Source organism: Chrysoperla carnea, chromosome 2 (genome assembly GCF_905475395.1).
Source record: "Chrysoperla carnea chromosome 2, inChrCarn1.1, whole genome shotgun sequence".
NCBI classification, from domain to species: domain Eukaryota; kingdom Metazoa; phylum Arthropoda; class Insecta; order Neuroptera; family Chrysopidae; genus Chrysoperla; species Chrysoperla carnea.
Window position 1 is genome coordinate 72226826 of NC_058338.1, and position 144179 is coordinate 72371004.

A 144179-nucleotide genomic window follows, 5' to 3' on the forward strand; every position below is an offset into this window, starting at 1 on the left:
ACTCGGTACATAGGTTCAGTTTGGTCATAATTCCAGACGATTTTTTCTTTTTTTTCCCTAGGCCTTTTTTTTAGGGTACTTTCCTCTAGGACAAAACAGGATTTTTGGGGTTTTCTCAAAAACGGCTCTAACCATTTCGATTGAACTAGGCAAAAGTCTAGACTTTGAGGTCTTTCTAGGATTGGTATAAGCCACATATCCGGGAAAATTCGAGAAGGCCCACACTCTTGGGAAAAACTTTTTTCTGGGTTTTCTCAAAGACGGCTCTAACGATTTCGATTAAACTGGGCACAAGGCTAGACCTTAAGGTGTTCCTAAAATTTGTACAAACCACATATCCGGGAAAATTCGAGAAGGCCCACATCCTTGGGAAAACCTTTTTTGGGGCTTTCTCAAAAATGGCTCTAACGATTTCGATTAAACTTGATACAAGGCTAGGCTTTTTTCTGCACAAATTTTTTTTTGACTAACTCATAAGTATCAAAGCGGAATTACATAACTGGCGTACAGAAAAAAATCACTCTTAATGCTTCGAAAATTGACGGGAAATCAAAAATTTTTTTTAACTTCCGGTAAAGCTGGTTTTTTCCGGCATTTGATTTTCCGTAATATTTATACAAGGTTCAAGCACACGGAATTCACACCTGTACTCACCTGTACCGCGCAAAAAAGACGGAATGGTACTTAAACTTACTTCTAATTACAGGAACTTACAAATTATGATTCCGCGTGTGTACATAACGTGTTAATAGTTTGTGTAAAATATCATTTTTATTTTGAGTCGTATTTCTTTTGGCTGTCTTTTATAAATGAAAGTGAAATACTTACCCGATGTCGGTAAAATAATGTTCGATGCTATGCCAGAGTACATAACAGTGTACCAGGGTTAATTGGCTTGGTTAAATTAAAAGCAGGTTCAATCCAACTTTTATAGTGTAGGACTTAATTCTTGCATCAATAAAGATAACCCAGATGCTCTTCCGAAAGTATATAAAACAGTTTTGACTTAAAATTGTCCAAGTGAATACGATCCTAAGCTCTGTGCGTCGAGTCACGAGCACTCTGTAGATAATTAATAGTGAAGTAAGGTTTAGGTTTCGTAATTCCACATCTATATGACTTGTTGAATGCTACTTCTTACAATGTAAAAATGACAACAACAAAAATGAAATGTGATGATTTAAAATTTTATTAGATGGAAATGACTATAAAGTGATCATACTTACCCGGAATGAAATTCTTAAGATATGCTTACTGTAAATAAAATTTAATATCAATGATAAACCATAAAAAAAATACAATGATAAACCAAAAAATAAATATTTTTACCACATAATAAATTTTCATACTCCCTTCTTCTCCTTCCACAAAAAATAAATCTTACGCCTATGCACTCGACTTCCCTGAAGCAAACTGAATGAGATTGTAAGAAAAACAACATAAAATTGTGTACAAATATTGATATGAGCACAAATGACGCGTAAATAAACATTTAAACATTTATTTAAGTATTTTGTAACGTTACCGCAATTTTAAATATATATCTGAATTATTTATGATTATTAACTAAATTATCATTTTTTAATTTAGTACGATTATTTAGGGTAGAAAATATATTTTTAGAAGGGGAAGAAAATGTAAAGTTGGTAAGCATATACAGGATGTAAGGAAGTATATTTTCGGTACATTTTCTGGGACACAAAATAAACATAAAACTTCCTATTCTCAAACGCCGGACGCCTATTCTCAAACAGGAATATAGAAATACAAGCTTGTCTTTGTTAGTGTCTTAAAGAGTTGTAAAAGTAAAAGTATAGCTAATACTCTTTTTATTTTGGAACACAAAAGCAATTTTAATAAAAATCTAGAATTTTCGATATTGATAAGTTAGGCGGTAGATATGGTTCGGATGATTTACAATTAAGAACAGCTCGATGGCAAAATGATGGCTTTTCGAACTACGTTACTGTTTTTTCCCCAAAAATGAAAATTTTTCCTAAGCTTCAAGCATCGTCAAAATGCCATTGATCAAATACTTTTTTAAGAATTAATAAGAATTTCAGTAAGTAAAGTATCGCAATTTTTAGCAATAATATAATAATTTTAAGAATAAAAAATTATTTGAATATTTTTCTAAGAATGCTATCATTGAAGACAAAAAAATTATTCAAACGAAATTACTTTTCAGGGTTAGTGTACACCGCTATACAATTTGTTGGAAAGGCGGCTACGCTGATGCTAAGACCATTCGCATTCCTCCTTTAAAATTCAAAATATTTTCTTGAATTTAAAACTAAAACTGTATTATTAGCATATCGACTATTCTGATTCAAATGAGCGTGTCTTGTTTCAGCTTTTGGTTTCGAAGGAACTTACATATTAGGACTTAGTAGAATTTATTCTAACACAAAAACCTAAACGTGAAAGATTTGTGTTCGCTAAAGGCTGAAGCTATTTAAAAGATTTTGTTGATAACACGTATACATGCATGATAAGCACCATTTGCATGCCTGATTTTGTACACTTCGGTATAACTAACTAAAGAATCGTTGAACTTACGTGAACTAAAAATCTCATATTACAAATATTTATACACAATTTCTATCCAGAAAATTTAGAATTTTTAATAATTTATTTTTTAAAATCAAATAATAATCCATAATAATAGCTTTCTTTTTTTTAAGTCTATTTTTTTTATTCACAAAGATTAGAAATAAAACCATACACAATAGAATCATATTATAATTTTTTTTTGTATCGTAGAAAATACGTAATTAATAATTATATATTTTATAATTTTTTTTCATATTTTTTTTTAATTTATATTATTTTTTAATTTTTACTTTTTTATAAATTAAATATTTTTTTTTTTTTTTTTACTTATCTACTATTATATGCCAATGTTGCATTACATAATCGTTACGATTCTAATTAAACCTTTCTTAGAATTTATTCATAATAATTATAATAATGAATATATATTTTTATTATTTTCTTTTAACTCGTTGCTATATTTTTCTTTCTTTTTTCTCAAACAAAGTTCCATTAATTAAAAATTATTATAATTACTTAAATAGCACGGATAATTCTCTTTTTTTTTAATATTTTATTTTTTCTTAAAATATTTATATATTTACAATTTTTTTTTAATTTATAAGATTTTTTTACACATTGTCATTCGGTTTGAAGATAAGTAATTTTTGCATTTTCTTACAAGTTTTTTTAAGCAAACAGATATTTGATGTTGATAATCTTAACGATAGTATTGGTATTTTTTTAGTATTAGTATTAGTATTTATTCGAAAAATAAAGTAATACAGAAAATAAAATTTAAAAAAATATGTTGATAGATGTTTGAATCAATTTTCTAAAATAAAAGATTCAAATATTTGTTCAATTGTGATAAAAGAAAACTTTTCTTGATTAATGAATCATTGGATTTAAATACTTCTCATTTTGCACTTAGAGTTTATTCTCCGTATCACTGAATCGTTCGGATGCAGTCGTTTTGGGGCACCAAATATACTGAGAGCAAAAGACGATGACAAGGTAATTTACCAAACAAAATTTACCTTATCATCCCTACCAACATCATTTATAATATGTACAATCAATTACAATTATTTCTTTTAATTGTATGTAAATCATTGATTTTCTCCTTTCTTAAATTGTTTTCTATGTTACAAATCTGAAGTAAATAAAGGTGTATAGACGCAAGAAATTGGTTACCCTTCATCAAAAATAATGGCCCCTGTGAAAGTCAAAGGTTTCAAAGGTAAACATCTATCACTATCTTATAGTGATCAAAGTTTCAGTATGATTAGAAAATCATTACCTACTTAAAAGCAAAACATATTTTTGCTAAAAATTTACAATAATCGGAGCGATTTGTCAAGACAAACAACTTGGTTATATAACTTTTTTTATTTATGTTCGTCTCGTATGTAATAGAAATGTAATCCGTTAGATGTATAGTTTATGTTTTTACCAAAATGGGTTCAGCTTTTGTTTTGTCATGTTCACCAATATCCTGTGTCTGTACATCCAGCCTGACAATTTTTTTTTTTTAAATTACAGATAGATTTTTGTTTTATTCAGAATTTTTTTTTCGTTTATTTAGAAATTTTATTATTTTAGTACAACAGTACAAGTATTTTCTTTACATTTATGGTTTTTTCTATCAAACAATTTTTATTTATTTATTTATTTACAGGTTCGTAGTAGAAAAATTTATATCGTATGATGATTGTTATTGGAATAATGGCTGTAAACAATATATATATCTTATACTGTTCTTTCATTATAACGTGGATACAAAGGATATTTCCATTGTTATTATCAAATTCAATGATACTTTGTATAAAACCTATTTACTTATTTCTTAAAATTTATTCGATTTTTGTGAGAAACTCAATCATTTTTTTGTTTCATTTGGTACTATTTAAGTTGATTGACAGTAAGGTATGAAGCACTAATTGGTATTTTGGGTAAATAAACACAAAAATCAAAATATTGTCCACTGAAAATGAAATTACTCAAAAAAAAGTTTAAACGAATTAAATATTAAGCAAACTTGATGCTTGTAACAAAGAAATACCGTCAATACCGTCAATAACTTAAGCTTCGATCACACGAGCATCGAAATGAACATTTTAACTTTTTTGTACAGTATATAAATCTTCCAATCGCCCACGTTAAGTAAGACATGCGTTCGTGTGACTGACGTCGTTAAAATACGCCGTAACTTTGGTTTAAAAATGAGATGTTTGTTTGTGTTAATTAATTAAATTTTTTATTTCAGTAAATAATACCACTACAGGTTTATTAAAGGTTTTTTGTTTCTTTGTTTCAATACATCAAATATCCAATTTTTCCCCAATTGTTTTGTTATTTTAACACAATCATATAATTTTCAATAGACTGGTGTAGATGCTTTATTATTGATACATATATGATATATAATATTTGAGCTTTTATTTTGGTGATATGATGATTAACATTGAATGGTAAAAATGAAATGGAGATATAATGAAAACACGAATGGACATGTGTTTTTTTTTTTTATTTAAATTTTGGAAAATGCTAACAAAAAAAAAAAAAAAAAAAAAATTTAGAATATCGTTTTTAAAGAGCTGACGTTGAAAACCCCAAAAATGGGCAGTATTTTTTATTTTGAAAAATGAAACCTTTATCGTTGTCAAACATACGAAATTTAGGCAATATAGTGATATAGAGAATGCCAAAGTGGTAAAGAGAATGGAGTTTAAAAATAGACTAAAAAAGAGCGAGATGTGACGCCTTGTCAATATTACATCAAACATGTAATTTGTATTGCATAAAAAATTACAAAATGCGAGTGGATATGAAATTTGATTATTTATTTCAGTTTTTTGTAATTTTAAGAATGTTGCATACAGTAATATATTCTTATTTTTGTATGTGAATTTTGATGTCTTTACGGAGAAAATGACCGCCGCAGAAATTCCCTATCGTTAAATAAAATCTTTTCAGCGACTTTTAAAAGAGGTCTTCTTTACCAAAAATCGTACATTTATCAGAAACTACTTAGGAATTCAAATAGATTCAATAGTATCAAATTACATAACGATTGCATTTTTTTTGCGGAATAAAAATGAAAAACAAAAAAAATGCTTTTGACGTTTTACTCGATAAGGTTTTCACAATTAATGAAATTTATATTTATTTTAGTCTTAATTTCTTTCATGAAAAATCTTAAACGAAATGACGAAGTATATTTTTAATAATGGTAGAATTTTGTTAAATTTTTTTATGAAATTTGTTTGTTTAGCCAATGTGTATAGGAAGTTAGGTTAGTTTAAAAACTTTTTGTTTGTTTTTATTGAACTTTATGAACTTTGGTAATTTATCAAAATTATAAATAAAATATTTTATGTAACACATTGTTAATAAGTAATTTAAATCGTATCCAATTATTTCAAGTTTTATGAACCCACATCAAGTGTAATGAGATATTAAACTAACTTACTCAACTCAACTCAACGCCACATTACTATTACTGGTCTAGAGCCAGGCGTTAATTTAATAGACATTTTAGAACGTCTGTCTTACTTTGTTCTCTACGACAATTTTCATATCCAGAAAGATAACAAAAATTGAGAATGATTGTATAAAAAAAATGAGAATAATATAAAATAAAAAATGAAAACTATTTTGCCCTTGTGTACGACGTACACATGTTTTTTTTTTTAGTATCGAAAAAACACTTTGTCCACTTTTAGTTCTATTATCTTTTGAACATCGTTCTTAATGAAAATACGTTAATTTTAAGTTTGCCGTACAATTAAAGTACGCTAGGCTCCCTGACAGAGAAGTCCTATAGACTATGAAATTTTTGCTAAAGGAAAAAGTTGTGGTATAAAAGCTGGTTAAATCCCGAAAATGTTGATTTTAAGAAGAGTGATTTTGGATATTGCTCTTCCTATTAAAATAAGGTAGGGAAGATACACGCTCGACAAATCGGATATAAAAGCAAAAAGCTGCTAAATCACGAAAATGTTGATTTTATGAAGGCTGTTTTTGGATATTGTTTTTCTGATTAAAAATGAGGTAGGAATGATACACGTTCCACACCTGAAACTGGCTGCGTTTACTGCATTTAATAGTGAACAGTCTCGAAAAAACTGCATAACTTGACAATTTGAAACTCATTTTAAGAAAATTATTACATTCATTTGTATATCATTTAATCAATATGAATTACTAGCGGTTTACACCTGACTTGTTCCAACCCAAAAGTGAGCACAAAGCCTTTGCTTCACGAAGGCAAACTTAAAATACATAATTATGTATGCAAATTTGGAATCTTTAATAATTTACATAATTGAAGACATTTAAATTATTTACAAACTCGAAATTTTAATTAGAATGTGCTGAACATTAATGCCTTCCAGAAAAAAGTATCTGCATGATGGTGAAAACCGTTGCAAAATCCTAAGTGCGGTTTAGAAGCAATTAGCGGATTACTGAGCAGATCTGCAGATAGACAGAGAAACAGAGGCTGACCTTGCTTTATATTATGTGTAGACAATATGCCGGAGATTTTTTTGGCATTTCTTAACAAAATATGAAAAAGCCGTAAAAGAGACGCCAAAAGAGAAATTAAAAATTCAAATCGGTCAAAAGGGATAATAAAGGCATCTTAAACTACTAATTAATACGATATTAGACAGAGAGATCCGATTGTAGAATCAGAATCCACTACAGCCACATAAGCTACCATAGCTACTCCGTGCTAAATTGTTTTTTATTAGAAAGAGCAAAGCTTTTTTTAAGCAAAAACTCAGTTTCGTCGTGGCTAACATAACGACTGATATTATTCTAATAATGTTCAAAAAAGTTTTAGAATCATTTTAGTGCTTTTGTAATTTTAATATGCTTTAGTTTAATAATTATAGATACTTCACTAACGTAACCGCGCTTAAGTGTAAGATGTACTTCATCCCTAGATTCTAAGTTTTGGAAAAGTAAATAGTCCTCTAACAATAAAACATGGCCAGCTCTCGTACCATAGTAAGCACAATCTTGACCAAGCTCTCAACCAAATGTCCTGCTATTCTGAAACAAATACCTACTTCACGTGATCCTAGACCAATTATTATTATAAATAATATACATAAGTTTCATGTTTTATTCATAAAATTATACATTAAAAGAAATCAACTGTAATTTATGATAATTCATTATGTTAATATACCTCTTATTATACATATAGTACTTTGTAGTAATAAAACTGAATGTGGAATAAACAGGAATACATAGGAATACAAATTCTTTTTCAGCCTCTTTTTTTGCATGTAATTTACGAGTATATTTTTATTGTTGAATATAAAAATATTTCTTTTTTCATTAAGTTCAGTTTCAATAAATTTTAAAATGAAGTGTCTGTCTACACGTTAACAACTCAGAGTGTCTATTCCTTAAAATTTAAAATAAAACATGTAGTTTTGGATTTAAAAAAATAATAATATAATTATTTGAATAGCAAATAATTTTTAACACTCTTTTATTGGCATTATACGTATGTTAGCATGTTAGTATGTAACGGAAATTTTGTACATGATTTTGACCCCTTTCAAAACGTCGCATTAACCCCTAACTTGGCATATTTATCAAGGACCAATGCCAATACAATAATTTAATAAGTTTATTTGCTTATCATGATCAATATTTTCAACATTAACGATTTCCACATCTGGAAATATATACATTTATTTGCGCTCCCACCATATTTTATATTGAATATTTTTATAAATAAATAATAATAGAGTAAAAAGCTTAAAAAAAACAAAATAATTAATAATTAAAAAAAAAAAATTAAAAAACACGCTTTTGTAACTAGCAGAACTAACAGATAGAAAATAATATCTTTAAAATTAAAAAAAAATCATTTTATCGTAAAAAAACATTTGCTTCTTTTTAAGATATTTTATAATGACTATACTTTTGCCAATATCTGTCTATAAAATATTTACAATAATTAAAATTTAGCACCCCACTCTTTTTTAAGGTAAAATGATTTTTTTTTTATTTAAAGAAATTATTTTCTACCTTTTAATTCAGCTGGTTGCAAAAGCGTGGGTTTTAGTTTTTTTTAAACTATTATTTTATTTGTTTGTTCGAATATCGAATCTCCTTCATAATCTTCAATAAAATAATAAATAATTGTTTATAAAATTTTTATTGTGAATTCTGAAGGGGGTGGTTAGGTTAGGTTCCATTGATTGTCCAAGAAGAACACATTTAATCTATACAGCCCATTGTGATACCATATATATGTTTTACCACCTTTTCCGTTGATAATATCATTTATCAGCTTCTCAATTATTTTAGAGGCTGAGTGCACCTCTTTCATTTATATACCATGCACTACACCAGCTCACCACAACTAACAATTAAATTAATTTTTGTTGTGCCAGCGGGAATCGAACCCGCTTCCCTAGACATACCGCAAACGGAATTGGTTACGTTTTAGCCAACTGAGTTACTAGGGTTGACTTTAGCCAACTGAGTTCTGAAGGGGGTATATTTTAACAAAAAGCTAATGATTGTTAAAATTGTCCTTTATAGCTTTTTTCATGAAGTGCAATTTAGTTTTTTGCCTTAACTAATAAAATTTTATTATTATTATTATATCCATATCCTATAAATAATTTATAAATCGAAGCAATACTTTGACTGCTGAAGTGAAGAGAGGCAATAGAAATATATAGCTCTTCTTAGTGCTTCCATAGTTTTTATCAACATTCATCAGATGTCTACCTAAAGAAATGTTAATGATATTCTTATTTTCATCATCCATTCCTTATTACTGTCTTCAAATATAAAACACTCCTCTTTGTCGTTGAACTATCGTGTGATATCATGAAGATCATCATATAGAAAATTTCCGACATTCTATTATTTCTTATTACGAATATTGATAATATTAATGTTTTTAACGTGTAAACTAATAATATTTTTTCAACTAAGCGTACAATTTGACAATTTTTGTAAATATAAATTAAATTTGTATAACATATTTTCTATGAATTTGGAATATGTTTTTTATGTATAATAAAATGGCGATAATTCTAGGAACTATTTAATATTATGCAGCATTTGTGTATTGTAACTTATACAATAAAACAGGCATGTGATGAATGGAAATACCTAATTAAATTTTTCTTGTAAATAGAAAATAATTTCATCAGTAATTAAAAAAAAATTATTGAAAAAACCGAAAATAATTAAAAATCTATTTACTAGTTTTGTTTTTTTTTTCAATCAATTAATGAGGTCTTTTAAATACTGAGAAATAAGTCCTCAAATAATTTACTAAGGTACTTATAGAGACTCTAAAATGTGAATAAATAGTGTGTAGGCATTGTAAGCATTGCGTTACTCCCATCAACAACCTATGGGGCAAGAGATCTCATTCATACAAATTTAAATAACTCAAAATTACATTTCTTGAGTTCAATAAAAAAATTTTGAAATGATGGACCATATTTGAAAAAAAAAACTTTCATCAAAATCCATCGAATTGTTTTTAAGTTATAGCTTACTGTTTTTCTTTTCATTGAGATTTTGAAGAGATAATTCTTTATAGACATTCTTCCTTACAATATTGTATTCGTATGTTTGACATCTTTTGTCATTTTATAGAAGTTACTAGCATGAAATGAAAGATAAATTATAATGATTAAAAGAAATGTAACTAATACCAATCGTTAAATTTTTGTATCAAAAAAGATTTCATTTTCCCCTACCCACACAAATACGGTTCATTTTTATTAATTGACTGTTGAACCTTTTTCTCAATCAAAAAGGAAGACAAAAACATAAGAATAAGTCAACTCTCAGAATTTATTAATGATTTGTGTGGTTCATTTTCCTCCTTTTAACAACATTTATATTATACATGTGTGAGTACTGGTTGATTCGTAAAAAAATGAAAAATCAGTTAATATTCACCAACCTGAAAATGGCATTATTTGAAAACGAAGTCTGTTATATTTATCAAGATAAAATTGTTTCCAGATTTATGTTTGTTAGATAAATATTACCCCATAATATATCGTCGGAGACCACGGCTATACAATCTTGAAGTAAAGACATTCGTGGGGCCCAAGTCTCGATTCCTGGCATAAGCTTATTTTTATTATGTTATTTTGAGACTTTATTTTCTAAAAATAAATTAAATCTTTCGTTATATCGTTGTAAAAAAACAGTCAAAAGTTGGACAAACTTTAAAAAATGTCCAAAACCAACTTTCAGTGAAAATAGGTTGAGAATTCATATTTTACGAATCATCCTGTAAGATACACAGGAAATATTTATATGAGTATGTGTAAGTAAATAAAGACAACAATTTAATACCTTTTTTGTTTCAGGCAAAATAAACTTTTGCGAAAATTTCAAACATTGCCACAGCTACTGCCAAAAAAAGACAATTATATTAATAAGCTGACACATCTCCAGAGGCATTTTATTCATTTATATTGATGGGGTTTCTGTTATATGAGAAAGTCGAATTTTTTTCCAGGAAAGAAATAATCTTACATTTACGAAAATAATTTGAAATATCCACATGTTTATTCATACTTATTATAATGTATATGAAATATACCAAAGTATACTGAATTTAGTCCCAAGTTTGTAACACTTAACAATACTGATGCTATGAACAAAATTTTGGTATAGGTGTTCATGAAATCTAATTAGACGTCTTTTCGTCTGTCGTCTGTCCGTCTGTCCGTCTGCCATCACGATTACTCAAAAACGACAAGAGATATCAAGCTGAAATTTTTATTGCATGCTGAGGACGTAAAAAGTGAGGTCGAGTTGGTAAATGAGCAATATAGATCTATTGGGTCTTGTGATTAATTGGGCCGTGAGAGCGCATATTATGCGCAAATTGTAGTATTATATGGGTATATCAGTTATGTATGTGTGATATGTATGTATGAATAATGTGACAGTGTAATCAACACAGTCTACACACGGTATTTTAACAATTAACTCAGTCAATTGTTTGTTTTCACTTGTTTACCTCATCTTTTATTTGTCTAAATGATTTGTTTATTTGTGACTGCGTTAATATATTTCTAGATTTAAGATATTGTCGGTATAAAAATCACATATCATTGTCAAATTCTGAGCACTGACCGATTGGTAAGTGATTCTTAATTTAATCATCCATATTCATAATAAAATTTGAATCAATCTGATTTGTTAAAATAATCGCAGTCGATCAGTGTTCAAATGTTGGAGACGGGGTCATGCCCAGCATAGCGACATGGTCATTACTTTTTTAATTTTTGAAACAAATGCAAAATTTACTCACCTTGTCCAAATGAAAATTTAAGGACTGTAAGGGCTATGAATATTTCCGAATACAATTTGTGAATGTTTTCATAATTATAGAAATATATACAAGAAAAAATGAATTCCTATTTACAAAATACACACAATGTTTTCTGGCACAATGTTTTTGGCCTTGAATATATTGAAGAAATATAAATAAATTTTTGTTCACTTTTAAATACGAATAATCTGTTCTTGTTTATATAGAAAAATATATACTTTGTATTTTTGTTTCTTTTTTTTCATTTTTTTTAATCTTTTCTGTATACGCTGTGTAGAAATTTTATTTTCATTTCTTTAGAATATTTTTATAAAAATTTATTATCTTATAAATATTATTTGTAAAACGTCATGCAAAATTTAAAAGGAATGCCAGTTTAGGATGTTATGGACATGTATTTTTACTATTTACTTCATCTAGAGTAAATTTAATTAAATAAAGTAGCAAGATAAGAAAGCGTTTTCGCGCAAATAGACCTAGTTAAGTTTATTCTAGACTTTTCAATTAAACCTGACTTCAAGGGCATTTCAGTGTCACGTCATGTTTACCTCATGCGATACATTCGGTGGCAAGAAAATTGTTAAAGTTTATATTGCATTTATTTAGCGTAAGATTGTAACTGACGAAGAGTTTCAAACAGTAAAGCCGATTTAAACCGTACTTTTGTTAATATGTATTATACTCATAGAAGTAATAATATAGAACCGTAATGTGGCCATCTAAACGATTGATCATTATAGCGAGAGACCAAAAAAAAACATCGCGTATACTGTCTTTGTTTATATTACCTCTATGAAATACACAGACTTGCACGTGTTTATACAATAATTTAAAATTTTAATATTCGCGCTTTGTCTGCTGCGAGACGGTCCCTCTTTTCCGGTCTCTTTCATTCGCGGTCAATAATTCATTTATTGCGTTTCCTATGCTTTTAAGCCTCTATGTATACCTAATCCCGTTTTCATTACAAAAGAAACAATACTAACAATATTTTGAATGGCATACCTAATAAATTTTTACATTATGGTTACAAATTAAAATAATTTTAATTCTAATATTATTTACATAATTATTTTATAATACGGAGCATTTCATATAAGTCTGTGATTGTGAGCCTTAATGAAGCCTTGATTCATTTTGTCTTCGATTTTGAGGATTGCTAAAGATAAGTTTGGTAATACAGAAGTTTTAACTGCGTCTTATATTTTATTTATCGTGTTTTTTAACTTATTGTATTTCCAACTTTCAAATTTAAACTTCAATTTTTTTTTCCGCCAAAAATACAGAAATAATGAATCATGGAAATTTCGCTTCATTATGAGCTAACGGCATATATTGTGTGTTGTTTTTAGAGAATTATACAAAATAATATAAAAGTTGATAGCTCGATTTAATTTTCCAAAAACTTTTGTTTACAAAACTTTCCATGGTAGGTATAATAATGACAACTTTGTAATAATAATATGGTACTTAAAGTAATTGACAGTAATGCTGTTTATAATAACATCAAACACACAGCTTTGATTATTATAAAACGTGAGTTCGTTTTGTTAAAATTATTTTATATTAATAAATTTAGGAAAATATAGGGTGTTAAAGAGTTTTTAAATTGGAACAAAAACAAAACTGTATGGGTGAGATACCAGCATTTTTTATTTTTTAAACTTTAGACAGTAGATCAAGACATTTTTACTTAGCTTTACTGTGGTATGGAACGTGGTTCATTGGCAAGGAGGCTTATTGTTTCGAAGCAAATGGATATGTTATCTTGAAAAACGGGAATTTCTGTGTTCAAGCATATTCAATATTCCAAGGAAAGATCGATGAAGTTCATTTTTTGTTAAATGTCTTCGTGCATATGCTAAATTGATACTTTGTGGTTAAAAACTGAGATCGTTTTTCATTAACCATTTATGAATTTATCATTTTTATGGAATGTGGAGTATTAAAGTATAAATAGATAATAGTTTGTGGCAAAAGAAAATAGTATGATTGTTACCAAGAAAACACGTTCATTTACATGAAATAATTTTTAAATAAAATTACCATGTTCCAATATCTAAAATTGAAAAGATGCTTTAGTAATATCTCATACCATTTTGTTTTTATTTTAAATTCAAAATTACAAAGTCATTTATAAAAACTCAATTTTATCACCCTGTATATAAACCATGTTACTTTTGTTTGTTTTGTGCTAAAATTTTATAAAATTGATTGATGTCATGATATTCATAGTACGGAAAAGTAAATTTTCATAAATATAAATTTTGTTTTTGTATTTTATTCAGAACACAAATCAATTTCAAATTTTATATCAAAACTGAATTCGTTTGTTGCTTTGATTAAAAAAAAAATTAGCTTGGTGCTGCAAAATTACCTGCACCCACGAGAAAACAATGGTGTGCAAAAATTCTAAGCAAACGATTTGATAAAACTTAGAGCGTAATAAATTGCAAGGAAGAAGTAGGTACGACAGTTGGTGTGGTCTAGGCATTGTGTTCTGCAGTTTTTGATGGTAATCGGAAAGTATTGTCTCGGAAAAAATAACGACGAAAAAAATAGACCGAAAAATTGATCCGGAAATTAAAATCCCAAATACATTTGATAATGATAACTCTGTATTGTTGCTATTACGAGTTGTTCGACCGACTATAGAGAAGTTGGTTGGGTTTTGAATTTTTTAACCCTTGCGCTCAAAAATGGAATACTATTACAGAACACGGAGATTTTTTCGTATACAATATCCACCCGATATTGTCTTTGTGCAAAGAAATTTTATGTTTCAAATTATTTCTTCCAATAGCTTATTTACTGGTAGTGCCTGCGGCACTGAGGAAAAAATATTTAAGTATGACAATTTTATCACAGACAATCTAATAAATTGCCGGCAGATTGGAAGTTTTTCTATAAACCGCATAGTTCCTTTGTTTAACTTATTTGGTTTTCTTAGGATTATTAGTTTGTTGTTCTCTTTTGTTAAATAAATTAAACCGCAATCATTTTTTTCTTCAGCATCGTCGGTAGAAACATTTTCATATTTTCTCTTGTTTATTAAGTTAGCGGTGTCATTTCAAAAAAACTCTATTAAATAAGTAACCAAAATTATTACTCAAAATTAATTTCTTAATTTTGATCATTCTTACATTATAAAATAATATTGGAAAGCAAATATTTCAAGCATAAATTTTTGAAATATATGTTACAGTCGATACTCTCAACTGGTCAACTTATTTTTAACTTGTGTTTTATAAGGTTGTTCGCATTTTCTTGCCTCAGAAAATATAATAGCTATATATATTTCTTCGTAAATAAAAAAGTATTTTGATCGGTTAAAAACTCTTTTGAGCGGCTAAAAGGCTTGACTTATTGAGCAAAAATAATAAGAAGAATGATTTAAGAAAATATTTGGCTGTGTAAGTATTTTTATAAATCAACCAATTTTATTTCCCTAGAAAATAAAACACTAACAAATCTGTTTTTAATTATTAAAAAAGTTGAAATTGAAATAAAATATTGAAATACATGTAATTTAGATGTTTTATAAATTTAAATAATCGTTTCCCTTCTAAGTATAATCATATTTATTTAATTTAATATATACAAATACATTTTTTCTTTCCAAAAACAAATTTATTGATTTTCAGTTATATATTTATTAAATTTATAATTAACTTTGTAGTAATATAACAGTAAAAACATTAAATTGTTTAATTAATAAATTTTTTTTATATTTATTTACAATAAATATTGACAATTTTTTTAGTTTTTGTTATTATTAAATATTTATTATTGTTTTAAATTTTAATATTTATAAATTAATTTCATTTCTAAAATAGTAACTAAAAAAGTTTACCATTGAAACTGATAGAATTTTTAATTGAATTTAAATAACTTTTAATCATGAGAGATATCACGAAATTTTTACCAGTCATATGTATTCCGCAACTTGGCTGGCAGTACATCGATAGTATTGTTTGTTCTTAAGGAAAGTCGACCAAAATTCATGTTTCGATGATGTTAGCATGTTGGTTGATTATGTACTTGTCCGGTTGACTTAAAATTTATGATCGAGAGGTAAAGAATCGGCCCACATTGACGATATGATTCAATCGAGTAGAAACTGACGATAAGAAGCCCAAGACATTGAATAAAAAAAGCTCAATAATTAAATATTGCATCTGTTACATAATGAATTAATGAATTCTCCAACAACATACCGAGCTGCACAGCGAAGCTGTGGGTTATTTATCACTGGTATCATATTTCTCACAAATCACTATAATATATTTTATAAAAAAAAAAAAAAAAATTTGTTTATACTCATACACAAGTTATTTAATTTAAATTTAAAATTATATCATTTTAAATGAAAAACTCTTTGTATTTTATAGACTATTTTTGAATATATAATTAATAGTTCATTCAATTTTATTATAATAATTAACTATATTTATAAATATATTTATATTTCTCGGAAATTATTAACTATGATTGTTTTAATTGCTATAATTATATTTATATTATATTATTTTATATTATATTAATTAATTTATCAATAACAAAATTATGAATTTCAGAAATGGTTTGGTTTTTCCAAAATATTTATAAACAATAATTTTCATAATGAAATAACTGATTTTAGGTTAACCCCAAACTATAACCAATTAGAAAAAATTCGTTTAAATTCAGAAATTTTTTGACAGATGTTTTTTGAAACACGGGAAAATCAATTTATCAGAAATATTAAGGATGCTCGATTCGAAATGAAATCAGGCTATAAAATGTATTAGAATAGGCTATGAAAGTAAATATGAGAAATTAGTTTTATTTTTAGAAGTGCCATAAACGTGCAATTGTTTATCATCAATTCTTACAATAAATTGCTTAATAAATTGTGTGTCGTAAAAGAGAATGAATAGAGGAAGAAATGTTGCAGATACACTGACCGAATCTTTTTAAGTATTTATTCCTTTCATGGTATTATACATAAAATTTAAAAAAAAATAATAATAATAAATAAAATCAATTTACTTACGACGACATAAAATGACGAAAAAAATAAACATATAGAAAATTATTCTGAATTCATAAATATTACTATAGAACAAAAAGTCAGCCCTTAATGTGACATACTTTGTGTCGTGTTTGGTAGGTAGGTAAATCATAAAATCACCCGAATGTATAAATATTTATTTTTTATTTTAAATGCTAATTTGTCTTGCATGTTTCATACGAATTTACTCTTTATTTATTCAAATATCAAAACTCCATATTACCGACCTCTTATTTATTCATTGTTTTATATTCAAAAATTTTTGATATAATATTTATTACGGGAGAGTGTTGCATCTTAGATCAAAATTGAATTTAATGTATTTTTAAATCCATCTTTTAATTTTAAAGTAGCATAGAAGTTTTTGAAAGTTTATTACCAATTCAATTTTGTAGCCAGCAAAAAAGTAAGAACAAAATTTGTTAGTTTTGCACAAAAAACTTTTATTTTTATTTTTGCGCACCAAATATTGTGATCAAATGTATATTGTGACCCAGGTACAACACATTATCCTATAATAAACAAATAGTATGCGGACAAATTTATCTTTGTTACTTTGAAAAATTGATGCCTAATTTTAACAATCATACACTTTAAAATATTCAAATTTATGCATCTAACAATAAGCATGAAATTATTTGTATTACAACAATTCTAATTTTTTTTTCTGGGCCTTATCTTTGAAGAATGACCAACATCAAAATCTATGCCAGTAAAAGAAAATCTGTTTTTAGGAAACATTTTAAATTTACTGTTCATTCCGTGGCTAAATATCTTTATTGAATGAAATTTTATATCATTTTTCTGAGGTCGTAATTTTTATATGATTAAGTTTTATAATTAAACAATAAAATTTGTATGATGTCAGGCGTAAATTCATTTGCTTTACTAGCGCGCATCCCGTTTCACTCAATCGCTCTCAAATGTAAGACGAACTTGTTTCCTATACTTAATTTCGACAGACTTTAAATGCATTCTAAAAAATTTTCGTCGGCTCTCGTACCTGTACGCATGAAGTGAAACTATAATGTGTTTTGGGTTAATGTATCTTGCAATCTATAAAAATGCGACACTTATATACACATCAGATATATTTGAGGGCATTAAGCGTAATAAAAAAATGTGTATTTGACAACCATCAAATATTTCTGATATATAAGGAAGTGTGGCATTTTTTTGTGGCTACTGGAAGTGCACCTATGTACGTGATTTTCTATGTGCTCATAACTTCTAAATGCCTAAACAGATATGGATGTATAAAGTATCGTTAGAATCCTTACATCATCTGGAGGGCTATAAATATGAAAATCAATACGGCGGCTATATAAGGCTCTTTTTTTAAATGCGAGAAAAAGCAGCGAACTTTTTATATAAATCTATCTATCTATAATGTTTCCTCAGGTATCAGTAGTAATGGTTTTAAAATAAGTCACTTACATGTATTTGTCACTTACTTTATTAGTTAATCTGCATAAACTAAGCGAAAGGTTACTCACTTATTCGCTGGCTTGACAGGAAAATGAAATTGTGATTACCTTTTGGATTCAAAAGTATTCCACAGAACGGTTCCCCGACTGTAATAACATTTTTATTCATAATTAATGAGTTATCATCATAGAAGTAATAACATAGAACCGTAATGTGGCAATCCAAACGGCTGATCGTTATAGAGAGAGACCTAAAAAAAGGAGGTACGCGTCAAGCTAGCTATCTTCATGTGTCTTATATTACCTCTATGAAATCCACAGGCACGCACGTGTTTATATAATAATTCAAAATACTAATATTCGCGCTTTGTCAGGCTTCATGACAAAGAGGGGAGACAGTCAACTTTTTTCGGTCTCTTTTTTAACGGTCAGTAATTCACTTATGTAATTCACCTCTATGTTATGTATAACCTCTTTGGTTATCATTCGCTGTGTATTTTCAGATTTTCCAATAAAATCTGTCTTTCTATTTACTTATTTTATTTTTTTTTTTTTAATTATTTATTTTTATTTAGCTACTGTTATTTTGCACTATTTTACCGAACAAACTATATATAATAATACTATGCACGTTTCACAAGACATATGACAAAATTATAAATTACAAAATGTCATATTAAAAATTTAAGCGACTTAAATATTCTATTGTGTGAAAAATGTATTTATTCGCTCCGAGCGTGAATTTCGTTTCCATGACAACGATACACTACTTTAATTATAGAATTAATGGATGCATATATAATTGTGTGGATTGCATTGAAAACTTACATTTAAAATTTAATATTCTTGTTTCACAAATTTAAATAAATAATTACGATAATTAACATTTGAAAAATAATATTTGTACAATTTGATTTCTTATTTTCACAATTTTTAATGCATTAAGTTTAATTAATTAGTGTTTTTCAATCATTTTAATTTGACAGTTTCTATATCATTAACATGTAAATAATTGCAAATTAGTCATAACAGCCCACTTTATCTCCAAAATTTTTCACTTAAAGCGCTGGCATCGATTTTATTATCCCTACCATGACTACGCACACAACGAATATGAAATATTTCATAAATAAATATTGTTGTTACCAACACAAACTCTGTACGTAGCAGGTAGCGCGCGTTCTTTTAAAGAAGCATGGCGTAGAGAAAAGATAAGAATTAATGTAAAAGAAAATATTTAATATGAATATTTATAAAGTGTTTGTTTGTTTGTTTATTTATTTATTTATATGTTTATTTATGGGGTGTCATATTTATATTATTAAACGGAAATAATCTGGAAAAATAATGATTTTATATGGAAACATAAACAGATTATGGTTCATGCACACAAAATACAAAAGAGTGGAAAACAAATTGTTATTTTTGAAAGTATATTTTTGTTCAAAATCAAACTGTGAAAACCCTAAATTTTATTTTTTTTTTAAAACATTTCTTTTAGGATGTGCATAAAATTTGACTTTGAGGTTTTTGCGATGTTCATGAAAGTTTTGAATCGTACCATAATTATAAAATTAATGTTTTAATATAATAATCATGATTGGTGTGAAACTGTGTAACTTCTTATCGACCTAATCGATTGACGCCAAGAAGTTAAATTCGTAAGTTATTTGTTAGTTAATCTAGAGCAGGCATGGGCGAGTTATTTGAAGTCTAAGTCACCATTATTATAACTTTAATTAGTGCACTAAACTTTATTGTGTGTCTCTTTATCCCAGTCCATATTGCTCATAAAGGAGGAAGCGAGAAGGGTATACGGCTCTTCTACTTATTCCAGTTTCTCTAATAGTAATAAGATAGTTCCTCTAATAGTAAAAAAATGTTGTCTTACTCGTATTTTAGTTACAGAAGTTTGAGAGACTTCTGTTAATCCCGTGTGCCCATGCCTGATCTAGAGGGTGATATTTTGATATTCTAGATCCCTGAATCTGAGACCCCCCGTATAGCAGTGTAAACTGGCCGTTGTTATTGAAGTCAAATTCACAAAATATTTCTTTGTGTTTTTGTTATTCAAGGTACCTTTCTTTGAATAATGATGGAAGTTGCGAGTAGTAAGTAAAAAGTCAAAACCAGACCATAAAGAACTAAATATCATATTACGAACGTAGCGAGCGATGATGCCGACGAATTTATATTTTCAGAGACATCATGCCAATTTTTATGTTAAGCTTCACGGTGGTCATTTTTATACTTTTTGACGCGAGTAATTGTAAAACGTATAAAATTGCTAATCAGAACATCATGTCAACTATTTTGATAGTTATGTATAACATTTTCCGAGACTAGACGGGAACTGTTTGCGTGCACCCATGCTGTATCGTGAAAATGGGGCCCGTTGATCTACATATCTTTCTCTGTTACACTTTTAGGCAAATAAAGTTTTTCCCTCGATATTATTTAACGTTAAATTTTTTTTATATATTTTCTCAATTTTCTCGTGATTTTTCTTTTTATTTCTAATAAAACTAAAAGTATAGTATTTATACAAAAGCAATACATAGAAACTATAAATTTCAAAACATTTCCACTCCAATTAATGGTATCGTCTAGCCAGATCGTGTACATGACATACATCAGAATTGACGTGATAGAAAGTCATTTAAGAAGTAAGAATTATTTAGAAATGATCTAAAAGCAATGAACATCTCCAACAGTGTTCTCTTATATCACACAAGATTATCAACATTTTATTTTCTTATATATTTCTAAATGAATCAAGAAGTTTTATACACTTGTGATTCAATGAAATAATAAACCATTCCCACTTCTATGTACAGACTAGGAACTTAAAGTTCTCACATATGTACCCCCTTGTAATGGCATTTGAATACAAAATGTATATTTTAATAGAATAAAGATTGTTATTTAAATATTTGAATTTATATTTGGTTTTTGGTAGTACATACTTATAATACAATAAATAATTAAAAAATAATAAAAAATAATTTTATTATTGGTGAATGAATACAAGTTTTATTATATTATCTCAAAATTTCTCGAATTTTCATTCATTCTCAAGATATTAAATTAAAATTTAAAATTTTTGAGATAGTGTAATAAAACATGTACTCATACAGCAGTAATAAGATTATTATTTATTTATTTATTTTCTATTTCGAATCATGTTTTTTTTTGGATATTAGAAGAAATATGATTTCTACTAATAGTTGTCTACTTTCCCCAGTGTTACTATCGTACCTAAGAATTTTTGCTCTAATTGCATTTAAACCAACGAAGTTGTTTTCGTTTTAGCCAAATGTGTCTTAAACCATGTTCCTATTTTGATGGGTTTCAAAAATTTTATAATTTTACCAAGGAATACGCACGCCTTACAAAATATTGGAAAACAACGAAACATTTTTATATCTAATTTAAATAAAAATGAAGCTAATCAATCTAAAGTAATTTTTTACCAAAAAGTAAAAAAATCCGGTACATGTTAACACGTACCACTTACAACTTTCAAAATATGAGACTGGCAATTATTGAGATCCAAAATTTTAGCTTGACAAATCTGACATCGCGAAAAGTATATCTCTAGAATCAAGTCTAGAACCAAGTTCCTGTCTAAATTGACTTTATCTTGGTTTTTTTTAATTTTACGATTTTCTTACTTCTTTTAAAATTATTGTACCCGGTTTAAACTAAAATAAAAAATTTAAAAGTAAAATATATTAAGATTATTTTGACCCAAAAAAAAAATGAACAGGTACATATCGATGCTTGACCATTTTCAGGATATAAAATTGACAGTTCTGCAGATTTTGAATTTGATACCCGCATGGACCTTGATCATATTATAGAATTCTTGCTTGTGTGTACATAGAGGGAATGAGATGGTCACATAATACTTTTTTATGTTAAAATATTACATTTTATAGAGTAATAAATAGAATTTAATCAAGCAAACAGTTATATTTTATACAATTCAAACAAAATATTATAAAAACGTTATATGACATAGCATTATTTCCGACAGTTATACCTAATAATATACAAGATGTCCTACACAATTAACGAACGCTTCCTTTGAAAAATTTTAAATTGAAAATGTCTTTGACACTTTTGTTTAAAGCTCAATAACTAAAGACCTAAAGTCGTTAAAAAGATATTTTTTTTATTTGTAATAAAACTAGGAGGCCAAAGAAAAAAAATTTTATAAACGATGTGATAGTGACAAGAATATTGGAAAAAATTACGTCTTAAAAAAATTGATAAATTTTTAAACGGTAATTATATTATTATATATTTTGTAATGAGTGCCATGAATTGTCAAATGTACTCGAAAGTGTGTTAAATGACAAAGTGTATTGTCACACCACTCGAGTACCTTATGTACTAATTCTGTATTAATTGATAAATGGTAAGTAATCGGGTGGTCTAAATTGGAACTACTGAAAAAGCGGTCCACTTCCTGTTTAATAGTACGAATTATTATCGCCAGGCGGCGAGTTGAAGCTCCCAGTTATCAATAAAGAATAACCCTATAAATATTACCTATCGCTAGCCCAAAATAAGTCTTGACTCTGATCTAGACTCTCACATTAATAGTTAGAATCTATCATAATTCTTACTACCGTTTTCGTCCAAGTATAACGATATATATTTTTTGTTCTTAAATCTGGGCCATTACCATTTGTACTAATACAAAACTGAGAGTTATGAATAATATAAAAACGAGTTAGTTATTTAATTTTAATTAAAAATTGTTTCGAAAAATGACCGGAAATTTTCTAAATATAGCTTAATAATCTGTCTTGCACTTGTAAAAATCTTTTATCGATACTATAAACGACATCAAGATCCAATTTGCGTCGCAAATAAGCAAGCGTTAAATCATTATTTATTTAAGTAAACGTAATTGAGAAATATCGAAGTAAGCTAGAAAAGTTTTTCGGAATGATTTCAACAATTGAATCAGCGACCAGAGTTCCGACAATTTTCCCGACTATAAGAACTGGTATATCAGGTTATTCAAATTACTGCTGTCTTTTATTTATTAGAAATCTAAACTTTATTTTCTGCAAATTGTTAACTATTGAGTTTGACACAAAAATGTGTAGGATGTTCAAAAACAACGTATTTCTTAAGAAATACGTTCAGAAATTTTGTGTTTATTGATGAGGGCAAGCTGTATGAAAATATTATTTAATAATAAGTAAGTAACAGCAGACTTCCTTTTCCATTTTTTTTATATTATTAGTTTTTATCATTTTTATTGTAGGTATCATGTTTTGTGTTTTTATAATAAAATGAGAAATAAAAACTATTGAAACATGCAACAGCATAATAATAATCGACATCATATTTAATATTTTATTTTATGTATATGAAAAATATTACTATTATTAAATTTTTTTAAGCTTTGTTTTACTTCATATACAATTTATTTTTTATTTTCTTAATAAGAACCTGGTGTTCGAATAGTTTTTATCAAGCGTGTTCTTCAATAATTGTTATATACACTGATTTTTGATGCCTTTCTTTAATAACTCGTTCTCTAATGGCATTAAATGTTGTCAAATTTTTGTGAAATTGACCTTCCCCAATTAGTAATGTTTAAGTATTATAATAAATAATATTAACATAATTTTGTTATTTTGATCCTCTTTGTTTTGCTGCGTCAAATTTTCTCCAACTTTCCTGCAAAGCGAACTACACTGCTTCGAGATATCTCCTATAAATAATAATAAATGCTGTAGTGTTTTAATCCTTTCAGTTTTGATAAAATAAAATACCACTAGGTGTATTATTTCACACAAAATCAATTTACAATATTGATTTCCAAATATATTCGCAACCCATATATTTAACATTACATTAATTTAACATCAAAGTGCCAAACGGATGAACCGATTTTAATTTTTTTGGTTTCGTTTAAAAGGTAATTTTACGGGGAGTGTTCAAGTGCGAGTTTAAGGTTCCGTACCCGAAAAAATTGGCAACGATTTTCAAAATGATTTAAGGAAAAAAGTAATTTCATGGACAGAGTGTTCTTATATATGTTTCAAGTGCGAGTGTAAGGTTTCGTACCCTAAAAATTTGTCAGGTGTTTTATAAATTTTGTAAATTTCACAATTCAAAATTTGTAGGTACTTCACTGTTATTGCATCCGCTCACAATGGTTGATAAGCCTGTTCTTTTTTTGTAATTCGCACGGCACACTTAGATGCCGGAATGAATGCTGTTGTTTTCTAGAAAAGATACTTTCACAGCCACCCAAGTTTGGACCAGTTTAATTGGTTTTCCAACAAGTTCAGTCAACAAGGTTGTTACCTATTATAAAATAAGTTAAATTTATTTTCTGATTTCACTGGCATGTTTAATAAATAAAATGTATAATAACTAGCAATTAAGATTTATTATTAAAATTTCATATAAGCACCAGAATTTTATTTTACATTTTTAAACTTTACTATCATATTTTCTGTAGACAGAATAGAATTATAATATCACGTAATATGTAAAAAAGTTTATTGTAGACAGCATAAACATTCTGAACTCATTAAAAGTCATCTAATATCGTTGTCACAAAAACAATTATTATTCATGGTACATAATTTTTAAAATTTTTAAACAACGAGCATACTTTAAAAACTGCTATTTTTGTTAATACGAATTTTATTTAAACAAAATTTTAAATAGTATCTAGGGATTCTAGAGGGTAAAAGAAAACCAAAAAAGTATTAAAAAATGGCACTACTGATGAAAAAAGGTGTAGAAACACTTTTTGTAGAAAATTGGCTGATAAATAATTTTTGTCTGAACTATTTTTGCTGTTAAACTCATCGTTTTGTTGAAAAACACGAAAAACCTATTTTTCCTAACTTCCCCCCTCAATAAAATTTTCTGCACACGGGGGATTGATAGGAACTTTTCACAATTCATTTATAATAGTATTCTGAACATTCATACCAATTTTTAGCTCTATGGGAATTTTTGTAACCTTCAAAGTGTAATTTGACTGGATAATACTGACACTTAAACTTTATTTATAGAAAAGTGTTGTTTTTAAACTTTTTCAGACAATTTTTTAAATTTTTCTTTCCGTAAGAACCATTGAAGTACGAGCTCAAGGAATATTATAAAAAAAGAATTAACGAAATCGGTTCAGCTGCTATCGAGATTTGCGCTTAGAAAGACATTCAGCGATTCATTTTTGTATTATAGATTACACTTTAGCCCTGAAAGTATCATACTGGCAAATTTTCTCAGACCAGGGATTAGAACCTATACTTCAACCTTGAATACGACTTATATTGTTAATTCTGTATTTTTAAGATTCCAATATTTTACGCGCGGATATGTATCCCATTTCCAAGGTCAACATAACCATTAGAGGTCAGCTGAAAGGTTAAATGATTAATGCCCTTTTAGTTAATTTTTAATAATGTGACAGAAAAAGTATAATTAAAAAGAAAAAAGAATTAAAATTTTGAAATTAAAGAGAATCTTTTAAGGGTATAAGAAAGAAATATTATGAAAGGATTTTGATGATAAAACAGAATTAATATAAAACAGAATTCTAGCAAATAGTTTTACATATTACTTATTAAAATATGAACAAAGTATTATGAGAAACGGACAACTATGACGATATTGAATATTATAACAAACATGTAAATGTATGCTATTTTATTATTTAAATATAGAATAATAGAAGGATTTGAAATACAAAACTATTGACTTTTAAATAATTCAGTAGGTAACTGTTATAAGAAAAAAGATCGTAAGCCCATTACGAAGCAAAATATTTTTTTTTTTTGGCTTCTATCTTCTTGAGGAGTGTTTGGTAATAAACAAAAAGGAGTTTTAATTGTAGCTCGAGTGTGGAATTTATAAAAATTGAGTTTCTCAATAATGTTTATCCTTTCTTCTCTGCCGTATATGTGAAAAAAATACTATTCATGGTTAAAAAAATTGGCTGTACATAGTAGTTGAGGTACTGAAGTCGTGTGAGTGCAACCCCTGTAGTCCACACGACTAACTTCCCAGAGAGGGAAAAAAACATTAAAAAAAGGTCTTGTTAGCCTTCATAGATTATTCTTCGAACATGTACTGCTGAAACGATCTATGCTGGAACGATCATTACCTCCATAGATAAATGATGTGTTTTATCCACTTTTCAAATTCTGTTTATTCAGTTTTTTCCAGTTTTTTTTATTTCCATTAAAAAACGGCTCCACTATTTCTGTTGAAATTTCTTTCAGTTCTTAAATACGCGAATAAGCATCGAATTTACTTACTTTATAATCGTAGGCGTCGAATAAGTCCAGTCACGTGTTAATGTCACAACTAGTTCAGCGGCAAACTGCCAGCAATTTTTTGAGCTTATTATGTTGTTTATGATTTTCTTGTATTACATACGGGATTCAAAAAAAAAAAAAATAAATAAAGCCCGAGGAAAACGTAAATATATTTGATTTCCACAAATTTGTCAACCAAGGCTCGATATATACTCTTACTAATTAACTTTTCTTTAATACCAAACTTACCTTTATCCATTCTCGAATACAAAAAAAAAAAAAAAAAAATCGAAAGGCAAAATCGAAAAACTATGTTTCCATAATTCATCAACCGATTTACGATTAAAATCACATTTTTCTCTTCTACTAAACTTATCTTTAGTAATCATTCAATTGAAAAACAAAGAGAGTCATAGAATCATCCGGTTCATTATGAGCTCACGGTCTGTAGCAAGCTCTAGCTATTATGTACCTGTAACAATCAGCTGGCATTGAATGAAAATGAAATTATTTATAAGCTTTATTCATTTTAGTTTTATTCAGTTAACTGCAATTATAAATTTTCCATCAGATTATTGCATAAATTATATCCTCTCATAAGAAATAAATTTCAAAAGTCACCTTTTTATGATGACGTAGACGCTAAGCCCTTACGAAACTAGGACGTCGTAAGATTTTTGAGTCTCTTGATTGTTTACAGATCTTTAGAAATATCAAGTAGGTTTTCAAGTTTGTATATTCGTGACGTTTCCGCTTTGAAGTACACAAAATTTCGAAAAAATCCGATAATGTTAACGATTATAGATTCCAAGTTTTAAAAGAATATAAGGACGCCATATAATATAGAAATATTTCATTTTCGCGTTCAATTCTCAAAAAGTTCTTGGAAACGTCCAAAAGGAACTTTAAGCATTTCTTTTACTTCCAGGCATTTCAAGATGTTCAATTGAATGTACCTATTCATATAATTAAACTTTAGAAATGAAACTATTAATGAATTTAAAAAAAATCAATTTTTAAATTAAAAATATCATTTGATTTTTGTTTTTTACAATCATAGCTTATTCTAATACATTGAAGAATTTGATTTAAAAGAAATAATTATTCTCGCCTGGCATATTTTATAACCAAAACCAAAATCTCAAACACAATTCATTTTCTATATATATATCTATATTCAATGTACATATTACTGTTTTCCCCTGCACTTTCATTAATCATTTTTATATAAAATGGTCATTTATGAAAGTTGACAAATACCTACTAAAAAAATATTATATAAAAAATAGTTGTTGTTGAATAATGTCAAAAAAATTACATTTAAAAACCAAATAAACATGGGAACACTGACACAAATTTTCGAATCAATTGTTACAAGCATATCGACTCTTAAAAAGTCTAATCACAGTTATGGCACGGAAAATATTGACAATTGCACCGATCGTCAGATCTGTGACTTTATTTTCTTTATTAGATAAATTTTGTTATTAACCTATTTTGAACAGTAACTAATATAAAATTTAAGTCATCATGACATTCTTTTTCAATAGCCAACATTCTACCGCAAATGCTTTATTTTCCAGTGGTATGGCGACTATTTAGAATCGCGTCGAAAAAGTACGGCAAGATGATCTGGATATGCCAGTAAAAAATTAAATATAACCTTTTATAACATGTTCAATTAATTGTCGATTACGTGTCATCGATCGGTGTTGTGCTCACCATTCTCCTTTCAATAATTACGTTATTTGATCCTTTAAGAGGGGCATCATACTTGTAATAACAAATGATCATAATTTTGTCCCAGTATCTCCAAGTCTAATCCCAAAATAAAATAAAAAAATGAATTAAACCATATTCCATTCATTAATGTGTTTATTTTACAATGTCGTATAAACATTCCGGCAATGATTTATGCTTGCAAAAGTAAAAATAATGTTTTGTTTGTTTTTTGAAAATGTTAACTGCAATTATCATGTTTGAAATACAATGTTTTATTTACCAACTTTTGTAAAATTGGATGATGGCTTGATTTGAATAAGTTTTATATAAGACTGATAAACTTGTTCGCATAAAGATCGTCCACAAAATCGTAACAATTTTTGACCGATTATTTTTGTTTTTGTACTAGATTTTCTATACAGTAAACATGAGACCCTTGATTACTAATAATATTTCAATTCTCTTCCTTCTTAATTGATTCAATAAATCACAAATAATATATATTGAAATAGTTTATTAACGTGGCAACGTCACTTTCTTATAGAAAATATGTAGTGTTTGTAGGTGGTAAAACAAAAAGCACTTCTTTTTCCCATGGTCCTAAGGACTATCGTATTAGTAGTAAATTAGATGTAAAGCTTCTACAAAGTTTCAGTTTAGAATATAATTTTTAACTGAAACCACATTTTTCATTCACTAAATCTTGTTTTTAATTATCAGAAGGATGCAAATTGTGAATATTACACATTTTATTTAGAAACTCATTAATACATGCGATTGAGGCCGATTTTTTTGCGTACAAGTTACAATTTATAGTTTAAGAGACCTAAAGAAGTGACTTTGTTTCTTCTTTTATATTATTATAATTATATACTTAGGGTTTCACCTTGGAATCAAACGGAATAAGCTGAATTTTTGTACAATCCTTTATTTTGGTAGTACAAATGTTGTCTCAAAAGTCACATATGATAACGTGTGCGCGTCCTTAGTTATTCAAGGGGAAAGGTCGCGAAAATCAGTTTTTTGAGAATAACTCGTTTCCGTTGCCTTCAATCGTATTTAAATTTATTATACAAGTTGTAGAAAATAAAATTCTCTACAAATTTTGCCTGAAACCTTTTTATATGCGATGAACCGTTTTTGGAGTAGATGACGGGAAAAATTGTCAAAAAACTGATTTTCACGACCTTTCCCCTTGAATATCTAAGGACGCGCACACGTTATCATATGTGACTTTTATTCCGCTAGATTCCGAGGTTGCCCACTATTTTTGACTAAGATGATCGGGTTAGAGTATATTTTTTTATATTTGTTTTCGCACAACCGTGCTCATACATCCTGAATTTTTTGTTTTTAATAATTTACTAAGGTTTTAACTTTAATTTAAATAGTTTTTTTTTTAATTTCCATCAACTAATTTTGGTGAATTCTATGAAAACATATCATCCGTCTACCGTTTTCCCATAAGACAAATGTTAAATATGCCTACTTTTGAAGTCATTTAAAATTAATTTAGGCTTAGTCCAACTTCATACAACAAAAATTAAGCCTTTTATCATAAATTGTCCTGGCGCTCGTACATTTAAAAAAAAAACAACAATTTATTAATTTACAAATTAAACATTTGACCATCGGGACAAAATGATTGATGTATGACTTCGTTCATTATTTTCCATTGTTCAAGTAAGATATCATACACTTATTTGTGAGCTTTAAGCTTTATTATTCAGTTATAAGTGAATAAAACATTATATTAACAAAAACAATATCCCATTTATATTTAGAAAACTAACACAATAATAAAATATTGCACGTCTATGAAACGCTTTAGATACAGATCGTGTTTTAAACTTCATCATTTATGGCACACTGAAAACTTGATACTATTTTTGTAAATTATCTTAAATTATTATGGTTTTTTCCTGTACAACATAATTTCTGTAAATGTTATATATTATTTCAACAAAATAATTGGGAAGAAAATTTAAATTCAGATTTAGAAGATTAAATTAAGATTTCTTTAGCCAAACAAAAGATAATGTTGATTTTACACGACCCTTATTAATAAACTTCCAGCTCAAAACTATTTTTCTTTTTTTGAAAAATGATAAAAAATAATAATTCTTTACATTGAAATTTATCTCCGAATTAAAACAATATGTACATATTTCGAAGAATGGTAAAATATAATTTCTATATTGTTCTTTTAACATTACAATGAAACATACTCATTGGTCGTGATTGGTGAACAAATTGGTGGAGGTGGGGGCGGTGGTATATCCTCTGGGATGGCATTTGGATCAACATCTGGTAAGGAAAGAGTTGAGCAACTACCACCTGCTGTCACCCGTGGACCCATGTTGTCATATTGAACTGCACCGGCACCATGTATGACTGATGTCACACCCGAGCCCATTACCACTGTTGGTCGTAGTTGGCGTCTTGGCAACGTTGCATAGTTCTCTGGCACAGCTGATAGACAGTAAGGGATGTCGGGACCAGCAGCAACGCTTATCGCCTTTGATGATGACTTACTGGACCGATGTGGAATGTCTAATAAGTCCGGATACCGTTGTATGTCAATATTAGGATCTTGACTAACGGACACTGAAATTAATATATTACCAAAAGCTCCAACAGGTAGAATACTTGTTGAAAACTCCGGTGGCGGTGGGTATACGCCTAATTGTGTGGGATAGGAGACAGCACCAGAATTCACTGATGAAGACCCTGGCCCATTGGACTCTCGACCACTCTGCATGCCTGAACATAGTGAAACACCATCTGCACCATGACTTTCGATTGTGATATGAACTGGAGGTTGCTGAGATTGTTGAGATAGTTGGTCACACATTTCAATTGGTGAAAGTTGCGGCGGTTGTTGTTGGAGCCGATTGCAGGCGATATCTGATGATGATGGTTGCATGTCCATCATTAATGAACCACCAAGCATTTCACAACTATCTGCAGCTGATTGACGTTCAGTTGTTGTGATACTCAAATCTAATAATTTCTTTTCTTGGTCGGTGAAACTTACACTTCCCTTAAGGCGTGCTTTTCTTCTATGTCGCTTTCGACGACGTTGTTTACGACTACACACGCAACATACACATACTGAAGTGATTAACAAAATAACGAGTATACAGGAGCCGAGACTAACAAGCCATACCCACATATAGCTACTTTCTTCATGGCTTAATGTTGATACAACCACTGCTGCGGGTAATACTAATGTAATGTTACGAGAAACTGTACCCTCTACATTTTGTGCGACACAAGAATAATCACCTGCATCTAAATCACTGACATTAAATATACTAATATTAATCCATTTATCTAGTAGGCCTTCTTCGACCTCTATTAAGAGCACTTGATCGGGGTGCGTTGCATTTACGCTACCGATTTCATGGCCATTATATAGCCAAGTGACTTTTGGTTCCGGGTCACCGCGAACATGGCACCCAATAGTCACATTTCCACCAAGTTCCATTTGCACTAATTTGTCTGTAACTGAAACTTGTGGTGCACATGCAAACCTCTCTGGAGGTATTTTTTGCCATGAGAGGCCAGCTAGTTGACGTGGACCGTGACATGGTATTGGTACACGATGTAAATTACTTGCTAGAAACCAATTACGAAATCCCCGTAATCTACAATCACAATACCAAGGATTTCCGTCAAGAACTAATGTTTTTAATTGAGTTATTGGAGCAAACACAGTTTCTGATAATTGAGATAATTTATTATCTTTTAAATTTAACGATTCTAAACCGAAAACATGTTTGAAAGCACTATCATGTATTATAGTTAGTTGGCAATTTATAAGCTCGATAGTCCTTAAATGTGGAAGTGGAGCAAATTGTTCCGCACGTAGTTCACGCAAAGGATTTCCACTTAAATACAATACTTTTAAACGTAAATTACCCACAAACGTATCTGGATGTAAACTAGTTATCAGATTATCCGATATATCGACTTCAACCAATATTATTAAGTCTCTAAACGCATCTTTATGCACTTCACGCACACGCGCACTTTTAATAAACACTCGTTGCAGATTTATTAGTCCTACCGAACGAAACGCATCTTCTGTTAAATATGGTATTGCATTTCCTGTTAAGTCAAGCACTTGCATATCGGAGTTTAATGATGCTGGAATTGAGGTGAATCCTGCATCGCGACATAATGCAGTCTTTTTGCCTGATGACCATTTGCATCGGCATGCTGAAGGACATTCGTCGGTCCAATCCGGCGAGCATTGAACAAGCAATGCTATGGACAGCAACAGAACACTCACCTTGGGGACACTGACGCCCATACCGCTTGAACAAACCACACACCATGTTGTGTGTCCACACCATCAAAAGTAAACATTAGGTGTCACACCTGAAACAAAAAAAAAAAAAATTCTATTAAATTAATTAGAGTGAACTTATTACAAAGGATGTTCATAAATGTATTAACTCATTATGTATATAATTATTATTTCCTTGGTTGATAAACTAAAGATTTAATACAGTAGCCTTGTCGTTTGAAAGTACGGAGTACTCTGCATCAAATCCGGTCGTTCCGATTTTTTGCAGACTTGTTTATGATGTTGGTCTAATAAATAATAGAAGTTCGTCCAAGCTAATTCTGCTAAAAAATAATGAAATTTGAGAAAACATTGGATCTTATATTTTGGGGTATTCTAAGTATTTTTTGTCTCATGACATTTTTAAGTATAACATACAACAACTTTGAGGCCAAATATTTGATCGAAATCACACAATAGTCGTTTATTTCAATAATATCAAATTTTCTACAAAACTGCCATGAGACAAAAAATGCTCAGACTACCCCCAGATATGCGAATCCAATGACTATTTTCTCAAATTTCTTTTTTAACAGAATTAGCTTGGGCGAACTTCTAGGTGGGCGGGACCATGCACACTTTCTAATCAATATGACTTTTTTCTGCACACGCGTACGAACCTTTTGAGCCGAGTCCCATAAAAAGTTATACTATTTCATAGAATTGCAAGCTTATAACCTTTTTGCAGCTTTATTTCTTACAGTATTCGGTTATTTTAATCAATTAAATTATTTCTGTTTAAATAGCTTCGTGAGAACGCCCAGTTATTGAATATACAAATTAGAATTATTTAAAAATCAACAAGTCAATTTTTTTTAAACACCCTTTGTTTAGAAAAAAGCATTTTAATTAGTTAATTGAAATTAAAAATTAATTACAATTGAGATAAAATGGTCGGTATACACTAAAGTGAACATTATATATATAATCAACTGGTAAGTTTTTTCATACAAAAAAATCATGGTTCTTTTCCGTTTTTCTCCATTTTTTTTCGTGCTTATGAAAGGAGAAAATGAGAAAAAGCTTTTAAACCGTAAAGCATGACATTTTTTATTTTTATTAAAAACAAAATGTAAGGTTTTTTTTTCATTCCCAATACAATAAATGGGGAAACAATGCGCCCAATCATTGCTAATATTATATTATACTTTTTCACTAACACATACCCGAGAATCGGGTCCAATAATAGCCTACTAACAATATACGTGTAAAATACAAGTACAGCGTGCCCATGGCCAGTTGACTTAAACCAATATGATAAAGAATTTTCCATTTTTTATATTTTAATAGAATTTCCACTTTTTAACCCGCTTTTAATAGCTTCATACGTATGTTAGTATGTTTGTATGTTTGGATGTTAGTATGTAAGCGAATTTATGAATATGATTTTGACCCCATCAAGACGTCCCATTAACTCGAAAGCTGCCATACTTATCAAGGATCGATGACAATACAATATTTTAATAAGTTTATTTGATTATCCTGATGAGGATATTCAGGATTCACGATTTCCATATCATTTTATTGTAAAAAAGCATGGGGTCTAAATTTCAATTATTGTAAATATTTTATAGACAGATATTGATAACAGAAAAGTCATTTTAAAATATCTTAAAAAGCACCTAACGCTTTTTTACGATTCAAAAACTTTTTTGAATTAAAAAAAAATATTTTTTACCTTTTATTTACAAAAAGTGTTTTGTTTTTTTAACTAATATTTATTTTTATATTTTGATTTTTAATTTTTACGATTAATTTTATCTTTATCTTTAACATTTACGTGTAAAACTAAATTTGGCATTAATTTGTATGCTTTGTATCTTGGAGGAATCTAGTATGTATTTCAGTATTGGCTGAAATTAGAGGAAATCTAACAACACAGAAAACATATCGAAAATTTTTTCGTATCCTTAACTTTAGTTTTAATCCCATTTGCTTAGATTTTGAAAAATCGGTTTTTTTTTCTTGCAAATCTCATGCTAATCGTATTCTCATGCTGTTTTATACACGGATCCAACAGTTAACATGAAAGATCCGACTCAATCAAGGATCCTAAGAAAGATTAACCCAAGAATCGGTAGGAAATTTTATGTTTAACAACTTTTATCAGGAAAATTTCTGTTTTAATTTATTGAAAAGTATAAAATGCACATTAAAAAAAATTTTTTTTAGCCACCAAAAGCACGATAAACTGTACTTCAATATAGATTTTTCAGAAAAAATGAAAATAAAGAAAAATTTAATTATCTTTCCACTTAAAACATCTTGTACAATACAGAGGGAATAAAAAATACCTCCAAGGTCTATTGATTTTCATGAACAAGATTGTATCAGGAATATCGGGAATGTGTATAAAAATAAAATATATATGTAATAAAGAAAATATTTTAGATATATATTTTTTTCTATGTTACTTGTTTTCTATGATTGTGCATACAGTAGTATTGTATGAAGAGGTATCTAGAATTTAGACCATATAGAAAACAAAGCTGTCTACTAGTGTTTTATAAAATAGTTGAATTGGAACGTGATTTGAGTGCTGATAGACAGTCATTTGGTTTGGATCGACATGTTTTCAAGCGCAACAAACGTATCAAACAAGCTGTGGTTGGATATGGTCCTATGCAAGAAAATTCAATAGCTTTCTGATTAAGTTAATATTCGTTGATAAATTATAATAAGATTTATTTCGACCATAGGGGATGTGACTAAAAATTTTTTAGCACTTCAGATGAAGAATTCTCGCTTCACGAATATAGTTTAGTTTTTAAAAATCTTTAGTAATATGCAAGATAGGAACGATTAAAATTTCTAATTGAACAAAGAGGAAGATACCCACTAGTGACGTCAAACGTGGGTATCGCCATAGAGATTTGTTTGGCTTAAAGAGGATGGGCAACCTTTGAATGCTATCTTTGATTAATTATAACTACTTCGTTTCATGAATAAATTTTAATTTCACTTTCAAATTTTATGTTGGTATCAAGCCCAGTTTTACATTTTTATGGGAAATATGGCCAATTTGACACCAGTATTTTCCCTTATTTTATATTGAAATTTTCTGACAAATACCAGGAATGGTGGGTAAGACAAGCAGCACTAGATAGGTTCGAAAAATCGCCAGCCAAAAAATCTTAGCTGCATTATAAATATAATGGAATCTATTTCTCATAGAATCCCATCATCTGCAGTATAAACGTCATATTGATCGAATAATTTCGCGGGTGTAAATATCGCTTATATGTGTTTTCGAGGTAAATATTATCACTTTCTATCATAAATTTTTTTTAGAAACTCAACGCTGTTGTTATATTTATTGAATCAATATTGTTTTGTATTTAAAAAAAAGGAGCAAAATACAAAATTCTTAGACAAATACTTTTATCATCAAATATTTCTTTTATTTTTCAAACCAAAGCCTGTCAATTCTATTTTTCAAAGTTGATGGAATATTTAAAAAGAAATTTATGTCAGTCAGTCTAATAATTTATAAAATACTAAAACCATTTTATGGTGTCTACATGTAGTGTATACATAAATAATGTTTGTAGACGACTTATATATAAACTTAATTAGATTTAGCTCATAGTTTTGCTAAGTGACAGTTGTTACTTACCATTCTTTTTGAATACTAAACAGAGATTTTAATCAAATTGAATATTATTGAATTTGGTAGGCAGAAAAAAATTATTAGGAAATCGTCTTAAATGGTTTTTGTAATTTTATTAATCAGTTGCAATTTTCAAGGATCTCGTTTTCAAGTCAAATTTTCAAAATATCAAAAACCCCCGACGAATTTTTCGGATATGGGACCCTAAACTGGCAATAGAAACATATCTAAGACCACTTTCCATTAAATTGCCTTTTTCCTTAAAGCCTTCTCCAAAGGGAACCGTTTTTTAAAAACATCGCCTATTTTTTAGTAGGGTACTGAACCCTAAACTCGAACTTGAAACATAGCTAAAAACACTCCCCATTAAATTACCTTCCAAACGAAACAAAAAAATCAAATCAGTTCATCTGTTTAGTCGCTACGATGGCACAGACAGACAGATAGACAAACAGAGAGACACATACATATATAGTGGTCAAACTTATAAAACCCTTTTTTTGGTTCGGGAGTTAAAAATAATTAAATGTATGATATCTGGCAACGTCTTCGAGCATTTATTTTAAATCATCCGAATTTCGGGTATTTCTTTTATTATTAAAGTACGTCTGAGGTTGCTGAATTAATGCGAGATGAACGCCAGTAAAACAACCAAAAATTTCTATCAAGAAAATATAATAACATACTTTAATATTCATACTAAGTCGTAATGTAATCACAGCCGCACTTAACGTTTTTAAAACCGCTTTTAATTACTGTCCCTGTGAGGAGTGCACGAAAGGTCATTGTCCTTTACAAGAAACAAATTTTCTCCGAGTTTCTACGTGAATTTTTTCCATTTTTGAAGCTCCAAAACTAACCATTATGTCAATAACGATCCCACAAGTATACTTTCGATTTGCAAAATAATTCTTAAATACTTCTAAAACGAATTGGATGTTATTTTAGAAAATAAGATCCTTTCTATCGGTGTCAAATGCTAGATTCTGGAATAGAATCCATTCAACAAACATGGCAGACAGAGAAAACTGATATATTTTTCAGTAGGTACCTACCGAAGAAGAAACGTGTAAATAGGGCCTTTCATTTCCAAATGATTCTTTTTTGTTTCGGACTGTTTTCAATCAAGTAAAGGCATATCTTATATATTCTATCCTTGTCAAAGATAAAATATATATAATATATTTAACTTTCTTAGGTTAAATAGTTTTTTGACATCTGTCCGAAACAAAAGCAAATCGATGAAAAGATCTATGGTACACATTTTTTATGTTTAGTCAAAAGACCACTGGTCTCAATATATATTTATCTCTATCTTTTAAATAAAATCAAAAAGCTAAAACCTAATAATTATTCTATAAAATAAACTTAGTAGTAACTGAATGTTTTAGATAATAATAAAACATAAATAAGATTAAAATGGCGTTTGTTATTTTAAAACAACATATCACAAACAATAATTTAATATTTTATGTTTGTACTATAGATAGATAATATTAAATGGTTACGTTCGTTCATATTCGTTATTGTACATTTTATAAAATATAAAATAAAATCAAGATGTAAATTTTATGGTTTATTTAATACTAAAATTATACAGGTTGTTTCTTCTGCTAAGTGGTATGTAATCTGAGCAATATTTGTTGTGATTTTCCCGTACGAGTACCTACTCAATAAATTATCGATCAGCATCCAGTTTGTAATTCATGGTAGGCAGTATCACGTTAAGGAATAAATTCACCGCAAACAACAAGTATAATGCTTAACAATGAAGAAATTGAACAAGTAGACCAGTTTCAATATTTAGGCGGCATCAATAACAAACAAAAAGCAAAAGGAACCCTCGCACAACTAAGAAACATCTGGACATGTAAGGACCTAAGACTCAAGAACAAACTGAGAATTTTTGAAACAAATGTAAAGTCAGTACGGTTGCCAAGCATGGAGAGAAACTAAAGACATCTCTAGCAAAATACAGACATTCATGAACAACTGCAAAAAATACTAAACATATTTTGGCCAAATTCGATATCCAATGTTAACTTGTGGAAGAAAACAAATCAAACATCCATAGCATACGTCCTCTAGCATAAGAAGCTTAGCTGGATCGGCCATACGCTAAGAAACCTCCTTAAGACATCAGCCACCAGGCACTCGATTGGAATCCACAAGGCAGGAGAAAACCGGGAAGACCTCGCATCACCTGGCGAAGAACCGTGGAAAAAGAGGCAGAACTGGAAGGCAAAACCTGAAGTGAAGTCAAGAGTCTGGTCAGCAATCGTATTTGCTGGAGATCCTTTGTTTCGGTCCTGTGCCTCCCTAAGGATTAAAGGAATTGAGTCAAGTCAAGTATGACACAGACCAATGTGCTACTAACGGTCACTATTTTACTTGGTAGCAATCTAATCGTTATAACGCAACCTCTAGTGTTTTACAGTTGCACTTTTTGTCCGGAAGCATCCATCTACCGGTTAAAATAAGAAACATGCGGATGCATTTCAACATCATAACCAAAATATTTCCCATGGTGAACGATTCGTACTTCATAAAATAAATCATTGGTATTTTCGGAATTTATTATCTTTCTAGCAAATTTCCAGAAGTGGCAAAGGAGTGGAGCTATTGGAAGGAAGGGAAAGGAAGGAAGTGGAGCTATTGCTTTTGTACTAATGATCAAATTTAGAATGTATGTATGTTTGAATGTATAGCTATATCTATACTTACGTTTATATGTATGTACCATCTCTAGCAGGCGCAATTTAAATCCGATTTGAATAAAATTTGGTATCAAGAAGGGTTTTGGTATTTAAAAGATTAAGTTTGTTAAAGAGAAAAATTGACAGATAAGCAAGAAGGGGAAGGGAAGTATAAAATTTTCAAAAGAAAACTTTTTTGTATTTTTTATGAGTTTGAAGCAAAAACGTACTCTTGTGATTTCTTCTCTAGACGTATGTAATAATCGATTTTAAGAAAAATGTGCTATTTATTCAATCTCTGAAGGAATTCGCTAAGCTAACGCAGCTCCTGCGTTACGAATTTTTAACATAATGTGAAGCTGACGAGTCAGTATTTAAATTTACATATATTTTTTGGTGTTTACTTGTTTAAAAATCTTTTTTAACTATCCACTTTCCCAATTCACGATCTTGGATTGCGTTAGCCTTTGTACTTCTACTGATAATAAAGCTAAATGGAAATGGATGGAGGAACTAAACATGATTTTCTAGAATGTTTTTACACTTTCAAGAAACTTCTTGAATTTCTAGTCAAAGATAATAATATCTGAAAGGCGTGAATATAATTTCAACACATGACAGGTGGTTTTTCTTCCCTCATTGCTAACAATTCATATAAAATAAATCTCAAAAAAACAAAAGAAAAGTAACCTAAAACCAACTAAAACTGAAAGGATTTGCTCAAGGAATGCTTGACTTTTAAGAGCAACTGAAATTACGACATTTGGTCAAATGAAGGTCATAGGTAGCTAGTTCAAAAATCATTATAATTTTTATTTCCAACAATCAAGATTTCGAAAAATGCTTTAATAAAAGTCACATAGCTTTTGAACCGATAGAAAAGTTTAGGTAATTTCTTGCCCAGATTATTATGTTTTGTTGATGCATGTTTAGGCTACCAATGATATGATAGATATAGGTTATGTGATAGGCCTCAGGCATTTATTTAACCAGAACAATATTTTGTTATCATATCATCAATGTTTCAAAAAATAGTAAATAAATTTTATTTGTAAAAGGTAGGAGATAGGTACTAACACACACCAATGCACATACACACACTCAATGACACTGATATACACATTTACTACTTTTATTAGTGGATTTTTATTTTTCAGGATACAGGATACTATCATGTTATCCTTTACTTGTATACCGTGTGTTCAATATTAAATCGAGACTAGTAATGCGCATTAGGTTACACGCGCCAAGCAAGCATAAAAACGTATATGAAACGTAAAGAAGTTATACTTCAAAAGGCTCTCTTTACCCAACTTAACATTCTTATGTATAAAACAAAGAGGGCATGTGTACTGTGTATGATGCGCGCTGTATCGTATGGTTACAACGTTACATGATGTACAGCTGCTGAGACTTACCGGCTGTGTTCAAATATACACATATACAAAAACAGGTCAAATGATATGATTACGCACGCATAACACACAGTACATTTCCTTTTTGTTTTATACATAAGAACGTCCATTAAACTCTACTTACTTCATACATTATAAATGGCTAACAAATTGATTGCCAAACTGTATATAAAATATTATTTATAATTATAAATGAAAAATGGCCCTAAATAATTATATATATAGATATATAGTTTTATATAATACTATAATTCTATGTAAAACTGCAGGTGGGTTGATAAAGACCAATTTCCGGCCAGCACACATTTGAAAATGAAAGGTTTTGATTTTCAATTATTATTGAATGCAATTGTAGTCTTAAAGATGTTTTTTTATATGATTTAATAAAATTATATACGTTTGTATTGAAAGGTAAATTTTGGAATACCAGGCTATGGTAAATTGCTATCTAGTGATAGTATTTCCACTTAGATTTTTATGGTAAATATTAATCTTTTCAAGATGTGTAATATACAAGTGAAATTTACAAAATTTAAAATACCCCCGACAAATGCGATTTATTCTTTGTAAACCGATTTTTGGAAACTTTGCTATAAAATGTTCTAAATCGAGACGGTTCGACCGTTTAGGGACTACGATATCACTGAGAAATACACAGACGCACAGATAAACACTTTAAACGTATAACTCTTGTTGACTTTGTTCTTTTCAATTATTGTTTGAAATTATCTAATTCGCCATGGGAACTGATTCTAGCGCTGTCTGGTGGTAGAAAATAGAAGCTGTATATGACAAGCCAAATTTCAACAGAAATAATAGTACGAACGTAAACATTTATTAAATAATTTTTTTTTTCATTCATTATCAAAATATAAATAAACAATTCAACCATATGCCATGCATAAATTTGACTTGTCATAGACAGATTCTATTTTCTACCGCTAGAGCGCGCTAGAATCAGTTCTCATGGCGATTCACTTTTTGAAATGAATTACCAAGTTTATTTGACCATTCATTTCCATAGTAATTATTTATTTGTCATGCCTTTTCCAAACTGAATTGATTTTGAAGATCATCGCCAATTTTTTAGTTTTTTCGGGTACGAAAACCTAAGCTCTCACTTAAAACATAGCTAAGACACACTCCGTTAAATTACCTTTCAAATAGAACCAAAAGAATTTAAATCGGTTAATCCGTTTATACGTTACGATGCCACAGACAGAAAAACACACAGACACACACACATAGCGGTCAAACTTATAACACCTCCTTTTTTTTATTTCGGGGATTAAAAAAACAGTTTTTTGATAGTATAAGAATCCCAATAAACAAAAAAAATTATTTGTGAAAAATTAATAAGCATACTATAAACATACACACTAAATACTTTGTAAAAACTTTATAAAATTACCATACTTGATTCACAATAACTAGAATATAATTATTATAAATATTATCTTGATAGAACATTTGTAGTGGTTAATCCCTAAAAATTTTACTAAACTTTAAATGATTCCACTTTGCGGTCTTTGAAATTTTCAATGTAAGCTTTCATTGCTAAAATTGATAAAACTATTTACTTATTGAATAATCCAATAGAACCGTAACCGCAATTATAAAAGGATATTAGAATGAGTATTTAAAATTTTGTATTCCGTTTTATTCTTGATTTCATTTTTGGTGTTTGTGTTTGTTTTAATTCGAGGGCCATACTTAACAAAGAATACTGCTGAAAAAAGACATACGTTTAAAAATATTAATAATTTTTAATAAATCTGCTTGGTCCCGCTGCACTAAATGAAGTAAAAAAGTAAATAAATCCGTCATTGATCATGAATAAATTTGGAATAGAAAATTTTTGCAGGATTCTGTTAAAAAAATTTATCATTTATACGTGGGTAATCCGGTAGGATATTGTTTAAACTATTTTTTTTTAAATTAATAATATTGACTGCTGAATCCTTTCGGAAAAAATTTTATCATAAAAATTCGTAAAATTTGAAACAACGCTATCTTTACGATTTTCATCCCTCAAAAAGTGTATTAAAAAATCAGATTTTTAATGTATATAAAATGTTCATTTGTAACGTAAAGCTTACCCAACAACATCCCGCAAAAATGTTTAGCCTACCTAATTGCATTTTAAGTGCTTGATTATTAATTGTTAGAGAGCGCGCTGTTCTATCCATGTTAGAAAGATGGAATTTTCACCAATCGATTTGAAAGATAGTCAAATTAACACAAAAGTTCGAAACAATTTATTTCATGGAATGGAAATCCCCGGGAAAATTGGAAAAAGGTTTTTTCATACTATTTCAATATACTGAGTCGATTTCAGGTATTTATAATTTGTTTTCGTGGATATATCTTAGGATGTCACAAAAAAAAAAGGTGTTAAAATATTCCAAACAAGATTTTTGAAAATTATGTCTTATGACTGCCAAATTAAAATCTTTTGGGCTGAACTTTACAGTAAAATTAAGGGGAGATTTATTATAATAAGAAATAAATATCCTACCCAACAACATATGTAGTAAGGACGTAAAACTCGAGTGGAGAGGGTAGCTGGAAAAAAGGCGTCTATCTAGGCGAGGTCATTGCGTACTTTATACTGCGCAATAGGCTGTCATTTGTATTCATTTTTTTGTCTTTCTCCATCGATTGAAAACATGTTTTAAATCACAAAGTACGCAACGACCAATGCAACGCAATACAAAGTACGCAACGACCAATGACTAGACCACAGATAGGAACCTTAAAGTCAGCCACGGCCATCCTACTCAATGAATTCTTTAATTTGTTTATATACATTTTAAAATTGAAGTATTGTTATTTCAAAGTAGAATAAATATTCATGATATTTAAATTTGGTTCAAATGAATTTTTCAAATAAACTATTATTTTAGTATTTAAAATCTTTTTAATTACTTAAAATTAATTTATAAAAGTACAAATTCAGTGAGAGAAATTCAAATTTCTAAAACGGAAATTCAAAATTTAAAACTGGCGTGACATCATAGTATGTTTCTTGTCCGACTTGTTGACATACTGTATAGTATTAATTACTGATATTTTGTATAGTATTTCCATGGATATATACTATAATGACTACACACGTGGGTATTTCACCTGTAGTAAAAAGTATCTACATAACATTAGTAAAAGCACACACAAGATCACATATTAAGAACTGCGTTTAAACATCTCAAAATTATTCTGTATTTTAAATATTTTTTTACCGTAAATTACAGCATTTTTAAATAGTATCTACATTTTTTACTATGTTATAACTGTGTAAACAATTAATTAAAAATATTAAAAAAGCCATGAATTTTGCCTATTATTTAAGAGTATAAATCTTTATTAGCAGAATTTATACGCTGGCGCATCATTTGAGTAAAATGGATCGCCTAGAATAGCAGAATTTCTGATACATCTGGTATAAGGAAACATTATATGCGTTCGTATAAGACATAAAATTAAGTGAAAGTCACGTCATTGGGATTTAATATTGATGAAGACAAACGTGAAACGCGTTATTGGTCAAAGAATTCCAACATTTTATTAGCAGTGTTGAATTTCAAGTAGTTTCAAATATATAATTCTGTTCTTCTACTTTCCTTTATCATCATCTATTCGAATTTTGTATTCATTTACACACTCATGTGTGTGTGTGTGTGTGTGGGTTACTCCCACACCCAGTGACTGCTTTTCATTTAACTCGTGACTTTTACATAATAACGTAGCTATGTGTTACTTATAAAACGAATTCGTAACGAATATGCTTTTAACAGATTGAAAATATGTTGTGTTTGTTTATAGAAATATTAATATTATATAACAAAATGGATTTTAAAATTTTAAAATACCGACAAAAGACAAACTTGGAATAAATTGTTAATCAAGTGTTACAAAAGTATGCTTTATAGCTGTCGAAAGGTTACAAAAGGCGTTAAAATTACTTCGTTTTGTTTAATAACTAATATTCAACTATAAATGTTTAATTTAATTAAAAATTCATTTCTCTTTCATAATTTTGCTATTCGTTGTATGCGTAATCATGGTAGGGACAATAAAATCGATGCAAGCGCTACCAGTGAAGTATTTGGGCAATAAAGGAGGCTGTCATCACTAATTTGCAATTTTTTACATGTTAATGTTATAAAAAATGCCAAATTAAAATTATTGAAAAACACTAATTAATTAAACTTAATGTATTAAAAATTGTGAAAAGAAGATATTAAATTGGGCAAATATTATTTTTCAAATGTAAATTTTCATAATTATTTATTTAAATTTGTAAGGCAATAATATTAAATTTTCAATGAAGTCTTAAATGCAATCCATACAATTATATATGCATCCATACAATTCTATTATTAAAGTAGTGTATCGTTAGCATGGAAACGCCAATATGATTTACACCAATGCTTGTAATTTTTTTGCACAAAAAGGTGAATTTGTCTTTTTTTATTTTCATGTATTTACAACTTTTGCAAAGCAAAAATAAAATTTCACGGCTTTTTCCTGCCGTAAGTTCAAGTGGAGTGAGACTTGGAATGACAGAGAATAATTCGTCAGTTTTAAAATTAGAATGTTTTTACCCGACTTTTAAGGAGTGGGAATGTTTTTGGCGCGTTTCTTGCATTTATATATGTATGTTTGTTCAAGTATCGTTATTTTCGTCTTAAAAACCGTATTATCCGTAAGTATCCTTAGATAGATAGGTGTCTGACAAAAAAAAGACAAAATGGTGGATTTTTGGAGCAAAAGAGTAATAAGTAAATAAAAAAAAATTAACCATACCTATCGAATAGGGTATCAAAATGAAGGAAATTAAAAATTATAAACACAGCGACTTTAACAGTCGAATCACAGTAAAATCTAGACCGGCTCAAATCTTTCCAATTATGCGCCAGACTGTTAAGTCGCTCTGTTAACTACTGAGCTTGTTTATTTTTTCAGATTTTATTTAATCGCGTATTTGCTTTTGTCAATTATTTATTTTGTTTTAGAGTTTTTGAAGATCTGATTATTTTATAAATGAATTTAGATTATAAATACAACATGGCTATGTTACATTTTTATAAATCATAGTAGAACGAAAAGTCTGGAAAATAAACGGAACATAATTTTCCAACACATGGTGTTTCTTTTGCTTCAAAAATGTAATATATCTGTTCACGTATGCTATTTATGTTTATCATTTCAATTATTTTTGCAAATATACGTTTGAAATAATATTTCTTTGAGTTTGTATATTTCATTCAAATAGTGATCCCTTACGCCAATTCCTTGAAGCATTTAAATAAAATTTTTCTCTTATATGAAATAACGTATCAATTGAGCTCGGTAGTTGGCTCAAAATATTTTTCGGAACTGTAAATTAATGCCACTCATTTCAATTTTCGAGATGCTTTTGATTCCTGCAAAAAACTATTTCTGCCTATTTAGGTATTTTTGTTTCAAACTTACATCGAAATTACGCAAATTTAACAATAAATAATGTTGCTTAAACGAAATTGGTAAATCATCAGGAAATTTGAAATAATATACACAATTTTTAACAAATCGTTCAAAGGTTTTCTTCTTTAACTGTAGAACCTGAAGTATTTTTGAGACTTATGTAAATTAAGGTTGAGTGAGTTACTCAAACAAATGAGTTGTTACTTTAACAGAATTAACTCGAATTAAAAAAAAAAAAGAAATAGATCTTTTCCCTACCCAATTAAACAAAATTACTGGGTTGAAGTAAACGCCTTTACTTGGCTGTTGATGATCTTGTAACAAGTAAACATTTCTTGAGTGAACAATGTATAGAAATTAACTATTTTCTTGTACCAAGAAAATGTTAACATCTTATCTTGTTCAGAACGTACATTCTTGCAACTAGTCCTCTTTTGTGACTGCGTAAAAGTACAAAATTGTCTTCGCTAAGGTTCAGGATGTAAAAATGTGTAAAAAAAAACATAATTATTTATTATTATAAAATTTTAATCCTTAATAAAAAATATTGTCATTTTTATATTCAAAAATTTATGGAAACAACTAAGCCTTGAAGTTCATATCTTATACTGATTCCATTTATTTTTATACCAATTTTTAATATCATGTTAAAATATTAAAAAGATTTAGTAACTCTTATAATTTTCCATACATAGGCTGTAAGACGTGTATTTGTAGAAGGTATTTAAGCTCTTTACTATTTGCTTTAAATATTTAAAATTATAAAATTTAGTAGCTATTGATCCAATAATTTTCGGTTTAATGATTAAAATTTAGATGTAAGTATAAAAATTGAAGAGAAACATGTTAACATCATTTACACAATGAACAAATTCATTTAAAAAGTATGTCACTGAAGAAACAAAAAGTTTTCATGGGCGGCGGCAATATTAAAATTATTTGCAGTATAATTTTTTAACGATACAACAAGATTTTAATCAATTTAAACCTGACATGGGTCTTTTTGCGCTTGAAAGGCATCTCAAAGATTTTCAAATCTGACAAGATCCCTAGAAATGTCAAAAACTTATCGCAGACAATCACACTATTCATCCAAGGGTACGTTTGCGGATTTAAAGATACTTCTCTAGCCTGAAGCAATCTTAATAAAGAGATGTAACAACACAAAAGCTTTCAAAAGCTTTCTATGAGCAATATATTGGCAGGCATTCACTGGTACTGATTGCCTGGTAAACAAGTTGAAAGGTTGAGAATAATAGTACAACACCATCCTGTGGCAATGCACAGGAGCTATTTCAAGTTAGAAGTGGAAACGATAACTTTCCCCCCTTCCTTGTAACTGTCCAAAACTTGTTACGAAAAAACTGACTTCTTTGTTTTAAGTTACTTTTTTTAGTTCTTTTTAGCTTTCATTGCCAAAAAGGTCTACTGTTATCATAAAATTGCTTAGTTTTTTAACATCGATTTAAGATACCTTTCACTATTGTACCTTCATCTAGTGCCGAAGAAATAATATGACATTAAATATAGGTTGCGCCAATGGATTCACGTCCTTCTGAAAGCAAGAATGCATGTTAGTAAGCTTATTCTACCTACTTTAAAGAAAATAATATTTTATGAAAGTAAATATGAATTTGCTTTCAGGCGTATTCAATCGATTTCACGCATATTTCACTACACTCAATGTTATAAATTTTATGTACAGATTGTTAAAGAAAGATGTTCCACTCTGCGTTTTCTTAGAAAATTGATCTATTGTAAAAGCATAAACCAGTTAAACTTGACAGTACTCAATACTGCCTTGGTTTTGAATTTTAATTCCAAAATTTGAATTTTGAATTTTAATTCCAAAGAATTTTAGCTAAGGAAAATTGTGGTTTTAATTGTAGCTTAAATGTAACGTCATGCAAATTAAGAGTTTATCGTATTTTTCGTATTTTTTGCTGTCATTTACGATAAAGAAGTATCGATTTGGTTCAAAATTGGTTTTTACGAAATTGGTAAGTAAGACAAAAATTACAAAATTGGTAAGCCCAAATCATTTTTTGACTTCTTACCATATTTTTACATTCTGTGTTGTCAATGATTTTGTATTAAGTTAAAGGGCAGATACAAAAAAATGATTTCCATTAATGTGCAGAAAAATATTTCTTTTAAACATGTACAAATTTTGTTACACTCTCATGAATAATTTGTATCTTTCAATTATTGTATATATCGTGCAACCTAAATAGAATTATGCATTGCACTTCAAAACGACTTTTTTTTTTGTTTTTTTTTTTTTTTTTTTGTAACTAATATTGTGCAAAATAACTTATAGTTTGTTTCAACTTCAAAATTTTCAGTGTTAATTGAGAGGGTCAATCAATCGAATTTTTTTTACCGACACCGAAAAATCGATTGCTATGCGCCTCTTTAATCGATTGCTATGCGACATAAATCTGAACACATATTTTTGTCGAAAATTAACTGATCTACAAAAAAGGTTCCATATGTTTAATAGAATACTATAAGCGTTTAAAAGATATTCGTAATCAAAGTTCAGAGCATATCGCTTTTCGAAGTTATTAATAATTATATTAAAAAAGATTAAAATTCTAATTCACTTATTTCTCAAATTTGAGTTTTGGAAAGCTTTAAATCTATTTCTAGATAGAAGTCCGTGTAATTCGAATAGTTTTTACGACATTCAACAAGATTCATTTAAGGTTGTATCTGCTTAGATTTTGAAGTTAACTTGTTAGGCATTTTTGACCCCACCACATGGTACAGATTTTGAAGACAAATGAAGCAAGCCTTGCGTCTTTAAATGAATCTTTTAATGGATACGAAAATTTAATTGCTCGAGTCACCCCGTTTTACCCAGCGGTTTACGAACCAATCAAAATTGGTCTTACTATTCCACAACATGAAGCCAAGACGTGAAAGCAGCCAACGGTGGGAGACGCAGGGCTAAGCGGCTTATGTATGCCTAAATTTCACAGAAAAGAGTACAGAAGGGCACTGAATTTATCAACAAGGTTATAAGCAAAATTTGGATAGCAGTTCAGATGCCTTAAGCTTTTATTCAAACTTTGACTTAGTAAAAAAATTATTAATCTTTTTCTCTATATTTTCTTTTACAACAACAGGGTGCTCCCGGAGTCTGTGTGAATAATGACAATTAATCTCCACCAAAATGTTTCAGATCCGGGTATAACCAGTTTTAATATTTCCTTTGCATTTATTTTCACTTTTGTCACATTTATTTGACAACTAATTTAAATGAGAGAAACAAAATACAATGATGCATTTTATAACATTATTTAGCAATATTTTCCACATTTTATAGCTTCCGAGAAGAATATTTTACACGTCAATGCCCCTTTTTATAATGAATATAAATTACAAGACTCTATATTGTATATTGAGAAATTGAGAAAAACTTTAAAAATGGTTCATTATTAATTCTAAAGAAAACATACAATTGAACAAATGAATGAAATTTGTAAGGCTATGTTTAAATCTCGTAGTGGTATATATCAACTCAAATATATATAGTAAAGGGTGGACCTCGAATAGCATTCAGACTTTCATGAAAAAGAATTATTTTTTATTTACTCATAGTTTTAAGGAATTCAATAGATTGTCTTTATTTTACTACCAATCACAGGATGTCTACCAACATCACCAATGAAAGCTTTTGAGGTCTTTCTTAGAAGATATCACTATTTCGAACCGCTTAGCGAGATTCTCAATAAACAGTTCATCCTGGCACTAAAGAGTCAATGACTTAATATATGGTGTTTTATACTGAAAGATATAAGCATGAAGGTAAAACGTGCAACAATATTTCTTGCTCTTAAACATTCATCTAAATTAATTAGCACGGTCGGGCTATCCCTAAGGTGTCGCAACACTGTTTATTCTCTTAAGATATTTGTATTCAATTACATATTTTATGGATAGTAAAATGGCGAACAATGCTCTCTTTTTACCCCGACTATACAATGGCGAGAGTTATATGTTTGACCGATATGTATAGTATGTTCCTCTGTTCGGACCTAGCTTCTAAACTACTTGACAAATGAGGTATCGTTAGAAGCGTCTTGATCGTGGATAGGCTATGTTTCGTCACAATAAATTAAATATGGCGCCCTATAGAGGGCATAAAGCTATGATGGCACTTTTCAAATATTTATATGTGTTATACTTTCTTACGAAATTATAACCCTAAAATGGTTTAGATAAAATAAAGTTCAAAAACTTAAACCCCAACAATTACAGAGTCGCGCTCTAATAGTATGAAAGCAAGAAAATATTTTCATTTGAAATTGTTATGAAAAGTAAAATCGTCATTACAGTCGAGGGACCTCTTTTCGGTCCTGTGGAAAACTGTTTAATCTTAGAGGTCCCCCGAATGTAATGATAATTTTACTTATCATAACAATTTCAGATAAAAATATTTTCTTGTCTTCATACTTTTTAGAGCACGATTCTGTAATTGTCGGGGTTTTAGTTGCCAAACTACATTTTATTTTATGATTCGAAATATAATATTCTTCCAAATATTAGTATTTGTCACGCTTCTCCTATGCTACGTGTCTTAAAAATGTCATTTTTAATTGGAATTATCTGATGTTCGTGGTAAATTGTATTTAAATTTTAACAGCGTATGAATTAACTTTTAATCACTAAATATATTAAAACTTTGAAGATTTGTTAATATTTTGGTTGCGTGAACCAACTACCTTAAATAACTGTTTTAGTAATAAACCATTTGTAGGTACTGAGCTATTGAAATATTCTAGGTAAATGGATCCGTTTTCAAATATTATCTGAACTCCTAGGCTTTAAAAACACTGATACACAAGGTTCAATTGTTTTTCTCGTGAATCGAATTTCAACTTAAATTTACTTTACGGCTTTATAACTCGAGTGTTTGTTTGCAAAAATTTTAACAAGTTATCTTGTAAAGGAATTAAATTTTGTTAAATTTTATACGATAAATTTTATGAAAATTAAAGAGGAGGAAATGAAGAGTTTGGTGTAATTTTCAATATCCTTTTAAAAATAAATGTAAACATTTTTTTGACGGATTTTTTATGAGATAAATGAATAAAATTCAAAAAATGTCATACTACGCGTGATGAACATTCTGTATAAATATTTCTTTCTCATCCTCTTTTCAATACAGACCTTTTATCATTCGTGTAACACGAAAACGTAAAAAGGATCTTCAACACACACACAAACACATAGTGTTAACTTATTTGATGGACATTTAAAATGTATAATGAAAGAATAGATTCTCTCTTAGTGACAGGTATTAATAACATGTTCAACAGTCCTTCATCGTATACATTTGACACTCTTTGTTTGCCTTCAATTTTATTTTTTCAGTTCTACGAAGCCTGACTGCTACGATACACAACATTGATATACTTTTTTTTTTTCAATTCAATTCTAAAATACTTAGTTCTCTATTTTATACAGAAAATGAGAAAGTAAAATCCTATTCAATAAAATGGATCAGATTTAAATGAAAGATACACGAGAAAGACGATTACAGTTTGTTTTCTTTTGATTTTCCGCTTTCTGAGAATGATTATTGAAAGACCGTTTCATTCGTTTAATAAAATAATAACAGAGCTTGTTAACACAAAAAATACGTAAATTTCTGAGGAAACTTTAAAGAAAGTAATCACTCTTCCTTCGAATGTTTTAAACTGGGAGACATCTTGCAATTTAAGATAAATTTTATCCTGAAAACTTTTCAATACCGACAAATAGTTTATTTTTTTAAAAATATTCTAAAATGGATGCACGAAACAGTAAATTTTGAGAATAAAAGAAAAAAACATGAGAAAAAGGCGCATCATCATTGAGCTTTCTGAAAGTTAAGCACAAATACTTCTAATATCAAATAATAATCTGAAAAATTTTGGGAATAGAAAGGTTTAAAATCTAGCTCACCGCTTTTTAGAACTACATTCCTAAAATGAAAAAAACGTGAAAATATAACGAAAATTTTCGAAGAGAATGTGCTACAAATTATTAATTTCTAAGAAATAAATTTTTTAAACAACGATTAAAAATTGGCAATAATAAAAATTATGTTTACGTATATAGTACGTAGTTATCCTTTTAATTTGGATTTGAAAATTTGTAACTCAATTTATTTTAAGTTTTAAATAAAATTAATATTTTCTTTATTTAAAAATTGTCATTGTTCTCCTTCTGGGATTTTAATTATAAAAATACGTGAATAAAAACAAAAAAATGTTGTTCCAAAATTATCCATTGTAAAAGTTATCATTTACAACGTTTTTTTGTGAATAAGAAAGTACCTTTTTTTAAAAAATGTATACTCGTAGCTATTTTGCAAAAGTATCAACAGATTGTTTTTAAAAAGGATTTGTTGTTGGTATACATTATGTGGTATGTTAGTCGAATTAACAAGCCGGAAAATGATAAAAATTTGCTGGACAGCGCGAGATCTAAATTTAACAACACCACGAATTCAGGGTTTAAACAGTACCACACTTCAGTAAAAAACATTAGGAAATACTTATATTAATAATTTCGCTCAAAAAAGGCAAAATACGTATGGGAATGTTATTGCTATATACTAGCAGAAAAATGTTATATATTTCAATTTAAGCCTAAAAAAAGATGTTTTTTCGAAGAAAGTGGCTTAAATCCCCACCATGGCAAAATTATCCCAGTTAATATTTATGTTCCAATTTTCGCAAAAAAAAGTTTTATTGGTCCAAAAATGGCACGAATTCCGTACTGATGTTTGGTATTCTAGAATTTAGACCTGGTATTCGTGATGAGACAATTCTTTCAATTTGTAAATAAAGTAAAGAGCCTAATTGTGCGAGCGGTCTAAGGCGTCAGGTTCTAGACTGTTCGAATACTTAGACTTAGGTTGCTGGTTCGAATCCAGGCAGCGGCAGTGTGAAGAATTATGATTAATGGAGGTGCAGAATTGATCACATTGTCGTCGCATGGATAAGATCGAAGTAACCGATTCCATCCACATCATAAATGTTATTGTAAAAATTAATGTATTTTAATAAATAAAAACTAGCAAATAATGATATGGGTGGCCTCTGTGATAAGACGTATGTTATAAAAACGGAGTCTAAACCCCATTATTTGATATTGTAAATAAAGACAGAGGTTACTTACTGGTAATGTTCCTAAAGGTATTAAGAACACGTCGACAAACGAATTTAAATCCAGGTATTTAATATTTGACAATATTTTTCGACTTATTTATTCGACTATATTGTTTTTTTTAGATAGAATATAAATAGATTCAATGTCGTTACAATATTACTACGACCTTAGTTGCAGTAGGGTTGTTTCACTTGTTAAAGACTGAATATTTCCATTTTGATGAAGGAATTTATTATCATATTCAAATTAGATACTATGTGATGTAATAATATATACGATCTAAATGGTTTAAGTATTTAGTAGAGGTACTACGATATTTATGGTATATGATAGAAACTTCAAAAGAGCGACGAATTTTTAAGATGTTGTTGGATCAAGTTAGGTATTATACTTTATTAATAATTTGATAGCAACTAAAGTTGACCTAAATTAAGCTTCATATATTACAATATACAATATATTTTCACTAATTCTGCAACAAATGTAATATATATTGCCACTTTATTACGTATTAAGAAGTCGAAGTTTATATACAAGTGTGGATTTTAAAAATGCTGTAAAGCCAAAACCCCTTAATTATTCACAACTATTTTTTATATTATGAAAATACAAGTATCTTTTTTAGCAAATTACATATATTTTTAGTAAATTTTAAATTGTTTTTTTAACTTTATAAGTCATATAAATTAGTGAATATTTGATTTTTTATTGCTTTTGAACTCAGTATCATGAGTTCCCGATTTAACAAATATTTCGAGATACAGAAGTTTTAATTGCTAAAATTTCGTTTTAGAAAAGCATGATTTTATTTTACTAACTATATTCATTATATTTTTTAACTACGATTAGACTTACGGAGATCCAGGGTATAAATATGTACTATTAATATCGCAGTGAATTACCATTAAGTTTGAGTTACAATGTCGATAAGCAGCGAATTTAAGCATTCAGCGGAAGGGAACAATTCACTGAAAATTACGAGTTAACGAGGTTTGAGTTATAGAAATTTCAATGTAGTTAATTTTTTGGAATGCTTTTCTAAGGAATTTAACAGTATTTAATGCTTTTTATGTTTTTTAAGACGACAAAAAAATAGTTTACAAAGATTGGTAGGTATTTGGAGAGGTTCTCAAACTTCATCTACCGGTTAATTATTTTTTATCGCTGCCAAAGTAAGAAGGTTTCGATTACAGTCTACATGTTTGAATATTAACAGAATATTACCAATTAGCTTTACCGCCCCCTATAGGCTTCTAGCACCCACTTACCTTGTGTAGAGTTTGCTCACATTTTATCAGTAAACGAAAAATATGTTCAATTTAAATCAAAAGTAAACTTGATAAAGATTATCTAATAAAAGCGGTTGACTCTTAGAAAGTCAAAGCCCATGACAAATCAAATCTTCATTATCAGATAACTAAGTGTAATACTTATCTCATTTTATTGAAGTCTGCAAAATATTATGGCAGGGGCAGACTTTATCTCCAGATCTTGGCGGAATCTTGTAAATTCTGAATCACAATTTTATCTTAATAACAGGTATTTTGAACATGTTCAACAGGCCTGCATTGTATACGTTATACATTTGTTCGCCTTCAATTTTATTTTTTTAATTCTACGAAGCTTATTTCTACTATGATACAACATTGATATACTTTTTTCTCAATTCAATTCTAAAATACTTAGTCCTTTATTTTATGTGGAAAATAACTATAAAGACAAATAACTTTGCCGTGTGTCTTAATTAAAGAGAATTGGCAAAAATACATTCGCACTGGGACTTGAACCCGGACCCATACAACCAATAAGGATAAGGCGCTTGGCATGAATCAAAAATGTCCAAGTTCGAGTCCTGGTGCGATTGTATTTTTTTTAAGTAAAGTAAGTACATTAAGTAAATTTAAGCAAATTTTATTCAAGAGACATGAGACTGGATATGTAAACAGAGAGTAGAGAATCTACAATAGTCATGAACTCCTCAATATTTATAAGGGAACTTTGAGATGCTAAAACTTTGCTAAATAAAAGCTTACTCAGGTTGACACCCGTTATATTCCGTTAAAATGTTATACAAAGTATTTTTGAACAATGCTCTCTATATCGACTGAATAAAAATAAAGTAATCAAATCAAAAAAAATTTTGTTAGTTCATTGAAGGCCGAACACAATATTATTAAATAATATGAATCCCTGAGGAGGAAGCAGCAACCAACTTGATTGTGTGTGTTCATTATTTGAATTGGTATGTTGACTTTTGTATGTGAAAGCCAACAGAGCCCATTATTATATTCAATTTGTTCTTTTTTCAACGGTGTACTACACTGAGATTATAAAGAAAACGATAGTACTATTAACGTGTTATAATACTATCATTTTCTATTTACACTTACCATAAATGGTGTGTATGTTATGGCATAAAAAGAACAGACTTTTATGTGAAAGTAAAGTTTTTGTTCAACATGTTCAAGTAATAAAATTTAATTTTGTTTTCCAACCCTATAAACAAATATTTCAAATCCATTAGAAAATATTGGATTCATTGTTATTTCAATTGAATTTGATTTTTATGACTTCAGGTGCTTACTACCCGACCATGTATCTAAAACTTTATGTTTTACAAACGAAAAAGAAGGTTCTTTTATTATTTAGTTTTAACCTTTAATTACTCACATGAGGTCAATGAGAAAATTCTGTAACTCTATTAACAATTCTCTAGCAGTATAACCTACATATACTGTTAATGGACCGTGAACTCATATCAAAGTGAAAATTCTATTTTTTAATCCCCTTTTTGTGGAATGCTAAAAGTAATATACCTTATTAATACAATGAATAAGCCAGAAAAAATTGTCGAAAGTGGAAAAGTGGAAAAGTGGGAGAAACAGCATCGATTTGAATGAAGCATTCAACCATAATGAAACATTCAACCAACTTAACCTATTCAAAAAGGGGCATAAGGATCCAGCGAGGGGCATATGTAGACCCAATTTTTTTTGAAATGCTTACTTTGGCTTATTGCCATCTAGTAAATATTTTTGGTAGCTGAATACGAATTCGATACCAGATAATACTAATTCTGTCAGGTACTCCAAAAACCATGCCATTATTGAGCCAAAATTCTACTTTTTGGCACAAAACGGAAAACTGACTATTTATCGTCCGAACTATTTCGGAGGAAGGAGGTATTTTAGTCGCTGATTACAAATATAATGTCAGATAAACGGATTCTGCTGCATATTCTGAAAATACATAAATCGGGTTCATGTGTTCAATCAAGAATTAATAAAATTTTTCGCTTTGATGATAAAATATATCATTGTTTAGGCCGTTCAATCATGAACTAGTTGAACGCTCCCTAAATGTTCTGTTTTTTGACAGTTTAATGACTGACAGTTGGCAGCGCGTACAATTCGAAAATGTTTACAACTAATAACCGTATAATACGTGATGCTAGCTCAACAATCATTGTTCCTGTTCTGTTTTTGCCCTGGCTTGAGGCACATGGTCTTAGCGGCATTTTCTAAAGTGAATTTCAAGTTGAATTTCATTAAAGTTTTAATCGTTTTCTTTCGTTGGAGAAACATCTTTTCTCCAACATTAATTCTATTCAGTTAAAGTGTTTTTTCATCAAATCAGTTATATTTTTGTGATCTTTGAGTAATTTCTTTGATTTAAAAGTGATGTATTTTTTCGATCCATTCGTCTGATCCCACGTGCAAAAATCGTTGTGTTTCGATTGTAATTTAACTATCAATTCTTTCAAGAGTGTACAACCTAAATTAACTGTGTAATTTTCCTAAATATCCTTACAAATTTGAATTAAAACATTATAACTCTAATTAAACATTGTGTTTGTTTGAAATCACCGGCGTGATACCATGTGCAACGTTAGATAATTCCCATTTCCCTGTCTTCCAAACAAACTTCATTGGCACGAGTTAATCATCGAAACACATGTGAGTATCTCTTATTTCTTTTGTTTGAGAGTAAAATGCCCCTACAACCATCTATTTGTCGCTTTGCGTCAACACTCGATATCGTTAACCCAATAAGGAGGAAAATATAATCCCCTTAAATTGAAATAATGCTAGGAAGACTTTTTCGACATGGTTGCATCGCAAAACATTTATATAATAAGATATCAAAAACGGCTTGGTTAAAATTTATCTACTAAATAGCATTTTTTAGTCAATGTAAAACGTAGGTTTATACGTAGACCATAGACGTAGACAATTCTATAGTTAACACCACAAAAATATCATTTACTCACTTTATAGGTCACGATGAGTAACATAATTTATCATAAAATATTAAATTTCATTCATATTACATATTATTTGTTGGTCCTGGCTCTGATGTTAGCGGTCGTATTCTTAACTTGTCATCATGTTTTTAGTTTATCCAATATAATCCAATTGCTTTAATGACAATCAAATATTATTAGAGCAGGAGACTAACGTATCATATACTATAACAATATATACGGTATCTCTTATAAACTTGTAAGTACATATACAAAATATTATATACAAAGTAGAATATATAAGAGTAGGTATCGAAAAGGTTAAAGGCTTTGGTTTTGATACCAGAGTGTTCGTACTTTTCATCATATTTAACCTTAATGCCAAAACTATTGAAAATATAAAGTTTTAAATAAGTGATAGTGAATACAATGACTTCCAGCTCTATAATGAATAAGTATATTCATAGAATTTCTATTCGACAATAAATGTTGTCAATAATGGCATTAAAGAAATGTATTCAATAAAAAAGTCTTTTATGAATAACTAATAGACTATTTATAAGCTAGAAATGTAAAAACATTTTGGAAAATCTGTTTGAGGCAATCAATAAGTATTTTTATACCTCTTAATGCCTTTTTTATTCATTTTATTTTTATATGGAAGATACATAGTTGTCAAGAGGTGACAAATAAGCCTATGAAATCAACAAATTGGATCCAAAATTTTATATATTTTAAATTTCCCAGTAGAGGAAGTTATTGTAATGAGTTCGATTTTGGAAATCGAAATTTTCAACATATCTATACGTTTCAAGATCAGGGCAAGGCATGAACAACACCAGCAAAAGTTGTGTGTGTACGTACGTTCGAACGTTCGTGGTCATTTTTTCGTGATCAACATCTCGTGACCAATTATACTGACTTCATTGAGTTGTCAATCGAAACGTATTAACGGCAATTACGGATTCGAAAAGAATTTCATAATATTCGTTCGAGTCAGTCAAGTTTTTTATTGTGCTGGAAAGTTATTTGTTTGGCCTCAAGGGTTGGATCAGACCCTACCCTCGGCTTGTTAGTATTTTTTTTTTTTGTTTCGAAGAAAGTTACTGGATTTTAGTCAAATAGTTTCCAAACAGTCATTTATGAAAAGATTTTTCGAAGAATGGTGGTAAAGACGTCAAAGTCAGATTAACAGTTAAACTTTATTCAATTATTCCTTTTTGGATTTAAAAACACTTGTTTGAAACCCTTGGAATTCATAAATTAATAACCCTTAGTAACTCAGTCGGTTAAAACGAAAACAAATCCGTTCGCGGTATGCCAAGGGTAGCGGCTTTAATTCCCGCCGTCACAACAAAAATTAATTCGATTAATAGTTGTGGTAGACTGATGTAGTGCATTGTATATGCCTGAAGGAGGTGCAGTCAGCCTTTCAAAATAATTGAGAAGCTTATAAATGAAGTTATCAGCGGAAAAGGTGGCAGTAGTCTAAGTGTGTCCTTGTTAGTAGAAATTTGTGTTTCGTGAACAGCCAATATAACCTAACCTAAACTTATTCTCAGTATTCCAAGGATTAAGTAGGATAAAAGCAAATTGTAGAGCATAAAAACTTTCCAGAAAGATTCCAGAGAGAGATTCTGCCTGCAATTCTCACTAGTTATCTTACATTATATAAACTCTCAACTTTCTTTCAATAATAAAAATTGAGATTTTTAAAGAGCCCGTTATCAACTTTTTGAACACCTTGTAAAATATACTCCAACATACTTTCAATTTATCACTGAGAATGTACAACATGATGAACCCAAGTGAGTGTCCTCTATTCGTTTCTCTGTGTATAAATATACAAAATAAAACAAGCTTGTTATCCTGTACGCATATAATATTCTCAAAGGAATTATAATCCACTAGGTCCAATTCATTTCTTTAGGATTCTCTCATGTGAATATCAAATCTAGTACAAAGTACTACTTTGTGTGTGTATCTAGTAGGTCTCTTGCTACCTAGATCACATTCAAATACAAGCACAGGTAGAAAAACACATTTCTCATCATCAGATTTTTGTAATATTTACAACAGTGGCTGTGAATTTAAATCAATATAAATCTTACAAACTTTTAAATATTTCCGTATGTTCGACTATGTTTTATTAGTTGAAAGTAAATGGAGAAAATTTTGCAGTTATCAAAATTACAAAATCTATTCACCACAGACATAGAGCCAGTAACTACAAGCCCTAGAGATAGAAGCTCATTGAGTTTATAAAATGAAATTCTTCAAAGAGTCGATACTTTTAAATGTTTGGGCCATGAAATTATATTTCAGGACAGAACTGCTGGGGAAATGCGGCAAAGAACAGCTAATACTTGAAAGCGGTATTGGAGTCTCAAGTTCATTTTCAAATATCATATTCCCTTATACTTGAAGCAAAAAATCATGCACTCGTGCAACCCAAGGCACGGCGACTTTAGCTTTGAACAGAGGTGACTACAACAAAATTACATACCAAACGAACATACCAAAGATGTATGAAAAGGAGTTTGATGAACATTAAACTCATACAAAAAATACCATAATGCGAAATTAGAAGGAAAACCAAAGTAAAGTATATAGTTACGTCTGTGAAGAGACTGGAGTGGCGATGGGCCGGACATATAACGGGAACGAAAGGTGAACGTTGGACGTTTCGAAGTACGGTGTGGATACCGTACGGCCATAAAAGAAAAAAAGGTAGATCAATGGTAAGACGATCTTAAAAAGTTTCTAGAAGGTGCTTGGTCTCGTCTAGCCAAAGACAGATGATTTTGAAATTCTCTTGACGAGGCCTTTGCCCAATTTATAGGATAACTATAGGCTATTATTAGTATACTTAGAAGTCCTAGTATGTCAAAACTTTTTATTTAAAAACTTCGAGAGCAGTTACTATTTTGATCTGCATCCTAAGGACTACTCGTAAGTACATTTATTGAGAAAAACTATTTCCAAAAAAGATGTTTCATGATCTTTGAATTACAGATAAAATCATACATATATGTATTGACTAGAACAACATCGGCTTTAACGGCATATCCAATTTAGCAAACAATGTTTATTGAAATTATTGGTCAATATATCGACTATAATGACCAACGCATGTTTATACATACTTTTGTAACACTAAGTAAATATACTATTTCAATTTAACAAAGCAACATGATAATACTATTTTCAGCTCTATAAATTTTATTTTGAGCATTGTTAACTTGATTTTGAGCCTTTTTATTACAAATATCGGTTATAAGAGCCAATTTTCTTTCAAATTAAACACTCATAATAACATATGCGCATATTTAAATTTTTTCACTTTAATACAATAATGTACCTATCGCTTATAACGACTTTCGGTTATAATGACCATAACTCTTGGCCTTATGAATATCATTCTAGCCGATTTTGACTTATTTTATTTAAAAAAAAATGGGTTTTACTTGTAGAGTCGTAAAATAAAATAGTTTGTAATGTAAATAAGATTATAATGCACATCAATAAGTTTTTAATACAGGTAAAAACTGTCTAATTTACTTTCACTTGATCTATTTATTTCATATTCTATTCTATGCATTTAGAAACGGAAAATGTGTGAAAAGGTTTTTAAATATTTATAAGGTAAAAAGAGAAATATCCTAGGGAGACTTTGTTAAGATGATATATATTTTTATTTAAAAGGAATTCAACTGGTATTAATCATAATTTAAGGGTGGAGGTTTTCCTTCCTGTGTAGACAGTATGAAATTTTCGTCATGAAAAATATCAGAATAAAATTAATACAAGAACGTGCGTCATTCATTAAATCGTGAGAATTGCGTTGTAATAGCTCCTAGTACAAGCATGCTTACATGGTTACATTAATTTCAAATCATTTTGTAAAGAAATCAGCTATTTGACAAACATGGCAACTCCTATTAGAAATAAAGATGAGAACTCGAAAATTGAACCCGAAAGTATAGCGAATGGTGCCAAGAACGTGTAAGGCTTCAATGGAAATTCGACAGTCTATGAAAAACCGGTACAATATGCAACAATGTGTAGATAAAATTAATTACTTTTGATTTACTCAAGATTAATTTATAGTTTTAAATCAATTAAACTTAATTAATGAGATTAAATGATTGAGTACTAAATCATTATCAGATGAATATTGGATATAAATATACATGCAATTTAATTCAATTCAATTAGATGGTATCAGGAAATGGGTGACAAATCGATAATAATAATAATTAAATTGTAATTAATGTTTATATGGAAGACAATTACGATAATTGTTGTAACATTATCAACAGTTTTAGATAATATATTTAATATCTTTATTTGATAGGGGTAAATTTCAAAAAGTAAAAGTAAATGTCTAAAAGTCTTCTTTACTCAAACTATTATGTAGATATTATCCAAAATTATTGGATCGTTGAATCTTTGAAATAAAAAGTATTATACAATAGCGTGTCTCAATTTTCTCCTTTTGATAATAATTTGATTAAAAATTGGAATTGATTTCTGCTTACAACATTTTTATTGAATTTTTTTTTTGATTTGAAGTCTGGTAATTGAGATCTGTCAAATGGGTATATTACCCGCAGTATTGTTACCTTACAAGTTTAACTATCGACTAAAGAAATATGTGCTAAAATAAATAAGAAAAATGGCTTATTAACGTGATGATAATATAAAAATGTGGTTTATTGGTAATATGGTGAGTAAAATAGGAACATTATAATCAAAGGTTTTGGATACTAAATGTATTATATGTGAATTGTAAATTCAAAATTCAATTTTTTTTCAAAAATATGAACAATTTCCTTAATTTTTCAATCCAAACCCATTTGACACAAGTATCGAAATCTATAAATAAGACACTATATTAGACACGCAGAAAAAGGCGTCTGATCTCATTGCCTCTGGTATTTTGACCGTAACGATCCTGCATGATGGAACCTTTTAATATTTTGAATCTTAGGTCATAGTGCAACAAAATCTCTATTGCACTCTGAATTGTTTATTCAGTTGTGTTCCTTTAGAATAGTGAAAGCAGCAGAGAGAAATAGGTGTAGGTATTATTTACCTAACAAATTTGAAAAATCATTTAACGTATAAAAAGCTTCCTTATCAGCAAGAAGATGGGCTGTTTTCAAAACAATTATGATTTCGCACCATAATAGTTAAATAACCAAATTGTGGACAAAAGGAGAATAAGTAACCGCATATAAAGTGAAGGTTATAGCACAGTAATCCTTGTATTTAAAATTTAGGTTTCCCAGCCAAGCGGGTAGTTCACAGCTAGTACATTAAGAAATGATTATTTAAGGACGTTCATGCGTCAACGATATTAGTAGAGAAATTAAAAACAATATGATAAAGCGATAGTTTAAATGATTTTCTATGATTTAAAACAGGAAAAATATCCTGTTATCGAATTAATTTCATTAAATTTTAAGTTTAACAAGTGACTAAAAGTAAGGTTTAACATGAGACTAAATGGAAAATATAAATCGATATTTTTCAAAAATTATATCGATAACCATACTTGAAACTTTTACCAGTTAACTATTATTTAAACTTTTAATAGAATTTCAAAAAAAAATTCTATTTTCTACTAATTTAAAATTCTTTAAAATTTACATACTGTTTCCCTATGAACGCACATAGCAAAAAAAGGTACACACATGAACGTCCTTAAAAAAACGATACTACGTAAAACGTCATTATTTGTAGGTTTGAATCCTGAATTATTCTGCCGAGTGAACATAGATAAGTTTATATCAGAAATAATTAAGTATTACAAATTGAATATACATATTTCAAACACTGCAATCATTGTAGATATTTCTAATGTAAACTGTCTACCGTAATATTATATCTAGTATATTTACTTTTATAAGCAACCTTATTATATCTGAATAAATATAAAAATCATCTAGAAAAAAACAAGATAAGTTGATACTTTTATGTAACAAGATTCCATCATTCTTTAGAACACATTAATTATTGTCAATTTTATTTAACATACAATAATAATAATACTCTGTGCAGTGCTGCTTAACAAATTTGATTTCATACATTATTTTATTTTATAAACTTTATAAAATATTAATTAGTAACAAACATTATTTTGAATGATGATGTTAAAACAAACTGTCAAAGAATACACAATTTATTTTATGAAAACATGCTTTGGAGGAAATGATCCATAGAGACCAGAGCAATACATTTCTGACTAAGTAGACAGATAAAGAGGTTATGAAAACAAATCTTGTAAAGTTAAAGTATACGTGTGTATGAAATTGGAGTTGTTTAGGTTGTAGGATCTTGTTCAAATGATAATTGCAAACGGAAATAAAAGAAAAATTTTGTTTTTGAAGTTCACTCTCTGAGGATAATAGGTTGTAAGCAAGTCCAAAGTAGTATATGCGAGATGGTAACCATGTAATCTTGCATAATATCAACAATAAATAAGAATCATCATGCCCTTACAAAGTCAGATACAGATTGAATTTATAGTTGGTAAAATTTTGTAAATTCTTTGAATTGCCAAATAAAAAAATAAAAAAAAATAAATTCGGCTGATAAAAACCATTATTCTCCGAAATATAAAAAAGTCTTTATAATAAATCCTATCAAAATTTATTATCAAAAATGTTGCTTATGAAAGATATTAATGTATCCATTAGAAAAAGAAAGAAATAAAAAAAAAAATGTTTTTTAAATTAATTAGCCTTTTTCCTCTAAAGATTAAAAAAAGATCCTCTAGATGGTAACACTAGGGGGGGGGGTTAAAAATATATCCTGCCATCTAGAGGATATTTTTTTAATCTTTAGAGGAAAAAGGCTAGTTAATTTAAAATTACCATCTACGTATTGATCTTTTTTTAATCTTCAGAGGAAAAAAACCTGGAATTATGAATTATTGTATGCCAGGATTTAATGATAATATGATAATGTTTATAATTTGTCTTGTGTAGTTATAATTTTTATAAGTATTATTTAAAAAATGTAATGCTTTAATTAGCCTTTTTACTCAGAAGATTAAAAAAAGAACCGCTAGATGGCAACACTAGGAGGGGGGGGGGTACAAATATATCCAGCCATCTAGAGGATCTTTTTTTAATCTTCACAGAAAAAAGGCTGAAATTATTAATTTAATAAAAATTACTTAAATATACATTAGATGCCATTTATAGCTTTTCGACTTTTATGTTTTGCGATGATTTTGTTTCATATGCTGTTTTTTAATTAACAAAATAATACTTAAAAAATAAGCCAGCAAGTTTTAAACTAACGAAAATAATTTTATTTTTTCTTAATTTTTTAACCTCTTTTGACAGTTTAAATTGTATTAAGCTCCCATGTTATATACATTTTGTGTAGTCAACCACTTATTTTTCCATGTGTTGCTTTTATTTTCTTTTGTCAAAAAGGCAGACAGGTGGAATAATAAAAATTTTCTTTAAACGAAAGCATGTTAGAATTATAAAGTAAAACTTTCAAACCTCGTTTTTTAAGTTACCATTTTACTGTAAACATAACTGGTTAAAAGTCTCATATAGAACCGAAATCAATCGAAATTTTTCATTACACACACATATACTGGATGTTCCAGACCACCCGTCCAGGCTGATTATTTTTGAAAGTTTCAAAAAAAAATGAAAACGAAAAAACACGTATCAAATATTTTTTGAAACTCTATCACACCCTACTAAATACACCTCTTACCTTCAACCCCTTGTTAGGGGTAGGGGGTGCAACTTAAAAAAAAAGTCAAATGGAAACCCCCAATTTTTTTTGCAGATTCAGATTTGAAAAATTTTCGAACAAAATGTTTCTATTTTTTTTTTGACAAATCTGAATCTGCAAAAAAAATTGGGGGTTTCCATTTGACTTTTTTAAGTTGCACCCCCTACCCCTAACAAGGGGTTGAAGGTAAAAGGTGTATTTAGTAGGGTGTGATAGAGTTTCAAAAAATATTTGATACGTGTTTTTTCGTTTTCATTTTTTTTTGAAACTTTCAAAAATAATCAGCCTGGACGGGTGGTCTGGAACACCCTGTATATATATGTATCTTTTAAGGATGTTAGGGGATTGTGGATTTATCAATTGCGTTTCTATTTTCGGAGTGAAAACTTTAACATTCTACAAAAATGATAAAAAATGTAAAATAAAATCTTTTAAAAACATTATCATAAAGCAGTTTCTTATTCTTGTAAATAGAGCACAGTTCTTGTTGTTAAGTAAGAAAAAGAGATGTTATGATAATACTACCATCTTGTCTTTTTTTAATTCGACTTTTTAAATAAAATATAATACATAATTAGTTTTTATAATTTAAAATGGCTGGATGTGACTAAGAACTTTTATTTAAACAAAATTATTATATACTTAAACTTTTATAATTATATGTTCATTAATTTTTATTTTTTAATATTTATATCTAATCATTAATATAGAGGATGTTTACAAAATTGATTACTATTATTTATTTAAGTCGTTAGGAAAGGAAGAAAACATTTTTTGTAATTCACTGATCTGTAATAAAAATTGGATAGTGGATGACTATAGATTAGAATTGGCGGATGTGCCGGCATCACATTATGCATATAGTGCAATAAATAAGATGGGAAATACCATCAAATGTGGTGAAACAGATCCGATTTAAAAAATTTTTTGGGTACGTGTTCCTTAGATCCTTAGGAACATTCAGCCGCAGCAGGGTAGTTTAAATGAGGCTTAAACCATCCTTAATTGCTTTTTGATCTGAAATTAATGAACAGCGAATCTAAAAGCTCCAGAAGAGACGATTTCTGAAGCAAAATTTTGAATATAGTAAAGTTTTTGTCCATCACTTCCAGGGGTAGTTTTAATGGGGTTGCAACTGTAGTTTTAATGGGTTGCTTTTTAATATTGAATTCATGATCAACGACCTCAAAACCCTCAAGAGACGTTTTTCGAGTTTAAATATTGATTTGTTTTCTCTGTTACTATTTGGAGTGTTCTGGGGATGAGAAAACTAACCCAATTTCCTCAGTTTTTTCTGTTATGCCAAGGTTAGTGCGGCTGAATGTTCCTAAAGATCTAAGGAACACGTGCACAAAAAATTTTTGAAATCGGACCTGTTCCACCACTTTTACAGATTTTTCGGCTTATTTATTGTATTAATATACATTTTCCCGTGTATGTATTTGCACGCGTTTCCAGTGTTTTATATAAATCAGTGTTCAAAACAAGCAACTTTTAGTTTAATTTTTTTTTCATAAACTCAATAGAATAATTTATAGAATATCTGGATGACCGAGCCTTGCTCGGTATTTTTTTAGTTAAAAAGACACAAATTTTATCACTAATATAAGAACCGTTTAAAACTCCACATAAATACCAATTTTAATGTCCCGGTAATGTACTTTATTTCGTTATCTACGATATACACCAATAGATGTCAGGAGATGACTCCTAATAGTCCTGACATCTATTAGTGTATATCAATGATGTATAGCAACGATCTAAGGAATGGGAACTCCAACGATTTTCATGAATGAGCATGCAGAGGTTTTTTGATGTCAGGACTGTTAGGAGTCATCTCCTGACATCAAAAAACCTCTGCAGTAAGTAAGTTGGAGTTTCCATTCCTTAGATCGTTGATATGTATATATTTATATATAAACAAGAATTTCTCGTTTAACGTAGTTCCAGCATGGTATTTGCAGTTTCTATGTTAAAGCAATGGTACAATTTTTTTTTCGACAGAATTTAACGAAAAATTAAATTTAAGAATTTAATAATGCTTACTATTAATTCCCAAAGTTTCAGAAATTTTGACCGTTTAAAATGGGAAATAATTATGCCAACGTCCCAATTTCGATCAATTTACGTCAAAATTAATATCTCGAAAGTGAAAATTAATTTCTAAATTTTTTTTTTAGAATTTTATTGTATAAACATTTTTTTCTACTTTTTCTTCAATATATAATAATATCATAAAAAATAGTTGGAGAGACCGGACATTTTACATGCTTTAAATGGGACACGACCCTCAAAATCGCGAACTTTGTCTTTAAATATCTCGCGATCTAAACGGTCAAAAATTATGAAATTTTAGGAATTCATAAATAAAGCTATTATAAACCCGAGAAAAAAAATTCGGCCAAATCTGTCGAAAAGTGATTTCATGCTGGTACTACCTTAAATATGTAAGATAATGAGTATATAAATTATACATGATAAAAAAAATAACTCTGACAGATGTTTTATGTCTATTTTAACAAAATCAGACATCTTCATGGGCTGGCTGGGGGGAGTCATTTGATAGCATATTATGTGTAACTCATGAAGTGTTAAGGGAAACTCTCCTGCAAAAATATATGGGTTTGAACTCCTAGAATTCTCAAGAGGTATAAGTTATATTGATATATCATTTTGAAATTATTAAAACTGCCTGTACCTATTTGCTTTGAAAAGAAATTTTGTTTATTAAAACTTTTAAGAAACATTGACAATTATTAACTTTGTATTAAGTTAAATTTATTCAATCTAAAAATATATTTGATTGTATTTCTTTTTAAATTAGCTCATTATTAAATGTTTTGTTTAAAAGAATATTTACTTTAAATAAGCTAATAATATCAAAATTTTTACAAATAAACTTCTTTTTATTTTCCTAACAAATCTAAATAATCTTACAAGCTTTGTAAACAACATGAAAATGATATTTAATGTAAAAAAATAGTTTACAGGCAAGGATTTTTTAGTCTCGATAACCAAATAATAATGATATTTAAATATCGATGTTTCTTAAAAATATTTTTTAAAGAAATTTCTTATAAGTTTTAATTAATTAAGAATTTTAACTTTCAAAAATTTTGTATTTTTAAAGGGATTGAAAAAAGCGTAATTGAATTAATGAGTGTAATTTCAAAATATGATCATTTTTTTCAATCACGTGTTATTATATTCCTACGAAATATAAAAAATGTTTTGAGCCCTTCAAATTCATTCTCATTGTGGTTTTGTAGAACCCATATATATAAAAACATACAGCAGTTCCGATATCTGGATAAAGCTCAAAACTTGACCGATTCCAATAATTTTGTTGTTGATGATATGTTCGTAACAAAACGTGCTAATCCAATTAACCAATCCCTGTAGGTTAAGTAAAATTTGTAATTCCTGATCAAAAGTTATAATCAAATAAATTGTTGGTGAAACGAAGTTAATCGGGTACTCCAGTTTTATATATTTGAGCTAAACTTATGCTTGGCACAATGAACTTAAAAAAAAAAAGAATAATTAAATTGGAAGTGTTCTTGATAACTAAGAGTTAAAATTTTTTTTATTCAACGAACGTATTGATTCTTAAATATAAAATTAATTTCCCCCAAAAAATTGTGATAAATTCAATTAAAAGCATGTAGCTGAACGTATTATAGGTTGATATAAATATTAATGTAATTTTGTTATTAAAACTGATTTTTAATTTTAGATTAGAGAAAGTAGATTAAAAACATTTCAGGAAATCGTTTAATAGATTATAAATATTAATGTGGCTTTAAAAATATATCGTACTTCGTCCTAGAATACAGTAATCCATTTTGTAAAAAGATCGATATTAAATTGTGTTTTGATTCAAGAGAATAATACAACATGAGCTAGATGTAATGGGTTTTCTTCACAAACATATCGTGCAAAGACTTAATCGATTAGAGTTTTGTTTTCTTATACATACACCTTCTACAAAAAAATATAGTCAAGGTTAAATTAAAATTAAATTAAAGCAAAAATCATGAAAGTCAGGGCAATTCCGAATTTCTCTTTTTGTAGAAGCTTTCGAATTTTATTGAACACTCAACATGCGAATTTGATTTTGTAATGCATTCATTAGATTTTGTTCTGTTTGAAAAAATAACTTCATTGAATTAATGGGAGTAAGCTTTAAGCTGTTTGATTTTAAAACTTAGGAATTTGAAAATATAATTTCGAAAAATATGAAATATGAAAGTTCCACAAAAAGAACCTTTTCTGATTCAAAAACTAAGTTTGATGTGTTCAAATAGTAATATCACAGTCTCTACTTACTGATTAACCCAATTTTGGAAAAATTTTTGCCCAAAGTACATTAAAACTAATTTTATTGAAACCTATTACAAAATTTGTTTGTCATTTGAATTTCATTTTTTCTGATTCACTGCGTAACCTTATTTAACAGTTAAAATCTATATTCGTGTATATAAATGTCAGTTTTACGTGTCATAAAAAAATTTCGTGTGATTATATTAATATATACTTTTTATGACTAAAAAGCAAAAACACTTAAGTATTTTGTTATTAATTATTGCATTTTCGATAAAAAAAATCAATCACTTCTAAAAACTCATTTAAAAATAAACTAGGTACTATCATAAATTGATCGCCATATTGGCAAATGGCGGAGGCATTGAGAACAACATGCTAAATTTTTCTTTTCGCTTTAGTTTACTTTTTTCGCTTTAGCAATTATTTAACGTAATACACAGATGAATTTATCAATGAAGGAAATTCATTGATAATTATCAAAAAGGAAGAAATTTATCAAAAATTTTTCTGATATTAACGCACATTGATCAAACAGTTTATCAACTTGCCTAATAACGTACTTCAACAACTTTTGTCTTTTGAGCAAAGCGATTTGTTTTTTTAAAGTTCCTCTGAAGCACCCAATAAACCAAGTAAAGAGTCTAAAACAGAGCTGTTTATCTTTATTACATAATGAATAAACACACTGATTAATAAAAGTAAAACCGTAAGCTGAAAAATTTCTTAATATTTCCTATTTTCGTATCATTTAAATAAAGTTATATTAACAACTCAGTTTATAATATTAAAATATATTTTTAATTAAAATTAATAACTTTTTGTGTATGAATTGAACTGAACAGACTAACTAACACGGATGGAGGAAATAAAATTGAACATTGAATATAGTTGTAAGAGTTCATTTTAATAAGTTGATTAAAAGTCAATGTAATAAACATTACTTGGTTATTATTAGATAAGAGTAATTATACCAAGTCTTATCGTATTAATTAATCAATGTTAAAACTTCATTATACTTCACGTTGTAACAAATATACTGCAATGCAAACTAACCTAATTTTTACAGAGTATTACAAAAAAATTCTATATTGAATAGTAGTAACCTGCAAAATTCATATGAATTTTAATTAATTAAATTTTATATTTAATTGTATTTTGACATATGATACACAAATCATAATTATTTATTAATTGATTTTTGTTAACTTTCTAACCGTTTTTCTGAAAAAGAAATATTTTTTTTATCTATTTATTTTTTATTTATTATGTGTAATTTTAAGTAATTTTTTATCAATCGAGAACTGCTTTCATCTCTTTTAACGAATAATTTTTTAACGATCTTGGATCATACAATTGTTTTTATTTATATTTTTTCAACAATTCGACAGGTTTCTTTATCACCTGATTATTATATAATTTCAATTTTCATTTTAGTATTAATATAGGTACGTTGTTTCTTTAAAATTCTATTGTTCTGAAGATGACTAACAAGTCGAAATGTGCATAAACAAAATATTTTGATTAACAAAATCTTAAATAAAGTGGATTTTAAGCAAATAAAGTTTCTTTAATTAATGTTAATAACTTCCACAAATTAACACTCTCAAACTTAAATTAAATTAAAAATTAAAATTCATATGAATTGTTATCGGTTTAATTTTCTGCATTATTGGGAAATTTTAGCTTAAGAGTAGAACAACAATCTGAATACGAATAAAATTCAATAATTCTTAGTTTTTGAGATAACTAGAAATTAAAGCTTTCTCATTTTGAAACATGTATTTGTGAATTTAGTTCATATTCCAGATTTCTGAAAGAAAGTTGTATATTCCAGTTTCTTCGCGTTTCTTCTTAGAAGAGGTCTACACATGCTCTTGACTGTGAGAACGCCCTGGAAAATAAGTTTAAAAATTGGATTTTCATCTCGCACTTTTTAAGATATTACCATTGCCCATCGTTTAAATTGTCAGTTTGGACTGTAATCTACTACATTTACCTACACGTTTTTTACTTATGTTTCTAAAAATTTGTCATACAACTCAAAAAATAATTTCGTTTGTCAAAATTAATTTATTATTCTGTGACTTTTTACTGACTTTCGATTTTTTGTAGCCTTGGTTGCATAAACGCTAAGTACAAAATTTAGAATTTTTTCAAAAACAAATTTTCTTGTATTTTTTGATTAGTTTTAAGCAAAAACAGTACCCTTGATTTTTTCTCTACGCAACAATGCAATACAAATAGGAAAAATTGTGTTTTTTTCAGTATCTGAGTTAATTATCTTAACGTAGTTTCCACAAATGTTTTTAATAGGTACTTCAAATTGTATGACCATTTTTAATTATTGCGCTGTATGATCACTGAGAGAATTATACTTTCGCTAAAAATAGGAGTTCAAACAAAACAAACTGAGGCGCGTTTACTATATAGATCAAATTAATTTAAAAATATTCCTCATCAATAAATTAGGGCACCCTATATACATTATAAATTATCTTATCGTTGAGAAAGGTATCTTTATTTATGAGTGAAAAACAGAACTGACACCATAGGTAGACAATTTCACATCTTCATACTTTATATAACCTCTTAAAGTAACGTATGCAATATACTACTTTAACCGTTCAACTACTTTCCCCGTTCAATGAAAACAGAGAAAAGTTTTAAATAGATCGTATAAAGAAGCTAAATTTGCAATTCATGGGAACAGTTTTTTTTGGCAATAACGATTTGGTCGATTGAGGTCAAATTTCCACAATATGTTTATTTTGTCGAGACAATGGTTCTTTGTTAAATAATTTCATCCTTCCTTAAGAGTAAAAAATATCATACCATTTACCACACCATATGTCAGACGAAGTGAGTCCTGAGGCCGAAGACCAGAATTACGGTAAAAACCTATCAGATATCAGAGACAAGGTTCAAAAAAGGTTCATGGAGATCGTAGGGGTAAAGGATAATATTGTGAACTGATAGTTTACTTATAAAGCTAGAATTTTACAGCAAATTCGATGAGTTATACGTCTAGTTGAATATGAAACTAATACAATAAATACGTTTTAAAATAGATGAAATGTTACTTCAAAAACTTTTCTCATCTATTAACATGGAATATTTCATTTTGTAGTCGATAGGTGTATTATAACTATATCTACCCTACTAAAGTTCGTAACACTATGATATAGACCTACCTACGAAGGTACTATGTAACAAAACTACACCCAAATTCATACTTAAACTATAAAATGATAAACGCTTTTTATCTTTTATAAATTTATCACCCATTTTATATTGTAATATATTGATCTAAAAAGTTTATTTTATGTAATCACTTAGGACTTATAATAATTTGTCTTGTTTTAGACTACCAAGTCTATATGTGTATACTTTTTTGTAACATAAGGCGCATACAAGATGAGTTTTATATGATAATATTCTATAGGGAATATATTGTGCGTCAGGGCGTTGTACTTCATAAATATAATAAAAACTACCAATTTACACGTTAACTTCATAACAAAAACCCGTAAATGCGTATCCTAGTGAGTTTTAACTTGAGTGCTATTCGTAGAAAATTGTACAATTAAATTGGTATGCGGTTGATGAGTTCAATAATGAATCATTAATGTAGGCATATACTGGCACAGTAGTCGAGCAGTCTAAAGCGTGGTCTTTGACCGTTTGGCAACTGGCTGGGAGGTGGTGTGAACAATTATAATTAATCGGGGTGCAGAATTTATCACATTGTCGTCACTTGGATAAGAACGAAGTAACCGAATCCATCCACATCAAAAATGTAATTTTAAATACGTATGTAGTTAAATAATTAAAGATTAACAAATAATGATGTAGGTGGCCTCTGTTATAAGACGTATATGTCAGAGAAACGGAGGTTTAACTCCATTATTATAAAAAGTATTTTTTTAAGAGAATCAATAACACATTTGAACAATTTGTTTTTTGTTGACGCTTCATTTGATAATAACGTGCGTGGATAATGATTTAAATGTTAGTACTTGAACGTTAGCTTGCAAATATGAACATCGTAAAACTTGATATAAATACATCTACATATGTTTATGTTTGCGTACGAACTTAGATTTTTCTACGTTGGATGAAGTTGGATGAAGGTCGCACAGTTTTATATAGTTGTATCTAAATAGCATAAGAATTTTTTGAAATATGCCCTACATTCTATTGTCTTGGTTAAATTTATTTCCAGCGTTATATAGTTGATAGTTTCAAAAACTGTTGATTAATTTAAGAAAACCTTGGCAGTAAACGTTAAGTTTTCTAACAGAGTATGATTATGTCTCACATTCAAAATTAATGTAATGATTAGTAAGCGTTGAATTGATTGCAGCGCGACTACCTTGAGAAATTTGCAATAAATCGCCCGTTTTATTTAAAATATCGCTTTATTGCAATTGTTTACATACAATTGGTATAGTAAATATCAAATTAATATTGTTAAAAGTTACCCTAATTAAACTTGTATTAGAAATTGTGAAAATAAATGAAAAAATTGCTTGAATAATATTTTGTAAATTGACAGAATCAATTTTAACTTATAATAGTGTAGACTTTATTTCAATAACCATAATACTCCTTTATTTAAATATGTTAGAAAATAATATTAATTTTTCAATGTAAACCAGATATAAAAAACCATAGATTTATATGCCCATCCATAAAATATTTTTAATAAAATAGTGATATTACCATGGAAAATTCTGAAATGAAACCCATACACGGTGCTAATAAAAATAATTAATTAATAATTTTCAAAGATATGGCGGGAATAAAAGAAGAGAAATGATTAGTTACCAAAAATTTGGTCTGCAGCAAGAACAATAATGCAACATATTTTTTAATCATCCTTCAATTATGACCCATCAATTTTCTTTCAATAATTACATTCTTAGACCTATAAATGGTTGCCATACTTGGACAAAGTACTTCCAAATTTTGTGTCCATATCCCCAGGTCTATTTTCCACTAAAATATCCATGTGGTTTATTGTTTTTGAAAATATGAATATTGACTTCGGTGTAAAGCAAAAATGAATCATTTTAATAAACAAAATTTTAAGAAGTATAATTTTTTGCCCACAAATGTATATTTTTATTATAAAATAAAAAATTCTTACTGTTTCTTTATTTTAATCTAGTTAATTCTACTAGAGAGAATAATGTTTTACAAGCTAGTGTCAGCTTTGTGGTTTGTTTTATTTTTTTAACAAAGATTATATTTGATATTCTATGTAAGTTATTTTTTACACAGCCAAAAAAAAACAAGCTGTGAAGGATATTACTTTTATGGGCAAGACTAATAAATTTCCTTATAAACCGTGATTAAGCTAATGTCGGTTTCCATTTTTGCAAAACGTATGTGAAGTTGGAAATGTAAATTTTTTTAAACGATAATTTCATAACTTTTTGTACGTGAAATGACCAATATCCAATTCAAACAATTTTGTGTTTATTAGAAAACCGACTTCAAAATAACAACTTTTCTAAAACAAATTAATATGCACTAAAAAGTTATTGTTATTTTTGGAGTCGGTGTAAGCCAAGGAAACAACTCTGACAGAACAGTTTGCTACATTAGCTTGGCTGACACCGACTCCAAAAATAACAATAATTTTTACTACATTATATTATCGTTATTTTTTTACTTTTTAGTGCATATTAATTTGTTTTGGAAAAGTTTTTCTTTTGAAGTCGGTTTTCTTTTTGTTAAAAGTTTTTTTTATTTCGTGATTTTTAGTGAGTCTGAAGTTCATTAACTAATTTGTCCTCTTGTCGTGCATAATGAATACAAATTTAAGACTTTTATGGTTTTTTCATGGATGCCGTCGTCAGAACTATTCCAAAATGGGACCACACGGGAAGCACCAGCTTTCAAATAGATAAGGAATCATCAAATTTCACCCAGTCGAAAGTTCTGAGGTAACAAAAATTAATAAAAAAATACAGTGGAATTTAGAACCTCCTTTTTTGGTTAACTATGGTCTTTTAATATTAATTACATTTTATTGTGTGGAAATCATACAATTTTTGATTTCCGTTTTCGAGATAAAACCATTTCTTTTCATCAAAAGGTTAAAAAAAAAAAAGAATCCATGTTGGTTGTAAACACTACTGGCATTCTAAGTAGAGTTAATATTTGTATGTGTTTGAGTCTTGTGTTAAGGGATGATTTATATTGTATTTCAAGATTTTAGACAGTTTAGTCTAGTGCTTATTATCACGACTATAAGAAGCATTTAAAGTTAGTTATTGGTCTTATTGAGTAGTGCAGAGGATCACAGAATAGAGAAGTTTATTATCATTTATCATGGGATAGTTAGATATATTTACGATGCATTTTTTGACAGAAAAAAGCCTTATATTACCGGCTGATCTATAACACTCTTGAATATTTTTAGACAGAAATTTGATTTCTTAAAAAAAGGGTTATATCTATTAAAGGAATATATTTAATCTTCGTGGCGCGTCTGGTGGGCCTTTCGTATATTCTTTTTGTATTCTCAGAAATATAATAACCAACCCGAAATATAAGAAAAGTTTTAACGATTGGGTCAGCAGTTTTTGAAATATAGCCTAAAAACTAAACCTATTTTCTTTTGTTCGTTTTCATTTCACAGCAACTATGACGATTCCTTGAAAAAAAAAACTCAGTTTTTTCTCATATGATCGATTAAATAAAAAGTTACTGAAATATCAACAGAAGAAATTGTTTCGGTATTTCGACTTTCCATGGATATTTCTGAAACTACTCGGTCATTACAATAATTTTAATAATTTTTGAGCCAAAATTACACTAGAAAATGATTTTTACTCAAATCTGTCGCTATAAAACTTTTCCGATTGTATTACAGTTTTTTAAATCTTTGAAAAAAAAAAAAAAAAAAAAACCGAAAAAATCACAGAAAATTTTTGTTTCGAATTTTGTTCAAATTTGATATATAAGGCAAACAAGCAAAAAGTCTATTTATTTAACGATTGGATGAGTAATTTTTTAAATCTTGGATTGTTCATGGAAATATCTTGGAAAGTTGTTCAATATTCTTCAAATAATTTGGACTATTTTTAAAAATCGAGTAAAAATTATTTGCTATTTACTTCATATATTTTTAAAATACTTTTGGAGGGGAAAATTAGTAAGATGGTTCCTCCTTAGATCCGTATCTGCTTTTGTTTAGGTCAAAAATGGTACATTAGGAATATGCAATATTCTTACTACACATACACTGAAGTGATATTATAATAATTCAGAATCATTATACCATGCATATGTGTAATATGCAATGTATACTAAGTTTAGTCCCAAGTTTGTAACGCTTAAAAATATTAGTGCTTTGAACAAAATTTTGGTATAGGGGTTTATTAAATCACTTGATTAGTCCATTTTCGGTTGTCTGTCCGTCTGCCCGTCTGTCCGTCTGTCTGCCAACACGATAACTGAAAAACAAAAAAAGATATTAAGCGTACTCAGGACGTAAAAAGTGAGATCAAGTTCGTAAATGAGCAACACAGGTCAATTGGGTCTTGACCTATGGGTCCGTCGGACCCATTTTGTAATCTGTTAGAGATAGAACGAAAGTTTAAATGTAAAAAATCTTCTTAATAAAAAAATAAACAACTTTTGCTTGAAACATTTTTTGTAAACATTACTGTTTAATCGTGAGGGCGTAAATTAGGCGTAAATTGTATAGGTAGTATGAATTATATGGGGATATCAGTTACGGATGTGTTACATGTATGTATGTGTAATGTGATAGAGGGATCAACACTGTCTATGCATGGTATTTCAACTATTAACGCAGTCAATTGTTTGTTTTCACTTGTTTTATTTTGAAGATGATAGTTGTAGTAAAACCTATTTTAAAACACAAAACCTACGAACTGTAACCACATGGTTTTTCAACATTTTTCACCATTACCACACATTTTCATGGTAGTGATTTAGATCCTACATATACAATTCCATTATGCGACATTTGATTGATGGTTGTTGTAAGCAAATTCACTGATATAACTATCACACATATTAGATCATGAGCCCATAATAAAGCAAAATTTTTATGATTCCCGTGGCTCACTAGTCCAATTTGCGGAAATCAAAATGCCTCGATATTAGTTTCTTGATTTTGGCGTTTCAACGATTGTTATCTTAGCTGCCGTGGAAAACAAACGAAGGACAACTTTGAAACTGTCGAAAAATTATATGAAATTTTTTAAAGGATTTTTCTGATAGTTGCAAATATTCTGTCTTATGTTGCTTTGCAAATGATTTTCGTTTTACATATTTTAATGATTATGTCAAGCACTCAATTTGGTAGTCTTAAGTATACCTACAATTAAAAAAAAAAACTAAATCTTTAATATATCGCGATCAATAAAGGAGCTGGCAATTTCATATCAGATAATTCATTCACACGTGTGAACAGTATTGCTGTAAATTACTATAGTTTCGCATAGCAAGTAAAGACATATCACATGTCTTCTATCCTATAGTCAAAATGCGCTGTTTGATAAAGATAAAATATTAGATTTTCTTAGACTGAATAGTTTTTTGACAACTGTCCGGAACAAAAGCAAAAAGATAAAAGTCCTATTTATTGACACTATTAACACTTTATGAAACCCAGTTAAAGTCACTTATCGTGGTTCTATTTTAAGCTACCGATTGTCGTATGACAAAATGACTTTCCCAATATAAAAGGTGTACAAAAATTGTCAAAAAACTATTACCGAAATACAAAATACAAAAATTGAGTAACTCGAATCCTTTAAATTTGATAATTGGGCAAAGATTAAAACCTCATTTTTGTTTACAGTCAAACTTATATTTAAAAAGTATCAGATAAAATAAATCATAGAAATTTCGCATTATGATCAGCTTACGAACCATGTTCGATGTAGAAATGAATTTATGTTGGTTGGTGTATGTGCTTTAATAAAAAGCTCGTTACCATTTTTTTTATTATTAAAATAATGGGAAAGAAAAATCTAAACTGAGTTTTCGTCCATTAATTGATGTCATTTCAAATCCAATGTTTTTTATGTTTTGTTTTTTTGAAATAAATTTAAAAGTAATTAAAAAATTTCTTTTTTTCTATAGTCGTCTACAATCAGTTTTAATTAAAAATCAGCTTCTGTATGTGAAGTCTGATTTGATTAGTCGATATAAGTGTATTCAACTTCGTTTATTCGCATTGATCAGAATATAGATACAGACACATTATTAGTAGCTATACGACTACATTTTTTCTTATAGTTTTTAGTTAGAAGATTTCTCTACGAAAGGGGGCCCTTAGACACTAAAAACTCGGACATAATATTCAAAGAGAATGGACTTACATTCAGTTGGAAATTTAAAAATCATACAAACAAAATGTTGCTCTACTTAAAAACACTCGGTCTAACCGAAGGTAATTAGAAGTTGTAAGGAGTACATTTGTGATAGTTTCTCTCAGTGATTTCAAGAGGAATATTCTACCAAAGGTGCATACGCAATTATGTCGATAAAGCACATGATTTTTAGGCAGAATCATGAAATTTTCGACGAGTGGAACACTTCGAGGAGTGATAGATACAGTAAGAAATACCCAAGTATTTAGGTGCACAAAAGATATTGTGTGAATATTTACCGGAAATTGCAGAAGCTGAGTGAATTTCCAAAATAGAAAATCACAGGCAATGTCTTCTGTAGAGACTGTTCTGTTGGTATCTTCTCTCTACTTTGGGCACTTAAACAATTGACCAGCGCCCGAAAACCAAAGGCACGTTATATTGGGACATATTTTTCTAAAGTTGCTGAGTGAAATTGAAAAGAAACCATATAATTCAGATTTGAAACATCTTTGTTCAAAGCTAAAAATGCATCAAATCCCTAATTTTTGGCTTGAACCCTTTTTGGTTACATGCTTATTTCATTATTTGTACGACCTCTATTTCAGTCATGTTTTGTGAGCACTTAAATCAAATCTAGGTTAAACAAGTGAAAAAAACCAATTGAGTTAATTACATACATGTCACACATACATAACTGATATTCCCATATAATACATACTATATAAGTTGCGCCTAATTTGCGCTCTCACGGGTAAACACTGGTGTTTACGAAAAAATGTTTCAAACAAAAGTTGCTTATTTTTTATTAGGAACATATTTTACATTTAAATTTAAATTTTTTGTTCCATTTACGAACTCGACCTCACTATTTATGTCCTCAGCACGCTGAAATTTAGCTTGATATCCTTTTTCATTTTTCAGTTATCGTGTTGACAGACAGAGAGACGGACAGACAACCGAAAATGGACTAATTAGGTGATTTTATGACCACCTATACCAAATTTTTTTTCGTAGCAACAATATTTTTAAGCGTTGCAAACTTGGGACTAAACTTAATATACTATTTCATATATACATGGTATAAAAAGAAATTATGATTTGCACATTATTTTTTCCTGAAACCCATGCTTTATAAAAATACCCTTGACAAAATTAATATCATATTGATATTATTTACCTTCGTTTCACAAACAAGACCTCAAAAACCACACACATTGTCTTTTTTTTCCAATTATTATTATTTTATTTGTTACATTTATGGGTTTTGTGTAAATATTTGTTCAGAATATGTCAACATATTTGTTACACATTCGTTTGCTAACATTTTGTTTTCAAACGTAAGTATTATTTGAAAAGGGCGAGAGAGACAAACAATGCTAGAATTGTGTATTACGTATGTAATAAAGCTGTTCTTGTCTCTTTAAATTTCAATTTGTATCTAGGAAAAAAAATCAATTTCTATCATAACAAGAGATAAGAATGAAATTGATTGTTTATAGGAATATGTGTGTTTATTTGTAGGTACAGAGTACTTAAAAAATGTTGTCCAACATTTTAAGATGGTCCTTTTCAAATTTTAATTTCATGAGTAATTCTAAATTATAGGAGAAAGTTTTTGTACAGGTTTCAACTCCCACCATAGGGACATTCCACGAAATTGCGAAGTCGTCGAACTTGCCAGAAATGACACAATGCTGCCGGGCACAAGCATCAATAAATATCCGCGAGTTCCACTAGCGAACTGCAATTTGCTCAACAAAGAGGATATCTAAAAATAGCCCATCTTAGATGGAGAGAGGAACGTACTATTGGTTCTACAAGACAGATATGGTCTGAGTACAAACATAGGCGTTCCGAAGATCTTATACCACTTCCAAGGGCTTCTGTTCGTAAAGTTGTTGCGGCTATTACGGGACACTGGTTGGGTGGCATGCCTGCTGAACGCCTGGGCCTGGCAGTGTATCACGACTACTGCAGGAGCTGTCATAGTGGTGAGGAGGAGGAGACAATGCCCCATTTTCTCTGTCCCTGCCCAGTGCTTGTCATGAGGAGATGGACTTACTTGAGCCAGCCTCTCTTTGACGACTTCACCGAACTGGAGTCCGTCGACGTCAAAGCTCTCCTGCTGTTCTTAAACAGCTCCAAATGGTTCATTGAGTAGTGGCCGGGAATGGGCCAACCCTTTTTCGGAATCACAACAGTCCCTATGGTCTCAGTGTGTCCCACCCCAGGACAGCCACTCTAACTCACTCCCACCAGAGGCATTTTTTGTCATAAAGTCATAAAAAGACAATTCTATAGAAAAATTTGTTACGATGCAAGGAGAACTTACATATTTCTATACTCTCTAGATAAAATTGCATGGAAAACACAAAATTTTTTCCTAGATTAAAAAAAAAAAAATTTCTAATTAACTGGTTTGATCCAAACTCAGGACAAAATATGAATTACTAAATGGCAAAGTAAAAAAACATTTTATCAGACACGTGTGAATTGATTCATTAAATTTCTAGCCAATTCCATAAACACACGCGCACGGTGTTGATTAACATTTGGAACACACCATTATACCCCGATCAACTTGAATCGTGTTATAATCAAGGCATTAGTAAAATACAACGAGCTTGTTGTTTAAATAAGTCCTTACAATGAGCTTTAAAATTTTTCTCGTAAACTATATTCATTTCAGAAATAAAATCATTGTACCAAATTTCCACGTTGTTAGTGGTGTAAAAAATAATTGATTGAGACAACTTATTTTAAGCCCCTAGTGGAAATACGATGAGTAATTTTGCGAAAAAATTTATGTAAATTGAGGACATTTATAGTATTTGTTGTTAATTAAATTGAATGTTTTAAAAGAATGAGGTAAGTTTTGAAACAATCTGTATCTAGATAAAGGCGTAGTCATTTTCTATATCTTTCGGCGTAAAATGTGACCAATGATGATAACAATATATATTTTTTATGTATGATTCAATACTCAAGGATATTGTTTTAGTATTGAATTGATTATTTGAAATAAAAATTTTTAGTATTGAATGTTTAAATGGTCGAACATGAAGTTTTTATAAAAATATTAATCCTAATTAACTTGTTGCTCAAATTTATTAGCTAAACTATACTCAGCCCACCCGTGACTATAAGACTTCCATCTTGCACCGCGCATTCATCTTCAATTCATTAATATACACACTATGCTTGGTCCCGCGTAGTCCGCCCGCTAAAGACGTACTTTACTTCCATCTTTTAGTCAATTTGATTAGGTCAGCCTACGTCTGTGGTGATCGCTGCGATCGTAAAGATTTCCAATTCCTTAAAATTTTTTGGCGTGGACCCGAATTTTTACAAATTAAAACAAAGCTCTGTAGCCATCACTACAAATTACCATTCCCTTTTTCAACATCTTAGAGCGGGGATAGGAGGATAAAAAAATTATCTAAATCGGCACAGCCTTTTCGTAGGAGTTTAAACACAAACACCGTGACACGAGATTTTAATTTATTTAATGGTATGATTCTATAGTTGTCACAACTTTATGATTTTAGACAAAAAAAAAACTTTTTCCTTAACTTCTCGAATTCCAGGCTATAGAATCATACCATTAAATAAATTAAAATCTCGTGTCACGGTGTTAGTGTTTAAAGTCCTACGAAAAGGCTGGGCCGATTTACATAATTTTTTTATCCTTCATTAGAAATTCGGGAATAACTGTGAAATACACGGACGAAAAACAAGCCAAATTTTTTTTTTAAATAAAAAAAAATTTGTCCCTAACTATTAAACCATATTTTCTTCCTACTAGGTTCAAAAATTTCGTTTTGCCAACAAAAAAAGTTTTTTGACGATTCATTGTTGTTTTCTTATTACATTTTAGTAAAGATTTGAAACAACTTCATATCGAAAACATTTTGTGCCACGTTGCAAAATTTTCCCCCTTTTGAGACACAAAAGTGCTTGTTTATACCAGCAAAAGTCGAATTAGATTGTTATAGATGCTTTATTTTTTAACATTTTATCACCCCTTCAGAAATCAATTCCTTCATTTTCACCGAAAATATTACTAAAAGGCAGCTTTACCAAAATATTTAAAACTGAAATCTTACAAAGATTTGTAGAAGTTAATTTGACAAGGATAAGTATTTTACATTCGATTGTGAACCAAACATGCAAAACAGAAACGAGAAAAACCATTAAGTAGAGGAAATAAAGGTTGGAAATTCTTAAATAATTAAAATGGTTGTCAAGTTAAAAACTCCATTCAATGACGATTTTATATATATACATATTATGTTGAATGTTTAATACACAATTGACATCGATACTTAACACAGTTTATTCAACAGCTTTTGATATTTTAATTATGTGCAGCTTTTTAAGCACTGGTTTCGATATACACCAATTCCAAGTAATGAAATAAAAATCAATTCAAAACGTTAATAATGAAATATAAAAAGAAGTAATTCATTTCATGAACAGAATCAATCATAGTTCATTCCACATTTTATTACAGAAACAACAAAAGGAAACGATTTAGAGAAATAAAATACGAAAAAGCTTCAAAGAAGGAAATTGAAATATTTTTAAAATAATTTTAATAAAGGATGTACCATTTTTATTTTCCACATAACTTCGTTTTGTAAGATAGTATCGAACATTTTTTTTTTTAACTTTTAACTAATTAAAAAAATTTATCTTCAATTGCCAAATTTGCTTTGTGAAGAAATTTTTGCGTGATAGTTCACAGAGCTTTAAGAAATCACTAGAGTTCATTTCTAATGTGTTCTGGAAGAAAAGATGTTCAGTAAGACGAGAAGGAAATGTATATACTTAGGAAGATGCATCGGAGATGCATTATTTCATATTTTGAAATAAAAAAATGTGTACTTGTATCAAATAGTTTAATTAATTAATTAATTTTCTGTATAAACATAATAGAATTTCTTTCTAATCAAATATAGGGTCATGTCTAATAATAATTATTAGAAATTGGAGTTTTGAATTATTCTGATGAGATATGACCCAATATTTGATTCGAAAGAAATTTTTGTACAAAAATTCATTAAATCATTGACCCATTTGACACAATCTTATACCAGAATGAATAGGTAACCAAATCATCCAGGTCAAGGTCGCCAAATCATCTTTTTTAGGTTCATTTGTCGAAATGAAATGTTCTTATCGTGTTTTAGTTACTTTGGAGCTGTATATCCATTCTTTAGTGAAAATAAGAACCACAAAACCATCTTGAATAACAGATAATGGAATGATTAGTGGATTTATAAACAATTATTTACTTTGGCTTATAAATAATTGGAACAAAAAAAAAATATATATTTTTTTAAATTTAAATTTTGAATAAAATTTACAAATTTAATAAATACGAAAAATAACTTGAAGTGTGAGACGTAGTCATGGCAACCTTTTTTGTTCCTAAATCATAATTTTAAATATCAAAAGTAGTTGTTGAAGAAAATTACTTTGTTCTTCTTCTAGTTAATAGAACACATTTTTTTGTGAAAGGAAAACAAAATTATTTTGTGAACATAAATTTATTATTATGTAAGTATTTTATTATTTTTGTAAAAATATATGTATATATTTGTACAACATCCAATGTTATGTTCATCCCATCCAAAAATATATGATTTGTTTTGAGGCTTCGAGGAAAAAACTTTTATATGGACGGTATTATTTTAAATAATGGAATAATCAAACTGAACTTACAAAATAATTAAATATCGTCTGCCAAGAGTACTTTCTGGTAGTTTTTTGAAGTGAAAACTTCTTTAAGCTCGTTAGACACTCTTGAGAATTATTGAAGTCGCGTGAAGCCCAAACTAAACCTTGGAATTCAACCTGTCTGAACGATCTGTGGTATTGTCATTTAAGAAACATGCGTTCGAAACCCAAACCATAAAATAATTATTTTTGTATTATTTATTGTATTCGTTGTATGCGTAGTCATGGTAGGGACAATAAAATCGATGCCAGCGCTTCCAGTGAAAAATTTTGGCGTTATAGGGAGCTGTTGTGACTAATTTGCAATTCCTTACATGTCAATGTTATAGTAAATGTCAAATTAAAATTATTAAAAAACACTAATTAATTAAACTGAATGCATTAAAAATTGTGAAAATAAGAAATCAAATTGCACAAATATTACTTTTCAAATGTAAATTATCATAATTATTTATATAAAATTTTTGAGATAATAATATTAAATTTTCAATGTTAGTCATAAATGCAATCCATACAATTATATATGCATCCATACAATTCTATTATTAAAGTAATGTATCGTTATCAAGAAGAAACAGCTTATTAAATATGTTATTAAAAAACGAGAATAACATGTTGTTTTAGCAGAGTTATCCAGTGGCGGATTTACCAGCAGGCTGAGTAGGCTGGAGCCTAGGGCGGCAAATTTTAAGGGGCGGCAAATTTAGTTCATAAATTTTTTATTTCGATTGACAAAATTTAGAAAAAATTATAATACACACACAAAATACGAATTTCAAAAATTATAGAGGAATTAAAATATTCAACAAAAACCGAAATATAGTCCTATATACAGTGCTAAATAATAAATATCTCAAAATCTCTGCATAAACAATTGCTAAACGCTTTTGATTATAATGTAATGATCATGAATTTTTAGAATATCGCAATAGCGATTCCATATTATAGTCGAAATTTAGTAATTTTATAGTTCAAATTCAGACTTCAAACATAGATTTTATCACCGTTGCTGATCTTTACGAATCACTCCGTAAGTTTTTCATAGCTGAACGAGAGAATTTCAAGTACTTCGAAGAAAAGGCGATCGAGTTAAGCGTATCAAAAGAATATACAAGAGAGAAGAAAAAAAGACAACCAAAAAGAAAACAAAGATTCGATGAAACACCCGATGAAGATATTGGAATAGCTGCGAGTGATTACTTCAGGGTTAACACATTTCTCGTTGTCATAGACAGACTCATATCCGAGTTAGCAAAACGACAAGAGGCTTATCACGGATTTAACGAGAAATTTTCATTTCTTACCAAAATAAGTGAGTTGTTACCATCAGTTCTGACGGAAAAAACCAGTTTTTTAGAAAAAATGTATCCTAATGATTTAGAAACAGACTTAGTTCAGGAATGCGTACACTTTCAAAGCTACCTTTCATCTGAAAGAATTTCAATAAAACCAATTTCTGGATCATTAAAAAGTCTGTCTTTATTCCTGCGAGATCAGAATCTAGGAAGCATTTATCCAAACTTGGATATAGTACTTCGTATGGCTCTTTGTACACCAGCGACAAATTGTTCAGGTGAAAGAAGCTTCTCTTGCTTGAAGAGAGTAAAGAACTACCTCCGATCGACTTTAAGTCAAGAAAAGCTAAACGCTTTAGCTCTCTTGTGCATAGAGTCAGAGCTAATAAACAAGATTTCGTACGACGATATAATAAATGATTTTGGGAATTCAAAGTGTCGCAAAATAGTATTGTAATGCTTTTATAATTTGACTTGAATTATAATACTAACAAATAATTAAGAAAGGATATATTTATTGTGTTTTTTTGTAACTGGAAGTGTAATAATAAATATTTATCAACGTTCGCCAAATCTAGATTTTTTGTGTAAGCTTTATTCCTATTACATAAGTATTGTATAGTTTTAACACATACCTTAACTAACTTTAAAATTGGTACATGTTTGAGATATTTTTTGCATAAAATATTGTTTTTTGATAATTCTTTGTTGTAAAAATAATCAAGGATCTAACACGGTACCATAGTTCTCGATGATACTAACCATACGGGAAAAGTTGATGTAATGAGGATAATGGAGCACAAATCATAAAGTTGCAATTTTATTGATAGATAATTGATATGATTGTGAACTAAGATATCAAAATTTAGAGGCGGCAAAAATTGAATAGCCTACGGGCGGCAAATCTCTAAATCCGCCACTGGAGTTATCATGCGCATTGATAAACCCGGTCAACTTTGGAGCGCTGTAACTACGTTAAAAATTAACAAAAATTAATAAAATTTGCGGGTAAATGTTCATAAACGTATTCTCTGTAATAGTGCTCTGACCTAATTTTATGATAAAATGACAAGGAAAAAAGTTATTAAACAAAAAAAATTTTGACAAAATTTTGTCACTTTTTTGCTCATAACTTTTTAAATTTTAAGTTTATTGCAAAAAATATAGACAATTGTAGCCACGACAATTTGCTACAAATTATGCTTTTACAAATTTTTGGAGAAATCAATAGTTTACAAGATACAGCTAAAAATATGTTTCCACCCCTTTTTTTCAAGATGGCGGGCGGGGGGCAAGGGCGCCAACCCCACAAACTTGGGGTTAAGGTTGTATTGACCCCCCCTACATGTTCCATGAATAAAATCGCGTCCTCCCAAAAATGTTCAGTTTGGCCCTAAAATTGTAACATTTCAATGGACTTAATTAAAAAATTTAAAAGAAAAAAACACAGTTATTCCAAAGTTTTAAGTTTTCATACTTGTCAACAGTCCCAATGACTGGCTGAATGATTTTTTTGTTCTATGATGGGGCTTTATTTTTTTTAACTTTCCCATTGTTTGATACTTTATTTTAGACAGTAAGCCTTCCGGTTAAATATGAAAAGTATTCATTCAAATAATTGCCTTGCTGGGTATACAATTTCCCATTCTTACATCCCAATTTTCAGTACATTTGTAGTGGTTTGAACCTCTTTCAGGTTTCAGCTGCAATAAATCAATATAATTACGTCTTTTAACGTGTTGGTTGTCTCTGGAAAATTAGTATAATGTACAAGTTTACGGTGTTCTTTTTTAATATTTTGATAATTGTTGGTCAAAATATTTCAAAACTTGCAATACTTCTCAACAATAGTCGAGCGTATATATTGACAGATTTCGCATTTCACCGAGAATATATTACTAAGTTTCGGTCACTTGAAAGATAACCTGAAAGTACCAGGCGCTGTTGCTAGTTTAACAGCGATTCAAAATGTGCCTCATCCTATGGAACACAATATTTCCTTTAAGTAGTCAGTATAGGATAACATACAGGCATACGAAATACGGGCGTATTTATACCACCATTTTAGGAGTTAACGAGTAAAATTATTCATGTTGAACGTAAAATTCGTTTTAGTCCTCGTGTTTTGTTTAACGGGTTTCCATCAGTATGTATTTATATATGTATATAACATAGACTCTTATTATTTGATGAAAGCATATAATTTTCTTTTTTCATTAACTTATTTATCATAAAGAAAATAAGTTAATTCAACTGAAATAATATGAAAATAGCCTTACAATTTCTTAATTGTATATATTTACTTACTTAGTTGTACACTAGTTGCCGCTATCAGTGGATATGTCTGGTGGAAGAGAGAGAGAGGTGGTGAAATATTTCCTTTTCACTCTTATTTCTCATTTTCTTTGTGATCAAAATATTTTATCCATTTAATGCCTAAATCTTTATATGTATCTGGTGTTCAATTTGAAGTGTTTTTACCTAATAATAAAAACTATTGATTGTTCAAAAAAACGTTTCATGGAATTTTCCGAAATAATTTCCTTGTAATGTATATTGGCGCTAGTTAGCTTATTTATGTAGCCAATGTGAGTCAATTCACGCTATTTCATTTGCTGACATTAATCAAATGTCATCATAATCTTGAGAAACTTCTTAATCTTGAGTGTTTTTAGTGTTCATAAATAGGAAGAACAACTACATTTTTCTTTAGTCGATAATTTTTGCTTTTCCATTGATTAACTAATACTAATTAACTGCTCTTCCAACTAATAAACGTCTCAAGAAAATCAATAGAAGAACTGAATTTGAGGCTGAGGAGAATCACAGAAGAAGAATGAGGCCAGAAAAATGGAAAAATCAAGTCACAAGCTAATACCATAATTTAATATACCCAACTTGGGGTATCAAATAAAGGAGCATGACGTGTACATGACAAAATTGTAACCCTCAGGCAAGGAAGAGACGTTGCTCTGCAAAGCAGGTTATTCGCAGCTAGTATGTTATAAATTTTGAAAAAACTGAAACTTATGAAGACATATATATTTATAAAACAAGACGGTAGATTTATATTGTAAATTTTGTCTCTAGTATCTTTTATTAAGAAATTGAATAAAAAATTATTATCGTTTCCACGATTAAATTACGTTTGCCACGAATTTAATGGTTCATGGTTCTACGTCACCCAGTAAAATATAAATAAATTATGATTGGTAAGATTTAGATTTTCAATTACATTTATCCCACAGGGAATTCGAATCATCTCACCTATTTAATTTCCACACACATGTACATACATTCCCACACATCAGAATTTTGTGAAAATATAAAATATAGACCGCAGGCTCATAATGAATTGGAATTTCCACAATTTTTTTGATCTTGTTAAAGATTTTAAGGATGAGTTCAGTGATAAAGAAATTTGAAGTAATAGCTGTTTCTCGAGTATCGAATTTTTACAAATCGAAATTTGTAATTTTTGTGATTTACGACTACATTTTTTTTGTATATGTTTTTTGAAAATGGCGGGAAGTTTAAAATTGGCGAAATCGTTGAAAAAGGGTTAATAATTGTAAAAAATAAAACCATTCTTCAAATCTTACAACAGTTTTAACTCTCCTATCATTTTGAGACTGTTGACGATAAGTTTCTTTAACTAAAATTCAGCACTCTAATCACGATTAATGCTGATTTTTATCAATATTCTAAAAGCAGAAAAATAATCATGAAAACTTCGCTTTAATATGAGCTCACGGTTTAATATTTCTGTTCTTGAAATATCTATTATTTCTCATTCCACATCGCAAGTACCTAATAACACAAAATAAATTAATTTTTTTTCAAAAACTCTCTTGTTGAATATGTTGAGATGATAATTGATTTCTTTTTGCCAATGTGTATATATATTTTTTCCTTACACTAAATTAAAGATAAAAGCATTTTTAATTGCCATCTTTGTATTGATATGAACTTTTTTTTTCCATTTCATGAAATAAGTAATTAATAAAATGTTTTTGCCTTTCAACAAAACAAAATGTTTCTTTATTTCTTAACTAGCCTGATACTCGCCCATTTCACTAGGCTTTAAAGTAAAAAACACCACTTTATAGCCTCCACCTCTCTTGATGTGCACAGTTTTCAATTTTGTTAAATGTAAAATAGTCATAATTCATTGAGTATATCAGAAAAGTTGGCCATGAATGGTTTGACATTTAATATTTTATATTTTTTCATAATACTTTAATTTATGGTCAAAATGATGATTATAGATCTCCATCTATAATCATAATTTCTAACACTAAATTACAGATTTCTGTAAAAATTTAAAATAGTAAATGTCAGACTAATTTTTATTATTTTTTTAAATATATCTTTATAAATTATAGCTCATGAGGTATTCTGAAGTATAAGTTTTTTCTCTAGTTTCTTGCGTGAAAGCGTAACAAACAAACAAACACACAAACATCCTTACTTTCGCATTGATAATAATATATAGAGAAGAGATTCCGATAAATAATTTTGAAGTTTATTTCCGTATAAAAGCAAGTTGTCATAACTATGACCTTTAGATTCCAGTTTGTGACTACTAGCATTATTAAACCATCAGCTTTTGATGATTCTTTGAGCCATCAGCCTTTGATGATTCTTATCTGAAGACAGATAAAAGAAAATTTAAAATAAAGCATTACCAAAAGTATAATATTTTTTCGACAGTTGGAAATTTTCTGCCAATTTCATCCTGTATTATTTGGTTAATAATCAGCTTATAAAAGAAAATTGTAGAAAAGTACGAAAACTCAGAAACACTATTTACAAAAATTTAACGATATGATTAAGTTAACACCACAACTTTCTTAACCTCCTTTTTATGTCAAAATTTTATGTTTTTTTCGCGATTTTTGTGGCAGCAAACATCTTTTACCACCATAATTGAATAAAAAAATGGTATATTAAAAGAACAATGGAAATAACTTAATTAAATATGGACTTGCGGTCTAAAAGAGTAGAAAACTATAAAAGTAAAAAAATGAATAAATTTCTTTCTTTCCATTTTCCTGTACAACCTACAAGTTACCAACCATTATCACTCAGTTTTTTAATATGTACCAAAGACTTTATATTCGAGTGAATAAATTTCGAATTATAAGGTTCAAAGATTTTAGGCAGTGATCTAGACATACATAGAACATTGTGTTAAATTCGTTTTATGTCTCTATTGAAATTAAAATAACAAAAAAAAAAAAAAAAAAATTGTCTGTAAAGATATTTCGTATTTCTTCATATAATTTTGTTATTCTCGAATTTTCTCATTTAATTATTATCATTCTATGCTCGCGGCTTTGTTCGTATTATTCACAGAATGATTGTTTAATTATTGAGTTTTCCTTATTGTGTCTTCTAAGTGGAATTGTTTTGACCCTCAAAGTCCGCCTCTGAATTTATTTAAGAAAAGTTTAAGGATTTTGTAAAACCATTTCTCAAACACGTTTTCAAGGGTTGTTGAAATATAACGTTTTTCGTCCGCCAAGATGTAATTCAGCATAGTTTTGACAATTTTTCTTAATAAAAATACAGTTTACACTTTTCAAAATCATTTTTATCGCTCGAGAGCTAAAATGTTCAACTTTAATTGAAATATTTAAGAAAAGAAAGTGGATAAATGGTGGAAACGCAGTTAACTAAGATAGTATATCAGTCATTATTATAGATTAAGCATTTATTTGCACTTCCACCATATTTTTAAATTGGCTTAGATGACGAAAGAAAAAGTTACTTTTCTTAAAATCTAGCAATTTTTTCAGGCTTTTAAAGCTGATCGCAGTAGAATTTTATGATGTAAATAGTTTTAATCTAGCTTGGATTTACCTTGGAGTATTCCTGCAAGTGATACAGAAGTATGGAAAAGAGTTTCTTATTATTTTCATGAACGTCTGTCACCTGTTAGACATGCTGTATGCCTTTCATCTTCGTTCGTTCTGTATATTTCATAATAAATAATATATACAATTTTTCAATTGGATATTTGTTGAATTACATTTATATTTACTTTGACAGGCATAAATTTCATAATATCAACTGTTACTAGGTCAAACTTTATACACATATGCTTAAACAGGGTGGCCTGTTAATAAAATAGACAATAGTAGGGAAAAAATGACCGGAAATATCTTAATACAGTATTGATGCTTGGGAATAATAATGCGATTGATATTTAATCCAATCTTTAATATATAAATTAGGTACAACATGACCCTGTTTTTTAGGAAATATAGATGGGAAATATATTTTATAATTTAGAAAAATTTGGGATGTATGAAAGATCAAAGTTTTTAAATATAAATCAAACGCTATTAATTGATATCGGAATCGAACTCAGACAATACTACAGCCCTCGAGAACCATGTTTTAGCGTGATTAAAAATGTTTTTTCTTTCGATGTGACAAACAAAATTTTCTTTTGAATATAACTAAAGGATTGCAGTGTGTCTTTTTTGGATACGTCTTTATAAATAAAATCGGTAAAATTATTCTTTGTTTGAACTTTGACGCCTTGTATTCCATAAACTAGAACTTTCAAGATTTCATTATTTTTCTCAAAAATTGAGAGAGACTAGCCCAGAACGTCTGTTGAAGATTTTAGAATAATAGTTTTTTGATTTCAAGTCATTCAATTTTATCGAAGCCGCATTTACATCCATTATTTGTCGGCGGATGCCTTTGTATCACAGATTTCTTTTTTTAGGTTACTTTTAAAGGCCCATACTGTATTCTTGTATTAAAACATATAATACATGGTGTTATTATTATTATTAGTATTCATAGAATACTTAAATTCAAAATGTTCATAAATACATTTGAATGACAGAAGACATAGAACGTTAGTAATTCATGATTGTTACTAACAAAGATCACTTGTAATAGGTTGGCTGATAAGTCCCCGGTCTGACACATAGATGGCGTCGCTAGTATTAAATGCATATTATTTTTATATAGTACCAACCTTCAAATGATTCGTGTCAAAATTTGACGTCTGTAAGTCAATTAGTTTGTGAGATAGAGCGTCTTTTATGAAGCAACTTTTGTTATTGTGAAAAAAATGGAAAAAAAGGAATTTCGTGTTTTGATAAAATACTGTTTTCTGGAGGGAAAAAATACAGTGGAAGCAAAAACTTGGCTTGATAATGAGTTTCCGGACTCTGTATTTTTTCCCTTCAGAAAACAGTATTTTATCAAAACACGAAATTCCATTTTTTCCATTTTTTTCACAATAACAAAAGTTGCTTCACAAAAGACGCTCTATCTCACAAACTAATTGACTTACAGACGTCAAATTTTGACACGAATCATTTGAAGGTTGGTACTATATAAAAATAATATGCATTTAATACTAGCGACGCCATCTATGTGTCAGACCGGGGACTTATCAGCCAACTGTTATAACTGTTACTATTTGTTAAAATATTTAACATATTTTTAGTTTTTGAAATTCATTTCACAAATAAACCAACTTATTTTCAAAACTAATTGCAGAATTAGTTTGGTCCTTAAAGTGAAGTTCTTAGAAACATGTGCATATATACGATATATATATTATATACTATTTTTGACAACAATCAAATGTAACTGTTCATAATACTTAGACGTAGACTGTATACACATAGTCCATACACATACACAACTGCGAATCGGTAAGTTGATCTTTTAAACAAATCGGTTTAAAAACTTGTTTTCAAACAGGTCTTTTGGCCATTGAAAAATAAAAAAGTTTATGTTAACAGTTGGAAATGAGAGCAGTTGTTCAAATAAACTAAAGTTCCATGATGCTTCTTTAAGTTTTTGGCAATGCATGCTTGTGATGAGATAGGTTTTATTGCTTTGTAATTTAAGTTACTTTTTATAGTCGTAAGCATTTTAAAGTAGACTTATTTATCAAATACCAACTGACTCATTTAGCAAGTACTAAGTCGTATATAAAAAGATAATTTCAAGCTTCGCGAACGTAGCTTTACACGTTATTTACGAAAAAGTAAAAAATTAAAAAATAAGTTTTTTTTAAATAAAGGTAGTAGGCAGTTTGAGGTTTCATTTCTTGATGTATCTTCTGCGTTTCGAATTCAGGAATCATGCGTAAATTTATAGCATTTTTTATATGAATTAAAATATATTTTACAATGCTTATTTTCTGCTGCCTAATAGTTTCTTCGTAATGTATTCACAGAATCATTGACAGATGGATCTACTAACATGTAAATAAATACAAATAGATGAAACCTGCTAAAAATTTAAAGAAGGAGCAAAAGATGATGATACTGTGGATTTGATGATATGAAATTCCATTAATTAAGTAAGGGTCACGAGGGCGGGGGGGTTAACCCCCCCCCACGAGGGCGGGGGGGTTAACCCCCCCCCCTTACATGCCCTTGCTTTGCCCATGCATGCCCTTACTTTGGAGGTAGGGAGTTGTTCCACCCATTCAACGTAACATTTGTCTGTCGAAAATTAATATTAGAAATCTAGTTCCATTTCGGATGCCGAATGGTTTTCTTATTTTACAAAAATTTTATTCTTTATTAAAATTTTTAATCCCAAACGTGTTTATTTTTCTTTATTTTATATTTTATAAATAATAAACTTTGAATTTTATTGTAACTGATCCTTTTCTAAAATCATTTTTATACCATGTATATGAAATATACCAAGGTAAACTAAGTTTAGTCCCAAGCTTGTAACGCTTAAAAATATTGATACCATGAACAAAATTTTGATAAAGGTGTTCATAAAATCATCTAATTAGTCCATTTCCGGTTGCCTGTCTGTCTGTCGTCTGTCATCAGGATTACTCAAAAACGAAAAGATTTATCAAGGTGAACTTTTATAGGGTGCTTAGGACGTAAAAAGTGAGGTCAAGCTCGTAAATGAGCAACATAGGCCAATTGGGTCTTGTAAGCCGTTAGAGATAGAAGAAAAGTTTGAATGTAAAAAAATGAAAAAATAAACAACTTTTGTTTGACACATTTTTTCGTATCACTGTTTACTCGTGATAGCGCAAATTATGCGCAAAATGTATAGTATGTTTTATATGGGAATATCAGTTATATATGTGTGACATGTATGTATGTGTAATGTAACAGAGTAATCATCATTGTCTATACATGGTATTTCATTATTTCATATACATGGTATTTCACAATTAATTCAGTCAATTGTTTGTTTTCACTTGTTTTATTCTGAAAAACGATATAAAGTATTACTTAAGAATAGGAAGGACTTGTTTAAAAAATCTTATGTACCCTTTCATGAGGATAGAGGGATCAAAAATCGCCAATATCATTCTTACTTTGTAAACGAATATTCTCTAGCAGATTTATAATATCTGATTACTTAATGATAGCTCAGATGGAAAATTTTCATTACTTAAAATATATAACTCCATATTAAAGCTCCTGTTCCTTTCACTAATTTTTTGCTCTGTTATATCTGTTTTTCCTACCCAAGAAAATACGTTTAAAATAATGATCAGTCATCATGCTTAATTCAAAATATTCATTGAAATTCGTGTATATAAAGATTTCTCTTAAATATTTCCCTCTTCAAACTTAGAAAAGGGTGACAAATCATTTCATATATTTGTTCAATGTAATTACATAATTAGTTTAAGAAAGACATGATAAATACAAAGTATGATAATTAATCTGCTTTATTATGATTATATATGTTTTCGTTCAAGAACGTTTGTTTCATATTAATTACCTCACCGTTTTCTGAAGTACGTTAAATATGTCTTTGTATGATAAAAAGTATGTGTTATAAGTAGAACACATTACCAAACATTTTGTGAATTATTTTCAATTACATGTAATTATAAAATTGTAACTGAATACCTTTAATATAGATTTTGTATAAAATTTCACAATTAGTTTTTAATATTCATTTTAACACTTCATCCCTTTCCTATAATTTAATCAAAGTTAAAATAATGCGATGCTTAGGATAAAAGGAATTTGATACATAACAATTAATTGTTTAAATAGCTTGTCCTTAAGGACTACCGTTTTGAGGACTCATATAGGTTAGTTTGGTAATAAAGTTTTTATCGAGGCCTGAGTGTCAAATTTAATGCCATCGGGGAAGAAAAAAAAATTGTGTTTCTAAAAAATCGAAAATATAGACAAAAAGTGATTAAAATAACTTAGGAAATGAGTAGTCAGAACGACCTCTTTCCATTTGAAAGGAACAAAAGTAACATGCTAAAATAGTTTGCTTATTATAAAATCGACTTGAAAAGCTGTTGTATTATCTAACATTTTTGAAAAAAAATGTGTGTTTATTTTTGTGGATATATAAAAATTGAAGTTTGAAATCATTTTTTATGAATTATAATGAATTGCAAATTACATTTTTATCACTAAAATCATATGAATCATAATTTAATTTGAAAAATATTATTTTATATTTTATTACAGTGAAACTACACTCATCATAAATATAGTGCATCGAGCCGAATGACCAACCAAATACGAATATTTGCTATAGTTATAACAGTCATATTGGCTACTCACGTTTCAAAAACTACAAATATGCTGAAAGTTGTAAAAACTTTAGTGAGGAATGTATAGAATCCAATATCAACAAAAATTGCCACATTTGCGTTTTGGTTCTATTAAATCAAAAAATTCATATGCAAGTCTTTCCTAGAAAAAAAAAATGTAGAAATCGAATTTAAAATAAGTTCTATCAAAATTTGCATATTTTTCATTAGAAACGGAAAGTTGTAGGTATGTTTTTGTATGTGCAATTAGAACTCGTTTGTGCATTTTTACACAAATTAAAAAAAAAAAAAAAAACAGAAAGTCAAAAATTTTTTTTAGAAAACGTCTAATGAGGCAGAAGAAAAAATATGGGACTTCTGTCTAACTTGCTAGAAGCTGTTTCAAAAGGAGATTTCGATAGCAACGGCCATTATTCAACGAATGATTTTACCGTCCAAACAAAATCTTAAGAAATCTTCAAATCTATGCATACGCTGTCAAAATTTGAAAACGATTTACCACGCCCCATATAATTGCAATAAAAATGACATTTTTTATATACGTAGCATGATGGGAGAAGCGTGGGCACATGGCAATCTTTTTAAGTTTCTCCAGTAATTAAGGCAACTTACCGTTTTGACAAAAAAACTAATATATAGAAGTTATATTTCGAACCATTAAAAAAAATGAAAATTATCCACCATATTTCCATCAAATGTAAAATTAAATATTACATTTAAATGATTAATTTTAATGAAGGGCAGTGTAATGGGAGCAGTATAATATACATATTTATTATCTATGGATGGGAGTATGTATGTATTCATCCTATTATTTGCTCCGTGCATTATTTTTATTTCAAGGAATTACCATAGTAACGCACACTATTTTACTAATGTAATTGTATGGACATATAATGGATTGTATGGTTTACATTGAAAATTTAATAATATTTTCTAACAAATTTTATTTTTTAACAAGTATTCATGTTAATTTCTGTTTGAAAAATATAAATTATGCAATTTCGTCTCTTACTTTTACAATTTCTAATGTAACAAGTATAATAAGTTATTATTTTTCAATTATTATAATTTGACATTTTCTCTATATCTTAACAATTGAAAATTAGTCTTAACAGCAAAGGCATAGTATGTATACATAAATACAGTGACAGTAAACAAAACTTGGTTGTAACCTATACAAATAAATTGTTTCAAATATCAAATTCAAAGCTTTCATCAGATTTCACTTTTTGAACGATACAATTTTTGAAAACAAAAAAAGGTACGTTACTTTTAGCATCGTTTAATGACCGATACCGACATTAATAGGTATCTGAACTTTCAAATGATGTTTGACTGTTCAAAAGTCAAAATATGCATATCTAGAAATCGATTGAATACTTTCATTCAAATCAATTCAAAACTCGACAATATTCTGCACCACTGTACGTTCCATGTGGGAACAAGTAACATTGTTATGTTATAAACTTTACAATAATCCTCAGTTGAAAACATTTTATCCCCACCCCCAATAGAATAACGTATTTTAATAATAGTTACAGTTTTAACAAAGTAGTAACAGTTACACTGTACTGTATGCTACTTGGTAATAATTTCCTTAAGACTCAGACCAGAAATAAATTCTCATAAAATACGTTATACAGATAAAAGTATCACCTATGTAACTATGTTCGTTCGTTCGCTACATTCAACATTGGACTACATACACTAAACGTGTGTTTTATGGTGCAATATACTTTGCTATAAAACATGTAGTTTAGTATCTATAAATTCCATACTGTACAACTAGTAATCGGCATGCTGTAGAGGAGAGTTGTCTAGATAGGCCACATTCAAACTTTAGTTTATCGATTAGCTATTGTAAAATTTGTCCCAGAAGATGAATAGGAAAACCTGTGTGATAAGACCGTATGGAGACTTCAATAGGAGTCAAAAAAGTCGTCCTACTATTTAACTGAATACAGAAATGATCGTGTAATCACTACCGGAGAGGAAACGTAAACAATCAAAATTAAAACAATTTAGATGAGATTTTTTCAATGAGGCAACGTTAAAAAATATAGATGGATAGGCATTGTTAGACTTATTTATCATTTTGAACTTTTCGTCCACCCACATTTATTCAGGGGGAAAATATTCGAGCACAAACCTTTCCTTTTCCAAAAAAATATAGATAGACAACATATAGGCCAATATCTTTGATTGATTCACCGCTATCCACCTGTTCATGTTTTTCGATCAAACCGTGAAGAAAAAGTCTCCCTGCGATTATTTCTATTTTGGAAGAGTATATTTTCTTTGTTATCGAGGCTTCAAGCTCGCGATTTAATTTAAACTGGCAAGCAAGACGATATTTATTGATATGTCAATCTTCACGTAATCAACGCAGATTTTTTCCGAATATCTCATGGACCACAATGCACTTTTTTCCTGCCATTAAAAATTTGTAAAATTGGACAAAATATAAAGTTTTTGATAAGTTATACATAAATTTAGGAAGAAAAAATTTGTAAAATTTCCAATTCATGCTATGAAATGTGGTATTCATGTTTAAAAATACTTCAAGCGGTTAATTCAATTACATAACATGTTTGGGGATAAATAGACAATTTTCGATTATCGTCAATGTTAAAACAATTTTATCGTCGAGTTTTGCACACAAGTTTTCGATACCAAAAGCTACATTTACTTTAAGTGTATATTTTCTTACTCGATGTAAAGGCGTATTATCTTTTTAAAAAAGTATAGGCAATAGTCAAAGCTACAACCACACCTTGTCAAAGTTCCCCTATATAAAATTGTATAGCACTACAACACTATCTTGTAGTTCTAGTATCCTTGAACAAGAGATAGATCTCACAAGTTTTCCTACTAGTAGCTATTCGTGTGTATTCTTTGTATAGTTTCTTCATTTTAAAGGTATTTGCATAGAAAGTTTATTGGTTCTTTACATATCAAAATATATCCATTTAAAATATATATGAGAAAAATGCATAATATTCACTATTGATAATAATCTACAGAGTCTTCAATTTATATTAATTTGTATCGATACAGGGTATATCAGACGATGTAACACTTGATTGATTCTATGCTGATATTGTTAATAATTAATCACAACCTTTTTCGCTATTATTATATTCTATAGTGTATAAAGAAGCGGACGCTTTCCAAAAAGGGAAGAATATACTAAATAAAAACTGACTTATTACTGTAATATCTAAGTTAGTAAATGAACTACAATTCATGGCCATCTTTTCTGATATAATCAATTAATTATGACTATTTTACATTATAAAATATTGGAAATTGTACATATATTTTAACTGTGTAAAACAAGCTTTATTTCGAGTGTTATGGAAGGTGGATAAGTGAGAAAAAGGGAGAAAAAGGGAGATGAAGGCTATAAAGCGGTACTAATCTTTACTTTTAAACCAGCGAAGCGGGCGGTTATCAAGCTAGTATTATATATTTGTATTTACTATATATTTGGTGTCACAAAGCTCATTTTCAGAGAAATCTATTTTTCTTAAAAATTATTAAGAAAGGCTTCTACATGACTCCTTCTTATAAAAATCGTTACAAGAAAAAAACTTTAATAAATTAAGCTCTTTAAAAGAAATATTCCCTCATAAAAATTTGACAATAAAATTTGATAGAAATTTTTGTTTTTTAAACTATCTAATTTATAAAAAAAAAATACAGGGTCTGATATTCCACACTGTCTATACATGGTAATTCAACAAGTAGCACAATCGATTGTTTATTTTCTCTGTTTATAATAAATCGAATAATTAATTCAAATAGTTTGAACTATATTTTGTAATAGGAATAACCGTTTTGATAAAAATGCAAGATTATGAGTGGTTTAAGATTCAAAGCGAGGCGCAACCGCGCCAGTGTCACTTAAAAGTCAATATCGTGGTTTAATCAGAAAACACACAGTTCTCGAAAGAACGGTGATCAATAAAGAAAACTTTGGTTCTTATTGAGTAGTTTGATTGAGAAAAATCCCACCAAAGATACCCAACCGTGATGATAGATGGTATTTGCCGAGCATACTTATTTTACGTCTAAGACCTTGTACGTTTGTTCTTTTATTGAATATGTGTTGCTTGTTTCTTATATTTATTGTGAAAAACAATGTTTAGATATATGCAGATTATAATAAAAAATAGTATGCCAAACACAATAATGTAGGAAGAACACAGTGATAGTGAATAAATTAAAATAAAGTTTGAGTAAAATGTTGAGCTGGAATAACAATGATAGCATCGCATGATGTGTGGTATTGTATCCATTCTCTTGTTTATATGATAAGATTGAAACTTTAAAACAACAAACATAAAATAATAATAAATGTAAATATAATAGAAACTTTTAAAAATAATAAATAAATAAATTTAAAAACGTTCACGTTCAATATTTCAAATAATGATTTGAATAAATATTCGAAAATTTTGAATAACATTTTCTTTTTTTCAAATTTTCACGTCATTTTAACCCGGATATCCATTTCAACCACAACAGTCAGAAATCAATGTGAAACAAGTGAAACAAGGAATCTTCCCGTTTGGGTTTAAATTGATTGATCCTTAGTAAATTAATGAAATGCCATGAACATGTACGTAAAAAAAGATAGACACACATACATACATGTAACACATATATATTTCCATATAACACGTAGGTACTATATGATTTGTGCCTAATTTGTCCCCCCCCCCACAGGTAAACAGCGATATAAATGAAAAAATGTTGCTTACAAACGTTGATAAGTTTTTTAAAAGGAACATTTTTTACATTTAAACTTTTATTCTACCTCCAACAAATTAGAAGATGGGTCCTACGGTCCTACAAGTTCCAATTGACCTTTATTGTTCCTTTACGAACTCGACCTCACTTTTTACGACCTGAACAAGCTATAAATTTCAGCTCGATATCTCTTCTCGTTTTTGAGTTATCGTGTTTACAGTTGGACAGACGGACAGCCGGAAATGAACTAATTAAGTGATTTTATGAACACCTACAGTAAAATTTTGTTTATAGGATAAATATTTTTAAGCATTACAAACTGTCGGGTCTAAACTTATACCTTGTATATTTTACATAAACATGGTATAAAAACTTTTTGTTTAACTGCAAATGGGTTTAAAGAAAGAATACTCAAAAAAAATTAGACATTAATTTTACAGTCTAAAACTTTAAACTAAGGCTCAATTATTGGTATTTTCATAAAACAGGTTAATTAGAATGATTACAATGGCAATATGGTATTTTCTTATATAAAAATGAAAACTAAAAAAGGTATCCAAAAGACTGTGAAAGGAAAAACAGAAAATACTTAGCTTCTAAAAAGTTTTGGTGGCATAGTTAAAGTTCAGTTTAACAGTTCAGATAAGTTCAATTTGTGAAATGACTATTTTTAATTATTTTTATAATTATTATTTTACAATAAAAGAAAATTACTTATAAAATGAAAATGCATCAAGTATCATTTTCTCTATATTTTCTCTTTTTTTAAGATTTAGTTAGATCTTTAGTATTATTTCTTAGATTTTTTTATTTAAACAAATATAAATATCTTCGCAAGACATACAATATTATGCTAAAACCCCTTAAGCAAACATCATAGTAAATAGGTTTGTTTGAATATTGCCACTGGGAAAATGATAAATAATACGGTTTATCTTTTAGTGGGATGGAATACGTTGTTCCATTTTATCTGGATGCTAATTGTATAATTGAAAAACCTATTTAACTACATGAGATTACAGTGTGATTTATTTATGCAGAATATTTACCGAAAATAAAACGTATGGAATTACAAAAGAGAAGAAGGTGGGGTTTGTTGCAATATATTTCATCACGTAATTACTAGCATCGTGGGCGCTAAACTATTGTGACAGTTGCGTTAAAGTTTCAATAATACTTTAAATTATTATGAACTAGCTTGATACCCGCCCGCTTCACTGGGCTTAAAAGTAAGAATCACCGCTTTATAGCCTCTACCTCCCTCGATCTTACTTATCCCTCTTGTATAACACTTGAAGGGATTGTTTTACTAACTTAAACATGTCCACAGTTGTCAATTTTTTTAAGTAAAAATCATCATAATTCATTTAGTATTTCAGAAAAGATGGAGATGAATTGTTTACCATTTACTATTCGAAATTTTTACAGAAATCTTTAATTTATGGTTCAAAATGATAATCATAGATGAAGCAGTAAAATGTCAGAATAAATTTAATTTTTTTGAAATTTCTTTATAAATTAGATAATTAAGTTTTACAGTTAATTAAAGTGGACTTGTGCAAAATAAATATTAATTAGTTTCTAATTATTTACAAGTTTTAATATGGATTTCCACAAACTAAAGCTCTCATCAATCAATTGTACAGTTTCATTCAAATTCAACCGCTAGTTTCTGCGTGAAATCGTAACAAAAAAAAAAAAAAAAAACTATCATCCTAGCTTTCACATTTATAATGTAAGGAATAGGGATCTGCTCGACATATTCGTCGTGTTAATTGTCTTAAAAAAGAAGATTCAATAGTGTTAAGCTTAGGTGAAAGTAAATAAATACAAAAATAACGCTGTAAATATTTCACGTTTCAAAAATCTACGGCTTTTTTCCCCTCCACTATTTGTACTACATATCCTAGAAGTAATTCTAAATCGATTATAATATGTAAAATGGTACATAGTTTTTAAATTCCTCTAGACCATGGGCTACACACTGTTATCACCATTGGAAAAAGCATATAGAAAAGAGAACTTCAATCTCCCAAATGTTCAAAAATACTTTTAAATGGATTTCAAAAAATTTAAATCCCAATAAAAAAATTAATAATTTTGAGATTTAGATAGTTTATTATGTTTTCAAAGATCACAAATTATTTACTCTTATATTAGTATGTACTTTTTCTTCTAGACTCACTAAATTCATTCACCAATTTGAACAATTTTTTTTGGCTGCAAGGTATTTGAACATACTGAATTTGAACATATAACTGTAAGTCCCGCATTTTATATTGTATTACTACTCTAATTGAATTTATTATAATTCCATAATTTATCATCACCAAACAGCAGCTTAACAATATTTATGAATAATAATTATATAAAAATATAATAACACCCCTTCCAGCCTCTGTCCACATACTCGAATGTTTTAAAATATATTTTAAATTTTAATCATATTATCAAATTAAATTCTGCATGATTATTTTATTAAAACTCAACTCCAACGCGCCATTATTTAATTAGATAATTATAATTATTCATCAGATTTTTAAATTTATAAAAAATATTACAGGATATTCTATTTCAAAATATGATATATGAATAGAAACATAGATTAAATGCAAACAACTTTTTACGTCAAGATAATCCCAAAAATGTTTGGGCGAATCAAAATAATAGGTACAGTAGAGTCACGATAATCACATGGAAAAATACAAAAATTGAGGTAATTAATTTTTCGACTAACGAGTTCTTAAATTATGAAGTTACTCGTAAAAATTTTTATCATTTTATATCTATAAGGACAAAATAGACGTCAATCTCAAGCGAAAAGATCTACATCATTCAAATCTATAAATATTATTATATTATTGTATTATACATTATACATTATAAATGCGAAAATAAACATGTTTGTTTGTTACGCTTTCACGCTTAAACTAGCGAATGGTTTTTAATGAGACTGTACAGCAATATAGCTGATATATCAGAATAACACATGAACTATAATTTATAAAGATATATTTTTAAAAAAACACAAAAAAATTTAATTTGACATTTGAAATTACCATAAATTACAGATTTCTGTAAAAATAGTCAATATAAAATATTTCAAGGCCATCTTCTCTGATATACTCAATGTCATTACTTTTAAACCCAGCGAAGCGGCTGGGTATCACTCCAGTTTTATATATAAGTTTAATATAAAAACAGTATAGAAAAATGGGAAAATAGGGATATTTACTATCAGGTACAACAAGAAGTTGGAAGAGGGTTTAGTCGACAAATCATTTGGCTTATAAAACGTCTTTAACTGGCCCCTCTTCAATTCGTCGTTTTATTCTAAATTTTCGTTTCTCCCAAAAGAGTAATAATCAAAAAAAAAAAAAAAAACTAATTTTTGGGTTTCTTTTTCTGTTTTTCCACATAAACGACTGCTTTCAATAAAAATTTACGTCTTATTGTACTTCTTACAAACTGGTACGAAATAGAAAATTTGCCGAAGCAGAAAATTTTTTATAAATTGGCTTGCTACAAATAATTCCAAAAATATACTGTGAAGTTTTCACATATCTTTTTTTTTTAAATTGCAATTTAATAGTTTCCAAGATCAACTAACGAAATAACGTAATGGTTTGAAATTTAATTAAAAATTAAATTTAATTACTCTTGTTTATAATGCATTATAAAATTGCGGATGGCAATTTTCCGTGGTAAATTTACTTTAGCTATTTTATATTATAAAATATTGTTTTATTAGTAAATGAAATATTGACCATCCAATTAATTAGATTTTGTAATCAATAACTTGGATATTGAATGGGTGATGTGTAGTGGACCATAGAACTGATAAGGGTTTTGGTGTATGATAGACAGGCACAATATTAATATTGTTTAGTTTAGTTGTTCAGACTGAAATTCATTACAAAACAGGGACACGTATAGGGAAACGCGCAGTGCCCTGGTTACATTTTATCTTGACTCACTGTACAGTTTCACGATTATCTATAGTACAGGAGACGGTGCAACATCGAAGTAAACACGCCTATCATAGTTTTTCTATCAAAAAGTGTTCATGGCTACCATTATTTTCGTAATTAAATTATATTCCTTCTGATACCGATTGGTTAACAGGTTGGTGTAGATCTGTTCATATCACAAGGTAAGGCAATATAAGTAACTACACCGATTTGTTAACCGATCGAAATTGGTATCAGATTAAAAATAATTGAAAGATTGACTCCAAAAAAGAGTTCATGAAATACCTTCAGTAAAATTGATTTAATTAAAAATAGCCATGAGCACTTTTTGATAGAAAAACTTTGATAGGCCTGTTTATAAATCAATAAAATTTCATTAAAACTATGTTCCATCTGGTTATCAAATCGGTGAAGATTGACCTAATACTCTCTTAAACTACAACAATTGGAAGACAAAGAGTTCACTTACTAAAAGACAACCAACCGCGAGAAAAACTGACCTGAACGAAATTTTTGAAAAGTTCTAAATTTAGCTTTTAAAGTTAATTTATTTACAATTTAACTATTGGGTTAGTGATTAAAATCATTTCTACCTTCACTGATTTGAATTAAATCACTGAATTTTCTCACATCAAAATTTAACAGTAGATAACTTGAATCAAACAACGTACTGTAACACTTAACGTAGTAAAAATGGCGTAGAAAATCAAATAAAAGAATACCTGTATGAAATACTTGTTGGTCTTTCAATGCTTCAATTGCTATTCTCGTGAGAGAACTGTAAAGATAACAATTTGAAAGTAATGCTTTCATGGTACTTTATGATATTGTATCATGAATCGATAATTTAAAAAAATTTAAATTCTCAAAATAAAAATTGTGTAGTGAATAATAATAATAAGGGAAACTATTTTTATTGTTTTTTTTTTTAGAGAATAACCATATGTTTTTTAAGACATAAATATTGGCCCTGGTACTACGATATTCCCTATAAAAGTTTTAATTAAAATTAATTATATTTATGCTTTAAAATATTTTATTCAAATTAGCAATTTTCAGCACAGAAAATAATTAAATAAACCATTTTTCTAAGAATCAAAATTAGTAATAAGAATCTGGCGTAAACGTTAGGTACGGATATAACAGAACTGAAACTACCATTTAAGAAAATTTTATTACAATGTATTAATAAAATATCACAGGTTAAAATAAAATAGAAAAAAAAACTTTTAACAAAAATATAACCGACTACAAAAGAAAAACTTTTCCAAAGCAAATTAATATGTACTAAAAAGTAAAAAAATAACGATTATATAATGTAGTTAAAATAATTGTTATTTTTGGAGTCGGTGTCAGCCAAGGAAACAACTTTGACAGAACAGTTTGCTACATTAGCTTGGTTGACACCGACTCCAAAAATAACAGATATTTTAACTACATTATATGATTGTCTGGAAGTCAGGAAAAGTTTTTCTTTTGAAGTCGGATTTCTTTTTGTTAAAAGTTTTCTTTTTTTTATTTTGTGATTTTTAGTGAATCTGAAGTACGCTAACTAATTTGTCACTAAAAAAAGAATCATAGATATCGGTTGGCGTGATATTGAGTTATTCGTCCTCTTGCCGTGCATACTTAATGCAAATAAAACTTTGATGGTTTTCTCATGGATTCCAGAACTGGACCAAAATGATATGGGACCACACACGGGAAGCACCAGCTTTCAAATAGATAAAGAATCATCAATATCGGTTCACTCAGTCGAAAGTTCTGAGGTAACACACATAAAAAAATACAGTCGAATTGATAATCTCCTCCTTTTTTGTTTGAAGTCGGTTAAAAAGGGTGCTAGCCCTTTTTATGTTTAAGTATATACAGATTATAAAGTAATATCTAAATCGAGGATAAAAAATAAATGCGATAAGTTTAAACCATTATGAAATAAAAAAAAGGGTTAAAAACGCTAACAGATTAATATTTTAAAGTATTTCATTAAATATCTGTAAAATTGGTTTGAATCTGTTTTATCTAACGGAAATACACCTTAAAGAATAAGAAATAAAGAAAAAGAAAGAATAAAACAAATAAAAAATGTTAAAAGATTGGGATATTTCAAATTAAACCTTTACCAAGGATTATTTTACAATATAATTTAATTCAACAAAAAAACCTGTAAGAAATAGACTTGAATTTGTTTTTATCTCTCAAAGAAAGGCAGGCAATTACTTAGTATTAGAAAATAGCAAACCAAATTTGTCTAAAGGTTCTAAAATTCCATTGCCCTTCCTTGTCAGCAGCAGTACTGATTGTCTCTTAATGTGAAAATGACATTCAAGGGTTTTTGTTTCCCTTTGAAACTTTTGTTTGAAACATATTTCTGTGTATGTATACACTATAAAAGCGTTATAACAAAATTAAATTTTTTTGTCACATTGATACGATAGAATATTTCATACAGCTTATGGGGTGCTAAATTCCAATTCAGAATACTCTAATACATTCGAAATATTCTTGCCCAGTGATAAACAAGTGAAAACAAACAATTGACTGAGTTAATCGTCACTTGAATAAAGAAAGATATCCACTCTTAATAGCCACACACACATAACTGATATTCTCATATTAATACATAATATAAAATTTTCACCTAATTAGCGCACTCGTGGGTAAACAGTGATGTTTACAAAAAAACTGTTTGAAACAAAAGTTGTTTATATTTTTATCTTGCTATCTTGCTCATTTACGAACTTAGCTTCACTTTTTACGTCCTAAACACACTATAAAAATTTCAACTTTATATCTCTTTACGTTTTTGAGTTATTGTGCTTACGGGCGGGCAGACGGACAGACGGACAAACGGACAGACCGACAGACAACCGGAAATGTACAAATTAGGTGATTTTATGAACACGTATACCAAATTTTTTTCGTAGCTTCAATATTTTTAAGCGTTACAAACTTGGGACTGAACTTATTAAACTATGATATATTTCATATATACATGGTATAAAAACACATAAATGTGCAAAATAGGAATAGATGATTTTTTTTCGTAATGCTTGTAATTGATATCCAGAGGCTGGAGGGATAAAATACAAGCAAAATAATCTTAAAACGTCATTATATAAATACTAGAACCCTATTTAATTCCATTTATTCCCTTGGAAAGATATGATATTCCATATGAAACAAATACTAAATCTGTAGAACGTATCTTAATAATTCTTATCATTTAGATATAAAAATGACATCTGCAATATTAAAGTAGCAAAAACAAAAATATGAAAGAGTAAGTATACACAACAAATATAAAAAAAAAATATAGATAAAATACAGATTATAGTCAAGTATATACCGGCGTACAAGCCTGGAACATTTTATACCGGAACTTTGTATGGTATGTCAAGGAATTTGAGTCTTTTATGACAATCGAGTATTTTGACATAGCTTACTGAACTTAAAATCTTATAGTTTTATAGCTTGAGTGACATCTTTTGAAACAACGCGCACATCAATGAGTATTATGTATAAGGCCAAGAATCATTCATTATTTTGGCAGATTTTGAATTTTGGGAATTTGCTATCAAACTCACGCCAACTCTTTTTTTTTTTTAAATAATATCAAAATCATGTTATCCGATATTATAAAGAAGTGTATGTTCGTTACTCTGAAAAAGTTCTAAAAGTAAGTTCTAAATTTTTCAAGTTTGGGTCAAAGCTAGTTATCATCGTACACTAGTATTGTTTGATTGCATATCTTTCTCAAAAAAAGCTAGTGACAAACTGGCTATTCTGAACACATTTTTTAGTAATAATTTGAGTCTTTTCCGTAACCGACCAATTATATTTTAACAAATGCGTTATTTAGATCTTTCTACATACAAAAAGGACTTTTTAAGCTGATCAGCCATAGTTTTAATAAATGGGGGTAAACCAAAGCTTAAAATATCGAAATAACAAGAGACAACCAAGCTGTGGTTATACACAAGTTGCTACTTTTTTTTGCGATACAGAAATATCCTTTGAACTCAAGTTTAAAATAACATGACTGCTGCAACACCTCTACTGAAGCCCCAGGCTTTTGAAAAAATTTCGCTAATCCTACACCGAAACAATCTCGACTAATAAATAGACAGAAAAATACAAATAAACAGAATGGAATACCTTAAAATGTTTGCGTTGCGTTGACTTGAAACATTTATCTATTTCACTAAATGTAGAACATATCACATTTCATTGGTTATTTAGTGACAGATAAGAACTATTATAGACCATATCACATAGACATAGAGAATGTATCCGTATATTTATATATATTCTCTATAGACACACACAACTTGTAACAGTGGTTTGTTCGGAAGTAAATGTATAGTAAAAATAGTTCTCGTTTCACTCACTATATCTCTCACACACACCAAAACGACCACTTCATATTATTTAAGAACAGAAGAACGGAACACATTTCACATGTCCAAACAAATAAAAGGAGTTGTCATTTACGTGCAACGTTTCGTTCGTTCGTTCGTTCGTACGTACGTACGTTTTGAGGTTATTCTCTCTGTGAGTCAGTCGAATTGACGGTCAGTTACAGTTTCTTCACACACTTTTTCCTGTTATGTAATGAGACAATGTAATACAACACATTTACCACAAAACAACGTGACAAAATAATGTGTTCTTCACTTCTTTCTTCATTATTGATAAATATGCCTTCCTCTTCTTTTCCGCCATATACAATTTCACGTATGTTATTTATCTTTTTTGTTTTACTTTTATTTATTTATCCTTTTTTTTCTAGTTGTTTTTTCTTTTCTTTTATTGAATATCAAAAAAATAAAAGTAAAAATTTAATGTAACAGGAATGATGATTGATGTTAGTTGAGGTTGATAATGTGTACGATTTTCACTCTTGACTTTTGACGAGTTGATATTTATTATGTTGACTGATGATGAACAGCACACACACGACTTGGTGAGTGCGTGTGAATCTATGTGGGTGATGATTATTTTAACACACTTTTATGATGATAATAATCGTCTATCGTGTCTCCTTCTTTATCATCATACCCATACAATACGTGTCATTCAAATATTTATCGAATTTCTCACTTTGAATGGATATTGTTGTTTCATTCACTTGGCGCTTTTCAATGATGATTAATTAAATTGATCTGTACGTTCTGTAACAAATAAATAAAATATTATTAATATTTTCGTTTAATAACTACTTTTATTTATTTTATATAAAATTATTTTTATTTATAAAAAATTATTTGCATACTATAGTAATTGAAATATATTTTGTAGGTGGGTGGGAAGCGCGGATACAGGCAATTTTTTGGAGATGGCTATATGCATTTTTCAAAAGTTTAATAATTGTTTACATATAAGAATGAATTTTAGTTGACTTCGAGTTGAGACAAAGTTATTTAATAAATGCCACAACACTCAAAATAAAATTGTATTGCAAAATATAGAAATATTTTAGTTTTAATGCAATGGTCGTCACAGAATGTATTGGTTCGTATTATTTGTGGTAATCAAAAAATTCGAATCCGTTTAAACTTAGCTACTAGCGATGGTTGGGTTTTTATCGAAATATCGATAATTAGCGAGAAGTAAGTGTATTACATATTTTTGATTGACTTTTTTAAATAAAATTTCTTAATATTCTATTTTTTTATTGTCGTGATATTTATTTAAAATAAATTTTTTTCTTTCAGTTTATTTAGTTTAATTTGCTACTGAAAGTGAAATTTTGATTTACTTGATTTGATTTACTGATTTGTATAGGATTTTGGAATAAATCTAAATCATCAAACAGATTTCCATTTGTCCACTTTTTGCTACACGATTACTCTAGAAAATGATTTTTATTCAAATCGGGAAAAAAAAAGTTTTTTTTCAATTTTCTCAACGAAGACTTTTTGAACAGGATAATTTTGAATGATAAAATAAACAAAATCATGCTCATTTAATAGAAGAAGAATTCTGTGCGAATTATTTTGGAACGATTTTTGAGAGTGTGTATTTTTTTTTAAATCAGTGTTTCAAGGATAAAATGGTAATGAAAACTTTTCTTTGAGACATAATGTAGTTGTTATTAGACCTATATTATTAGAATCAAAGATTCAAAAAGAGAAATGCATGTAACAGGAACTGTACGAAAAGAACATCAAATAAATAATATTATTTTATCTCTCTTAAATCGACAACACTTACTTGTTAAGACATTCGATTTGTTTCTATTTTCGTTTCGTATCATATTTAGTTATTATATAATGTTTTCAATAAATATTTTATATTTGTTAATTTCATTTCGAAAAATTTTAACTATATTGGCTTGAATCGAAAGCTATGTGAAAATACTCCCCATAAAAATCCAACTCAATGATCGCAAAGAAAATCTGCAAAGCCCTTCATATTGTGATAAAATATCCAATCGTAGGCAACTTTTCATGAGAAGATTCTTTCTACATTTTAGAAAAAATCATTATTTGTCAAATTTAAAGATCATTTATAAATTTTGATTTAACTATTGGGAACAATCAATTAAAAAAAAAAAATTATTATCACGAGTTTTTCGAAAATTCAATATTTTCTTCCCAAGCTATTAATTATACAAAATTTATTTTAAATATAATTAAGATGTATGAAATATTGATCCTTTTTCAAAATGACCCCAATATAAATATATGGAATCTGCAAGTTTGCCTTATCAAAAAATGATTTTCTTTATTATGAAAAATATTGTTGCATACTTTTCATAATTTCCTGGCTAGTAATAATTATTTTTTTCGATTTTTATGATTGTTATAAATAGCCCAGATATTTACATATAATAGAACTGACGCAGGAAAATTGTAAACCATAAAAATGTTAGCAAGGACTAAAAAATGTGTTTCTGTATCCCGTAATACACTTACACTACACTGAATTCGTTTCACTAATAATTTTAATCCTGCAATCAAGTGCCAGGAAATATCTGAACTAATTGGATTGTCGAAAAGAAATGTTAATGAGTATTTTCACATAGCTTTCGATTCAAGTCAATATAGTTTAAATTTTTCAAAATGAAATTAAAAAATATAAAATGATATGTATAAATATTGTGATATATTTGAAATGAATATTTTATTGGATTAATAAATTTATATATCAAATTTTTGATACAAAACATATGAAATATGTTTTTACAAAATAATACACTATTATTTTAATTTTACTACTAAAAATATTACAAATATGGAGAGGTCTGGTAAAAAATCCACTAACTTTGAGAAGAAAGACTTTGTGAAGTGGAAACATAACTTAATAAGTTTTTACTGTAACTTGAATCATTTCGTCAACACAATTCAGCGTGTAACATTCCCTTTTAATAATCTAGCAATAATGTGTTTTTACACATGAGATATATTTCATTGAGAACTTCTTTGTGGTTCATTAATTATATTTATTCTCCTCTTCAACTAATACATTCATAGATAGCTCATTTTTTACATTTAAACTTTTGTTCTATCCCTAGCGGTTTACAAGAGAGACAAAACCCAGTTGACCTATGTTGCTCCTTTACGAACTTGACCTCACTTTTTACGACCTTAACACGCTATAAAAATATCAGCTTGATATCTCTTTTCATTTTTGAGTTATCGTGACAGACAGACAGATAACCGGAAATGGACTAATTATGTAATTTTATGAACAACTATACCAAAATTTTGTTCATAGCATCAATATTTTTAAGCGTTACAACTTGGGACTAAACTTAGTATACCTTGGTATATTTCATATACATGGTATAATTACCGGTTTATAGCTTTTATTTTACGAGCGTTTTGATTTTCTTAGTATATAATCCATATTTTATGCTACATCATTTTCGATTGTAAGAATATCTAAGACATTCCACCCTGTATAACTTATTAATCCATTCTGATTATTCGGTAGTCATTCATACAATAATTTTTAGTTATTTATTTTACAAAAAAAACCACACACAAACAGTTATATGTGAAAACAAACACTAGTATTCACTAATAAAAGTATCTATCTGTGCATATTTTAAACAAATTTATGAGTATAATTCTTTTATATCAGATAAAAAACATATTTTTCATAGTCAATGAATATTTATTTCACAGTTATATAAAATATATATAATATATATTTTATTTTATTTTTTTATAAATATTATAAAATAGATATGATAAAATCAAATAAAATATAAAAATATATGATTGGGTTTTAGTTACAAATAAAAAAAAGAAGAAAAATAAATAAATATGCATGCTAAAAATAAATATAAAAGTTCAAACAGTTTTTAAATTCAAATTTTTTGTTCAGGTTTAAAATTAATTTTCAATGTTATAATGATTTCCATAGCGTATGATTAAATTAATAAAAAACTATGTGACAAACATTTTTGTAGAAATAAGACCCTTTAAGTGGAAAAACTGTAAATTAATTAAGCAATAAATTAATTATAGAAACAAATCATTAGTCGACGAAAATAATGAAGAAATTGTGATGAATCTTAAATCTTAGCGTTTTTAATTTCCGACACTTCTTTTATTATCTCAGCTTTTCCAACGTTAGTATTTTATTTCATTTATTTAGATCAGCTCCTATTTCGCTTTTTTACCCGCTTCAATATTTTGCAAATGGTTGCTGCAATAAGCAATCTAGAAGTTCGCTTTCATTATATAAACCAGTTCAAAACCGCGTTTTAAAAAAATCTTTTGTAAAATTATTTTCTGTAAACCCAGATAAAATTGAAAATAATTTTTTTTAAACTTTCTCTTAAAAATAAAGGTATGAATATCTAAATTTTTTCTCTTTAGAAGCAATTACTTTTTTTTTTTTAGAAATATTGTGTTTAAAAATGCTTTTCTATTCCATATTAAAAGTGTTAACTTAGTTAATTTTCTATAACAGCACAAGTTATAGCAGACGAAAGAAACTTTCCCAATTTTGGTTTTTGTACCATGCATATATGTAATATGCAAGTAATATACCCAAGTTTGTAACGCTTAAAAATATTGATGCTACGCACAAAATTTTGGTATAGGTGTTCATATAATCGCCTAGTTAGTCCACTTTCGGTTGTCCGTCCGTCACTCACGAAACGAAAAAAAATATCAAGCTGAAATTTTTACAGCGAACTCAATATCTAAAATGTGAGGTCCAGTTTGTAAATGAGCAACATAGATCAATTAGGTCTTGTGTCCGTAGAACCCATCTTGTAAACCGTTAAAGATAGAACAAAAGTTTAAATGTAAAAAAATTTCTTATAAAAAAATAAACAACTTTTGTTTGAAACATTTTTTTGTAAACATCACTGTTTACCCGTGAAGGCGCAAATTATGGGTAAATTGTGTAGTATATATTATATGGGAATATCAGTTATGTATGTGTGACATGTATGTATGTGTAATGTGAGAGTAATCAACACTGTCGATGCATGGTATTTTAACAATTAACTCAGTCAATTGTTTGTTTTCACTTGTTTATCGATAAATTATAGCTAGTATGTATCTAAACATTTCATGGTTATTGAAAATTTCAACCACACAAGAGCTCTGCATACTCAAAAAAAAAGAAGAAAAAACATTGAAAACCCATAAGCCAATCAATAAACAAATTAATATCCACCAAAGACCGGCTAGCTGCTTTAATTTGTAGATGTAACATTTTCAAAAAGTTTCCGATCAAGTGAAAAAGAATCTAGGAGATGGAGGTTCAAATGGTGTTTCAGTTCTATGAAAATGCAAGTGCCGCCGAGATACACCGCTCTAAATTGGTCGGTTAGTTATTAGTGTCAGTTTTTTATTAAATAATGAATATACTTCAAACTTCGTAAGTGGCTTCCTTTTGATGAGCCTACCAAACTTTCCACTACGATTTTTTTTTGAAAAGTCTATGTTTTCAAACGAGCATGATGACGTCATGTTTAAATTTTCGTTTTGAAAAAACGCAACAGGAAATTTGTCGGATTCTATGATCACTTAACAATAATAACTTTTAAACAATTCAGCAAAAGTGAACCATGTGAGTATTCAAAATCAAAAATTCTTAGGTACGGTATCCTCGATGGTATACCAGCTCATGGGTACAGTATTTTTTTCGGACAAAATATTTTATGATTTAATAATTATTAATGTTATCAAGTAATCATAGTGTCCGATAAATTCCCTCCTGCATTTTAATAGAACGATAACTCAAATATGACGTCATCATGCTCATTTGAAAACACAGCCTTTTCGAAAAAAACGTAGTGGAAAGGTTGGTAGACTTGTCAAAACAAAACCACTCGCAAAGTTTCAAGTATGTATTTATCATTTAAAAAAACCCGTGGTAACCCGCATACTATTAACGAAACAACGAAATTAATGTCAAAGATATTTTGAATGCTGTGTCTTCAAACGTATGAAGATGATAATAAACGTTTGTACAATCATCATTCGCAGTGTTGTCAATATCATTTACGTTTGAGTTGAGTTCGTTAGATATATCAACAAAGGTATAGTATAATAGCAGATAGCTTCTATACTTCTAAAGCTTAAACATTAACAGTAATCTCATATCAATTTCAGAAGTGAATATCGAACACAAAGTTATGATATTTAAATCCCTACGGCAGTCACCTACCACATCATAGTTAACGTTGTCGACTTCAAAGTTTAGAAACAAGAGCTGTGAAGGATATCACCGCGAACGGGCAAACCATTATCTTTCTAATAAAGTTGATTAATCATAAATTATATTCTAATTAATGTGAAATCATAAGCTAATAAACAAGTGAAACTTTACAAAATTTAAAAAAAAAAAAAAAACCGAGAAATTTTTCGGATACAGAATCCAAACGATACAGAACTTTCACTTGAAACGTATCTAAGAATACTCTCCATTAAATTACTTTTTTTTCTTAGAGCCTTCACCAAACTGAACCGATTTTAAGGATCATCGACAATTTTTTAACTCTTCCGGGTACGGAACTCTAAACTCTACTTGAAACATAGCTAAGAACACTCGGTTGGGGGGGGGGGATTAAAAACTCTTATTTTACTCAACGTTTTGTCTGCCTTTCGGAGAATTAATACAGGTTAGTAAAAAAAGGAAGATTTAAGCCGAAGCCTAAACCTATGTCTTTCTTTGCCTTTCGTTAAAGAAACAAAAAACATTGAAAATATCTTTAAAGGGGGAAAGGTTTTTTTATTTTCAACGATGCACAGACAGTTTAAGTATAATTAATAAACTGCTTAACCAAAGATTTTTCTTCAGTGCCACGGTAAGAAATGCAAGATGTTTACTACAATGCTGGTATGGTATAGACAGACATTTTAGTATGTATGTTAGCATAAGTAATATTACAATATTGAATAAGGCTATCCAATAGAAGTTTTGTGGATACCGCCTACCAGTATGGGCCTGACAAGATACTGGCAGTGATGAGTTCGTAATAAGTGCAAATTATGTGATTTTATTAACCTGCCTTTAATTGCAGTGGATTGAAATAATAATGGAAATTAAGAAAATTCAAGATTTAAATGTGGCCAAATTATCGCCTTAGTGTAAATTTCCCATTTCTAGATTTGTTTTGTTGTCAATATTTATAGAAAGTTAACAGAAAAACTTAAAACAATAGCATATTTTTCAACATTTACTATACATGCAAACTAATATTTGGTTCTTAATTAATGACTTTTTCTAATATATTATAAATTATTAAAGCAAACAAAAGAATTGTTTACAAAAATTAAAATGGAAAAACTTGGGAAAAGCTCGGGTCAAGGTTATAACCTTTTTTTCATTGCTAAACTTATCAATATTCTAAAAGACAGTTACACAGAATTTACACTTCCGTATATGCTCACGGTAATTAGTAATGGGTATATTAAAATGTAAAGAAAAATATCTTAAATTATTTCGTTTTTCGAGATGAACACAATTTCGTTTTACAAAGTTAACTCGAACTACAAACTTACTTTAGGATTGAATAATTTGGTATGTAGGTAAGTAAGTAATAGTTTAAAATGTTCTAGTTAGAAATAAAACTTTATACCGATAGCAACAACAACCATTACAAATGAGAATTTAGTCCTAGCAAATTAGATATTGATAACTTAAATTCTGAAACAAGCAGTTTCAAATCGTAAATCTGTTGATTTTTGATTTTTTTAAAGATTTTCCGAACCTTCATTTTTCCTCTCTTTCATTTCTTGACGTCAGCAAATCATTCGACAAAATATAGCACCCTGGTTGACTCTACAAATTAAAAAAAGACATTCCAAGTACATAGTATTTTGAAATCATATTTAGAAAATCGACATTTTCAGGTTATAGTTACAAAGGAATTATTTGAAAAGTTTCCTATCCAATCTGGTGCACCGCAGGGTAACGTCCTAGGCCCATCTCTCTACTTGATATATGCAAACGAATATATGGTGCAATAAGGGCCTTAAAAAATTTTGAAGAGAGCTTTACTGGTATTTTGTTTTTAAAATAAAATTTGAACTGCACGTATTTTATAAATTAGAAACCTGCAACTCCACGTTGAAAAAGCACTCGTTTCAGAGTTTAGAGAATATTCACATTGGTAATTACCAATTTGCTTGGAGTATATGTAAAATCGATTAAATTTTGTGAAACTATAACTTCTTTAATAGTATTTCTAGTGAGTACAGCAAGTAATAACTTATGAGATTAAAGATTATACTTGTTAAAGTTATTCGATGAAATATATCATTACAAATCATATTTCATAAAATTCCTAATTAAGATTTAAGTTCCAAAGAATCTTAAGGGCAGTTTTCATAGACACATGTTAATTTTCAATGAAAACTTTTTAGGATTCCGTTGCCAAATGGCAAAAGGAGCTATTGCTATTTCTTCATGTCTGTCTGTGTCTTAAAAATTAAAATATCATTTAAATTTGCCTTTGCCTGTATTTCAATTTTGAATACAATAAAATGGAATAAATCTCTTAAAGAATAAAAAAGAGCATAAAATAAAAAGTTATCGCTACTCTAATTTTTAAACTATGTGATTTAAAAATATGAAAGAAACAATGACAATACTGCACGATATGTTTATTCATAGCGAAGAGTTACTTAAATAAGGATTTTAGATGAATTTATAGAAGCGTACCGCATGTAAGCAATGTTTGGGTAGATGTTTGAAAATAAAACTCGTCGCGTTAGTATTGTGCTATGTATAAGTTCACGTATGTATATAAAATTTAAGATTTCGTAGAAGAACGTTAAAAGATAATTCAGTAATTTTAGCAAATTATTCCATAATTATTTATGTTTTTTGTTTACTAGCTTTTATTCAATTTTAAACGTCAAAGCCTTTTGAGTATAATTGATTTTTATTTATGATACAATGGCGTAAACTACAAAGACAAATAACTTGCCCAGAAATCTTAATTAAAGAGAATTGAAAAAATATATTTGCACTTATCCAATTTGGCCATTTAGCTCAACAAAAGATATAAAAAATAAATAAATTAGCTAATGTTGACAAAAAAGAAAAAAATCAAAATTCGATCAGTTAAAAATTAAATCCTGTGTCTAGAACTCGTAATAAGGCGCTGAATTCAAACTGTCCGGGTTCGAATTCTGGGGCGAGCATATTTTTTTCTATTTCATGTCTCAAAAAATTTCCTTTTCATGTCTCAAAAAGGTCATTTTCAGTTGTTTCACACATGTAGCTCTATGTATATCTCAAAAATAGTCAGCTTTATAGAATAGTGAACCTTTTTTTTAATAGAATGGCTTAGAAATATTTTTTGGAAGTTTAGGAGTTTAGCCACAAAAGGAGCCAAAAAGTTAACAATTTTAATTTGCTTAAAAAAAAACTTAAAAAAAAAAAAAATAAAAAAATTTTTTTGAACACATTTTCGAAAATTCGGCATCTATTATTATGGATGAACATTTTAAACAACAACGAAATTCGTTTATTAAGAAGAATATTTTATTTATAATATTTTAAAATTTGAATCCATTGATTTATGTTTTAAAATTTCTTCATAAATTTCAAAAGAGTGAACATCATTGAACTGTATGTGATAGGTGGTCTGTAATACTTTTTACTATTTCGGCTTGTTGTATACTAATAATAAAAATATATGCGCAGATTGAATCATGAAACACAAGGATTCAATTCTGTATACAGAGTGGTTAAGGAAACAGCACTTCACAGATTGTATCTGTTTAGATAGGTGGTTTAAACGAGTCAGGACATTTCGGAAGACAAATGATATTTTATTAATATTTCCAAAGCCCTTGATTAGAAAAATGTAATTGTTTGACAATGTTCACAATAATATTCTTTTTTTTCTAAAATTTCAAAACCATGCATCCAGAAAAGTCCACAGTTATAAGTGTATCAAGAAATTGTGATTATTTAAACAGTATCTACCATTGATGAAGTCTTGATATTACAATTATGATCACCCTGTATAAGTAAACATGAAATTTTGGACGCTGAATTCTGGTTGTAAGCTTACTCAGACAGTACACATACGAAGTATTGAGAGCTTATTTCTTTTAAATGTATCATATAATATTTACGTATTTGTTTTATACTTTTATGTTTATGTTGTAAATTTAAATATTAAATTCATGTACAACAAATAAAACAAGAAGAACGCCACACAAAACCTCTATATAGCAGACGACAAAGTCACATATGACCATAGATTATAGTTTTTAATTTAAAACAGATCTGCAACTCTCTGAAAAAATTTTACTATTTTAGTTCTCTGAAGGTGCCTTACTCTAGGTGACACTACCCATTATAATCGTATAGGGCCATCTATTAGTTTGGATAATAATTTACCGATTTCAATAGTTGTTGGGGAAACAATATTTAATATATTTTTTAATAAATAAACAATACATCTTTCAAAATTCGTTTGCATGTCAGTTAAATTAGTTAAGTTTCTTTGTGTGAATTCTCAATTGATTGGGTTTAATAATTTTGTGGACCATTTGTGTAATGACTTTATTTAAGTGTTTAGGCCGTTTTCATTGTGCTCCTGTTCTTTTACTAATTAGTGTATTTTAGTTTAGGTCGTTTAAGGTGTGTTTATATTATTTTCTGGTTTTTTTATGGTATATACTGAGTTTATTTTAGTGTTTAGGTCTTGTTAATCATGATTACCTTAAGGTCGTGTTTATTAGTGATTATTATTGACTATGAACGAACTAAAATGGTTAGGCATTGCATTTAACTTACATCAAACTAGTAAATAATTGCTAATATTAAAATAAATGCCATTTTGTTTCAAATAATGCAATAAATTATACTAATAGATACAATATAAAATATAGAAATAATTCAAAAAGTACCTAATTCCCGCCATTTTTTTAAAAATAGTTCACTGCAAGTGCCTTTCTCCAGGAGGCTTTTGGGACAACATTTCATGTTCAGTGGAGTTGTCTATCTATTTATGTAACAAATTATAATCTGTGCATATGACAAAATTTTTATCCGAATCATCCATGTACACAATTAAATTAGTCAGTTTTAATTATATTCACTTGTAAATAACTGAATAACCAACAAATGAAAACAAAAAATGAACTGAATTAACTGTTGAACTATCATGTATAGACCGTGTTGATTACGCAAATGATTGTTTCTTTACGTAATGTAAGTAAAGAAAGATACCCACTCTTACACACAAAGTAATAAGTATATTTCTTCTCATTTTATCAGTAGATATAGTATAGTATATTGTTTGCAATAAGTGTATATAGTATATTGTTTGCAATAAACAAACAAACACAAACATAATATAATTATGTAACATATAAATTTAAAATATATACAATACCTGTATATATACTATACAATAGAACTAGTACCATTCATGTATCTTCATAAGACTTTTCATAGATGCAGTAAGACATGCATAGGTTGTCACTACTCATATATTCTTCAGTAGTTATTTTGTATATAGATGTAAAAATATGTCAGTGAAAAATCATTTCCGAAGATATGTCTTGTTATTAGAATACATCGAAAATATATCAAAGATTTTATATTCGAAATTTTCTACATCAATTGATTTTTTTCATTAATAAGAAAATTTTATTTTTATGTGGAGCATTAAAACACGATCAACAATCAAAGTTTTTGTAGCTTTTATTCATGCGGAAAAGAAGAAACCTCTTCTGACAAGAGAATAAACTTCGTTTGCCATAAAGTTTATATTATCGTCTGTAAAATTTCTCGACGAATTTATTAAAAAATTTGTAGAACTTATACAGAAGCTCGAACCTTTGAATGATTGAAGGAATTGAAGAATTGACAAATTAACATTCGAAATTTGATATGCTTTTTATTATTTAGATAACAAAAATTTAATTTTGTAAATACTTGTTATTATTTATTATTATTTTATTAAAGAGAAATTGTTATTTTTAGTTTTAGAGAGAAATTAAATCAAATTTTCAAAAATAAAGCACCAAATTTTTAGAATTTATTATTTTTAAATTAAATATAAATTATGTCAATAATTGCATGTTTTATATTTATAAGCACGAAATTGATAAAATTTAATATATTTTACTGTTTTTTGTTGTATTAAATTAATTTTTATATTAACGTAAATATTTCATAACGAATTAATTATATTTTAAAATGAATATAAAATATTAGTTACAAAAAAAATTATTACTATAGCAAAAATAAAATATAAACAATAATTATTCACAAAATAAAAGAATAATTAATTTTTACATTTAATTATACAAGGTTTTTCATGACGAGTATCTCAAATAAAACTAAAACTGAGTGAATAAAAGCTGTGTTTGAGATATCATTAACAGTGTTTTTTGTGTGATAATACCATCAAAATCCGCTTATGTGAAAAATAATATGTACTCAATAGCACGGATGGTTTTTCTACGAAAGCATTATTTGTGTTTACTTTGGGACGCTGGATTATATCTCATGTTGATGGCAACTTTCTAGCGATGTATATTCGACTTTAAGTTGCAATCACACTCAGCAATCATTTTAATACAAAAATATAAATAACTAGAATGATACCCACCCGCTTCACTGGATTTAAAGGTAAAGATTGATAAAGATTGCTCTCGCTTATCCCCTTTCTATAACACTCGAAAAAATGGTAAGGTTTGTTTTACACAGGTAAAATATATTTATTATATTCTATTTTTTTTAAATGTATAATAGTCGTAATTATTCATTGAGTATATCAGAAAGATGGCCGTGAAATATTTTATATTAACTATTTTTACAGAAATCTGTAATTTATGGTAATGTCAAATGACTACTTTTACAGAAATCTGTAACTTATGGTAATGTCAAATTTAATTAATTTTTAATTTTTTTTAAATATATCTTTATAAACTATATCTCATGTGTTATTCTGAATTATGAGCTATATTGCTGTACAGTTTCATTAAAAACCATTCGCTTGTTTCTAGAGTGAAAGCGCAACAAACAAACAAAGAGATTTCCTTATCAAAGCAAGTTTATCGAAAAGATGAAAATTTTGACTTCGTTATGAGCACACGGTATAAATTTTAATCCGGAATTTGATTTTAATGGTGTGAATTAAATGTTTTGTTATTTAAATTTTATAAACTAACCCAAACAAAAACTGATTATAAAATTAAATAATTATAGAGATAACAGCTCGCGCATATAAACACTAGGTGGTCCAGCAGCAGATTGCAAAACCAACTATTTTATTTCTGTTGATTTGACTTCATAATTATGAATGAAATTTTATCTCGATAGATAAATTAACGAGATTAAAATATTGACACATTTATATTTATATATCTGGTGGATGGCATCTGTGATAAATCAATGAAAAACAGATCGTATTCAAATCCGAATATGAAATTAGACTAATAAATTTTAAAATAGTATACACAAATATACATGTACATTGAATGATATAAAAAGGGAAACAAATCATATATTATCATCATATATATAGAGTGTCTTTTTTATGGTGCTGGAACTTCAGGCTCATTTAAAAGTCAACTTTGTTTCATGACAAAAGTTAAAAGGATACTAATTATTTTTGGAATTATAAATTCCTGGAAACAATAAATTTTAACATCGAATACAGAACATTGACAGAGGCATACATATCTTCGGATAAATATTACAAAAAAATAACAAGTTTGGGTTTAGCAATAGATTTAATTTAACTGGTTATATTAATATTTTGGAAATGCAATACAAGGGAAATTTACAAAATTTAGAAAACCCCCCACAAATTTTTTGAGTACGCGATCATAAGCTCACACTTGAAACATATATAAGGACACCTCCATTAAATTGCCTTTTTCCTTAAAATATTGTGAAGATCGTCGCCAATTTTTTTTGTTTTTCCGGGTACGGTCTCGCAATTGAAATAGCTAAAAGCATTTTCCGTGAAATTTCCTTTTAAATGAAACGAAAAAAATGAAAATCGGTTAATCCGTTTAGGCGCTACGATGCCACAGACACACACGCATAGCGGTCAAATTTATAACACCCCTATTTTTTAGTTCGGGAGTTAAAAATAACACTATAATGTCTATCAAAAATTTTTAACCGACTTCAAACAAAAAAGAGGAGGTTATCAATGCGACTGTATTTTTTTTTTCATGTGTGTTACCTCATAACTTTGGACTGGGTAACGGTAATATAATGTAGTTAAAATTATTGTTATTTTTTTAATCGGTGTCAGCCAAGTTAATGTAACAAACTCCAAAAATAACAATAATTTTAACTACATTATATTATCGTTATTTTTTTACTTTTTAGTGCATATTAATTTGTTTTGTAAAAGTTTTTCTTTTGAAGTCGGTTTTGGTTTTGTTAAAATTTTTTTTATTATTCACCGCATCTTATACTAACTTGTAGAAATTATAATACTACTCTCCGGAGTTGCTAACACTGTTCTCGAAGAGAATATCATTCGCAATCAACGTTTGTTAGTTTTATAAATATTTATTTAACAAACTTTACTTTTATATTTATATGAGTAACAACTTACTTAGAAGCTTTTAGATTTAGATACATATTTAACGTATATCAATTAAAGTGAAGTATGAAGTAATTGACATAGCAAACGTTAGAGACGTTGAATTGAAATTTAATCTACAGTTACGGCAGCAAATAATTTGTTTACCAAAAGAAAAACATTTAAAATGGGGTCTCCGATTCGGAGGCTCCGGGATATTGCCCCCATTGACCTATTGTAGTTTTGGTCTCCATCTCAACGAACGGCTCTGAAATTTGATTAATATTATTATATTTCGCGTTAGAACAGGGGCATAATTGAATAATTCTTCTTGTTACCTTGAATTAAAAAAAAAATCGGTTTCCAAATCGTTCAAAATCAATCATGAATTTGATTTGAACTTATTCGAACGATGGTTCGATTTTGACGCAACACCTAAAAAATTGGCATAAATCTTGCAATAATTAAAATAGTCGAAAAATGGTGTGCTTCATTCTAATTTTTGTTTAATCGAATTAACAACGGTAGTAAGAAACTCAAAACTTTGATTTAACCCGACTATTTATGAGTCAGTTAAAAGGACACCCACATAGTAAAGAGATCCCTTAATAATTATAAAATATTTAAAAACAGAAAATAAAATCGATAAAAATAAACTACTGTATTGGGAATTATCTATATATATTTTTTTTAGAAATACTCCAGCACAGAACACGTACGCATCGTTTACAAATGCTATTAAAAATGATTTGTAAACCTAATTTAAAAACAATTACCTATCCAAAAAAAAAAAAAATAACACATACACAAGGCTGTTTGGTTACACACAGATTTTGAAAATATTAAATAAATTGAGTAGGTTTCGCAATGTGTGATTAATGACCTTCGTAATATAATTCGAGGTGTGCTATAAAAAAAAATTAAGAAATGTTGACAAAATGAAGAAGTAAAAATATTATGGCTAGGAAAATTTTTTAATACAAATTGTTACTCCAAATAATTATTATTCATAATTTTTTTCTGGATATAGCCAATCACAAGATATATTGTATCAATTTTATTTTTAATTTGAAAAAAATATCTTCTAAAAGCTCGTTAACTTACTTCTTCCGCTTGCTTCCGCTATATTATGTTAACATACACACGCTTTTTAGTCTTAAAGACTTTAAAAACATAGTTTGTATGAAGGTACACACATTTTCTACAGTCGGTCGCTGTGTAAGTTAAGAAAGATCGTCTGATATCCTAATAGTGCTGCAACTTTATACTTTTAACGAGTAAACATAGTGGATTCAAAAACAAGCCTAGTACTTATGTGTCCAAGTAACTGCTTTTTCAAATGAGCCTGATAACGTCATATTCAAGCTATCGAGGTCTGAAAAAAAAAGATAATTATTAATGTTATCAAGTGGTCATAGTGTCCGACAAATATCCTACTGCGTTTTTTTCAGACCAACAGGTTATATATGACGTAATCTTGCTCGTTTAAATACGCAGCATCTTTGAAAAAGTAGCAGAGGGAAAGTTCATAGACTTGTCAAGAGGAAGCCACTCGCGAAGATTCAAGTATATATTAATCATTTAACAAAAAGGGTGCTGTCTAGGTCCAAATCAGGTGCAATCGCTTAGTTATTGAAATAAATAAAATTTTATTTTGAGTATCGTGGTATTTATTTCAATAACTATGTCTCAACTCAAAGTCAACAAGAATTCATCCTTATATGCAATCGCTTAGTTTGTGGCATCGCGCCTCCTCAACGTTAAAACGTTAAAATTTTTATTTTTTGATTGATAGTGTTCTTACCTGTGATTCAAGGAAATCTACTCAATCGTTTAAAGAGCATCGTCTCTTTTCTTGTTGTGTCGTGTACTGAACTCTAAACTCGCACTTGAAACATAGCTTAAAACACTTTCGATCAAACAACCTTTCAAACAAAACAAAAAAATTGTTAGTTTTAGGTTGGGAATTAAAAAGAACATACAGGGCAAAAAGAACATACCCATTATTTCACAAAAATTGTTACGCATTTTTATTTAAAAATTGTTCAAAGTTTAACTTTAATTTCCTGTTCCATTTTCATTGTATTGGGTTTTCATGCCTATTAAATATATTATATTTTTTTCAATGGATAATTCATTACAAAAACCTCTTTTCACTCCCTTGTCTTTGTTGTAATCGCAATCGCGGAATAGCTCGATATTGAACATTCTACGTAAATATCTATTTTGACCATCCAGATTTTCGTGTTGACTAATTTTGAATCTACGCTTGTACATTCGAATGTCAGTATATTGTATACTTTTCATAATACAAAAAACTTCGATGTTGAAATTTTAGATTTAGGACTGTATCTAGTTCTGTATCTTTTCGCTTTAATTCGTTGTTCGTAGTGATACAGAGAGTTTTTGATTTTCAGATTTCAAAACTGATTTATGATACGAATAATATTATTCAGACTCGTAGAAATATTCACAGAACTTAATTGACAAGCTCGTTTATTACAGTGACACTGCGGGCCTACAAATAATCACTAAGAAAACAGAAGACGTTACAAAAAAAAACTAACAGATCATCAAAACTTATAGGTGTGACTCCAATAAATCAAATAAACACGTACAAATTTTGATGGAAATCAAAGGGAGAATTAGTGTTGCCATATATGTGTTCTACCACCTTTCCGCTGATAATTTCATTTATCAGCTACTCAATTTCAGAGGCTGAGTGCACCTCCTTCATGCATATACCATGCACTATACCAGCCCATCAATAAACTATTAATTAAATAAATTTTATGTTAATGGGTAAATTGCAACGAAAATAGATCAAGAGGGCGAAAAATAATGGCTGAAAAATATTCTACAATGGATTAAGCCAAATCTTTAGCAAACCATTTGAACTGTCCAAGAGAACTATGAATTCAAGTAGTCTCCAACGTCATCCAAAGAAAATGGAACCCGTCATTTTCATCAATGTTTGGAAAAAAACAACCCAGTCACCTCCGTAAGATGGCTGAACACATCCAAAATGTAAATAGCTCCAATGAAGCTTTTCGATATGAATGCATCTCGTCTTTGATTGAAGGTAGGAGATACTGTCGCGATTTGGCTATGTCGAAAAAGCCTTAAATTTTTTTAAATTTGTGAATTTATATATATATTTATCCTCTCATTACGAGTTGCGAAACCGAACTTTGCTGACAAATGATAAATAAAACGACATATTTGATTGGTATTAAAATCTCGATTTCAATATCTCGCACGAATTTTCCCGTCCATTTCCCGAAACATTAATAAGAAATTTATTTGCTATATTTCTGAATTTTATTTTACTAAGCATACAAGGAAGTCTTGTGGTCTTCATATCACCTTTTTTTTTCTCCCAGAAAACCGATAGAATGAGAAAGATAAAAAATAAATAAAATAAAAATAAAAAAACAAAATTAGGAAATTGTTTGAATGAGAGCATCCATGTATGTAATTTATTGTAGTAATCAATCCATTGTAAACAAACTTCCTTGTTCTATTGATATCCAATATCTTCCCAATATCCAATAGTATACTACTAACTCATTTCATATTACAGAATATTGTTTATTGAATGTATTTAGTGACTGCATCATTAAGTTTTTTAATACGATCAGCTTCAGTATGATAGTAGGTATATCAGTAATATTATTTGTATTATGTATTGGAGTATCAATTTCTTTTTTTTTCTTTTTAATACCATGTATATATATGAAATATATCATAGTATATTAATTTAGACCCAAGTTTGTAACGCTTAAAAATATTGATGCTATTAAAAAAAATTTGATAAAGATGTTCAGAGGATTACCTAATTAGTCTATTTTCGGTTGTCTGTCCGTTCTTTCGTCCGTCTGTCAACACGATAACTCAAAAACGAAAAAAGATATTAAGCTGAAATTTTTACAGCGCACTAAGGACGTAAAAAGTGAGGTCGAGTTCGTAAATGAGAAACATAGGTCAATTGGGTGTTGGGTCCGTAGGACTCATCTTGTAAATAAAAAATTTTCCTTATCTAAAAATAAACAACTTTTGTTTGAAACATTTTTTTGTAAGCATCACTGTTTACTCACGAAGGTACACATTAGATGCAAATTTTATAGTATTTATTAATGTGGGATTATCAGTTATATATGTGTGACATGTAAAGGTGTATGTGTAATGTGATACAGTAATCAACACTGTCTCTAAATGGTATTTCAACAATTTACTCAGTCAATTGTTTGTTTTCACTTGTTAAAAGTTATATTTTAATTCTTTTCTAGACTTTTCTACTAGATAAAAGTAAACGCGTTTACATGGCTATTGATGATCAAAAGGAAATATTATTTGAATCGACGGTTTCAATATTTCGATTCAAGAAAATAAGTGTTTGTATGCCTAAAAATTTTGTTATATTAAAGTTGTTGTCTCACTATAGACACAAAGACAAAAAATATTTTTTTTTTTTTAATATTTTATTTTTTACCCGCCGAATTAAAAGGTGTTTTAAGTTTCATCTCTATGTGTGGGTGTGTGTGTCTGTCTATCTGCCTGTCCGTCTGTCTACGACAGACTGTGTTTTTAACATGTATTTTATTTCTAGAAAAAAAGCTTATAATATTTTCAAAAAAATAACTGAACACTAATGTACTTTTTCCAAATTCATTAATGTATTTTTTTACAATAGGTACTGCAAGCAAACAACTATGACGATGGCTGCTACAGGCTCAAAATTCTACATAAATAAAATATTCAAACAAATGATTTTCTCAAAGAAATAAAGCCCAATTTTATTGTTTATAACGCTTTCGATTATAAGTACATCTCCGAACACTAGATAGTTATTTTTAGGTAACTAGTAGATAGTTATTTTTATTGAACTAAAAAAATGTTTCCTACAAATGATATACATTGCAAAACAACAATTGCCGGGTCAGCTAGTATGCTACAAAAAATAGTTGATAGTAAAGACCTTGATATATGTTCATAAATTTGTTCGGTAATATGCAAAAATAGACTATTGTTTCTAGTCTACTTTTTTCTGAAAGTAGTAATTAGAAAGTTTTAATTTTCTGGCATTTTCATGCCTTACTCAATTAAGTGTCCAGAAATAAATTTTCTATTTCTTATGACATTCACAATAGTCCATAGATACTTGACCATAGATTTGTATACAGTATACAGTGCCTACTAATTAATTTTTCATTCAACTCATTAAATTTTCCCACCATCATTTCATTTATTATCAAAATAACTATGTAATTTCAGTAGTTTTTTTTTTTTAATTCAACTACAAACACGATGCAAATAAAGTAAAAACTTTTTTATGGTTTGATAAAATAATTATTTCTATTATTGAATTTTCATATCACATCAATTACAACAAGGAAACAAAATCATAATATTTGAAATATTATTAAAAAATACTATTTCAATTTAAAATTTAATAATGATTTTCATTTCATATATTCAATGTATCAATGAAAAATAAATTTACACAAAATGATATGCAAACCGCATATACACAAAAACAATTCGCATAACACAAAACTACTAACTGATCGATTTCTCGTTACATGTGTGAGTATCGAACTATAAAAGAGATAGGAAACACAAAATATAGATAGATATCAGATGGATAGTAGATATCATTCAAAAAACAGGTGGTTAATTTACAAAAACACTTTTTTTTTTTATATATTTGTGTGTTGTTACAGAAATTGTAGCTTCAAGCAATTTATATATTTCTCAATGATATTTTCAAATTGAAAATTTATTAAATATGATTTTCTTTTGTGGCAATTGTTTATTATATAATTTTTAGATCGAAAATCAACAAGAGAAATTTACAAAATTTAAAAACCCTCGACAAATTTTTCGGGTACGGAACTCAAAACTTGCACTTGAAACATATATAAGAAAACTCTCCATTAAATTACCCTTTTTCTTAAAGTATTTTGAAGATCAAATTTGTTGTTTTCAGGTACGGAACCCTAAATACGCACTTCAAACATAGCTAAGAACACTCTCCGTTAAATAACCTTTCTTGCTTAGATCTCATAAAGGGCTGAAAAGTCAGTTTAAATTATTTTCATTTTTGAAAACCGGTATCCCGCCATATAAACTGAATGATCGAATCATACATCAGAATTCGATACATCTAAATAAATTTTTGATTTCGATCTACACTAGAAGTGGATTACTTTCTATTTTCGAATTTCTTCCAACTCCCTCTTATATTAAAACGTGTTAAAATCAAATCAATCATTTATAGGAATATTTTACGCGGTGCGTTCCCTTTGAAAGAATTGTACTACATGTACTTTTATATCCCTTGAAGAAACTAACAAGAAATATCGATATGTTAAATATTTCTGACTATTTTTTAAACCCCTATTTTAAATAAATAATGGGGTTTAACCTCCGTTTTTAACATACGCTTATAACAGAGGCCACCCACATCAAATTCCCTTAATCTTTCTTTATATAACTACATACATATTTTTTACAATTACATTTATGATGTGGGTGAAATCGGTTATTTCGTTCTAAACCAAGCGACGACAATCAGATCAGTTCCACAGCCCCCATTAATCCCGCAACCTAAGTCTAAGTAGTCAAACGGTCAAAGAATCACGCCTTAGTCCGCACGGCCATGTAGACTCAACCCCTATTTATTTCCATTATTGTGAAATCCTGTTCAATAGGTTTGAAAATTTTTTTCTTATATATACGTATTATTATGCCGCGATTAAATTCCGTTATTTTTATTTTATTTTTTTTTTTAACATCTAAGGATACTTGATTTTTTAAGATGAGTAAAACGATACCTTAACTTTCCAAATATTTGAATTTCAATTTATATGATTTTACTTAATTTTAATACGAACTCAGAAAAAAATGTCCACTTCATTAATAGCCGATTTTAAACATGAATTTATATTAAAATAATTTATATGAACTCAAAAAATACTACGTGATTTTACTAAAATTAAGCTTATGATTTGAACGTCATGAGCATGTAATATAATATTTTACGTTAGAAAAATCTCCATCTTTTATGTTTAATGGATGTGCAGATTGAATTTTCATAGCTAAGCAATTAAACGGGCTATTTCATGGAATTTATTAATACCTGTCTAGAACCCAGGTTGACACCAAATCAAGTGCATACAGAGATTACAAATTTAATCTTTTTTTTCTTTAAATCCATCATGGTGGAAGCGATTTCTATCTGTAAACAGTATAATAACAAGTGAAAACAAACTGACTGAGTTAATTATTGAAATACCATGTATAGACAGTGTTGATTTTTTCTATCACATTACGTATACATACATATAACACATATATAACTGATGTGTCCATATAATATATACTATACATTTTGCGCATAATTTTCGCTCTCACGGGTAAATAGTGATGTTAACGAAAAAAATGTTTCAAACAAAAGTTGTTTATTTCAACTGATTTCTGAAACTTTCAACTGATATCTTTTTTCGTTTTTGAGTTATCGTGTTCACAGACGGACGGACGGATGGACGGCCGGAAATGGACTAATTAGGTGATTTTACGAACACCTATATCAAAATTTTGTTCGTAGCATCAATATGTTTAAGCGTTACAAACTTGGTACTAAACTTAGTGTACCTTGCATATTACATATATGCATGGTATAAAAACACACAGTAAGCATCTTCTGTAAATAAGTACGTACAATAAATATGCTTTTAATATACTAAAATATTGTTATGAAATACATAAGATAAATGGAAAAATATTTACTAGAATTTTAACGAGAATATTTTCATAATAGTATTAAAATTTTATGTGGGATTAAAATATACTTAGAAAATATGTTGTAATCATTATTATTATTATTATTATTATTATTATCATTATTATTGCATATTTTTATATATACAGTGTCTACAGAACCTGTGAAAAGAATTAAAATATAGGTAAAAGTAAAGCAATGATTGAATGATTTTCTGCACAAAGTTAATTTGCCTAGTTAGTTATAAAGTCCGATTCTTGAATGACTTCACAAAATAAGATATGCTGGTATGTTCAAGACAATTCGTTCTTAATAAATAGCCGACGATAATTTCCTGTAAGATTTGTTTTCCAATAGGTTTTTGTTGTAAAAATTTTTATACCCAGATTAACGATTCAAAAGTAATTTTTAGATGGATGCCCCATCCTTATGTCATATTACCTCATATCACTAGGTAATAAGAGGTTCAAGGCTCCGGAAATGTACAATAATACTCTTCTTCGGGAGTCTTTATTCATCGTAATTTTAATCTCTTTCTCCAAGCTATTGGACTGTATGAAAAAGACGATTTTCATTCATCAATGTTATGAATATAATCTTGCTGTAAACTTAAGACAATATTTTTGCTTCAAGTTCTTGACTAGCTTTTAAGTACCATGACCTAAATTTTAACTTTTCATAATTTTGAACTGGGTGGACCATTTTAATCTATTATAGCTAATACTTCGTTTCGTACTTAGCCAAAATATAACTTGAACAAAAGTTTTAGAGTTTGATGGCATTCCTCAGATTGAAAACAGTTTTCCGGGTTGCTTTAATGGTTAATCTAGATCCAAAAAGGTAAGAAATAGAATAATACTTTAAATTAGGGAATTATAATCATCATAACAATACTAACATTGCTTTATTTAAAACATTTTTCCTAAAATTATTTCGACATTACATTTAATCGATAGAAAATACGCTTAAAGTTAGCCGATAATTATAGGTCAAAGTCATGGATGTAGGTCAATGTCCTCTATTGTCCTTGACAAATTTAGGCTAAAGAATGTTTCTACAACTACTGTATTTTTTTTCGATAAATGCAATAATGACAATTTTTAAATCGCAATTCCTCCGAAAGCTGACGATTTTCGAAAAAAATGTTTTTAAAAAAAGTTTGTTTTTTAGGAGAATCAGCTTTATTATTTAGAGTGTTATTCTATCTCCTATTTTTGAGTATCTAAATTGAATATTAAAGCAACACGGAGAACTAGGAGCAACCTGATGTCAGAATGTGGTGTCCTCAAACTCTGCAACATTTTTCAAGGTATTTTTTGATTGGTTAACTATAAAATGAGCTATTAGCCATAATATATCAAAATGATTCTGTATAAAAATAGTTTGTTTGATACAAAAAATTAACAAAATTTTCATAAAAACATTTATAATAAATTAAATTGCACGTTTGATTGTTAAGGATTCTCCAAACGTTTTTTAATTAGCAAACAACAAAAACATTGGCGTGATTGTCTGTAATAACAAATAATTTACACTCATAGAGTGGTTAAAGAGTAGTTTAAATGGCTTACAGGTTCCAACAAGTCATAAGAGCTCATGGAGACAAAATTTAATTTCCTAAACCATCGGGAAAAAAGTACCATCCGTTAGGAAAGGATTATCTCAAAGAACCAGATTTACAAATCTTTGCACCTTGACTACTTTTGATATTTTATTGATAGGTTACCAGAACCTCTAGTTTCTGAAAGTTTGACCGATAGTAATGAATTTTATAATTTTACACTATCAATTAATCTCTATCTCTATATATTTTATAAATGCGAAAGTAAGCATGTTTGTTTGTTTGTTTGTGTGTTTGTGCGTTTGTTTGTTTGTTTGTTTGTTTGTTACGCTTTCACGTTAAAACTACCAAATGGTTTTTAATGAAAATGTACACCAATATAGCCGATATATCAGAATAACACATGAGATATAATTGATAAAAATATATTAATAAAAAAATATAAAAAAATTTAAAAATTAATTTAATTTGGCATTACCATAAATTACAGATTTCTGTAAAAATAGTCTATATAAAATATTTCACGCCAACTTCTCTGTTATGCTCAATATATTTATAAAAATATATTAATAAAAAATAAAAAATAAAAAAATTATTTTAATTGGACATTACCATAAATTAAAGATTTCTGTAAAAGTAGTCATTTGACATTACCATAAATTACAGATTTCTGTAAAAATAGTAAATATAAAATATTTCACAACCATCTTTCTGATATACTCAATGTATAATTACTATTAAACATTTAAAAAAATAGAAAACTATACATATATTTTACCTGTGCAAAACAATCCTTACCATTATTAGTGTTAAAGAAAGGGGATAAGCGAAAGCAATCTTTATCAATCTTTACTTTTAAACCCAGCGAAGCGGTTGGGTATTACTCTAGTCAATTATAAAATTGAGAAATCTTATTCATATATACATTATACATTATCATCCATGATTGTGTGTAGATACTTTTTATTGTCGAATTTTTAGTGTTTATTTTATTTCATCTCGATTATTTTCTGAAATTCATGATTAATAAAATTCGAAAACTATCAAATAATTATCTGACAATTGATCGGCAATAGAGTTTTAATAATGTTTGGAAGGAAACGCTTTCCGTTCAATACTGAGCTCATTTTCTGTAACACACCGTAACTGATAATAAAAATATAAAAAAACTTAATGGTGTACTATAATATTTTAAATATGATGGAATGTGCATTATACATTACATTATTTATATATTTATTAAAAAAATCTGTATCTATGAGTTAAAAAATTTATTATTTTTTAACTAAAAACTATGTTGTAAACATATATTTTAAAACACTCATAAAAAAAAAAAAAATAGCAACATAAACTATATCATAATATAATAACCTCAAACAAAATATAAATTTAAAAAAATTTTATGTACAAAACAATTTTGTAATTAATTTAGGATGAACAACAATAACAACAACAACAATACATGATAGTCTTGGTGCCTAATCCGGTAGAAGGTATATTGTTTTAATAGGGTATTATCGTTAGTCAAAAATAAATTATGAAATTTGAAAAATGTTAAAATTTATGTAAAAATATACTAAAATATTCTGATTGAGTCATAAAATTTTTCTTTTAAAATATTAAAATTATAAATCGTAATTTTTAAACTGTATATCACGTGACCTAAAACGCGGACAAACCTTGCTGTGATGTCATATCGGTATGAGCCATAGACAATCAATTAGTTCAGTGTAGACATCTTGGTATAATATATCCATAGATAATAAGTATTTATATTTCTTATAATCAGATGTCTATGAATATGTCTATCAAACTTATGTGTGTTATTTCATATTATTATTTGTGTAGGTATACAATTGTTTATTCCCTTTTCGAGTGCTATGAAAGAGCCAAAGTGCAATGTGCTACCTATAAAAAACAAAGCATTCATATAAAATAGTAATTAATAGCAAAAATATAAAAAAATTACTTTGAAAAGAACACTTCGAAATTTTAAAACAAGAGAAAAACTTAAATTCGCATTCACAAAGTAATGCTTTTAATACAGATTATTTTCATGACAAAAATTAAAATTAACAGTTAAATTCGTTTAACAGTCAAAATAAATTTAACAATTCAAATTTCTGACATACAAACGGCATGGTGAACAGGTTGTGTCATTTATATCAAAGAATTAGTACGAGTTTTTCCATTTTACAAATATCTGTTTCCGGTGAGTTTTTACATCGACGAAAATGCATTGATGCCTCCTAGTAGGTTGGGAAACAGCGCCGATTTTAATGAATGATTCTATAATTTGCTTATAGGACCTCAAGGAACACTTAGCTCACTTAATCTAGTCATGGGTGGCATGGGGTCCTAGGAGAGGATTTAGTCCAAATTTTTTTGAAATTCTTATTTTGGCTTATAATTGTCATCTAGTAGTACGTACTTTGCTCACTGAATACGAATCCGATGTTAGATTACAAGGACTTTGTCACGTGTTTCGAATATCGTGCCATTTTTTTTTGCCAATAATTTCAGTTTTTTGTACAAAAAAACGGCACAAAGAAACACCAACACAATCTTCTTTTGGCACAAAATATTAAATATTGATATTATATATTATATTACTACATTTTACATTTACACAATTGTAGAAAAAAGATTTATTTGCAGAAAAAATAATTCATTTTTAGGTTCTGGAAAAATGGCCATGTAATATGACATCGGATTCATAAATAGCGTCCAAATATACCTTCTAGAGCACAGTACCGACGACAAATACTTCGTTTTCTTTTACACGGATTTGGAAGTCTTAGTGGGTTACTTCTCTAGGGAGCTGTGTATGGCCCCCGACAGAGTCTTATGACCTCCTGTGACTAGGTTTAGTAGCTGTTGAATGTTTGTTGGGGTCCTTTAACACGTTACAAAAAATTTTTTGTACTGGCCTATTATTAAATAAAATCTTAAGACCATGAAAGTTTTATTTCGGTACACATGACTTTCGACGGTTTATTAAATAATTCGTTTTTAGGAATACTTGTGTGACTGGCTTATGGTTAGTAAAACTTTCTTCTAAAGATTTCTCGTAAGTGAAACATTCTCAATCAAGACTAGAAAATTTGCAATTTTTCATTCCAGTTAGAAAATATGAGAAAAACTTATTATATTAAAAGCGTTCATAATTTTATCCAACCAATAACTTGAACATTATTTGGCAGTTTTCTACGAGAACTTTTGTAAAGAAAAACTTTGACAGGCTTCGCATAAATAAGTCACACAAGCGTACGCTAGCAGGCGCTTGGACTGTAACACAAGTGGAATGTATGTTAAACATTATAAAATATTCCATAAAAGTTGATTACATACTAATAAATTGAATAATAAAAAATGTTAATTAAAAATCATAATCGTTGTTGCATCATGATGAAATCTATTAAAACAATGCCGCTATTATGTTAAACAATGCTTTTAATTATTTTAACAATTTAACGCAATTATGTTGTTTACAATACAAAAAATTTTAAAAAGTAACAAGGAAAGTTTTTCAGAAAATAATACAATATGCAGCAAACTTGGTTATTGATTAGAGATTAGAGAAAATCAGCCATAACAATATACAAAATTAATGGCTTGATTTTTAAGGGCAAAAATGCAAAATTTTATCCATACTGATTTTCGGGAGTCTGTTTTGGTACCCCATTTTATTTTCTGAGAATATCCGAAAAGTCGAATTGTTATTTGCGCTGGTAACATTTGCCAAAAGTTAAAATATTAGGTGACAAATGTGATATTATGTTTAAATTATATGAATTATATTTTTATTTATGTAGCTAATATAAAAGAAACAATTGTATTTTAAGGGTTCTTAGAAATAAAACATAATGAAATTGACTCCATAAATATTTTAGTAGATAGGTAGGTATTACATTCTCATAGTTATACATACATATTATAGAGTGTGTAATACTACCTGATTAAAATTCAAAAAATTTGATTTGGTTATGTCACACACAAATTTTAATTAATTTAGATCGATCGAGAAATGACGTCGAGAGTACGTCCTTAAATGACCTGGCGGAACAATGAATGTAGACCTGGTATGGGTATCGGGACACAAGGACATTCCAGGAAATTATGAAGCCAGCGAGCTTGCCAGAAATGGCACAATGCTGCCGGACACAAGCATCAATAAATACCCGGGAGTTCCATTTGCGAACTGCAAGTTACTCCTGAAAAAGGATATTCTGAAAAAGGCCAATCTTAGATGGAGGGAAGAAGGTACTTGTGGTACTACAAGACAGATATGGTCTGAGTACAATCGCAGGCGTTCTGAAGTTCTCATATCACTTCCAAGGGCTACTGTTCGCAAAGTTGTTGCGGCTATAACAGGACACTGGCTGGGTGGCAAGCATGCTGAACGCTTAGGCCTGGCAGTGTATCACGACTGCTGCAGGAGCTGTCACAGTGGTGACGAGGAAGAGACAATGTCTCATCTTCTCTGTCACTGCCCAGCTCTTGTCATGAGGGAGATGGACTTACTTGGGCCAGCCTCTCTTTGCCGACCTCTCCGACCTTAAGTTAGTCGACGTCAAAGCCCTCCTGCTGTTCTTAAACAGCTCCAAATGGTTCATGGAGTAGTGGCCGGGGATGGGCCAACCCATTTACGGTATCACAACGAACCCTATGGTCTAAGTGTGCCCAAAATTAGTGGGATTACGTATTTGATCGATCCAGGTTTTGTTAAGTTAGGTTAGAGCGCAAATATAAACGAATAATTACCACGAAAAATGAAAGATACGACCCAAATTTAGTGGGGTTTCAAAAAAAAAAAGTTTATCCAAATACGATAAAATTTGGCTAAAATATGTAAAAAATTGATTTTTTTAGCTTTATGACGATTTAGCTTTATGATGCTTTATAAAAATCTCTTAAAATAAATTTTTATATCACAATATTATTTAATTTTTTTTTTTTTTTTAATATTAAATTTTAAAGATTGAATTGGAATTTTAATCAATTTAAAAAATCCTATGCGGGTAAAGTCAGAAATCTGCAACTTTTAACATTTACAAACCTACTATAATTTTTTTCTCTATGGGGCAGGCAAAAAAGCCTAACTATGAAACATAAAATCGAACGCTCTAGCAACGATTATAGCTAATATTTTAAAATTACTTCACTGAACTTTATCAAACCCTTACAAAGGTAGTTGGGTAAGTTGAAGTGCTGTTGTTAGTGCTGACACTCACTTGGACACCTGATACCCATTGTGTACAGCCACCTCTTTCGTTGATTATTTTGCCCCTAATTTATTTGAAGCCATCTCAACTACTTCAAATGTTTTAATTTTAATTTCAAAGCCCGATATCCTAGGAATACAGCGCTTAGTAATTAGTACGCTTTACGAACTGAGTCACTAGAGTTCGAATTATAGGTTCATCCTTCTATTGGACTCATGGTACGTACTTCCCAATAAATAGAATGTTGCAGGAAATACAATAAACAAGAATAAATAGCCTATATTTTATATTCAAAGACCATACATAATAATATAGAATAAACAAAAGAATAACAGAGAACAACATCATCAATTGAGGAACAACAGCATCCCTTAAAATGATGTGGTGGTAAATTAAAACCAGAAACACTTAAGATAATGAATATCAAGAAGAAGAACGTAACAGATGAAGAAGAAGGCGATATTTGTCTCTCGTTAAAGTAAATTGATTCGTTCAATAATTTAAAATGATCAATTCATTTATTATTATTGTTTAGAAGAAACAATGAATAATTATTTAGATTATAATTAAAGTTATATCAACGGAAATGAATTTCAAACTTCATTTTATACAACTACAGACTGCTTGTGCTTGCTTGTATGTTTGTTTTCTTTACCAGAGAAGTAGAACACATTCGTATTATTAGACCGTGAGCTGATAATGAGGATTTATAAAAATAAGTTTGATAAAGAGTTATTAGTTGTGGCTCGAATGTTGAAGTTATGGAAATTCATTTTTTCGACTTTCGTCTTTTTCGATGATTTTTTTTCTTTATCGTATATGAATAAAGATAGTTTTTGACAGCATAATAGGTAAAAAAAAGACAGGAAGTTTGCAAATACAGAAAGGTTTTCAAATTCAAATGGAAATGTAAAAAATAAATTCATATTCAACACCTCAATAATTGATCAACTTTCAACCAATGAAAACCTTTCTGTCGTTTTCATTAACAATTAAGGCAGACACAAAACATCATCGAAAAACTACATTTCATTATGAACATACGGTCTAATTTACAACCTACAAAATTTAAAATGTATTACTACAACCATAAATGTACAAGGTGGCACTAGAAATACAATCTACAAAGAGTCAATGAAACGATTAAAAATTTATTTCCTCTAAAAATGATTTCTTCCGAATACGTTGTACTTTAAATGAGGATCCTATGAGTGCCCAGTGCAGATTTTCGTTTTTAGGTAGCTGGTATTAGAATGATGACATCAGTTTAAAATATTTGGATAATTTCAATTCTTCGTCGCCTTTGAACAGTTAGTACCGTGGAGTATTTATAGCAAATTTCCAGACAAAAATCGGAAAACTTAACTCTTTTTTTTATTGAAAGTTGTTTTTTGGTGTAGTTAGATAACCATTACATCAAAAACAAGTCACTTTAGTTACTTCAACCTCGCCCCCGCCTGTTTTGTAAGCCGCAATCCACCTGCTCTTACGGATGCATGTTATTAGTGCTGTCGGTCTCGATTTACCGTGTCATTCAATTTACGTTTACTGTGTTTGTTAGTGCAATTATGTAAGGATTATTTTTTATAAATTGAAGGCGAAGGTTTGTGCTTTATTTAATAGTATTTATTGTTAATGTTTCTATTAATATAATTAAATAATTGTGATTCATATTTGCTGTTAAAAAGCGTAATTTTTTCATTAAATTTATTATCTTCAAAGCTTTTTGTTTATGTGTCAGGTTTTGCCTGGCAAAATTTTTTTTTACAAGGCCATGTTTAAATCTTCTTTATTATGTTTATGAAAAAAAATCTAGCGCGAACTACACTTTTTCTTTTAAAACTAAGATAAAACTTAAGGCAATAGTCAAAAAATTGAGGCATCAGTTTTCCAGTGAAACTTTGTAACTTATAAAAGAAACAAAAGCAAGCATAGATAAGAAAAAAAGTGGCCAGAAGCAAAAAAATTAAAAAAATTGAGGAAGAAAATTGGGTTATGCGAATAATACTCAAAAAAATGTTCATTATTATTGCCAAATAACAAGTTCTTTTGCATCTTAATAGTTTTTAAATCAATTTTGAACCTTAAAGTCCCTTCATTATATTTTATCCGGAAATTTGGAATAAATACTCCACTGTGAGTTTTGTCTACTAACAATATCACATAAACGTCCATCAACTGATTTTTGTCGTTGTAAAAGGTCAGTATTGACCATGTCATTGGAACATCTTGTATATTAAAATAGTCCTTAAGTATTACTTCTGATGCTTGGTTGCTTGGTGCTTCTATGTCGGTTGTATCTGAACAATTAACGTGTTCTTCATGTAAGTTACTGGTGGTTTAGCCATCATCATAGCAGAAGTAAAATCGCTAATGGTATGAGTATTTGTGGGGGTACCAAATGTTGTATGCAGTATTTAACTAATATTTAATGAATTTATCTATAAACATAGTTTTACTGAGTGTCATAGACACAATTAGTTTGCGTAATACGCTTGATATATCCATACGTATTCGTTTTTTTATATTCCGTAAAATATAGCTTATTCAGTATATTCAATTTAGTCTCAAGTTTGTAACTTTTAGAAATATTAATGCTACAAACAAAATTTTGGTATAGATTTTCACTAAATCATTTAGTTCCGCCTGTTTGTCTATTTGCTTGTCTGTCCGCAGAAATACAACGGAATGAGGTATCGAGCAGAAATTTTTCTGCATCATGGCCAAGATGTATAAAAGTGAGCTCGTAAACGAGAATCGTAGGTCAATCTGGTAATGGGTGACGAAGGGTGTCGTGGGACAACTTGTAGGAAATATATTCCTTTCGTACCTTGGTAAATTATAAATGTAGCGCTTACATGTTTTATTTACAAGATATTTTTCTGAAAATTTAAGGTATTGATTTAGGGGTCAAATACTTGTTTGATTATTTAAAGAATTTAATTATGTAGCTACTTTTAGTTTTCACTGAATGAAATAATTGTAGTATAAGTTTAAAAAACACATACTTCTGATTTAATTGTCAATCCAATATGTGAGTACATTACGTTTGGTTTGATTAGGATATTTATTATTACATAACATTAAAATTGCATTGTACATATATTAAACTATATCTCTGTTTTCTTTAACTTCTGATAACTTTCACAACTATTTTTTTTTTAAATGATAAAACATAAAATGTTGACAAATAATACAAATTCACAGTTGTAAAAAGATTTTTGCATTTTCTGAAAATTCATGGCAACCTGAATCAATTGGAAAAGGTTTAATTTCCTATATTACCTAATTGTCGGTTTTTCTTACAAAAAATGTTTTTCCGTGGTGAGGGAGAAAATTAGGACAAAACTTTCCCTTTTGTCCCCAAACTTAAATGACAGACAGTTGAAAATTTATAGCAAGCTTCAATTAGTGAGATTATAGATTCTCACGGAATAGAATTTTGAAGTTTTGACCAATTCTCGCCTCCTATGTACTATATGATCCTGTATGAAGTTGTATATCTTCTGTATGTTAGTTGAACGTTAATCATTATGTCTGTCGTGTTTCTATTTGTTGGTCTGAAACACTTAACTGTCAGTTATATATTTACCCATGTTAGTCGAGTTGCGTACGAGTACGAATGTACGAATAAGTATGAATGTAGATCTATTTTATATTTATTTGTTGTTTTGTTATGTATATATATATATTTTGATGAAATTATTATTTTATGGAATGCCCTCTGCCCATAAAACATATCTCAGTGATTATTTTTTCGGTACCCTTGGTAACAGATTTATCTCTGGCGGCGATTACAACGCCAAACACACATTTTGGGCGTCCAGACTCATCAATCCGAAAGGCAGAAACTTATTGAAGACAATAAGAGAAAATCACCTTGATCAATTATCCACTGGAGAACCAACTTACTGGCCTTCAGATTTAAACAAGATTCCTGATCTTCTAGATTTGTTTGTAATTAAAGGGATGTCTAAGCAGTACATGCAAATAAAATCATGTAATGATCTATCGTCCGACCATTCTCCAGTTTTACTATCGATATGTACTCAATTCATTCATAGAAAATGTGCTCCCTACTTAACCAATAGACACACAGATTGGAGCTACTTTCGATGGCAACTTGAATGTAGCCTTAATCTAAGAATTCCGTTCAAATCAGAACAAGACATTGATTTAGCTGTACAAAACTTCACAGAAGGAAAAAAAAGTAGTCTAAAAATGCCTAACTGACCATCCTAAATTACAACCAAGTAATGGTTTAATTATTAACCATAAATAAAGGTTTATTATAATTGGCGTCTTTAAACTAAGCTCTGGCAGACCGTTACGTAACTTTGCAGCACTTGTATACTTGAAGGTTGCCTTAAAAAAAGTTAGTCAACTAAATCTATAAATTTTTAAAACAAAACTAAGAGTGTTTGGTAACAATTTGTCAGATACAGTGAACGATTCGACTTTTATGAAACTTTCGTTGTTTGGATGGATAATACTAAGTAACTGGCTATGCTTATGAGGATTGTGCTTTTGCAGTTTACCTATGTCTGTTTATATCTTTTGTAGTTTACTATTCACCAATTCTCATGAATATATATCTACAACTTTAAAACTACTTGTGGAAATAATGGAAGAAAATGGAGGGGACCTACAAAAATTCAAATCAAATTAATAATAAAAATTTAATGCTGGCATGTATATATTTAAAAAAAAAAATATCAAATCTGATTATTCATAAAAATTCAATGCATATATTACAAAAAAAATTAAATCTAATTAATAACAACAACTAAATTTATTATATTGTATTTTAATGTATTGTATATATGAATAAATACAATGTACAAAATTTAAAAAACCCCGGAAACTTTTCTGGTTACGGAACCCTAAACTCGCACTTGAAACATAGCCAAGAACACTCCCCATATTAATGCCACAGACAGACAGACGGACAGACACACTCAAAACCGTCATACTTATAACGCCCTTGTTTTTGTTAATTCGGAGGTTAAAAATTAACATGGAGTAGTCTAAGGTCCGAATTAGGATCGACCTTTACCCATCTGTTTACCGAATGAATGTTATTTTTTATGAAGTATAAATTAACAAATATCCCTGCAATGAGTTGCTTAAAGAAATGTGGTCAAGACTACTTTTAGTGAAAATATAAATAGTAAAATCTTGTGATTTTTGTCTGACTTGCATATCTAACGAATTTGGGTCTACTCGAAAGTAAAAGTTCATCTGTTAATTCATTGACTCGCAAGTTTATAAGCTTTCCAAGTTTTGATATTTATATTAAAAATAGTCTTGACTATATTTTTTTAGGCAACCCATTACAAGAATATTTGTTAGTATTTCACATTTCATAAAAAATAACTTTCATTCGGTAAACAGATGGGTGAAGGTCAACCCTAATTCGGATTTTGTACTAAAGTTTGTGTTGGAAATGCGATAATATGAAATTTTTTGGAAAATAAAAATTGAAGTTAATTTTAAACTG

General features: G+C 28.8%; 1 protein-coding gene across 1 annotated transcript; it reads right to left on the reverse strand.

The window, feature by feature from the left end:
• Positions 1-30607: 30607 nt before the first annotated feature.
• LOC123292362 (leucine-rich repeat-containing protein 24-like) lies at positions 30608-109783 on the reverse strand. Its single transcript, XM_044872991.1, has 3 exons — positions 109275-109783; positions 31165-32781; positions 30608-31077 (listed from the first exon to the last, which is right to left on the reverse strand). The coding sequence occupies exons 2-3, from the start codon at positions 32711-32713 to the stop codon at positions 30608-30610; spliced, it is 2019 nt and encodes a 672-aa protein (XP_044728926.1). The 5' UTR covers positions 32714-32781; positions 109275-109783.
• Between the last annotated feature and the right edge of the window lie 34396 nt (positions 109784-144179).

What these genes read in the sequence shown, in the direction of transcription:
- LOC123292362 (XM_044872991.1), bottom strand. Translation starts at nt 32,713, where the DNA reads ATGGGCGTCAGTGTCCCCAAGGTGAGTGTTCTGTTGCTGTCCATAGCA. An exon ending in TGCAGATGGTGTTTCACTAT is followed by an intron (nt 31,078 to 31,164) that starts GTTCAGGCATGC and finishes CCACACAATTAG; the next exon opens with GCGTATACCCACCGCCACCG.